Here is a 144,179-nt window from a genome sequence, read left to right as displayed (position 1 = left end):
AAGCAGGAATCCTACTTAGAGAGAAAAATCAATTGTGGAGGAAGGGATCTTACTTCAATCAACCCGTAAGTGGATTCACTTGAGCATCATTTTTTATTGGTTTCATAGGGTGAGATTCATCTCACCTCTATAAATATTTTAGGTTAGGTGTGTGTTTAGTTTAGTTGTTCATCTTTCCTTTTCCTTCTTTCTATGTTTTTTCTCTCCCTTTGTATTGGTTACCCTACTTCCCCACCACCCAAATGCGTAACATCTTCCTATTCTACTTTAGACTCTGCAACCCAATGGACTATGAATTGATCTTTTCTATTTGGTATTTTTTGTAATAAAGGAAGTAGGTCATCTATTGCTATGTGTGTCTTTTTTTTTGATCTCTTTTGCAAAACCCAAAGATTGCTAGGTTCCTTCCTAGGCACTAACCTGACTAGTTCCCCAGTTTGAGCTAGCTATTGCCATGATTTCAGTCACTTTATATTTTTCAAACTTCCAAGATTAGGGTTGAGTCAATGTGATGCCATATCTATGTCTAGATTTCCCTTAAGGAAATTTTTTTCTCATCTATCCCTTTGTGTGCACTAGGTGGGAATTCAAAAGAAATCTAATGTACTCATTCATATTAAGTGATTAGAAAGGCAGGGTAAGTCTATGCATTTCTAAAATGAGAGAGAAGTTATTCAAAAACCCTAACTCTATGATCAAGTGTTTCATTGAAGGCATAATATAGGTAGAATGGAGATATAACTAGCATATTCAAAGAAAATGTTATTGAAAAACATCGAGGGCTAAGGCTAAAAGATGATATTTAGATTGTGAGAATAAGATAGAAATAATATTGGTTGAATTTGATGTAGAGTGGGTGCTAAAAGATGCAGAGATGGTGAAAGAACTTGGTCAAAGGTGGTGTGACTCTTTTTGAAATCCAATTGATGGTTGATATTTAATTTGCATGTCTACATGGAAAATTGATAAGTCAAATGATTTAGGAAACAAGTCACGACCATCATATGAAGAATAGATCAAAGGATGGTGTTTTAAGATGGAATTATAAAGTATCCAAGAATGCATCTCCTCAATTGTTAGATCTTACAAGTCTTTATGTCACTTTCCAAAGTTACGCAAAGAATAGTCTTAGCAAGATAGTGACAAGCTAACTCTTGTCAGTAGTACCCAACAGAGGTGGGACCTTCTTTGAGTCATGCACATTAGTTAAAGATCACAATGAGGATCATTAATTTCAGGAAAGAAATATGACTTCCATTTTGTCACCATGTAAAGTTTCTCGATTTTTAATTATGGCATCATAGTGATAGAGCAACACATGTCTTGATGGGCCTATCATATTCAATGGTTGTTAGATTCTCTAAGAAATTAAATAGTGCCACCTATCTACCATTATATACATAGCTAGAAGATGGACCCACACTGCAAACCAAACAAGATATTTTTTTCATAACTATCAGATCTTGAGAATATCAACACTTGTCATTATGTTTCTTCCAAAAGATGCAAGGAAAATAATCATAGTGACATAATGAAAATTTGACATGTATACATAGGTGGACCCATGAAGAGAATAATAAAGAGAAATTACTATGTTTTAATTATGATTGTTGGTTTAAGATCGACAACTAGAATTCAAACTTGCTGTGACTGTTGAGATAAAAATTATATGGATTTGGTGCCAAAGTGATTGTTACAAATTACAGAGGAATATCAACCATTTTGAGAGTTTCTAACCATTGTTGCTTTCTTTTTCTTATGTATTGAATTATAACTAATGACTATTAGAATTTTGAGTGATTCAAGTGCTTTGTTAATGTGACTGATGAATCTATAACTAGCAAAGAACCCTAAAAGGGGGCCTATATATAATTTTCTAAATTAATAGAAAGCATTGATAATTTTATGCAACTTCCCCCCTGTATTTCTAGATACTAAGTTAGAATCAAGAGGTTGTATGAAATGGTGGATTTGATTGATATCTACAACTAGGTCATGTGTGGTCTTAATTCCATTTGAGATCAACTTTTCTAATGTTCTATTTATCATCTTCTCTAGCTAAGCTAACCATGCATAGAAAAGTAGACTCTATGGGATTATAAGATAGATCTATTTGAAGTTGTTGATATCTTACTAGATTCAGTTTTAGTGGAGTATTATGTTTCAAGGTGGATTCCATTTCATCTTTCATGTACCACTCTACTCTCTCCCTAGATTACATTTTAGTATGAATAATTTTCATTTAGATTAGAGTAGGAGTAGTATTAGAAGAGCTTTAAGATAACTTGTGATATCCATTCTATTGGGTGTTATAGGTTGCCCAAATCTATTTTTTTCCTAGGGTGTTTGTAGATATGAGCATCCTAGTTTATCCCCTTTTTCCCTCAAGTTAAGAGCATACCCCTATCCCAATGATCTATTAAAGATACAATTCATTGTATATCTTACATATAAGGGAGTTGTACCTTATAATTAAGAGGGTAGTGATGTAACACATGTTCTGACCCATTTGTGGGTGACATCCTTTTGTTTCCTCACATTTTAGGCATCTAGAGTCAAGGTAAAGCCAAGTTAGCAAGAGGGAAAAATTGTTAACCAACACACACAAGATATAAAAGGGATTGTCCTTAGATAATTGAGGAAAGTGGCTTATGATATAAATGTATAAGATGACAAATTTTTAAAGTCAATGGTATTCAAGCACTTACTATAGAAACATTACAGAGAGGATTCTCTGAACAGAGTTGAGGAAAAGAAAAAAGAAAACTAGAGGCTGACCCAAATGATTTAGAATAGGAAGTGAAAAATGAAATGATGATTATGTTTGAGAAAATTACCCCAAAAGAAGGAACATAGATAGTCAAGTGGGCATGGGTCGAACTGACACCTAATTTAAGAATTGGTGATGCCATTGCATTTGATTCAATCATGAAGAATATGAAATTAAACACATCACATTTAAAAGGGTTAGAAAGCAAGTTGAGTAGCACATATTATAGTAAAGACATGGGTGTCCTGGTAACATGGAATTTTATTGCATTTGGATCAGAAAGAGGAGATGACATAGACACTAGGGTCAAAAGGAACATTATTATATAAAGGGTAAAGGATGCTAAGCTCTTTGATTCAACTATGAGTCTACAAGAACAAGTTTCTTATCTCCATGATGTTTCCCTAGATAAGGAGAAAATATATGAAAATTTATAAGAATAATACAAACATGTGTTTTTAGCTTATGAGAATAGGACATGGGAGACCATTGATCTACAAAACAAAAAAAAATTTCTAGAGGAAAGAATATCAGAGTTGGAGGTGGTTAAATTCACAAGCACCATTGAGCCATCTATCAAAAATCAGGAAGGTTCATTCGAGTAGTTCAACATTGTGCCATTTTCCCAATAGGGTCAGTTACACAAGACTCATGATAAAAGAAACAAAATGGTATTGATCTCAGATTATTTTTGGCTAGTGAGTGTCTATATACTTAAGTCATTTGCTTAGTTCATGCCAAAAAAGTAGTATATGCTAAGCATAACAGGTATAAGATAGAGCATGCTGAGTCAATAGTGAGTGCCGAGTCACTCATGTGTTGACACACTCAAGTGCCAAGTAGACAGTCTCTATTGAGTGGTTTAGGAGCTGAGTAAGTAGTACATGCCAATTCATTTATATGCTAAGTCATAGTACAAAAATTAGTATATGCTAAGCATTAGAGACTTCAAATGCCAAGTAAAACAATTTTGTCATAATTATTTGTATTAGAAAAAACTACTATGTAAACCATTTTTGAGTTAGCTTACATATTGAATTATGACATTTTGGTGATAAGGATGAATCTTAAGTTGGAATCCTTATGAAGTACATGCATCCAATTAGGTAAAGGGAAGGTTTAAGTAACAAAATGGATGAATCACATCCATTGATTCATACCTAACCCTAAGTCACCTAGGTCTTCTTAAGGAGGGAAAACCCTAAACTTTCTATGTGTGTGGAAGGAGTGAAGAGAGAAGTTTTTATGTGTAGATAGAGTATTCATGGTGGCTAAGGAGTTGTTAATTGAAATTGCATTGCAAAATTAGTTAAAGGAGAATAGAGGAAGGAAATAGTAAACAACAGAGAGACATCTGATCAAGAAGGATCAATAATACATCAGTTTAGAGGTGATCTTACATCAAGCAACAAAGTGCTAACTATAGGATCAATATTGAGATATTCTAATAGGTGAATCAGTTAAATCTCTAAACAAAATAGTCCTAATAGGCTATATTGAAATCCTCTAACAAGGTGCTTATTTAATTATGAGTTGAAGTCCTTTAATAATGCACATTTTTAATAGGGTTGAAATCATTTAACAAGGTAAGACCTAATAGTCTTTGTAAGCCTTTAATAAGGTAGACCTTTCACAGGGTACATCATGTCTCATGATCAAACATTGCAACCTTTATTGGATACACTTTATTACTACAGTAGTGAAGATTTGAGGGTTTCATTCCCACCCCAGTTTTACCTTCTCATTGGAGGGTTTTTGGGTAACTATAGCTGGTGTCATATACATGTGAATGCTTACTTGTTTACATACTTTAGATGTATATAGCTAGTGTCGTATACATGTGAATGCTTACTTGTTTACATACTTTAGATGTATATGCTTTACATAGTATTTTGGTTTAATTATTGAATGTATGAGATAGATGTGTGGTGAATTTTTTATGGGTCAAATTTTAAGGCACTGATTCACCCCCCCCTAGAAGTTTACCTTTCCTATTATAAATTCTAACAATTGGTATCAGAGCTTTGGTTCTCTTAAAGAGAAGTTTTGCAGCTTTGAAGAAAGATCTTGAAATGGAAGTCTACAAGTTGGGAAAGATAATCGAGAATTAGGGAGTTGAAATACAACTCATTCTACATTAGCTAAATGAAGCAAGAGAAGATTTAATGAAATATTTAAAGAGAAGGAAGGAAATTTCCATTGACAAGAATGAAACACAATATGGAAAGATGGACACTACTAAGCTATTTGCTAATGGAGATGCTAATGAATTTGATGTAGCAATTATAGATCTAATGGAAAAGAATAGAGCTCAAGTAGAAGAAGTTAGAAATCTTAAGTTAGAGCAAGAATCACAATCCATACTACTATTGGAGGTGACTAAACATAAAAATAAAGCTATGGAAGAAAAAGCCATGATTGAAGATGAAAAAAGAGTCCTAACCAGTAGACTAGAAGAAAAATCATCAGAGGCAACTAGGATTGCTAACATGCAAATGGATACTTTGGGTCAAATGATGAATGCCCACTATGAATTGACTATCAAGGACATTGAGATAACAACATTGAAGTTGTAGAATGAGAAATTGAGTAATGACCTAAAAAGAGAATTTTTTTTTCTAAAAGTTTCAATAAACCTAGTGAAGCCATCAAGCACTTTGAGCAATTATTGAGATCCCCTAGATCCAATAATGTTACATTTGGACTGGGATACACATGCACTAAAGAAGGAGATTCATCCAAAAGTACTGAAGAAAGGAGTAACAAAGGTTAGAGTTCTAAACCTACTTGTCATAATTATGGCAAGAAAGGACACACTACAAATGTATGCAGGAGCAAAATTGTAAATCCAAATGTTAAGCAAAAGAGCATGGGTCACTATCATAAGTGCAACAAACAAGGTTATCGAGAACATGAATATAGAACTAAGACCATACACACTCAAAGATTTGAAGGAAATTGTTTTAACTATTAGAAGTATGGACATAGAGCTTTTGAGTGTTGATCCAAACCGATGTGGTCATCAAATAGGAAAACAAAGTTAAAGAATAATGACAACTCTTATAACTAGGATTATAATACAAGGTATAGTTGTCATTATTGTCAAAAGTATGGACATGTTCTTGAGAATTGTATTAGAACACACTTTAGAAGTGACTACAAAAGGTGGTTGAGTCAAATCACATGCTTTAGCTATTTGAAGATTGGTTACATCAGTTGATATTGTCCAACAAGGTCAAAGGCACCAAGTTGTGAGTTCAATAAAGGAAAAGGCAAGGTAGATATTGAAAATGTCAAAAATAAAATGAACAAGACATGGAAGAAAAAGGAGGATTGCAGTACATCAAGTGGAGAAAGGGTCACTTCACCCAATGGGTCAAGCGATCACACCTCATCAAACTAAGAAATCAAGAGGTAGGTGGGATTGATATTCAAAAGTTATATCATTCATCAGTTCCAAAGGATTTAGTTCTAAAAATTTTACGTAAGCATGAATAAAGATGCAAGGTGTTATTAGGAATTAAAGAAAAATCTTTAATTTTTTCATGTTATTGCCAAGCATGAAAAGTTTCCTATGATTGCCAAGTGAAATGCTGGAGGATGCCAAGTTAATGGACTGACTAGTTATTGCCAAGCTCGTATTGCTGAATGAATGAAAAGGCTAGTGGATGTCGAGTGAGCCATAAATTAGTTGATGCCAAGCTTACAACTATGTAAGCACTCAGCATTAATTGTAGTATTTCAAAGGGTTATTTGATCAATTTCTTCTCATTTAACATCATTTGAAATGGAGAGAGAGCAAGAAGAGCTAGAGGCAATCCAAAAATTCATTTGAAATAATTGTAGGAGACTTGAACAATTATTCAACATCATTCCATCAGATTTTGCAAGGTATTTATCGTGTGTTGAGCTATGCTCTTTCTAATTTCATAAACCCTAGTTTTGTAAAATTGCATATAGTTCTTTGAAGGAGACAAGTGTAGAGGGAAAAGTAGTTTTGAATGTTTAGTTGGTTAGAAATGAAGTAAAAAAACCTATTTTCAAAGCCATACTAGACATAGCATATAAACAAGATCCCTTCGGTGTGCTATCTATGATACTGCAAAAAGTTCTAATGATTCAAGATGTCAGAAAATGCTATAATTACAAAATTGGGATTATTGGTAACATGGAAATTAGAGAAGCATATGATAAACTACATGAAAATGGTGTATTAAGGGAAGAATTTAAGATTGTAGAAAAGAAATGGTTAACTCGTGACCTAGATTTCCCTAACATTTTTAAAACTGAATGGATAAGGATTGTTTTGGGTAGGATTCATGATTTTTAACTATGGTTACACAATGGGTGAATCAAAATAAAAAATAAAAAATCCATAGGGTAACAGGGTATACTATGAGAAGTGAGTCCAAGGAAGTTATTGAAAAGAATACGGGAACCATGTGGAACAAGAGAGGAATGACCATAGATACCATCATAGATCCTCTAATAGATTTTGTAGTAAGGGTAATTGCACATAAGTTTTATCAATCAAGAAAATTGAATCATGTACCCTGTATTGTAGTAGATGTGGGTTACAAGATTGTGAAGAAGGATCATACATATGATCTTGCCGAGCTGCATCAACAATAATTGATCAAAAACCAAGGAGCAATAGGGAAAAGAAAGAGTGCTCAATGTAAATTTGGATCTATTTTAATATGTATCTTCTTTTATGTTTAGAACACATTTCCTTCATTTGGCGTTGTGGCATGGAAGACTATGAGAAGTGAGTCCAAAGAAGTTATTAAAAAGAATACGGGAACCATGTGGAACAAGAGAGGAATAACCATAGATACCATCATAGATCCTCTAATAGATTTTGTAGTAAGGGTAATTGCACATAAGACTATGAGAAGTGAGTCCAAAGAAGTTATTGAAAAGAATACGGGAACCATGTGGAAAAAGAGAGGAATGACCATAGATACCATCATAGATCCTCTAATAGATTTTGTAGTAAGGGTAATTACACATAAGTTTTATCAATCAAGCAAATTGAATCGTGTACCCTGTATTGTAGTAGACGTGGGTTACAACATTGTGAAGAAGGATCATACATATGATCTTGCTGAGCTACAACAACAGCAATTGATCAAAAACCTAGGAGCAATAAGGAAAACAAAGAGTGCTCAATGTAAATTTGGATCTATTTTAATATGTATCTTCTTTTATGTTCAGAACACATTTCCTTCATTTGGCATTGTCACATGGAAGAAAAATAGGTATGTTGTAGTTCAAATAGGAGAGTTCATGGAACAGTTAGGTGAAAATTTTGAGTCAGTAATGAACAATTACTTTGAAGGCTTCAAGAAATCCATGAAGAAGAGATTGAGGATTTCAGTATCATTAGTGGAAAAACATTATGATGATGTTTGTTTCCTAGTTGATGCTGATTATAAATTTGTTCAAGCAACAACTCCAAGAGTAAGATGGCTAAGGCCATTAGGCTATGAAATTAATGTAGATGAGGCCTCTGCGGCAATAACAACATGAATTTTAGAAGAAATAGACAAAGATGCCAAATAATTTGATAATTATGAGATGACCAAATATAAGATTAGTATGGAATTAAAGATTTCCTCTATCATAAAAAAGAAGGAGAAAATGGTAAAGAAATTAAAAGAAAATTTTAGTGAAGGTGCCAAGCAGGAAGATGATGAAGAGGAAGAAGACACTTAGATTCAAGCATCACTTGCATTGACCCAAGGAAAGGGTGAAGATCAGCAAGAGGAAGAAACAAAAACTATAGAAGGTGCTAAGGAAGAAGAAGCTAAGGAAGTACCTATTCCTACTGATAAGAAGAAGAGAAAGGCTAAGGTGCAAATAGTGATAAGACCCAAGAAGGTTGCTAAACCAAGCCAATCCAAACCTGTAACACCTACCACAAGGGCTAGTGCATGTGTCACTACACAAAAGGATAAAGAGGAAGCCAAACCTATAGAGAAGGAATGAGGAGCACAAAAAAGACCAAGGAGAAAATACATTGCTTAGGGTAAGTCTGATGAGGAAAGAATTGAATATGATGATAATAGACAATTCCAAGTGGTGATTCATAATCCATTTTAGATCTAGACAACTCATGTATGAATGTTAGAAATAATGCAGATTTTTCAGGATTGCCTCACATTGATTTTGAAAATCTTGGAAATATTGAAAAGAATAAAGTGGAGGAGGCAATATATGCCATGATGGCTAATTTTAGCAAAGCTGCTCTATAGATTGCCAACTCCATACCTAAAAGCCTATATGAAATAGTTGAGCAAAAATGACATTATTATTTGAACTTAGAAAGGAAAATTAGGGAGATGTCCCTCACTCAAGTTATGCTTTAACTTAGTAAGGCATAATTTGCTAGAGCCATAAAGAAATATGCTATTAGATTTGTTTCTTAATATAGAGCCTTCAACATATTACATAATAACATAGAAGATGTTATAAAATAGGATAACAAGAGCCTATTGAGGTTAATGATGATGAAGAAGAGGAAAATAATGAAGAAACAGTTGAGGGAGGTATTGAAATGAATGTAGATGATTAGGCAACAACTGAAAAGGAGCAGCAACAAGAACAAAGTGTACAAGACACATAATAGCCAAATGTCAACCCTCAAAAAATAATAAGTGTGAGTACTAAAACTATCATAGTAAAGGATGTTTTTGATCTCACTACTTAGAACATCAATCCCCTAATAGAGGAAGACTTGAAAAAGATACTTGATCAATCTACACTACAGGCTAAATTGTGTGACAACCCTATATTGGTTAGTGTAGATGAAATTCAAAAATTGGTGACTAACACTACAAGGGAGGAGGTGAAAAGATTAGAACCACCTAAAATTACCCCTAAAGTCACTAATGTGCAATCTTTAGATGGAGTACCAAAAGTTACACTAGAAAAGGTTGATACAATTGGAGAGGATAAAGGGGAAATTCAAGCCATTACTAAACTATAGAGTCAAATAGGTTAGATAGATTCATCTACATCTCTAGCACAAGTTCAAGTTGCAATTAAAGGTAATGTGGTAGAAAAGGACAAGATTGGAGGGACTAAGTTGACACCAAAGCCCAAGGAGCTAGCAACAACTCAAGCACTCATAACTTTACCATAGTTTGGTACTCCTTCTAGTCACACTCTTTAGAGGTTGAGAATAGATGCAACACCTTTGTAATTCTCAGTGTTGAGTCTAAGTTCATCAAAGGTAGAAGAGGTAATAACATATGGAGATGTAAGCTTGGATGAAGAAATGGTTTTTCCAAAATATGATTATGCCACAATGACAATAGATTAGATGGGTATACTTCAAGAAGCCCTAGCTAGAAAGAAACATCAAAAATTGCTCAAAAGAGAGCATAGATAGAAGAAAGCTTTGCTTGATATTAAATACATCTTCCTAGATGCATTTAGTTTGCCTACTTCAGATGAAACAAAGCCACTTATTTAACAATTGACAAATATAGTGGGAAAGGTAAGTGATGCAAACCTTGATACTAATGCAAAATTATTAGAATGGTCTGAAAAGAAATTTCAAAGTAAAGTGAATGAGAAAATGTGTAGTGATATAGCACTTACACAAGTTGCATTGGCAACTAAGGTAGAAAGTGTGAAGAAGGTACTTGAGAAATTTTTCTCTCTATACACTAAACTATGTAATCCTATAGTCTCTGCACAAGAGATAAGGAGTCACATTCTAAAGCTTGGAAAGTCAAATTAATTCATTAGGTGCAAAATTTCCCATAACTCCAACTCAAAGTAAAAAACATTTGAGGAATTTATTACAAACCCAGAGTCAGTTAGCAACATTACCTTTAGATGAAGCCAACATAAGGGCTAAACTAATAAGCATCCAAACAAAATTGAATTCTCACATGGAGATTTTTCACAAGGAGTTAGGCTATTCAAAGACTCTTATGAAGAAAGACCTCAATCTTTCTACATTAGATGACCTACTTCACCTTGCTACTGAGCTGGCTATCCAAATTAAGTCTTTGGATGTAGCTTGTGATAATTGGGATGATACCCTTAAGATTATCCTTGAGGTCCATAAATCTTTCGTGGACAAAAATAATTAGTGGATAGCCCATTGACATCAGTATCAAAAAGGGGGAGAAAGTTATCTTAAGAAAACGAGGAGATAGAGAGCTAAGCCAAGGAAGAGGAAGAGCATGGGGGAGCAAGAAAAGAATAGCAAGCACAGGAAGCAAGTAAAAGAGTACTAGTTAAGGCAAATCTACTTAGTAGGATTAAAATTTTTAGTATAGAACCAGATCTAACAACTCAGGGGGAGTTATTATATTTTGAGGTATAAGTTGTTGCAAAATTTTGATTATTTGAAATTTTGTATAGAAGCTGAATTAGAGATATGTTATGCTCATAAGAATAAAATTATTAATGCATGACCAAGTGTTTTTGACACTCATGTCAAAGGGGGAGATTTTTGATCTTAGATTGGCTTGGACTAGTGAGTGTCTATACACTTAAGTCATTTACTTAGTTCATGCTAAATAAGTAGTATATGTCAAGCACAACATGTACTAGATAGAGCATGCCATGTCAATAGTGATTGCTAAGTCACTCATGTGCCAAGATAGTCAAGTGTTGAGTAGATAGTGTATGTTGAGTGGTTCAGGAGCCAAGTAAGCATTGCATGCCAAGTCATTCAGATGTTGAGTCATAGTACACAAATCAGTCTATGCTGAGCATTAGGGAATTTAGATGGTGAGTAACATAGTTATTTCATGGTTGTTTGTATTGGTACAAACTACTATGTAAACCATTTTTGAGCTGACTTATAGATTGAATGATGATATTTTGGTGATAAGGATAAATCTTAACTTGGAATCTCTATAAAGTACATGCATCCAATTAGGTAAAGGGAAGGTTTAAGTGCCAAAATGGAAGAATCACATCCATTGATTCATACCTAACCCTAAGTCACCTCTCTCTTCTTAAGGAGGACAAACCCTAAACTTTCTATGTGTGTGGAAGGAGCAAAGAGAGAAGTTTGCATGTGCAAACATATTTTTCATGGTGGCTAAGGAGTTATGAATTGACATTGCATTACAAAATTAGTTAAAGAAGATTAGAGGAAGGAAATAGTAAACAACAAAGAGACATATAGTTAAGAAGGATCAAGAAAACATCAGTTTAGAGGTGATCTATCATCAAGCAATAAAGTGAAAACTACAAGATTAATGTCGAGACATTTTAATAGGTGAATTAGTTAAATCTCCTAATAGAGTGGTCCTAATAGGCTATATTGAAATCCTCTAACACGGTTCTTACTTAATTGTGAGTTGAAGTCCGCTAACAAGGCACAATTTTGATAGGGTGTTGAAATCCTTTAATAGGGTAAGACCTAATAGTCTTTGTAAGCCTTTAATAGGGTAGACCTTTCACAAGGTAGATCATGTCTCATAATCAAACATTGTAGCCTTTATTGGATACACTTTATTATTGCAGTAGTGAAGATTTGTGGGTGTCATCCCCACCCCAGTTTTACCTCTCATTGGAGGGTTTTTGGGTAATCATATTTGGTATCATATATGTGTGAATGCTTACTTGTTTACATTGTTTAGATGTATATGCTTTACATACTATTTCAGTTTACTTATTGAATGTATGAGATGGATGTGTGGTGAATGTTTTATGGGTCAAATTTTAAAGCACTAATTCACCCCCCTTTAGAAGTTTACCTTTCCTATTGTAAATTCCAACAAAGGGATAATACACTGATAAAAGAAGTGGAAGACTTAAAAATGTAGTTAGAAAATAGTAAAGATAAACATGATTTTGATAGAGAAATCATTGTCAAAACTACATTGATGATGCTACATGAAAAGATAAATGTAAAATTATTCAGTCTCTATGAAGCATACAAGATATTATACTTAACAATTAATAAAATGGGAGATGATAGGATGTTGGTTAAGCCAACTTATAAAAAATGGATAATTTGGGTGCAAAAAATGAAGAAGGTAGAATTATGTGCAAGGATAGATTGTAATACTTCACAAAATGCCATACTAATTGCAAAAATTATCAAATCACTAAAGAACTTCTCAATTTTGCCTAATCACATTGAAAATATATTAATAGAAGTAAAATATGCAATATAGAGTTATTAGGACACCTTGGTCCCACAAATTCTAGATAATAATAGAAATATCAAAGAATTCATTGAGGCTATTACTAAGGTAAATGCTATGGTGAAAATTGTATTGAGTGATATGTTGAATATGAAACTTTTCCAAGAATGCATTTCCAAATTGGTAGACTCTGGTACATTTTATGAGAACTTTGAAAAGGAGGTTATTCAAGTTATAGTAAAGCATAATTCCTACATACAAGTAGCAGATCAAATCCCTGAGAACACATGGCCAACTAATGATGAATGTGATGAGTGGATAAATAAATATGATCTAGATGATGATTCAAATAATGAGGACTCACCAGAATAACTAGTTGTGAAGTCAATTTTTTCTCATGGGTGGGGAATATTTCGTATAAAGATAGTTATATCTCACATGTCACATCAATATTATTTGTGATTTTGAGAATTATTTGTATACTGATGTAAGTCACATATTTTAGTTGTAACAAGTAAAATTGTCAAATCAATAGATGACATGTGTCCTTTTTGTTTCCTGAAGCTTGTTTGTAGTTCACCTTTATAAGTGAGTTTCCAAGGCTAAAAAATGGTCCGAGAATCATTTTGTTGAACTAAATTATTCATTTTTTGAGTTATTCCATGTATATTGTATAGTGTTTTTTCCAAAGTTAGAATGAAAAATATGGCTAATAGTATTGATTTTAGTTGAGCATCTCTATTTAAAATTGACATTGAATTGTATGGTTTCAAGGAAGATAATAAAAAGACATTAAAAGAATGGTTATTCAATCTAAATCTTGTCTCTTCTTTGTTGCTTTTGATCTAATATTTTATAGAAAAATTTATTGAATCCTAGTTATAATTCTTTTTTTGAATTATATTTCAGTCTATGTTCTGCTAATAAATTAATGAATTATGTAAATTCTTAATGTGGGTTGATAAATCATTGGCTATCATAAGAAGATTCTAATAAGAATAAGATTTCAAATTGAATATTGATTTTTCAACAAGGTGTTGAGATAGATTTGATTGTAAATGTCAAACTTCTATGAGACAACAATCCAATAGATAAAGCGTTGGTCATCATAAAAGTTGACATAGCTTGGAATATCCATATTGTGTATTCATGTATAAATAAATCTTTTAAAGTTTCATTGTTGAAGATTTTAAAGTGAGCCTGTGCTTGATTCTTGGATTTTACGATTTGATAGACTAGCTATTTGCCATTCCTTTTATAATCCTAGAATTAGAAGAATCCAAGGTAAATTATCTATTATGCTAGAATTCATATTGAGAAATGGGAATTGGAGAGAGAAAGTGAATTCCTAGGTAAACTCGCTTGAATTTTGCAGAGTTCAAAGTGAAGGAGATATTGTAGGGTCTTATCAGTTGGTCCTATTAAATTGTTTCCAGAGTACTTGTTATGGTTTTTAGCTAACTCCTAGATATTCTCTACCTTTTAAAAGGTTATTAAAATTTAGTCAAATTAGAATCCAACATGGACATCACACAATATTACCACACATGGTAAATCATATGATCTTGTAAGCATGGTTGTTAATCAATTAAGTGTAAATATGGAAAGGTTGAAGAAGGACCGACAACAAGATATTAAATTTGGTACTCTACATGTATGTATATATTTCTATGTTAAGAAAATTTTCCCTAGTATAGAAAATATATAATGGAATGAGAATAGACTTGTTATATATCAAATTAATGAGTATGTTGAATAGTCAAGTGATGAATTTAGGAAAATTATGTGGAGCTACTTCAAAGAATTTTATTTGAAGATGCAAGTGCATTATTTGATCTTAGGCAGAGTTTTTGACAAGTATAATGACACTTGATGTTTTTTTGCTGACATTGATAACTATAATAATTTGACAAGAGAGACTAATGATGATCAAATGAGAATGGACATCAGATGAATGGATATGTGATAATTGGATATTGGATGATTGGATATGAGATGATTGAATGAATACATCATAGAAGTGCCTATATATAAAGGAAACTAGAATGACCAGGAGTTAGGAAAGAGATAAACATCACAAATAAGCACATGTCCACCAAGAGTAGATTATCCTCCATTGAGCATAGGAGTTTGTGCAATGATGAGAGGATAAGTTTACATAAGTGTATCTCATAAAGAGATTTTGTAGACACCATGTGCTCAAATAAGTTGCTAACTCTTGTGTTGTCAAAAAGACAACTTATATGACTATGCACATTCCTAAGTGTCTACATGACAACTAATATAAAAATGCTTTATCCTAAGTAAACTTAAGTAAAGTGTAATAATAATTAATTATTTAAACTAACACCCCCCCTTAAGTGCAACTTAGGGGAATGCACTTAAACTCACAAATCTAAATGCAAGATATAATGTGGGTCCTGACTACTAGGCCATGTTAGGTACCCATGTAAAAATGCAATGCTCTATCATGAGGCTAATTATTGCCCCTATTTTATGATAGTTTATTATTCCCGCCTTGTGCTGTTATCTTTTCATCCTACCTTAAGCTATTATCCTTCCTTTTTCTTTGGCGGATTAAAAGTTAGTTTATTTTGCTTTTAGGTTGTTGAATAAGTGTCGATCTTCTATTTATAGAGATCAGACCAATAGTGTTAGAGGTTAGAATAAAGTTATGACAAGAAACTGTTGACTATTGTAGTGTGTTGTTTTTATAGTTTTATGTATTGTTCTCATGTAAGGAATTTATGGAACATAATGAAATAGCTCTTGGTTTACATTTTGTGTTAGTAGATTAGAAAAAGTCATCCAAGGGGGCCCACTTGGGAGGTGGATTAGATTAGAGTAGTATAGATTTATTTTCCAACATTTTCAGTATTGTAGGTAGTAAGTTCCTTCCTATAGCATCATACTTTGTGAGTGTTCCTATAGCATTTGTAAGAATAGTTATAGTAGATGAACTAAGTTGGAATATATGTTAGGATTTCATTGCATTTCCAATATTCATTTCGCTAATGAGTTCAGTGTGTTAGTTTCCTGCAGCACTAGTGTAGGTTCTTTCCTTGCATTTTAATTTCTTGCAAGATAAGGATAATGACTCATTAAGAAACCTAGTGCACAAACTATGTCGACCTTTTCAAGTATACATCATTGGGTTGACAAAATTAAATGCACCTCATAGTGGGAAGAATAGTCCTTGGATTGAATACACTATTCCTAAGTATGGCCCTTGGCATGATTATTATACACCTATTATGAGGCAGACCATTTTTGGCACTGTTGCCAAGGATGGTGTCAAGCTAGGAGCATTCTTGAGTTATAGTTCTTAGTTAAAGTGTTTTTTAGAAATTTGCAATTTTAAAGTTTTCTTCAGTAGTGTGAAGAATTTAATTGCATGCATCGAAGAGGAAGACAATGAGATGAATATGGTAGATTTCTTCCATGGGAATCTATTAATTTGAACAAAGAAATTGAAGAAGAAGAAGTTGAGTTTCCTTTTGAAGATGTAAGCCTTATTTTTCCTACAAAATCATCCTCGAGAGAAAAACCTATAGATGCTAGTGGTCTTCAACATTTTGCTGAAATTTTGGCTAGTTTCCTTGATAATATTGCTCTAAATCCACCAGATGTTAATAATCCAGTACCCAATGTTCCTTTTTAGCAGCAACTTCATAATCTAATATCTCTAGTAATGACGCAACCTACTTTTCCATTTCTTTTCCTAAGCCTCATAAATATTGATAATCTTATGAATATACTTGCAACTGCTCTTCCAAAGTTCTATGGCCTTGCCACCAAAGACCTTGATACTTTCTTGTTTGAATTCAACATACTTTGTTGTAGTTTTGACTAAAAAACTGATGCCCATAAGCTCAAATTATTTCTAGCAACATTGAAAGAGTCAGCTTTATGATCATTCATGGGCTTAGGAGCCAATGCAAAAGGAACTTGGGATGAAATGCAAACTCTATTTCTGGATAAATATATAGACTATTGCAAAGCATCTAGTTCAAGAGGAGATGATGTCTTCAAGATATCACAAAATGAGGAAGAAACATTGGAAGATTATGTTTCACATTTCTTGTATACACTGTAGAAGAACCCTCAGCATGTGTTATCTAAGGATTCATAAAAGCTAGCCTTTCTGAGAGGTGTGAATGATAACTATCTAGAAGCACTAGACCTGATGGCTAGTGGTTATGTATATCAAGCTTGTTGGGATGACCTCAAGAAGATCTGTCAAAACTATTCAAGGTCAACTATGGAGAAAGGTTGAGGACCTTGTTCCACAATCACTAAAGGAATCAACCAAGGTATTTCAAAGCTTGAGATATCTAACCTATTGTTAGATTTCAAGAAGGACATCATAAATGATGTTGCTACACATCTTGACATAATGAATATAAAGAAGAAGTATGTAGAAGTTGAGTTACAACTAGGTGAATGCTACCCTCATTGCCGGAAGCAAAAGAAGGATTGCCAATAAAAATTGGTTGCCAACATGGAGAACCACCATCTTCTAATTGAGTACATCAAGATAGATGGAGATGATGAGCAAGTATTCTTTGTTGCTCAATGTCAACCATGGGCCCAACATCAAGGTATGCCTTAGGACCCATTGCAAAATCCAAATTTATATGATAATCAATGGAAAAACCGTAATCCCCAAGGCCCCCCACAATACAATCAACCTAATTGAAGTAATGCTTGGAAAAATAACTAGCAAAACTAATGTCCCAACTAGTAGAACCAATGGCAACCATCCTAGCAAAATTGGTAGTCTACAAACCAATGGAGGGGACCTCAATAGTGGCCTAACCAAAACACTGGTACTCCACAATTACCACCCCCAACTCAAAAACTTGCATTAATGCAACCACCTGTGAATCTTAGACCTCAAAAGAAGAAACAATTACCTACACAACCTCAGCCAAATCCAAATAACTAGCAGCCACAACAACCCATGTGTACTGCTGATGCTCAACAATATCCTACTTATGGTTTCAATGTTGCAAATATACATTTTAGATCTGGTACAACTTTACAAGCACCTAAACCACCTCTTATAACTAAAATACCAGATACTCTTGGAACATTAGAACCCCCAATCTCTAAAGAGGTTGACCCAACCAATGTCACTATCTTAGCCCAAGCTTAGCTAGTGGTGAAACCTCCTTTTCCAAAGAAGCTTTTACAAAGTAAACTTGTACAAATAGAGGAATAGTCTTTTGATATTGTTGATAAGTTAAAAAACATACATGTCTAGATACCCCTATTTCAAGCTATTAAAGATGTTCCTATCTATGAAAAAGCCATTAGAGAAGCCTTCCTGAAGAAGACTAGGAGAAAGAAAAAGGACCCAACTACAGTCCATGTTGTGGGACAATTGAATGACATTATGTTAGAAAAATTGGTCACTCCAAAATATTCTAATCTGGGTAGTCTAGTTGTGAATGTGAGTATAAATGGTCAGTTTGTTAAAAATGCTTTAATAGATCTTGGTGCTGCTATAAATGTCATGACTAAGGATACTATGAAGAGTTTGAAAATAGAAGGATTAAGGGCTACCCCAACAATTCTACAACTCGTAGATAGTTCTACTATCACTCCTAATGGAATGATAGAGAACATAGGTTTAACTTTAGGCTCTCTAGAGTATCTTACAAATTTCATGATTCTATCTCCCAAAGTTAATCTATTTGGTTACCCTATTTTCCTAGGGTGACCCTGGTTAGCTACAACTGATGCAAATATAAGTTGTAGATCAGGAAATATGACCATATCAAATGGTCAAGCAACAAAGAAATTTAATTTGTATCCTCTAGCACAACCATTACCAGGTTTAAGTACATTTGTCTATCCAGATTTAGGTGATGAAGAAGAAGAATTAAAATCTATAGCCCAACTTATGATGTTACATAGACAATCCTTTCTAAAGTTGTAGGGAGAGGATTTAGTATTTTAGAGTTTTCTTGCTAACAATTGTATGGTAGAAAAAGATGTATTTGAAAGCTTTGTGTTAGAATCAATCACATATGAGGAATGTGATAAGAATTGTACTTTTCTCAAAGAACCAGACATTCTTCATCAACTTTTACCATGTGAATTAGATACAAGTCCAATTTCTAATGCTACCATGATAGAGTTTACCACTACTATTAAGCTATCCAAAGGTCATAATCTTCATGTTAACCCCAAATTAACATCCACACAAATGGAATAGTTAACAAAGCTACTTCAAAAGCATGAAAAGGCTTTTGCATGGGATTATGGTGATATGAAACACTTGACTCCTACATTATGCACTCATAGAATATACATCAATGAAGGGTGTCTACCACTCCATCAACCCCAGAGAAGGATAAATCCTAGCCTTAGAGAAATAGTTAAAATTGAATCGCAAAAATTGCTTGATGCTAGCTTTATTTATCCTATATCTGATAGTAGATGGGTGTCACCCCTAGTCATAGTGCTCAAAACGAGAAGGAAATGGTGGATTTGTGTAGATTATAGAGAATTGAACAAGGCCACCAAAAAGGATCACTTTCCTTTACCATTCATAGATCAAGTTCTATACACTCTAGTAAGAAAGAAGTATTTCTCTTTTCTAGATGGGTATAATGGTTATAATCAAATTAGTATTGCTCCTAAAGACAAAAATAAAACCAAATTCACATGCCCATGGGGTACTTTTGCATACTCTATTTTTCCATTTGTTCTATGTAATGCTCCTACAACATTTCAATGAGCTATTATTAGCATCTTTGCTGATATATCACATGATTGTATGGAAATATATATGGACAACTTTACAACATTTGAAGTCACCTTTGAAGAAGCAATGATGAATCTTGAAACAATTTTGATAAGATGTCAAGAACATAATTTGCCACTTAATAGTGAAAAATGTTTCATGTTCATGTAGGAAGGTGTGGTACTTGGTCATTTTATATCAGCTATAAGAATACAAGTGGATCTAGCTAAGATAGATGTAATTCAAACATTGCCCATACCTACAAAACCAAAAGATGTAAGATCTTTTCTAGGTCATGCTAGATATTATAGATGTTTCATAAAAGACTTCAGTGAAATAGCTAGTCCCTTGTATAAATTAATAACCAAAGGCTGAATTCATTTGGACATCAGAATGTAATGAAGCCTTCCTATAGCTTAAAAAACTTCTAACTATAGCCCTAGTTTTATGAGGCCCTGATTGGACTTTGTCTTATCACATATATATAGATGCTTTTGACTATGCCATAGGTGCAGTTCTAGGACAAAAATCTCAACATCTTGAAAATGTAATATATTATATTAGCAAGGGCCTTCATGGACCAGAATTAAACTACATAATGATTGAAAAAGAACTATTAGTAGTAGTTTATGCTTTGAACAAATTCTGGCATTACATATTTGGCTATCCCATATTTATTCATACTGATCATGCAAAAATTAAATATCTCATGAACAAACCTGCTATAACAGGCTAGTTAGCAAGATGGTTACTATTGTTGCAAGAATTTGATACCACCATTGCTAATAAGCCTTGAAGAGCCAATGTAGTAGTTGATTATTTATCAAGAATCCATCGTGATGAGAATGACATTACTTTGGTAGATGATGCATTTCTAGATGAGCATTTATTTCACATTTCTATTCAAACTAAATGGTATGCAGACATTGCTACCTACATTGCAGCCAATAAAATGCTAGAAAATTTCTCTTATAAGGAAAAGAAGATGCTTGTAGAGAAAAGTTTCCATTTCTCTTGGATTGATAATATCTTATTTTACACTAGATCGAATCAAGTTATGAGAAGATGTGAGAGAGAGGATAGGACATATGACATTCTACATGGATGTCATAATGAACCATGCAGAGGGAACTTTGCAGCAAAAAATATAGCTTGAAATTTTTTAACAACTGGTTACTATTGGCCTACGCTTCACAAAGATGTAGCTAACTATACACAAAAGTGTGACAAGTGTCAAAGGATGGGGTGACCAACAATAACAAATGAAATTCCTCTCAATCCACAACTGACACTAACACCATTTGAAAAATGGGGTATGGAATTCATTGGTCCAATTGATCCTCCATCCAATGGGAAATTATATATCCTTATGTGCACTGATTACCTAACAAAATGGGTTGAAGTGAAAGCCATGAAGCATGCTCATGATCACAAAGTTGTAGGATTTTTGTATGAAGAGATTTTTACTCACTATGGTGTAGCAAAAGAACTAGTCACTAACCAAGGTGCACAATTTACTTCTAATTTGATCACAAAATTGATGAAACAATATAATATTAGTCACCAAAAATCAAGTCCCTATCACCCTCAAACTAATGGACAAGAAGAAGTCACAAATCGGGAGATAGAGGCTATTTTAACAAAAATAGTTCATTTGCACTATAGGGATTGGAGTAGTAGATTACCAAAAGCTATTTGGGCCTACAGAAAAACATGAAAGACAACTATAGGGTTCACACCATTTGAGCTTCTAAATGGGAAAATAGCAATTCTCCCCATTGAATTTGAACATAAAACTTTAAGAACTACACTAGAGCGAAACATTGAACTTCTTGTGGCATAGAGAGAACATCTTCTACATCTTAATTCCTTGGATGAAATGTGCAAGGATTCTCTAGAATGCACTAAAATTATATAGAAGCAAAGAAAGCAATAACATGACTCCCACATTAGCAACAAACAATTTCAAGTTGGTGACTAGGCACTACTATATGATTCCAAATTTAAAGATATGCTAGACAAGATGTAAACAAGATGGCTGGATCCATATGAAGTTAACCATATCTTTGAAATGAGCTATCCATTAACTACCATTGATCTAGTGCCTTTTAAATTATTAGTCAATAGTCATAGACTCAAGTTATATAAATGGCCCCAAACAAAAGAGGACTTCCTGCAGCAGTTTCAATGGCTAAATTCAAATGCACACCAAGTAACTCTTCCTGTAGTAGAAGGTGCTGACCTCCTACCTACAGCTCTTTAATATTAATTTCTTCATGCATGCCCATAATAACAACTTTATGACCACATAAAGTTCCAAATTTCTCCATTCACCTTCTAATTCTTCTTTACCAACTCATCTCACTTCTTTACCTACTGCCCACCCACCTTCCATGTCATCATTTTTCAATGCTTTCAATAAACACCACAAGTTTGCTGACGTATGCTATCAATGCTGATGAAATTTTTGCCACTTTTGGTACATGCAACAATCACCTCATAGGTATAATGTTTTCAAATCTTAATTCACTTATAGTACATTAATTTTTTTGGTTATATATAATACTCCATTATTTATATTATGGTGGCGTTATGCTAGTTTCATACCCCATACTAGGTCTGACAAGTGTGGACACTTGTCCATATTTTGTAGGGGGTAGAGAAGGTTACTAAAACCCAATGATATTCCTATTTATTCATGAATATTTTTCCCAAATCTTTATACTTCCTTTATGGAACTCAATTTCTATAAGTACGCAAGTGTCTAGGTGTCGTACCCCTCATTCTTGACTGATTCCTTATTGTCAAGCTGTGATATGACCCATATTTAATTTTCAAGTGATCATAATTCCATTTTTAAATGATTTTCACATATTCATGATAAACCACATTATTGCTACTCATAAAGAATTGTTATGAAATTAACCAGCTAAAAGAAAATGAAATGTGAAAATAGGTTTGAAAGCCTAAATTCATAGAAGGGAAATAGTGCAAACAGAGAGAGAGTGAAACTGTTAGGCAGAATGGGTGGACAATTGCAACAATGAGAACTAGTAGAGCATACTATTTTACTCTTAGATGTAGAAGCAGTGAGGAGATTTAATGCATGTGGCTAGTAAGGGTATTTCCTAAGTATAATTGTGTTTGATGAAGAAGCAGCTGTGGAGTTTACAAGAACATTTAATGAAGGAGAAGCTACTGTATGGGGTTTAATAGTTGTTGCTACAAAAGAGCGAATAGCTAAAGTAATTGAGTTACCAGCAATAGGAAAACATTATCCTAATATGCATGATGCAAGATTAGCTAGGGCTTAGTTTGTCATACCAACTAATCCTCAATTGGATATTACCAAGCAAGGTTGCAAAAGGACGTCTCTTCTGCCACCATAGAATGAGTTGGCTATGCACATTATTAGGTACCTCACTTGTGAAGGAAGATTTTCATATGTACATGCACATAATTTTAAATTGCTTGGTTATATAAGGCACAATTGTCTAGTTAATATTCCCAATTTCTTGTATAACATGTTATGCATTAGTGCTGAAGAAACCCAAAAAGGAAAGGTCAATTCTATTGCCCATCATGCCCTAATTAAATTACTCATAGAAAGATCACTTAGGGATGCCTCTCCTTTAACATGAGAAAAATTTGTCCAAGCTAAAACCCTACAACCCCAGGCTGTCCTTAATGAACTACCCTATGAGGAGAATGTAGTTCCCACTGATGAACCTATTGAGCAAAGCACACAAGATGTTGAAGCCAAAAATGTGCAAGAAACTATGCCTTTACCTATTCAAGAGACTCAAAAACCTTCCTCTACTTGAGTAAGGAGAAAACAAAAATTATAGGAGGAGACAATGGCTTTGGTAGTAGAAAAGTGAAACCCTACAATCGAAAAATTAAAAAAAACTAAGATGGGTCTTGCAGCAGTTACTCCTACAGTAGTGACACCAAAAGGATAAATTAGGAAGAAGACTGTGATACTAGATGAAACCCTATGAGAAGAAGTCCTAGAATGAGGAGACACATTTCCAAAGTGATAGTAGAAGCTTAGTATATTTTGTCCAAACCATGTACTAAAGAATCCCTAGTACAAATTATTCCTAATAATTCTCCTTCTCAGCCTGAAACTGCAAACATTCCTAAAAACCCTAATGAGGAAGGTAGGGTTGAAGTAAATGAAAATCAAAATGATCCTCCAATAGGCCAACCAATAGTTCCCATAATGAATGAGTTAGTCTTATATATTTCATAAGGCAATTATGGAAGGACTAGAGGAAGAGGAAAAGAAACTATGAAGAGGACATTAGTTCCATTACCTTGCAAAAACTTCTTTCCTAGTTGTTTGGACAACATATGTTTTCTATAGCCCTATGGGAAGAAGAGAGGAAGAAAATGAAGAAAGACATAGTGTCTCTAGGTGTAGAATTTATAGATTTGAAAGAGCAATTGGAAAACTAAAAACAAAGGATGGATCATGCCCTTAAATTGGTGGATCAAGCACTTGTTTGTAGACCACCACCATAGATTTATGCTCTATGTTTAAAGGAAAAATTCCTTTTATTTCAAATTATGCTAACCCTCAAGAACATAAATGCAAAATTCAAATTAGCTCAGGAATTTTATGGTTGGTACTAGACTCTGCCATCCTAGCAGTAAAACTTGCTCTGTGAGTTATATGTGGACAATTTTATCATTCCAGCAGAAACTCAATGGAATCCCTTATTCTATATAGGGGATATACATCTGAGGGATTTGATGTCTTGAATGCATAATGAAGCTAATTATGAAAGACAATTGACTAATTATAGAGATGAGGAAAGAACAAAGCCCCAATCATTAAGAGCTGAGAGCAGCAAACCAAAAGAAGTTCTTAGGGACTAGTTTAGATTAACTTATGGGGATAAGAATAAGGGAGTAAGGGATAGAATCTTCACTACCACAACCAAGGTGTATGCAGAATATGAGAACCTACCTTACTTTTCCTTTTAGAGAGCCATGGTTGGTTCTAGATGTAGGTGGGCCAGATTACCTCAGACACTTAAAAGATCAAAGACACACAGTCCTATCAACTTAGAGGCTGCCCTTCACCAAGTTCCAAAGTATATAGAGTTATGGAAATAGGCTAGGTCAGAACTATGGTGCCCACTCACTATGCTACCTCCAATGCTGATGTGACCTCTATATGATGTTAATGCTAATAGACTTGACAAAATATAGGAGGACAATGGAAGGGAAGTGTGGGAAAGAACACAAGGATTCTACTACACCTTCAAGAGCAATAGGAAAGGAAGGATTGAAGTTGGGGAATTTAGGTCATTGACTAGGAAATGCAATTCTTGAGGACAAGCATCAATTTACTAGGGGGTAGATGATGAGGCTAATTATTGCCTCTATTTTTTGATAGTTTAAAATACTTTGTTTTATTTCCACCAAGACATTTGTGAACCTATGTTTGCTTGAATTGATGATTAACCTATGGGTAGATAGTATGCTATATTTTTCCAATATTATATATATAATGTAGTATTTCATATAACCATTAGAAATGTGTGTTCTAATATTTGAATTTAATTTGATAATGCTTATTTGCAAATATCTCTACATAATAACTAACTTGATTAGCAAAAGGAGCTAAAGATGGTTAGAAGCATTCAAAGGGAAATGTTGAAGACAACTAATAACATTTGAGGTGAAAAGAAGTTAAGCTGTGGTGGAAAGAGTCATAATGGAACCAAGGGACATGACTACTAATATGGAAGAGCTATGAAGAACTGTTATATTTCTCTTCATTTATTATTGTGACAGAGTGGTTCTGTAAACTTTATTATTCTAGCCCTGAGATGTTATCTTTTCTTCCTGCGTTGAGCTATTATCTTTTCTTCCTTTTTCTCTGGCAGATTAAAAGTTAGTTAGTTTTTATTTTAGGTTGCTAAATTAGTGTCAATCTTATATTTATAGAGATCAAACCAATAGTGTTAGAGGTTAGAAGAAATTTATGACAAGAAACTATTGACTCTTGCAGTGAGTTGTTTTTATAGTTTTATGTATTGTTCTCATGTAAGGAATTTATGGAACATAATGAAATAGATCCTAGTTTACATTTTGTGTTAGCAGATTAGTAGAAGCCAACCAAGGGGGCCCACTTAGGAGGTGGATTAGATTAGAGTAGTATAGATTTATTTTCAATCATTTTAGTATTGCAGGTAGAAGTTATAAGTTCCATCCTACAACATCATACTTTGTTAGTGTTCCTGCAACATCTATAAGAATAGTTATAGTAGATGAACTGAGTTGGAATATATGTTAGCATTTAATTGAATTTCCAATATTAAATTCAGTAAAGAGTTAAGTGTGTTAGTTTCCTATAGCACTAGTGTAGGTTCTTTCCTTGCATTTTACTTTCTTGCAACATAATGATAATGACTCATTAAGAAACCTAGTACACATACTATGCCAACCATTTCCAGTATATGTCCTTGGGTTGAAAAAATTAAATTCACCTCATAGTGGAAAGAATAGTCCTTATATTGAATACACTATTCCTAATTATGGCCCTTGGCATGATTATTATACACCTATTATAAGGGAGACCACTCTACACACAATGTGATGCAATGCAATGCAATATCTCTAAAAATGGAGATAGAGGGAAAAAATCATAGGAAAAACCTCCTCTAAAAAGAGAGATAAGTACAATAAAGAAGAGAAGAGTCATGTGACCCCCCTAGTAAAAAATTCCACACTGTATAAGAAAAAAATACATGATGATATTCCCCCCATATTGAATAATCTCCTGCAAGGATGTAATGAAGAGAAAAAAGTATCCAATGCCTACAAACAACATTTCTCCCTTTAGGAAGAAGATACACAAAGTATAGGTACAATTATACTTCCCATTATGGATAGAAAGATGGATGAGGAATCCATATGTTGTATGCTATGGATTCTACCTCCAAAGTCTACTCATATGTTGACAAGTCCTTGATGAATGTAGATGCCACAAGCCAATTTGGTGGATGCCTAAAAGAAGGTGGAAAACAAGGTAACATGTCAATGTATCAAAGTGAATAAAACTCCAAAGACAAGGAATCATCCTTATAGGAAGCTATGGGAAGAGAAGCAATATAGCCTCCCCTCAATGATGAATACACACCCATGAAAGAAGCTCCTTGATGACTGAAGAAGCTGCACCATGAAAACTAAATGATGTTCCTCCTTGTAGGAAGAAGTGGTGCCATAGATGTAGTGGAGAATGCTCCCCAACTATTAGGAAGAATCCTCAAAAGATATGATGTCTAAGAAAACTAGAATACGATCTCCAAAGATTGATATGTCTCCTTTGAAGTAAAAGAGTCCTCCTCTAAATGCTGAAAAGAAGTGTCCATATTCATGTCAGTCTCAAAAGAAAGTTCAAGTGGTTGAGGGTTAAAGTGTTCCCTCACAACAAGTGAAGAAGAATTCTCCTCAATAAAGAGAAGATGGATCTCATCAATAATGTCTCCCACATATTCAATGTAAGACTCCACAAACAACACTACAATGTCTAGAAGGAAGTCATCCCATGAAGATGAAATAGGAAGACATGGTGTTTCCTACTGCATTGAATCAGGAGCATCTATGTTTGGAACTAGATCAGTAGAAGCAATAGGAGCATCAAGAGGTATGATCTCAACTGGAGTTGTAGATATCACAACTGGAGTGACTAGAGGTAGAATGTCCTTTTTTAATGGAGGGACTCGTGGATCTCCATATGCTTCTCAAAGATACATCCAAACATCATGAGGACTACTTGCCTCACTAAGAGGAAAAAAATATTCCTTACTTATATTGTTAAACATTAAGTGAAGAAGAAGAGAAAGATGTTCCCAATTAGTATTAGGTGGAAATATCTTCAAAAATAGATAAGGAAACACTTATGTTCTCTTAGATGATCTATCATCAAAGAACTCCATTTCTAATAGTTCCATTTTGTCATTTTGAATCTTGAACCAAAGTGACACTTTTGACACGACTCCATGAGATCAAATAATGTATGCAACCCCAAAATGCAAAAAAAAAAAAAACCAAAGAAACCCACCCTAATGCATGATTTGGCACTTTATATTTAGTGCAATTAAAATGGCCACTTGCCAATTTTGGGCTTAAGTAGACTTTTGATTTTGCTGGTTACAACAACAAATATGAAGCTATATTAGACTCAACAAGATAAGACACCAAGATCTCTCAAGGATCTAATTAATTACAAGTGCCAAAATAGGTAAAAAATGAACAAATTCTAAAAGTACTATGTCTACTTAGAATTACTCCAAACTGATACTAGATCTAGAAAGTAGATATACAATTATGTACTTAAAAAAATAGCACCTGAATATGTGTCCATATGAGCTTGTATAAAGCCACTGCAGTTGTGAAAGTATAATTTTTTGAAAAATTCAAGAATAGAGATCTCAAACAACCTGCACCAATGTGTAGATCATGAAATTCTACTCCATAACAAAAAAAAAATTGCTTGAAAAAAGGAGTCTGTATGAGGGAGATATTACTATTTGAAAATCAGCTTTGTAATTATTTTTCCTAAATCACCGTTGTCGCACCTCCAAAAATTGAATGACTCTAGATTTCACTCTAGATGTCTAATTTTGATGAAACAAATGTTGAGTTAGGGATTTTTTGACTTTCTAAATATGATGTCAATATTTGATTTGCACTAGCAAGCTCCAATTTTGACCTGCAAAAGAAAATCTCTCCAATGGCTATGTAATAAAGCTCCTATGGCTCTAAAACTGTGTAAGAATTTGGTATAGCTTTGATGCCATGTAAGAATTTTCCTAAGGCAATAATTCAACACCAAGATCAAGAAGCTCAATAGATAGCACAACAAAGACTAATGATGATCAAATTAGAATGGATATTAGATGATTGGATATGAGATAATTGGATATTAGATGATTGGATATGTGATGATTGAATGAATATATCATAGAAGTGCCTGTATATAAAGGCAACTAAAATGACTAGGAGTAAAAAAAGAGATAAACATAAAAAATAAGCACATGTCCACCAAGAGTGGATTGTCCTCCATTGAGCACAGGAGTTTGTGCAATGATGAGAGCATAAGTTTACATAGGTGTATCTCATAAAGAGATGTTGTAGACACCATGTGCTCAAATAAGTTGCTAACTCCTATGTTGTCAACAAGACAAATCATATGACTATGCATATTCCTAAGTGTCTACATGACATCTAATATAAAAATGCATTATCCTAAGTAAACTTAAGTAAAGTGTAATAATAATTAATTATTTACACTAGCAATAACTGTAGGTATCAACTAGTGAAGCCAAGAAATTATTGGGCTCATTATCTAGATACAGAAGTTTTATAAAAGGAGTTGGTTAGATATGTTGACCATATACAAAGTCTATTGAAGAACACCTTAGCTATACAATTTGAGATTTATGAGGAATTTTTCAAAAGAAAAGATGCAAAGGCCTCACTAACCAAGAAGAAGAAAAAGTTAAAGGAGATATCTGGAGTTACACAAGAGACATTGAATAGTCTATCAGTGTACAAGGTCACACAAACTACATTGACACTTCAACTATCAATACTGGTAAGAAAAGGAAAAGACACTGATATACAATCTATAGGAGAATCTATTACCATCTTAGAGAAAGAGGAAGCGATTGAAGAAAGAGTTATAACAACCAAAAAGGAAAAAGTATTCAAAAGGGGAAAAATGTAACATGCTGTCATTGAAGGAAGAATAATAGCTTAGAGTCAAGTTCAAACTCCACCACCAAAAAAGAAATCAAAAGATGAATTGGAGAAAGAACTAAGTTCATGTGGAAGGAAATTAGGATGGAGAATGTATAAGATTCCCATTTATCTTAAAGAAATCACAAAGTATATTACTGAAATAGGACTAGTTAGGAAGATGAATCTTGACACATTTGAAAATTTGATTGAGAAGGACAAGAAATTGATTCTAGATTCAATCATAAACATTTCAAAGAGGAATGAAATATCCTAGAGATGTTATGGATAAGGTGAAACATGAGATGTATACTACTTTACAAGTAAGTTGACAATCTACAAGTCAAACAGTAGAAGAGTTGAGGAAACAAGCACTTCAAGACTTGCAACTTGACCTATTGGTTAATTATGTGGAAGTTTGGATGGATAAGTATCAAAAATATTTTAGAAAAAAGGTAGTGATAAATACAGTGTGGGTAGATGAGTATCATATTTTACTTAAAAATATCAAAGGTGTTTCGATTGAGGAATTGGAGAAAGAGTAGAACCAAGCCTATGAAGAAGGAAGAACATCAAATGTCAGTAGTGTATTTACTGTGAGTGACCTAGTTTGGACTACAAGAATAGAAGTATATAGGTGTATACACTAAAAATTGTCTCGAATGACTATATTAATTTAATTAATACTAGTCACATTCCTCTACTTATTTAATTAAATTATTTTAATTAAATAAGTTCATTTTTGCCTAAGTATTTAAATTTAATTTAACTACTTCTTAGCTCTAATGTGTTAATTTTAATTAACTCATGATTCTCCACATATTCCTTTTTTAAAAATAAATTTTATTTATTTAAAATCCTCCATTTTCCATTAATTATTCTAGACCTTGATTAAATTAAATTTCATTTAATTTAATCTTTATTCAAACCGCATAAAAGTATGTGCACTCATATGAGTTGTCAGCACATCTTTTAAGCACATGGTGTCTACAACTTGAGAACTTTCTACACACATGTGCCACCTCATAATTTTATCCTCCCAACTAAGGATATGAGATAAGGAGATAAGGTGCTTAATCCTTATCCTTATCCTTATCCTTATCCTTATCCTTATCTTCTAGACACCCTCTAGGTGTTTCCTGAGAGTCTTTAAATAGAAGCCTTGTCTCAAGCATTGCATATAGAGGATTATTGGATTGTATTGATACGCCATCACTTTGAGTCTAGAATCACCACATTGAGAGCTTGTATTATAGGTACATTTTCATATGGAGTTCTTAGGCTTCATCTTAGTGATTTGATAGTTGGTAAGGTTTACATTTTGTATTGCATCTTAGTTTTTGTTGTGCATGCATATTTATTTTACATTCTAGTTTAGCTTTCATTTTAGTTATAGCTTGCATGCATATTTAGTTTACATTCTAGTTTTAGATTTCATTCTAGTTATACCTTGCATTCATTGATAGTTTTCATCATTTCATGTTCATTGCATCATAGAGTACTTTTGAGTGTGACTTCCTCCATAGTCATATTTTGAATGTATTTGTCTTTTCATATAGTCTAGGATCATATTGCACATTCACTTTGCACTCACACTCACATTTGTACTTCCACACAAGGGATTTACTTATTGTTGTGTTTGTGAGAGCATACCAAACATACCCTCCATCGAGGATTCACCAACAATGGCTACACATAGCTACGCTTGTTGAGTATTAGAGGTGGTTGGAATTTTGGTTTGTTGGTTGCTTTTGTGAATTTCTTTAGATTAGCTTGATACCTTAGACTTCCAGCAATTTGCACATTTTTCTAGCACACATTTTGGCATGCCCAGTGGGACCCACGTCCCTGATCTCGCTTCAAAAGTCCGCTAATACAATTTTTTGCAGTTCGGATTAGTGTTTTGTCATCTCTAATAGTTGTAGTATCATATGCGTTGCGCATCTACATATATTAGCGTCTCCGAGAACAAGCGTCTGTGTCGCCGCCGAAAAAATTAGGTGCTTTTCTTTTTGCATCTGCGCATTACTTATTCTGTCGTCTGCGTTAGGGTTTTGTCGACTGCGCTTATTTCTCTGTCGTTTCTGCTCTGTGATCTGTCATTTGCGATCTAAAATTGGCGTCTCCAATTTTCATTTTAGCATCTTCGATTTTCATTTTAGCGTCTTCGCTTTTCATTTTAGTGTCTCTGATTTTCATTTTAGCGTCTTCGCTTTTCATTTTAGCGTCTTCAATTTTCATTTTAGCATCTTCACTTTTCATTTTAGCGTCTGTGATTTTCATTTTAGCATCTGCACCCTGCATTTTGGCATCTATGCTCTGTTCTTTTGTCGTCTGTGCTCTGTCCTTTGTCATCTTTGTGTTTTAGCGTCTCCGATTATTAGCGTCTGCGACTGTTATGGTTTAAACTAACGGTTAATGGTTTTCTTAAGCATTTTGTGAGTTTGCAGGTCGAGGATTTGTGTTAGAGGACAAACTAAAGTGCAAAAGACTGGGTCACATTTGAAATTGGAGCATTTTAAATAGGTACATTTAGTATAGAGCACATTTGGATTTGGGCTTTAAAATGAACACACATCAAAAGCCCTAAAGAAAATTAATTTTATTTCAGCATTGTCATTTCAACATTTTCATTTTCAGCATTTTCTTTTAGTATTTTATTTGCTGCTATTTAAAGTTGGAAAGAACCTTGTATGCTCTAAACACGTGTCTCTTCAATTAGAGTAGCAAACCTAAAATTTTGTGGATAACGAACAAGTATCTTTTAAACCCCAAGTCCACTTACGTATTCTCTCCCCTTGCACCTTTGGGCGACCTTGGGTGCACAAGAAATAAGTGGATTTGTTTTTCATTTTATTAGGAGGCCTGCTTGGGGATTTCATCACCCCTTGGGACAACCTCAACTCCAACATTCTGGCAGAGTATAAAAATTGAGAGGTGAATCGAAAGACACCTCTCTTGGAAGTGTAAATATTGTCACTCTTGGCTAAGCCCCAAAGAACTTTATACCTTTGGGAAGTGAAGGAGGAGATTGGGTTACTGTTTCCCCCCGGCTGTGTGGCAGTATTTCCTTTCATCTACAGAATTGGGCCTCACGTACCTAGTGTATATCGAGGATGCCCTTTAGCTAAGCCTTGTACAGCCTAGTATCAGCCTTATTAGGATTGTTGTTGTGTTTGGTGTGTTTGTTCAAATAATCAAAAAAAAAAAAAAAAAGTAAAACAAAACAAAAAAAACTTCAAACAAGCCAAAAAATGAGTGAAATTGTGAGGGAACCTTTGCAGTAAGAAAGGTTAGGTGAGGTCTCTTTGACTCATAGTCATCTTTTGGAAAGTTTTTGCACTAGAGTCATGTTTTGAGTTGTGGCTGAGTTTATTTTTGGTCTCAAAAAGTTTAAGTCTTGTTTTGTTCTTTCCATGACCAAAAAAGTCAACCAAACCAAGCATAAGAAAGTGAAACTATCTAAACCCCCTGTCTACAAAGAAAGGAAGAGACTAAACCACGGTGACAAACAATTTAGCTATGTGATCAAGGACATTCAAAAAGAGGAAGCTAGGCAAGACCGCTACGATAGGATAATTTATAATGGAAAACTTTGAAACTGGTCTGCTTTCCCAGGTGTAAACCCAAGGTTCTTATTTCTTGTAAACAAAAATTGAATCAAATGTACAAGTGGCCATTATACATTCGTCTTTCTTATTCATTTCCATTTCTCCCATCTTCAAATTTCCTTCTAAGAGAGCTAAAAACCTAAAAACATCTTTTTCTCGTGACATTAGACCTTACATCCATAAGCAAACACCTTATCCTAATCACATTCTCTTATTTGGGACCACAAGTCAGTCTCCAAATAGTAAGTGATCCATTTAGTATCCTATATTGCCTATAAGATCATATTTGACTATCTTTGGTAAGAGGAAGATACTCAAGTCTTACTTATTTGGGATCACAAGTCAATCTCCAAATAGTAAGCAGTTCACTCAATATCTTACCTTGCTTATTTGGGACCACAAGTCAGTCTCCAAATAGTAAGTGATCCATTTGGTGTCCTATCTTGCCTACAAGATCATATTTGACTATCTTTGGTAAGAAAAGAATACTATTATCTTCAATATCATTTTGTTTGCTAAAATAACGTCTCTTGTTCAAAGTAGTTGACCCACTGATCATCTAAGGTTAAGAGCTCTCATTTTCATTTTATGTTTCTCTCATAAGCCTTCATTCATCATTTGGCCATTCTTGTATGGTAAACACATGATCAGGAAGGTTTACATTCAACCCCAAAACACATTTGTGGGAATCAACAAAGAAATCAGTAATGGAGAATCTTCCTCCCTTAGTTGCAACTTCATTAGGGGATGTGTTTCCCTCTAATCCGAACATTGGTATGCCTAATATCCAAGAGCCACAACAACCTTTTCATAATAGCAATCCAGGTGATAATGATGAAGAAGTAGACCAAGATGAAGACCCTATTGGTTTTGGTGATATTTCTAGTGAGGTTAAGACCTTCCTTGCAGATCCTTACAATGTAGAGATGATGGAGAAATCCATTAAGGTAAACAAGACTGACATATTCTTAAATCTGATCAAGGATGGTGTTAATGTTCCTACAAGTTTTGATGAGAACATCCTATTTACTCAAGTCAAGAAAGGTGGTGCTCCCTTAGCACCTAGTTCAAGTGCAATACCAACATCAAGCAAAGGAAAAGGACCTACGATGACAACTAGTGCAATGCCCACATCTAGCACTTTACCACAACCAACGCTTCAAACCAACCCTGATATCTTTCAACAATTCATAAATGCTCTATCAAATTTTTCCACATATGCTAATGCTCCACAAAACATCTCAACAACTTCAAATGTAGGAGGCCTTGGTATTAGTCAAGCGCCAACTCAACCAATCGTCATTTCTACACAGCCTACACCTTCACCTCAGTTGCATATGCCTACAACCATGGTAACAACATTCGCGCCAAATGCAACAAGTGCATATAGGTAGGGTGGTTCAAATGGAGCAACTCCATCACCCCAGAAGTCACAAGCCCAAACGAACTCTGAAGTAACACATCTCACTCAAATGATTCATGAACTACAAAATGAGGTGCGCAACACAAACCATAAAGGGGTAAAACACTTGTCTCTTGACGAGATTGGTCCTTTTGATAAATCTGTTCCTATTACTCCATTCCCAGTTGGTTTTGAGACTCCAAAGTTTGACAAATATATGGGAAAAACATGCCCTGTCGCACATGTAAGGGAGTTCTATATTTTGTGTCAAGAGGTGGCATACAGTGATGATTACCTCAAGAGACTCTTTCCATGAAGTCTCAGAGGCCCTGCATTTGAGTGGTACATAAATCTGCCTAAGGATTTTCAATCTACCTTTGATGAGTTGGAAAATAAGTTCATAACACAGTACTCATACAACACAAACAATTAGGTCTCATTAAGTGACTTGTGTAATACTAAGCAATGAAATGGAGAAAATTTTGCCAATTTCTTGCAAAGATGGAGACATCTTGCTAGTCGTATGCCATACAAAATTGAGGACTCTTACCTTGTAGATATGTTCATCAAAAATTTGATACCTGAAATGTCCTTTCACTTGAAAATGGCGAGTCCTGAGGACTTTCCTACTCTGATAAAAAAGGGTAAAAACATTGAAAGTGGACTTTTAGAAAAAGGCACCATCAAACATTATATCTTCTCATAATGAATCAAACAACGATAACAAGCCTAGATCATGGTCTAAGAATAAGGGTGTTACACACGATGGTGTTACAGATGTCAAAAACCTTCAAGGAGGTAGCAACAATAATTATCGCAACCGTAACAACAATAACTCAAATCAAGACAACCAGGGAAATCAGAAAACTCAATTCTTTCCGTATAACAATTACAATCGTGATTTTGATCGAAATAGGGCATTCACCAAGTTTCGTGAACCATTGGAAGCCATCTTTCAAAAAATGGTAGATCATAACTTAATGGTGTTTCCTAATACACGTCCTTTTGATGAAAATCAACCAAAACCTAGGTGGTATCAAGAAAATGAATATTGCAAGTACCATCACGTCAAAGGACATGATACCAATAAGTGTTTCAAACTCAAAGTGTTTATCCAAAATCTTCTTGATAATGGAGAAATTGAAGTGGAGGGAGGTCCTTCCTCTAAAAATGCTAAGTTGAAAATATTTCAAAAGCCCTTTCCTGATCACAATGATGGTAACAATAATACGAATCAAGCCTCCACATCAAACACTATACCTTATGATTACTCTACTAACCACATATCAGGATTTGACTCCTTGTGTGGTAAAATAGACACCAATGATATATGTGGTTTTGATTCGTTGTGTGGCTACATCGAAAGGGTAGACATTCATGTGAATACCCTTGTCTTACAAGTAGCTGATTGTGATGCAACCACTCGACGTGGAAGACTCACTTTGCAAGCAGCTACTCCTAATAACAGTAATTCACTAACTCCACACGCGCCTGCTATGCCGTCCACTCCACAAAGGCCCGCTTCATGCTATGATGCATTATCCCAACTAGGTAAGACTCCTGCACAAATATCCATCCTTGAGCTTCTTACCACCTTGCTTGTACATAAGGAAATCTTGGAAAAGGCCCTTTTAGAGTCTCGTGTCCCTGATAATATTAATGCCACCCAATTCACTGCCATAATTGGAAACCTTGCCACTCAACAACATTTGGTCTTCACAGATAAAGATTTCCAAGCTCCCAATCCCAACCATAATATGTCGCTCCATATTGAAGTTCTTGTACAAAAACATAAAATAAAAAGAGTCCTCATAGACAATGGATCCGATTTAAATCTTTGTACATTAAAGATGATTCGTTTCCTAGGACTTCCAGAGGATCTCCTTGATTCTAGCAAAATAATTACTATAAAGGCATATGATGAAAGAGAAAGGGAATCAAAAGGAGTTATTATGTTACCTCTCAAAGTTGGACCAGCCATTATCAATACTGAATGTCATGTTCTAGATTTATATTTGCCATATAACATCTTGCTTGGTAGACCATGGATACACACTCTCAAAGCAGTGCCTTCCACATATCACCAATGTTTGAAATTCCCACACCAAGGACGAGAAATTACAATTCCAGGGGATCCTACACCTTTTGAATTTTGTAGAAGATTGGAAGGTACTTCGGCAAATCTTTGTCCCATAAGTGAGTTTTCTACAGTCATACCTAAGCCGCTTGTCATTAAAGAAACTGCTTCCCATACAGTACTAGAAGTAGCCCATGAGAGTTCAAATTCCCGTAAAGGAAAAGAGAAAGTTGAAGATGTTAGAGATAGCACTACAGGGAAAAAGACTACCTTTACTGACTTGGGAATGGGAGAGTATAAGTTCGAAAATGCCTTGTGTGTGGGACAATTACCACTCTCCCCTCATTCCCTTGGAAAACCTTCACAATTGCCATCCTCTACTAATAAGGAAACCATGCAAGTTAACAAAATGACATTTGAACATTGGGGTTCCCTTAGTGATGAACACATGGAAGATAATATTTTGGATTGGTTATATTATGATGGCAAAGACGAACCTGTGGAGTTTCCTAAGGACAAATATGTCAAAGCACTTCCCATTGTTGAAAACATGGGATATCATTGTACTGGTCTTGGCCCAAATGAAAATGGAATTAGACAACCCTTAGAAGCTAATAGCTATCCTAAAAGACATAGTTTGGGTTCCTTCAAACCTAAGGTTACCTTTGCTGACAACTATTTGGCTGAACCTGAATCTGAGACCGAAGAGGAGGAATTCTTCGAAGTGCCTTTCCAATACGTCGAAGATGACCTAAATAATCGTGTCCATACCATTACCATAAATGACCTTTCATCCATTGATTTACCTCTCACTAACCCTGACATGATAGACTGGGACCTTCAAGATACGCCACCAAGTCTGGACATTTGTAAGTCTGATGAGGCAGTGATAGCACTTTTTGGCCTTAAGAATCTTCGAGATTACGAGCATGCGATCCAATATAATGAAAAAGCCTACTTTGGTAGCCAAATCAACTCTATTAGTTGCAAAAATGAAAAGGAAAATAAAAATAAAAAAATCAAAGAAACATCCTCTAGTGAAAACCCTTTTAGGGCACTTTTGGATGAGGAAAAAGATAAAATAAAGGACGCATCTTCTGGTGAAAACCTTGTAGAGGCACCAGAAGAGGGAGAGTTGCATTTGCCATTCAGATCTTTGCCACCAGAAAAGTCATCCATTTTGAATGAAGACACCATTGCAATAAATTTGGGAATAGAAGATAATCCACAGATTACCTACATTGCTGCCACCTTGAGTCCTAAAGAACAAAAAGCTATGACAATATTCTTGAAGAAAGGAAAGATCAACTTTGCTTGGACCTATAAGGATATGCCTAGATTGGATACAGATTTAGTGGTACATCATTTGACAGTTGATCCAAAAATTAAGCCAGTAAAACAAAAGTTGCATAAAATGCATCCTAAGGTAGCACTTCTAGTCAAAGCAGAATTACAAAAGATGCTAGAAGCAAAGTTCATTCGACCCATTGACTATCCTGAGTGGATATCTAATATTGTTCCTGTAGGAAAAGCATCTGGGGGCATTCGTGTTTGTTCTGATTTTCAAGATTTAAATCTCGCATGTCCTAAGGATGATTTTCCACTACCCAACATAGAAATTATAGTGGATTTGATAGCTGGATATGAGATGTTGTCTTTAATGGATGGATTTTTCGGTTATAACCAAATCAGGATTGCAAAAGAAGATCAACATAAAATGACATTTATCACACCTTGGGGAAACTTTTGTTATCAAGTCATGCCCTTTGGTTTAAAAAATGCTAGTGCCACATATAACCTCGCGATGACTACCATATTCCATGATCTTCTACACATCATAATGGAGGACTATGTTGATGACATTTTAGGAAAATCCAAGACTAGAGAAGCCCACATTGATGTCCTTACTACTATTTTTGAAAGATTGGAAAAATACAAAGTGCGCCTTAATCCAAAAAAGTGTGTATTTGGGGTCAAATCTGGTAAATTATTAGGTTACATTGTATCCAGAAGAGGAATTGAAGTAGACCCTGCAAAAGTAAAGGCCATGATGGATATGCCTCCTCCTTCCACATTAAGAGAGCTTCGTAGTTTCCAAGGAAGATTACAATCAATCAAAAGATTTGTGTCATAGCTAGCTGATAAAGTTCATCCCCTTCATCATTTTCTTTGTAAAGGAAATTAGTTTCAATGGGATTGCTTGTGCCAAAAAGGATTTGAAAAAATCAAGGCATATTTGACTAATCCTCCAGTCTTAGTCCCTCCAGTAGCAGGGCGACCATTGATCTTGTACATTTCAGCTACTTCCGTTGCCTTAGGAGCACTCTTGGCACAATTAGATGATAATGGAAATGAACAAGCCATATATTACCTCAGTCGAACACTAGTTGGTTATGAGCTGAATTACACTCCTATTGAAAAAGCATGTTTGGCCGTAGTCTTTTGTACATAGAAGCTACGCCATTATATGCTTAATTATACTACATTTCTCATTGCCAAAATGGATCCACTCAAATACCTATTGTCAAAAGCTGCCCTCACTGGTCGAGCAACAAAGTGGGTCTTAATTCTAAGTGAATTCGATATTGTGTATAAAGATCGTAAAGCTATTAAGGGACAAGTCATTGCAGATCAGTTAGCTAAAGCACCTCTTCCAGGCAGTCACCCTATTGTGGCAGAATTTCTAGATGATACCATTATGACTATAGCCCCTAGTATATCATGGAAACTATTTTTTGATGGATTCTTTACAGAAAAGGGATCGGGGGCAGGAGTTTTGTTTGTAACACCACAAGGGGATTTAATTCCTAAGTCCTAAAAAATTTCATTCCCTTGTACAAATAACATAGCTGAGTATGAAGCATTAGTGACAGGAATGCGTCAAGCCATTAAATGGAATATCAAGAATCTTCTTGTCTTTGGAGACTCACAACTGGTTATTAAACAAGTGACTGATGAATATCACACCAAAGATGAGAAATTGTTGCCCTACCGCTGAATAGTTGAGAATCTTAAGCAACACTTTATAGAAATTGTCTTTCAACAAGTTCCAAGGGCTAACAATAAATTAGCAGATGCCATGGCCACTATTGCTTCTATGATTTCCATGCTAGAATATAGTCCAAAATGTGAGTTTCTTGTCGAGAATCTTGTTACTCCTGCTTATGAGCAGAATGAGTCTGAAGTGGTGTGCGAGATTGTTGGTCCTGAGTCTCCATGGTATGCTGACATTTTTGCCTACCTAAGTCATAAAACTATTCCCATAACCCTCACTCCAAACCAAAGTAAGATGTTTATTTGCCAAACCACTTGCTATACCATTATAGGTGATACCCTTTTCCGCAAACACTTTGATGGAACCCTCCTCTGATGTCTCAATTTAGATGAAGCCAAAACGGCATTAGAAGAGGTTCACCAAAGGATTTGTGGTGCCCACTCTAGTGGCTTTACGTTAGCGAAAAAGCTTCTTAGGATAGGTTATTATTGGCCCACTATGGATGCAGATGCATATCATTTTGTGAAAAGGTGTATCCCTTGTCAACAACATGGCAATTTGATACACGCTCTCGCCCAAGACTTGCAACCTACCATCACACCATGGCCCTTTTCCCACTGGGGATTTGATCTTGTTGGTTAAGTGTATCCTAATTCCTCTAATGGCCACAAGTATATTATTGCTGCAAATGAGTATTTCACAAAATGGGTTGAAGCCATTCCCTTAACCTACATCACCGGCAAGAAAATTTCTAAATTTATCCTAAACTATATTATTTTCCGCTTTGGTATACCTCAAGATATTATCTCTGACAATGGAACCCCATTTAAAAACCAAGAGGTAGCCACGTTATGCCAAAAATTTGGAATAACCCATCATTTCTCCACCAGATACTACCCTCAAGGCAATGGCCAAGCTGAAGCCACAAATAAAACCCTCCTGAAAATCCTAAAGAAAACTGTTGATGCAACTGGTCGTAATTGGCATCTCCAGATTGCTCCCGCACTTTGGGCCTATTGAACCTCCATTCGCACCCCCATAGGAGCCACTCTGTTCTCCCTCAGTTATGGTTCTGAAGCCATTTTACCCATTGAGATTGAGTTACCCTCCCTTAGAGCCTCTCTACAAAACCTCATATCCGATGAAGAATACCGAGTTGCTCGCTTGCAAGAGTTGGCACTCCTTGATGAGAAATGCCTCCGCGCCCTTAACCACCTCTGTGTGTATCAACATCACCTCCAACTACAATATAATAAGAGGGTCCAGCCAAAAGAATTTGAAGTGGGTGATCTAGTGCTACAACATAATATGAGGAAGCTCCAAAACCGTGAAAAGAAGGGAAAATTTGAAGCAAATTGGCTAGGTCCATTCATTGTTACAGCCAAGTATGGTTCTGGGGCATATTAGATTGCTACACCTGAGGGGGATCCACTCCCTGAACCTGTAAATATTCAACATCTCAAGCATTTTTATGCTTGAGCATTTGTAGATCTTGTACAGTCTTTAAAAGTCCTGAAAAAACCCAAAAAAAAAAAAAAAAAAAAATGCCAATCCATTTGTCTATCAAAACCCTTCCTTTCATGTCCTACCATTATTTCCTTTTCCATTTGTGCAGAGTAGTACTTAGTCTTTCACTTATTGCTAAATCAAACAAAAGACCTCTTGTTTGCGAGGCCTCATTTTCCATTTCCATTTTTGCATCCTTCCTGTCAAATGGTTGTTTAATCGCATTCTATTGCACACTCTTACGATAGTAACCACACTTGGATACACATAAAATCACTTTTTTGGAGGCTTATGATTCGAGAAGTTCATTCATTTCACAAACCCCTGCTAGAATCACACAATCACATTATCACAAAACACTTGATTCAACATTTCCCTGTAGGTTGACTCCTTCCTGTAGGCGATATGGGGACTTTCACTTTTCCAGACTTAAGGCTCTTGGCAGGAACTGTGAGATAAATGACTACTTGGTCATGAAATCTCTTTTGTTTGGTTTGTCATATTTTCTTTATGTCTTTTATGGTTTTACTGTGTGTATGTCTCGGATATTAATACCTGCCACAATGGGGGCAATTACGCAAAGGGGCTTTGAACATTTATGCTTTTATAGCATATAATGCATACACTCTTTTGCAAAATAAAAATAATGGTGTGCTCTCCATATAAACACAACAGAATCCCTTGTCTTCACTTAGTTAGGGTCCATGTAGTATAGGGTTTCATTCGAGTCATGCTTGAGACAAGGTTCTATTTATGTCCTCCTCCTATGCTATGCTCCTAGATCTTTATGGATGATGATTTTGACAGATGTTCATTAGGTTGCATCTTTAGATGGAGTGTTCATTTTTCATCCTTTTAAGTTACATTAATTGTTTAGTATAGATTGCATTAGTTTATTAGTGCTCATTAGATAATCTAGTTCATTTTAGCATCACCATTACATTTAGGGGCACATACATATCATAATGCATAAGTCTCATAATCGCTAGCCAATCTGCATCACACATGTTAAGCATCATATCGTAAATAGAAAAGATACATCACATCCTGCATCATAAACGTCAGTCTCATAAGCATCATATAAAATCCATACATATGCATCATAAATACTCATACACATATAGAATCATCAACTCATGTCATGTATATATATCACAAAAGAATCAATGTCTGTACAGTTCAAATACATATAGAATCATATAGTACAAATGCATCATCTTCACATATCTATCAAACTATCGGATATCTATACAAAATCCAGGAGCCATGCTATGAGGGTCCTGCTCCTCCTGTGTCACCCCCTCGAGGTGGTCAGCTCTACCCTACTGACTGCTCTGATCTAGCTCTGCCACCTGTGGTCCAGGAACTAGCCCCTCTCTCAAAATTAGGCTGTCGTTGGTCGGCAGGTACGACATCATGATAGAGTGACCTGTAATAGGGTGCCTCTCGTACTGCCCATGCCTCAGATCGCTTGGCTGAGATGACCTCCTGCATCACTGTCATGCTGGCCCTCGGTGTAACCATCTGCCTTGCTATATCATGCTGCTTGCAGTACTCATCAACCTAAGCCTGATATGTCGCTCGCTCAGCATGCAAGGTAGCCACCTCTCCTTGTAACCTCGCTCGCTCCTCAGCATTAGCACGCACAACTATACCCCCAAAATCTCTGACATCCACTCGTGCCTGTAAGGCTACTAGTGCCTCCTGTGTGCTATCTGCTCTGGCTCTCTGCAGCTATACCTCTTCCTGTAGCCTTGCAACCTCTATCCATAGACTATCCCGCTCAACCCTGACTATGTCCGGCTCCACTCCTGGTACCTATCTCTGTGGAGGTGCCTGTGGTGGTACCTGTGCCTGTGCCTGTGCTTGCACCTCAGGTCCCCTCTATGGTGGTACCTGTGCCTATATCTTTGGACCCCTCTGTGGTGGCACCTGTGCTGCTACGACACCCCTCCTAGAAACTACCCTGCTGTGCTCCCTGAGCTGGCACTGCTACCATAGCAGCCTGTCCCCCATCTCTTGCACCATCTCCCTCTCCCTGTGCTTGCTTTGCTAGAGGAACTACTCCAGGTACTGTCAGTCTGACTGGCTGGTGTGCTGCCCACCACTGTGCATATGCCAGTGTCATACCTGCATCTCCCCTGTCCTGACCATGAATCCATGGCACTCTATCTAGCGGTAACCATGATGCCCGAGAAAATCGTAGTGTTTTCCCCTGACCCCATAGTCGACCATACTCACGGGTCACTACAGGATACAGGATTATGTCTGGAACCACATCCTGGATGCGCCCAAATTTTCGTCTGCGCGAACGATAAGGTGGAGACTGTCGTCTCTACCCGGGATAGGTTTTTGCCACATTCAGGGCATCATAAATGCATTCAGCCTAGTCTACCTATCAAATTACCAGGAGGATCAGATGACTCACTGGTGCCCCCATCATGATTGGTCTCTGATGCTCCCGAGCGCGCTCACCAAGCTGCAATCTCTCGATTGGGTCCATAGTTGCTCTGGATGCTCTTCTCGTGGTGTGACAATGACCTTCCTATGGGTCCCTTGGAGGCTTATGTAGGCCCCATGGACCCCGTTTGCGCCCTTCTCCACTGCGCGCCGTGTCTGTCTCATGATTTCTCCATATATTCATCCTGTTTTTCTCCACAACCTTTTCACAAAAATTGCACAAATTTGTGCAATTTTTGTGAGGGGACATCAGGACAACATTCTCCTCCCTTCTTTGTGGCAACCTGCATTTTATTTTCTTTGATATGATGTCATCCTGACATCACATCAAAGAGAGGCAAAATGTATATACTAAAAATTGTCCTGAATGACTATATTAATTTAATTAATACTAGTCACATTCCTCTACTTATTTAATTAAATTATTTTCATTAAATAAGTTCATTTTTGCCTAAGTATTTAAATTTAATTTAAATACTTCTTAGCTCTAATGTGTTAATTTTAATTAACACATGATTCTCCACATATTTCTTTTTTTAAAATAGATTTTATTTATTTAAAATCCCCCATTTTCCATTAATTCTTCTAGACCTTGATTAAATTAAATTTCATTTAATTTAATCTTTATTCAAACCGCATAAAATTATGTGCACTCATATGAGTTGTCAGCACATCTTTCAAGCACATGGTGTCTACAACTTGAGAACTTTCTACACACATGTGCCACCTCATCATTTTATCCTCCCAACTAAGGATATGAGATAAGGAGATAAGGTGCTTAATCCTTATCCTTATCCTTATCCTTATCTTCTAGACACCCTCTAGATGTTTCCTGAGAGTCTTTAAATAGAAGCCTTGTCTCAAGCATTGCATATAGAGGATTATTGGATTGCATTGATACGCCGTCGCTTTGAGTCTAGAATCACCACATTTAGAGCTTGCATTATAGGTACAATTTTCATATGGAGTTCTTAGGCTGCATCTTAGTGATTTGATAGTTGGTAAGATTTACATTTTGTATTGCATCTTAGTTTTTGTTGTGCATGCATATTTATTTTACATTCTAGTTTAGCTTTCATTTTAGTTATAGCTTGCATGCATATTTAGTTTACATTCTAGTTTTAGATTTCATTCTAGTTATACCTTGCATTCATTTATAGTTTTCATCATTTAATGTTCATTGCATCATAGAGTACCTTTGAGTATGAATTCCTCCATAGTCATATCTTGAATGTATTTGTCTTTTCATATAGTCTAGGATCATATTGCACATTCACTTTGCACTCACACTCACATTTGCACTTCCACACAAGGGATTTAATTATTGTTGTGTTTGTGAGAGCATACAAAACATACCCTCCATTGAGGATTCACCAACAATGGCTACAGATAGCTGCCCTTGTTGAGTATTAGAGGTGGTTGGAATTTTGGTTTGTTGGTTGCTTTTGTGAATTTCTTTAGATTAGCTTGATTCCTTAGGCTTCTAGCAATTTGCACATTTTTCCAGCACACAATAGGTTAGCAAGAAGTGATTGAAGATATCATAGATAGGAGAGGAGAATCATATTTAGGAGGTAATCAAGAAAAGATAATATAAGTTCAAGTAGAAATAATAGTAACTATTAATATGGAGCACATAGAAGTGGACAAATCTGAAAAGGATATAGTTAGCCAATTTTTAATTATATTGAGAAGTAGTGTAGGTCAACCACCACTTGATCTAACCACTCAATCACTAGTATTGACAAAAGAGTTATCAAATACTATGATAGACATGAAGAAATAATTATGATAATGACAACAACAACATCGACAATTACTGAAGGTAATACAATTGAATAGAAAGACACTAGAAAATAAGGGAGTCAATATAAGGACTTAAACACTTATGAAGATCATGGAAAGAGTGGGAGCATTGACACTTAACTACTAAGCTCATCTTAGCCAACAACTATTGGAGCAGAGAGATCAACTGATAAAGTGAAAGATGTAGATGATGGTGAAGATAAAGACAAAGATAAGAAGAAGGATAATGATAAGATCATACAATAAGTAGAAGTTAAAGGAAAAATAAAATGAGAAAAATAAGAGGATGAAATAAATGACAATCCACCAAGTGTCAATCCCAATTTTGGCATACAAAAGTAGAAAACACTAAGTCTAAACAAGAAATATAGATTACTATTCAAGAAAATATTTGATTTAAAAATCAAGATTGATAAAAGAAGATAAAAAATAATCAAGAGGCAAGTATTGAGGAAAACTGTATGAATTTTGAAAATCTTATGCTAGAAGTCACAATAGACAAAGAGAACCCAAGTCAAAGACAATTGAAAGTTTATTTGGACAAGATGGAGTAAATAGGAAGCAATCTAAAGGGAGAGCTAGAGAAGGAAGTCACAAGAAATTTGGAAGAGTAGACAAGGAAAATCTTGATCACAAAGACTATAATTTCAAAAGGGAAATTAAAAGAAAAATATAAATGCATCATAGGAGATTGTGAATACAACATTAAGAAAATATACTTCTTTTTTTTAGTTTTGACTCATTCACTTCTAATATTAACACTCAACTTATTGGAGTTTAGAATGAAAGGTTATGTCATATTAAGAAATTAGAATCATCAGTCAATGTTGTCCAACATTCATTAAAGCTAAAAGATTTAATTGATAGGAAAGGAGAAATATTTGTAAAGAGAGATAAAATTATTTACAAAATCTTGGATTTTGATGGAATGATTAGTCTACATATTAATGTGACAAAGAAGCTTATCAGAAGTACATCACAATTTATAGGCACCAGAGGAAACAACAATGAGTGGAATGGAGAACATGGTAGTAGAACTTTAGAAGCACATTCTAACTATTGAGGCACTGAACAAAACATGGGAAACTTCTCATTGCATATTTTTCTACTTAGTCATGTTTAATGTCATTGATTTCCATAAACAAAAGGGGGAGAAATACTATAGAAAAATCTTGATATATACTAAAGAGGAGATAACAAGATGCACAGGATATCGATACACAATAAAGCTACATAAAAGGGGGAGTACATAGGACATACTAAAAGTATGGACATGGACATGAAGTTGTATAGTTTTTTTTTTTCCCATTAATTCTAAAGTGGGAGATTGTTGGAGTTAGAAGTTTTTTCATTGATGTCAAAATGTCTAAGAAAAAGTTACTATCAGAATGAAGAGGACACTACCAAAGAAGATTATAATTTTTTTTTAAGTTGATATAACCCTAAGATCTATGGTGAAGATTAAGTTTGGGGTTATCAAAAAAATAAACGATATAAGTGGGTAAGGAAGGAACAAGAAAGAGAGAGAGGAATAGATAGAATGAACATAAAGAACAATGACAACAAGCATTCTAGAGAGAAGACAAAGGAACATACTAGTTAAAAAGATTAAGGAGAAGCACTAGATAGGTCAAATTATCTTGTATAATACCTAATTAGTTTTAAAAAGATTTAAAAGGTCTTTTTGAGGACCGTTAAGATCATTAATTAACTTTTGTTAAAACCTCTAACAAGGTGAGTGCTTGGACAGGCAAGATTAAATCTCTTAGTAAAGTAGTCTTAATAGGCCAAGAATATAATTAAAACTATATCAGTCACTCCTGATAGATTGAGTTTCTTGGAAGGAAACACCAATGTATGCCTTATTAGAAAACCTTTTTGATGGTAGTGAAAAAGTTGTGGGTTCCATTCCCACCGCATTTTCCCCCACTGATCAAGGGTTTTCTATGATACTAGATTCTTTGTGTTATGTGTGTGAATTTTCTTTCATGATTTTTTATTTAATTTTGTTCATATGGATTGTTAATGGTTAGGTACTTATGATATCATTTATATCTAGATTATCAAAACAATGTTGTTATGGACTATTAATCAAATACTAAAAATTGAAATTGTTTCTTAGGTACTAATTCAACCCCACTTTTAGTACTTAACCTTTCCTAATTGTAATTAATAGGACCCCCTATAGATGCTCAAAAATGGTTTGTGTCTATTGTTTAATCACTTTTTCATACTAACTCATCCCATTCTCTCATTTCACTAATTCTAATCTTTTGGCCAACTTGATTATCATTTGAATATATTTTGACAACACCATTCATCATTTGTATCCCCTTTCAAATCAATTGCAGATCATTTTTGGAATTGGTTCCCATTTTATCTAAACTTTCTAGAATCAACCCAAAACCATTTTAATATCATCAAAATCATCCCAAAGAAGCCTTAAGCAATCCAAAATGTGTCAAGTAGCACAAATCAATTATCATATATCAAACCCTAGGCATTGCTGTGTCCCTCAATTCCTTGGAAACCTATCAATTCTTATCAAACCCATCAAATATGACCTTGTACTATCATGTCCCTCAACACTAGGTCCGATATATCATTTTCATCATCTGATCTTTGACATTTTCAAGTCCCTCAGTGTTAGATAAAGGAATTATCGAATCAATTTAATAACATTGATAATGTACATTGATGTTATTAGAATCAACCTTATCAATCAATTTCAATCTTGTGGCACTTACATTGTTTGTTAAATGTCACATGTTCTTAATCCATGTCATGTGTCCTTGGTATGTTATCAATAATAATTAGTCAATCAATTTGATCATGGTTTTGATCTACCCACCATCATTCTAGTCAATTTGCATAATCATGATATTTCATCAAAGGATATTATCACAATACTAATTTATCCTGTAGGACTAGATAACCCATAAGTTAATCCTATGTCATTTCGATCATTTTCATATAGGTATTACTAATTATTCTTCCTACTAACCAAAATTCTCAATTGATTAATATTAATTAATTAATTGATTCACCTTCACAAACTATGGGAATTCTCAATTTCTTAAGTCCTATTTTTTGAATTTAATTTCTATTTTATTAATTTTCATCTATGTCAATATATGAAGTTTTAACTCAAACATTTCAGGTATCCTTCAAACATGGACATGGTGTGTCATAGATATTATCCCTACACTTGGCTAAAATATTTCATATTTGATATATTTTATTCCTTACTCATGTCTTTAGTAAGCCTCCATCATCATAGATTCTGGCTACAAGTGGCTTTGAGGTGTCATATGCATGTCATAGATTCTCCTCTACTTTTATCCATATTGACTTTCATGTGTCATAGAATCCTACATGTAACATATTTTGTCATGGTTGTCATAGATATTCTAAGGAATATCATGCTGAGTTGCAGATTCAAATTGAGAAGTCTCTATCCTCTCATTGAAGTCTTTCCGCTTGCACTTTGGCTACAAAATGAGCCATCTTGCTCTCATTTTTGATCCCTTAGAACCCATTAGGCTTGAAACCATTCTTATAGTACTCTCAATAGCATTATCATAGCATTAGTATTTTATTTTAATTGTATCAACAATATAGGCAATTGGAGCTACATCAAATGGAGAAGAAAGAAGGTCATGGGAGCTATAGTTGAAGAGTGAGTTTGACTTGTTTTATTTACTTTATGCTTTATTTGGTTTTCATGCTATATTAGAAGGGTTTTAATATATCTTGATTGATTTTTGTGGTTGGTCATAGTATGATAGGTTCTAACCACTTTTCTTGTCCTAGAATTGGTGAACCCAATGTGAACACCATGATTACTAACTCAGGTTTCTTAGTTTTGTGCTTTTAGGTGCAAGGAAGGAGCTTGTTCAAAGAAGTACAATGTATTTCTACTCTTTCTTATCACACCTAGTCTAATTAAGAGGCCCAATACTATTCACACCTAATCATGTGTGCTCAAAAACCACTATCTATGCCCTTTTGGGCCCCAAGCGCACTAGGGGTACACTTTGTACTATCTTAGCACACTTGGTAGGATAGCTTTGAATTTTCCAAGTCTTGGATATCATTTTGATCTGATTTCACCCTAGTTTTCACCTAGTCTCTGAACTGCACTATGAAACTACCATCTAGGCTCTAACTAGCCCCAATTGCACTAGGAGTGAAGTTTACACTATTTGAGCACACTTGGGGACCTCTTGAGTGTTTCTAACATAGTCTAATATTTGAGAGTGTATTTGGTTTAGAGAAAGGTCACATTTCTATCAAAATCTACATATAGGGTTTCAATTCATTCTAGGACCTAGGGTAGATGTTTTTGTGTTACTAATGATCTATTTTCATCATGTGAAAATCATTGGGAGAAGACAAGCCTATTAAAAACTACTAATTCTTTGTTGCAGGATGTTGACAAAGATCTATGCACTTGTTCAAACTTTTTGTGTGGCTTCCTTAGATTAGATAACACTTTTTTAGGTGCTCAAAAATAAAATTTATCTTCTTCTTGGTGTCTACACATTGTTTACAACCTTTTAACCAAGACTCACAACTTGGTAAGTCCTAGGGTTCAACCTCAAAGTGATAATGGGCCAAAGCTAGGTCAACACTCTAGCTATTGTAACAAATTTGATACAGTTAATACCATATCAATGATATTATTATGTGATAACTCTCCTCTAGTACACTTGTGGTGTGTCAAACCCCAGTTCTCGAGGTTGGGAGACCTTTTGCAAAAGTTTATCATTCACTTGCCGAATGAAGCACCTAAACTATACAACTTGTCTTAGTGGCCAAAATCCTTTCTATCCACTAGCTCAAGGGGTCACCAATGCCCGTGAAGACATCCCACATTCTTGTAGTCCTTAGTAGAGATAATAGCCTCTTGGAAAGTGATGACCCTTGGGAAGTTGATCTTGATATCCCCATGAAGTGAGTGCACTATATGGGGGAGCCTATGGTGCCAAGATTCTAAGTTGTGCACTTTGGATAAGCATGGATGAACTTTGGCTCATGTTGGAATTTAGTGGATACAATCTTAAAGCCTAGGTTGTGATGCATCTTTTAAGTTTAACAACAAATATTCTTGTTTATTGTATCATATGTGTGAATAAAATTAATCAAGATAATACCAAATCTACAAAATCATACCAAAATACATCTTGAACCTTGGATACTATCAAATTTTTTCAAAATGTTACAACATTGTCAAAAAATTGTAAACCATTTTGTCAAACACTTGAAACTTTGAAAACATGGAAACTTGTAATCTTAAGAGTCCTTGGCATGATTTAGGATTCATCCTTGCATAACACACCATTGCATTTTTCATTCTTTGAGCCTCATAATTAGACCCTCTAGGAATAATTTTACATCTTTTAGTTCACATATTACATTCTTTATCTTTCATATTTCATCCCTTAGGCTTCATTATGCATCTCCTAGGCTTCAACTTACATCCTTCAATATTCATCTTGCGTCCCCCAAATTGCATTCTTGCATGCCCTATCTCTCATTTTTCACATCTTAGTCATCATTCCTCATGTCCTAACATTCATTTTTTATCCTCATTCATATCATAAGACTATCTCCCATCATCTACGTCTTTGGAAGAACAATCTAGAAGCCACTAAGTCCAAATTTACTCTAGTTTCATACCACTTTACTAACTGCACTCTAACTAGCCCCAACTACACCATGAGCATAGTTGACTTTTCTTGAGTGCACTTGGTTTCCATAACACCTAGTTTGGACTTCCAAATATTATTTTGGGACTTTTGGAGTATCACTAGGTACTTGGATAGGCCCCCCTTGCTGATCGTGTCTTGAACCTCATTTTGCATATCCTAACCCTAGTTTGCACACCTTAGGCTTCACTAATCAAGCAATAATCCTCATTTTTCATCTCTAGTCTGATCATAACATCATCCCAAACCATTTATCTCTCTAGAATAATAATTTTACAATCACCTAGTCCAGGATTAGCAAACCTTTAACCTAGCTTCCCAACTATGCTATGAAACTACCAACTTTTCTCAAAAGCATGCCAATTGCACCCTAAGCATAGTTGGTACTATCAAAGTGCACTTGGTGGCTAGAATAACCATTTTGGACTTCTAGGTTGCATTTTGGGACCATAGAACTAGCTCCAAAAGCCTATATAGGTCCTCAATCATTTTTCATCCTAGTATCCTTGCATATTGCATGGCCGATCAACATAAACCTCATTTTGATCCCCTCTAAACCTCATTTTGAAGTAAAAACCCCTTTGAACTTAGTCAAAAATTAAAAATCCTAGAATATCTCCTAATGTTGGTGGATGATGGATCTTGGCCATAGTCTTTTTTTCATCTTTTTCGTCATTTTCTTGGGTCAAACTCTATTTATATCTTGATGGATTTTACCTTGTCATTTTTATCAACTTGATCTTTTCAAATTTTTTTCTCTTTTGGTCAAGATCCAAAGTCCATCTTCACAAGGTTAAACTATTAGATTAATATTTTCCAAAGATTTCTCCCAAGTTCAAAACTTAATATACACCATTGTCATAGAATTATCATATCTTGAGTCTCCCTAAACATCCTTTTGATTAACCCTAGTTGGATAATCATTTGATGTTGCATAGTTCAAAACCCTAGCATTTGTTCCAATATCAAAATTCAATCAACTTGTGCAATGATCAATTTATCGAAATGACTTGTCAAACCCAACACCTTACTTGATCCCACATCCCTATCTTGCATATCATAAACATAATTATCAACCTAAACATACTTCCCTTTGCATTATCCACATTTGTATACATCAACCTTTAATAGCATTCCCAAGTCTAAAGTCCAACTCTAATCTTCATTTTGGATACCTTAGAATCATCCTCATACCCCTTTGTCAAAATTCAAAATGTCATTCACATTTCCTTGTATGTATCATTCTCTTAGGTCATTTACATCTTCAATATCATAACCCTAGGTCATTTTATACTTCCCTAGGTTGCATAACACTCCAAACCTCCTAAAAATAAAAAAAATATTCATATCTTGTAGACCCACTTCTAGATTATCAAGTTTTTCCCTATTTTATTTTACCAAATGCACACTTCAAGTGCATAGTTGGTAGTTTTAGTACTTGTTAGTTTCAGAGTGCACTTAGTAAATGGGAAGTTCATCTTAGCTTCCAAAATGCTAAAATACTTTTCTACACCTTGTACTACATCCATAAGCCCTAGAAAACAACCCAAAATACTTCAATCATCCATTCTTTGCATATTTGTCACCCAAACACTTTTTTTTTTACCAATTGTACCCCTTTGGAAATGAAGTGCACACTCCTAGGGCATACTTGGTATTGTTACAGTGTAATCAATAGTTTAGGTGTTCACTTGGGATGTAGAGAGCCAATTTTTACATTTCCCCATTACATCTACATATTTAGAAATCATGCTAATAATTATAAGGACACAAGAAGTTCATAGACTAGAAGAGTTATTTGAACCCTTGTTTTCCAAAGTACAAACACAAGATAAATATCATCCAAGGAAGAAGAAGACTAAGAAACCTTAGCAAGCACTTGAAATAGATCAAATTGAATCATTACAACCTTTGCTTGTGGACCCATTAAGCATGTATATGTCAAACCCTAACCATCAAGAAGTGACACAACCAACCATCAACAACATGCCTACCTTGAAGTTTCCTCTTAAAACTCCTCCTACACATACAATGGTTTAATGAAGCCCTAATTTTGAGCCCATATTCATACCTATACCACCCAGATGTGGAAGTGTACCTACAACACTAGAGGATGAAGAAACCTAACCATTCAAATTCAAAAACCCTAGCACAAGTAACTTCAACCCTTTAAACATACAACAAGGTAATTTATACCTAAGTGATGGCTCTTACACTAACTATGACAACACTAATGAAGAAATGGCTAGGGATTCCCAAGAGAAGACTTTCTAAAAGAACTTTAAACTCTTGGTAGCCTAAGAAATCATCAAATTTAATCCAAATTTTGAAGGAACCAAATCTAAATATCAAGACAATCTAATGTTTGAAAACATACAACCTGTTATTAATTTAGATTTAGAAGAAGGGAAACAACCTTTGGAATTTTTAAACACAAATATAAAACCTATAAGATCTTACCAAGAATCAACCATTGAAATTCTCCAAAGTACTTTTGAACACATTAATATCAATCCTTTATTTGATGAACCTCCATCAATGAATGGAAAGAAGACTCTTCCAAAGTAACCCAAGTGGATGTTGAGTAATTGAACTCAATCAAATAATGAAGCAACAAGAAGTGCCTAAGGGAACTTGTACCTTAAGAATGTTAAACGTACCTCCTTTGGAGGAAAATGAACAAAGTGCACCCTTGCTCCTAACTCTACCAACCATTATGACATCAAATATAATGGAGCCCTCTATGAGTGCACCATATGAAACATCAACCCTCATTATGAAAACCCCTATTGACACACAAAGGAAGAGTCTTATTGAAATTTCACCCATTCCCCAAAGGAACATGGCCCATTTCCATATCAATATGATGTCTCAAGGTGAAACATCAAATACCCAAAAGTACCAAAATAAAGACCCTAACATGATATTCACCTCTAAAGGACATGATCAACTTTTGAGGCAACTACAATCTCAAGTGAACCAAGGATCCAAGATTGTTAATACATAAATGAGTCAAAATCCACTTAACATGCATACAACATATCAACATACACAACAACAACAACTAGAAGTGGTGTAAGGACCTAATGTCCCTAACACACAAACTAGTCTAAATCCACTTGACTTACACATAATGCACCAACAACAATTGCAACAATAAAATGCCATATTTAGTAAACAACAAGAGAAACTAAAAAAATAGTTGGAATACCAAAGAAAACTAGAGAAACAACTTGCCTATCAATAACAATTGTTGCAACTACAATATATGCCCAAACAAACTCAATAGATACCTCCACAACAAATATCTCAACAAAAAAAAACCATAAAAAATGACACAACAAAAATGACAACAAGTAATGCAATAATAACCCATGGTACAACAATCACAATCAATACCACACCAAGTACTACAACAAGTACCTCCACCTTCTAGTGACACATCACCTGAGTCTTCAGATAAAAAAATGTTAGAAACCAAGTAGACATAGTTCTTGCCATAGAAAATGATCTACTTGTAGACATAAAAGACTCAAAGAAAGGATTAATATTCAACACCATAATGAGGATTTACTACTACAGTTAAAATAATTAGGCAAACAAGTTGAGGCATTGGGAGTCTAGGAGAAACAAGTCCCATACATAGAGAGGGATCTTTGTCCTAATCCCTTTGATGAAAATACATATATGCCTCCATTCCCAAAAATTTTGAGGCACCAAGATTTGAAGAGTATCGAGGAAAAGGAAACCCAATCAACCATAATAGGGAATTTTGTGCCTCTTGTACCAAACTCAGTGATGAATGGACATATCTCATCAGACTATTCCCTCATTCTCTCAATGGGGCCACACTTGAATGGTACTCCAAACTACCTAGTAATATCAAATCTTGGATAGAATTAGTAGACAAATTCATATCCTACTTTTCCTTCAACATAACCAATGAGGTGACACTATCTGATCTATGCTCAAAATAAAATAAAATGAGAGAACCATTCATAATATTCCTATTATGTTGGAGAAACCTTGTTAGTAAATGCTCACCGAATATTCCTAAAGAATAACATGTTAATCTATGCACTAAAAACCTAGTCCCTAATTTAATGTATGAACTCAAGATCAAAAGTCTGAACACCATTGCTAATTTAATAAAAAAGGGGGATATCATTGAGGATGCCCTCATCCACAAAGGCATCTTCAAAAAAAACAAGGAAAACACCAATACAAACTCATCTAATGACAAGGTGAAAATTTTAACCAAGAATAAGAATGTAACCAATGATGGTATTTGATGCAAAGAATCTTAAAAATCAACCAATTAGTTGGATACATGCTGATCCCTTCAAAATCCATTAAATAAACTCCATAATTAGAGGCATCTTACAAGGTGAAACAAAGCATTTTCCAACACAAAAATATCAACCTTTTCTCCATTCTCATATCTTGATTTCTATATCTGATCCCATTGTTCATAAATTTTAATTCTTAATGTTTCTTTGAAAACCCTTTGTAAAATTTTTTCAAAATTAGGAATAATAAAACATTTCCAAATATGATCCAAAAATAATAAATTTATTTCAAGTTAGAGTCTTTTCACTTAGACCCATTTTCTCTGTCATAAACCAGAAATAAAACTGGTAACCCTTACTAGGGCATCAAATAAATTTTTGAAAATGAATCCAAATAACCCCAAATAAATTCAAAATTATCAATTTTTGAGTCTAGTTTCCAAATAAATAAGCCATTAGTTTATCCAATACATAAATCATTGTACAAGCACAAATCTTTGCCCGGAACACCATTGAAGACATTTAAAAACCAGTTTTCACTCAAATATTCATAACTTTCACAAATATTCATAAAAATGTCGCAAACAAAAAGGAAATGAAAGGTAATTCACATATAATTCCAATTAATATATTTAGGCTTCCTGAACTATCCATATGTGTTCATACAAAATTATACAACATGACTATTTGCAAGAGTTCTCAAATTTTGACAATAACTTTCACCAAAATGATCATAACTTCCTAAAAACTAAATGAAATTCCTCCAAACCAAAAAGATAAGAAATATAAATCATACCAATATCTAAATATATATGGGCTTAGAGGTTTTACATGGCTGTACAAGTCTTGGAACCAGAAAATCCAAAAAAACCAATCAAAATAGCAATGGTTGAAGACACCAAAATTCTCCAAAATGATTCTTTCTTCTCCTTGTTCTCATTCATTGAGTTGGAATGACCATTAAAAATTATTTTATATGATTTTTGATAGTTGAGAACTTCCCAACTAAGTTTTGAATCAACTTATTACACTCTTTAACCACAAAGTTTTGAAGTTGCAACATTTAAGCAACTTTTACATTATAGAAATTTTGACTTCAAAATTTATTTCTTACCTTAAAAACATGTTATGATGGAATATTAGTCACCATTTACAATATTTTTATCCTTCCTTGGGTTTACAAACACATTTTGACCTCTTGACCAATTCATGACCTTACTAGGACAACTAGGGCAAATTGACAACTTTTACATTTCATGACAAAATGGCTTCATATTCTATACATATTGACTCAAATACAACATAAATGACTGAAATGGATTTAAATATCTCAAATAAGGAATCTTATCTTTCCCATGTTCTTTTACTTTATGTGCTCCTACACCAATATTGTGGATGAATGAATGATCAACGTGGAATAACCTCAAAAGAATATTAAAGGTGAAAACCTTAAAAATAAAGAAACTCCTAACCATAGACCACATCAACAATAGAAAAATGAGGCTTTGAAACAAGATAGACCATGAAGATGCACTAGGAACAAAGATAGAAAATTTACACCCCTAGGAATACCACTCAAGACTGCACTTCAATAATTACTGAGCAATAACTTCTTGTAGTTACCTCCTATAAAAGATGAACCATCAACAAAACCGTCCTTGTGGGATGATAAAAAATTATGTCATTAACACCACACCAAAGGACAAAAATGACTTCATATTTTCAAATTTAACATGAAATCCAAGACATTCTTGATGTTGGTTTGATCAAAGTTGATCTGTCACTACTAACATCTAATTATGATCATACTATTTTTAAGGATCCTTTGGGTAATCATGATAAGGGGAAAGCCTCTAGTTCAAACTCATGCACTAGTAAATTTGGACTCAATTTTCAATAAATTTTGGTTGAAATTTTGAGCAACCTAATTTGTGGCAATTTTTCTCATCAAAATTTTGACCAACTTGTAGAATGGTCAAAATTTCAGTGAATACATTCGTCAAATTTTTTTGTCTTTGCTAACTCTAATTCGCCATTTTTGCTGAAAATTTTGAGCAAATATTGGTTGAAAAATGTCAAGAAATGGTTGAAATGTCCACCAATTCTTGGTGGAAAAATTTCAAGAATTGGTTGAAATTTCCACCAATGTTCAGTCAAAATCTTTCAAGAAATGGTCAAAATTTTGATCAATTCTTGGTAGAAAACTTTTAGGAATTGGTCAATATTTCCACTAATGTTTGGTCAAAAACTTTCAAGAATTGGTGTAAATTTCAACCAAGCTATGAGGTTTTTAAAAAAAGAATAGAGTGGGTGAATCTCCTAATGAATGCCTGCCTATAGACTCTCTCTTAGATCATCTTCTTAGACCAACACAAATTTAGAAGAGGCGTAGTAGCGGTTGCCATTGTATAGAGCATTTTTTTAGTGATTTTTAAGTTGATCTAATGGAAAGCCATTTTCTAGCATGAGGTGACGACTTGGTGCTTTAGGAATTTTTTATGAACCTATTGTGGCTAATGGGAGATTTGATAATGAAAGCTCCCAGCGACCCTTAGTGTTGGTGTTCAAGAAAGACACATTTTTCAGATTTTGAATATTGGCATTAGAATTATTTCTATTGGAGGACCATGAAGCATCTTGATTTCTATGCAAGGGCTCCCCAAAGTCATCTCTATGCAACTTCATTAGTACAATTTGCAGAACAGTTCAATAGAGATTTTCATTGTGGTTTCCTAGAAAGTAATCTGAAGGGCGAGCTGTCATCTAGCAGTTGTGCTGCTTATCATGAGTGATGAGGGAGCCATTTCCAAGAATGAGAAAAGGATGAATTTATTACTAGATTCCAAATGAAATCAATGAAGTACCATTCTCAAGTAAGATGCCCACAACTAGGAGGGCCAACCAACACAATCTTAGGAGAAAGGAAAAAGTATACCCACTAGAACCTTTCTCAAGGTGTTTGGACAACCATAAAAGAATGATTGAGCCCAAAATTTTACAAGAGTGGTAAAAGCCAACCCAAAAATATATTCCTCAATATAGCAAGCTTATGTGCATGCTCAAATAGGAATTGATAGAATATAAGTAAGCCATTCACATTCATCTTGAGATAAAAAGGTCAAGCAAAATGACAACACAAGTGGTTTTACTACAAGACATGGAAATACTAACAGTATATGCCAAAATTGAAATATGTTGATTTTTATCATAGTAAAATATAGATGACTCAGGTCTTTAGCATTTAACCAAAAATAAAATACATAAACAAGTGTGATCAAGGGAATGCATATAACATAGTTAAGAAATTGAATGCTGCACACTAACTAGGGTGCAGTGTTTAATTTCATGATTTGAGTAATCAAAAGAAGGAAAATGGCATAACTCCTTCAAGTTAACCCATTCAAAAGTCTCCCTACTCATATTAATATCATAAATGAATGCATGCAATCCCTAACCATACACAAACCATTTTTTAATCAACAAGGGAAAAATCATATATATTAATATATATAGCTATTTAGTTGTTAACAATGTCCACATCTCTTGTTTGGAGACTTCAAGAAATGGGATGATGCTCACATTTTTCCATATGGTAAATGTAATATCACTCTTTCTTTAAGGTACCATGTATTTTTATAACAAAATCAACTTATAACTAGCAAAAAATTGGGACCTAAAAGAAAACAAGAATGGTTCTGCATGTGCAGGCATGTGGACATATTACTACAATACAAAAAACACATGTAAAGCTAGATAGATAGATAGAGAATAAACTGAGCATTACAAATAACCACAAGAACTAATAAAGTTTACTTTACAAGAATCCATTTCTACAAGAAAGGTTTATATTTGGTGAAGGGTCAAAAAGTCTAGGAAAGGCTAGTGGACTAGTAGTGAGACAAGGGGAGTTTGAGAGAAATCATGAGGAAGAGTTACAAATTTCTACCTATATGACTAGTTGGGCATATCAAGTCACTGTTGAAGTAAATAATCACTGCAACTAATAAAGTTTACTTTGCAAGAACCCATTTGTACAAAAAATATCTCTATTTGGTGAAGGGACAATAGGTCTAGAAAAGAGTAGCATATATGTAGTAGGACAAGGGGAAGGTGAGAGAAATAATGAGCAAGAATTGCAAATTTCTACCTGTACAACTAGTTGGGCATATTAGTCACTTTAGAAGGAACTTGTTAAAAAATATTACAATAATCATTTCCAAGTATCTACTTAACTGGTACTATATTCTTATGACAATTCCTATTCATTTAAAAGTAAATTTCAAGGAAAGCTTTAGTTATATAGTTGGGGTTATGTGTATTGCTATAATTTTTTTCAATTTGAAATCCTTAGCAATCATGAATAATATTCAAAATTTTCATCTATACTAAAAAGGTAAACATAAGCTATCGATCTAGGTTTTTTAGACAACACATAATGAAAGAACGTATGCTAAAAGATACCAAATTTGTGACACTATAATCTTTAAAACCCCAACCTTGCTAGAAAAAACACCAAGTAGACAATAAAATATTGCGGTAATGACCCTGTAATATATGAAGTGGGACCTCTTCAAGTATAAGTTTTTTTTAGTGGCCTTGTGTTATAACAAAAAAAATGTTTACTAAGCAGCAATATTTCACATAGATATCATAATTTCCATAAAACAAAAATCAAATTATTAACATTGAGCTAAAATAATTTCAATACCTTAATTGGATCATAATTGGTAATAACAACCTCATAAAAGCTATTGTCTTTTGGCCACCTTGTCCTCACTTTCTTGCCCACCAAGGGGTTAAGAGCTATAGCTTCACTGCAACCTAGAGGTTTTGATGGTCCTTAGTTCCTAAACTATCCTCTCCCTACTACTCAAAGAGTAGGAGGTAACTGTTGAGCCTCGATTGGGGCATACAACATAGGCATTTGCTGACTCTATAGTAAAAATCATTTCTCCTTTATTATAGAACTTATAAATACTTGGAACAATTTAGAACAAAAATATTTCAAGAAACAAATTTTTTTTTTTTTATAGCAAATTTAGAAATTAATTACTAACTACTCTGGTTTTTTTTGTTCTTAGTTCTAAGAGAAGCTCCTCTTTTTGCTAATGATGAAGGTTGTGGTATTGTAGTAGTTGGAAAAGGATGCATCATTAAATATGGTGGCATTGGTAGAGATGGCAACACATGAGCTATTTTTTGTTTCTTCCGTGATGCTGAAATAGTTGGACTAGGGGATGGATTAGGGGCTGGTGGACCAATTCTTACTAAGCCACCTTGGTTAAGAGTTCCCTGTCTCCATTCTTTGATCTAACATTTAAATAACTAATAATAAACCTTTCATCTTGTACAACTTTAGGAGATTCTCTAGTGTTAAACAAGAATTTTTCTAAAATGTAGATATCTAAAAAGGAGTCTCACAAATAACAATGTGCATAACAGTTAATAATGTTTCATCATATCAAGAATTTGTCCATCTCCTTAATCAAATGAATGAAACTACCTAAAATGTCAAAATGAGCATAGATTTAATTTTCCCCATTAAAACACTATTTCCTATAATTGTATGTATTACAATGAGCATGAATTGAACCTTATTCATCTCAATAAATCATCTGCATTGACTTTCCCAAGAGTTCTGTATGCTCCTTATTAGAAACTCTAAGTTCTTTTCTCAACTCAGACATCAAACCCTCTTTTTCCTGAAACAAATTATTTTTAAAGAACCCATAAGTTTCAAGATAAAAATATAAAATTCATGACATGTAAGTTAACTCCCTAAAATCTACAAGCACTGCAAGAAAAAAAATTCCTCAAAAATAAAATAAATTGCAAGAAAAGAAAAGAAAATTAATGTCAAATAATGCAATTTGTGATAGAAGACACTAATGAGTATGTATTATAGAATAGGCAATACCCATGTAATTGCATCTGATTGTGCCTTGAAGGCTCTAAGAATAGAACTGTATGCCTCTTGTTCAATCCAATGAATTTGAGGCTTCATATCATTTTAAATTCTAGCATATGACATTGGACATACAAAAGGTCTTGCATTCCCAAAAAATTGATGTCCACCTCCTACTAGTTGATTTTGGTGAGAAGGAGGAATATCATCATCTGTTGTTGCTCTAGTTTTGGAATGAATGTATGAAAATCATTTTTATAGTAGATAAAACATTTGAACATTGTGATAAGATAAAAATAGAAATAACATTATCAAAAAATGCAACAAGTAAGAATAAGACATGTAGAAGTATCATTATGGCCTCAAAACAAGAAATAAGAAGAAAACAATAAATTTAATAGCTAAAAGAAAATGTTAGTTGAATATCAAAGGCTCACACTAGCACATATAGTGAAATTAAGGACACCAAAGAAAAAAAAAGGGGAAAAGAATCACCTTTAGAAAGGATCTCAGATACTTTATAAGGGTATATTACATGAAATCACTTTGTTATAATTAATGAAACTTCCATTATTTTCAAAATTTCCATCCTTTACTTAACAGATTAAAGAAAATGCTAGATAAATATAAGTGGTTCACCTTGTGGCCCATTCAGTAAAACTAAGCACCAAAGAAAAAAAGAAAAAAGGAATTTCACCCTTTGAAACTATATTAGAAACTTTATGAAAATGTATTGTGTGACCCCACTTGGTTTTGATGTGGGCTAATCTCCTTACAAAACATGCTTGAGAGAAAAAAATATCAATTTTTCTTTTTCCCACATTCAAAAAATATGCAAATCATGAAGAACATATACTAAAAATTTCACAAAAATCTATTGTATTTTCTTGTTTTTGAAATTTGGTCATTGGTGCATTTTGTAGGGAGATATCAAATAAATGGCATATTTCAATAAACATAAACAAATTTTGGTCATCGAATCACCAACATGCAATGGTCTACAATATAATTTTGTACAAAAATTTACAAACTATTGTAACTTGATTTTAAAAAAATGAAATTGGAAGTAGTACAAGATGATGGATAGCACTTAGTGACATGTTTATGATATATAATCTTTTTACATCATTCATTGTTAGTTGTGAAAAATCTTGTGCTTGGGTAATAAGGTATGAGCAATGCGAGATTTGCTCATTTAAAGCTTTTTTTGAGATAAGCTCTAGCTTGATATAATTCTAAACTTTTTATTATAGATGCAAAATTTGAATAATAACAAAAAACACTAAAAACTTAAGGGTTAACTAATATTATATTGATCAATCAACTCATGATAAGGGGATGGTGAGCACCTACTAAACTAACCAGTCCATTTGTATATAAATCTCACTTGCCCAATCCATGTGTTAATAGTGCAAGGACTTTATATATTTATCCAACATGGACTACCATGGAATGGTGCACCCCTACACCAATCTACTAAAGTTTTGCTCATTTTAGTAGCCTACCACCAAATGATTTTGTCTCTTTGAAGATTTTAAAAGCCAAACTCCCTCCTATGTCATATGACTCTACAATATTATTCTCCTCTTAGCTGCCTATTCCTAATATAAATGGTCCATTTTTGAGCTAGACAAAGTGGCATTGGTGGAAATTCCTCCTTAAAGTATTGATTGATCAGTTCATTTGGATTTGACCAAGCCCTATTGTCCTAGAAAAATGGATTGTGAATTCCTTGGGTTCCAAAATCTCTTCCTTGAGCTCTAGTTGTGTAGCCACTATTTTCTCACCATTTTTATGGGCTCCTATCCTTTTTTCTCTAACATTGAACAACTTGTTTCAATCCTACAGTGGATATGCCTTAAAAATTTTCAATTTAGATAACTCTACACCTTTGGAATATGAAAATTCTTCAACAAATCAGAAACTAGATTCAAAAATTTGTTTAGTGGATTCCCCCTAAAGTCCATAAGACCTCCCATGCTAGACTTTGTGTCCAAGTTAACCTTGAAAAAGGGCTTGCCAAAGCTATGTAATTATCAAAATACTAGATTGGATTCACACTCAAAGCCTAGACTATGCACACATTCCATTCAACTACTTCTTCTAGTAAACTTGTGGGAACATCTCTAAGAATTGTTCTAAAAAGCTAGTTTCTAGCTCACCTCATAATTATCATGAGGATTCATGCCCACCTAGCACAAAACTATAAAAAAGATATAGAAGTAGGAGGCCCTGTAACTTAGGAGAACTCAATTGGTAAAAATCTTCTCCTTTCCAAATTCTTGACTTGAATCATGAAACTAACTTCTTTTCAAGGCTAATCTTAGTAGGAAAGATTTTGACAATTTATAGAGAAAGGGATATGGAATCAAAAGATGAATCCCTGTCTTTTTCGATTCACAATTTTTTGACACTAGAAAGAAAATTTTGGAGAAAATAATACAGAATATTGCACTAAAATAAAACTATCACACTCAATGCTTCTCTTGAATTATTGAGGATAACTAAAATACTCAACATCTCATGAGAAACATGAATCCAAAATGGTAAAATACAATGCTAAACACTTTTTAATACCCAACAGATGGAAATTTTCTTTTTTGTTTCCAAGAACGGAATCCCCACATTGAAAAATCTGAAATTAGATTTATATTGATAGAAAGATTCTATGAAAAATCTACAATAGCTTAAGACACTATGGAAGGTACATAAGTGGAAGATCAGAATTAAGAGGGGAAATCAAATCAATTGCATAGAAAACTTAATTTGATGAATGGCCCAACACCACCTCATTTATAATAGTGTTCTAACAAGCTAGGTAGATTTGGTTAGATTAAAAAAATGATCCTAACTATAAGGCTAACTAATGATTAATGAAATAACTCAATGATACAAGATGATAAAAATATTTAGGGTATATAAATAGAAAGGGAAAACAACTAAGACCAACTGGTAGGCTAAGTGATCTCTTTATCCAAGACAACTATATGACTTAAAGGACTACAATGCAGATTTGGGGTGCCAATTTAGCACATGTCTATCTTTTATGGACATGCTATAGATGGTCATACAAGAAGGTACAATAAGGTAAATCAAGTAAATAGAAAAAAAAGTTAAGCTAAGAACATGAAACAAAAAGAAAAGTACAAAATAAAAGTATATGATTTAAAGACAAGAGAAAGGAAAGAGGAATTGCAACCCTCCAATGGAAACTCCCAATGTACCACTTTAGTCCATGCCTCAAACTTACACACACACATAAGGAATAGCTTGTGGTTTTTTGCTTAAGAAGCATGCCAAATTCAAACCCATATTTTGGTGATTCCAAATCCATGGAAGCCAAGATAAATATGATTAGATAAACAATTATAGATATGAGAAGAAAAGATAAACACACTATGATATGCTTATTCAAATCTACAAGAGTTAGTGCAAGGATAACTCAGCCAAGAAGTCAAAGCTTGTTGGAATAAAGGTCAATATGTGTTACTATGCAATGAAGGAGGGTGGAGCAACAATGCAAGATGAACAAAGAGTTATGAAAATTGCCCAAAATGGTCAAGAGATTTGTAGAGATAACTCCAAAAACAATTTGAATAACCAAGAAGCTTCAAAATGGGGGCAAATGGAGGTTTTAAATAACCCAAAGGATTCTCAACATTGGTGGCCTTCTAAAGAAGGCATTACACTAGCAAAGACAATAGGTACAATACTCAATGGCCTCTTTTGCCATGAAGGTTCATAGGAACAATGTGCACTAAACATCTATGTAGTGCACATGTGTGCTTGATAAATCAATCTAAATGTTGAGTAATTTGAATAGAAAAAAATGATTAGTTAAGTAAGATGGGGTGGAGTCTTAGGTCAATATTAGATTCGATGAAATCATAGAAATGTTACCACAAGCACTACAAACCATGAGAATTGTCTAAGTGTCTTTTTAAAATAAATTGCAAACTTTTAAATTTTATTTTGGATACAATTCAAACCCTAATTTAAGGAGGTTTCCATTAAGTTCCCTCAACTTGATTTGATTTTGAGGTAGATCCTGACTATTCTAAAGGGCTCCATGAAAGGTAGGGTTTATTAGGGCCCTATAATGTTAGGAGGAGTTTGGTCACTTGCTCCACCATAGGGCCATTGTGCATGCATAGGGGGATAAATAGTAGGGAAATAAGGGCTCTATGCTAGAAGGTGGCCTTTACCATGTCTTGATTGAACACTATGAAAACTCTATCTTAGGGCTTCATGAGAATTGATTTTGTCCTCTTAATAAATCAAGAAAATGATGTTTTCCTATTGTGTTTGCTACTAACAAGGGTGTCTAGTATAAATAGTAAGGATGGCCCTTTTCAACACACTTATCACAAATGATAAGTATATTAAAATGGTGCCAGAACACCCTAAATAACAATGTCTCAATATATGCCAATGAATTAGGGATGAAAACTACCAATTGTGATACCAAATATCTCATAAATAGGGCCCTCTAAACATCATTATTAGCATATGAGAACCTAGTGATAGGATAAACCATTGAAAACCGATGCTCACAAAAATTGGGATGTTACAATAAACTCCCAAGCTTCTCCAAGCTCTAGAACTTCATTAGAGCTCTTCTCAAGCTTTAAATATCTCTCATCTATTCCCCAAATAGAATAATCAAATAACATAATGAGTCCACTTTATGTAATATGGAGAAAATCAAAGGCTTTAATGACATCCAATTGTTGATGGAGAAAATGAAGCACATGTAGGAATCAACAGGATTAAACTTGAGGTGAAAGTGAAATAAGAAACTCAAGTAAGAAGAACCTTACTAGAAACAATAAATGAATCATGTATGGATGTGTTTGGAACAAGTAGAGGGAAATAGATGAAAACCTAGCTTTCTTGATATGAGTTTTTGTATTACTATTCAAAGATAGCATCATAGTGTCTTCAAATTTGGAGGATGATTTGCATTAGACTGGGAAAAAAAGGACATATCAGTTATTCAATTATCGGGTATTGTAAGGAAAATTACATAAATTTTTGACTTCATTTCCTTGGCCATATCATCTCTATGCCAAATCTAGGCATGCACAAGTTTGGTGTTAAGACTTGAAAAAACATTTCGTGAGCATCAGGTATCAAGTTGCAAATCAAAGTTTTGGAGCTATGTATTAATCATTTTCCAATTACTTTGTGCTATCCATACAACATCAATAGTAACTACAATCCATTTCTAGATGGAAATTAAGGGGTATAATCATAGAAACTAGAAGTAGCACAAAATAAGAGTTTGGTGGTTTCTATCAGCAGGACAAAAATAACAAAGATCACAATTAAGAGTTGCAAAATATTCAATCCAAATATTGCATCTATTACATGTAACTAACTTGGTATGGCTAGATTATAAATTATTTGAATAAATGTAAGTTTCAGATTTTGGGTCTCTTTGGTGTGATTTATTTTGATAGTTAGGTTCCTTTCAATATGCTTATCAATTTCCAAGCCAAGCATTGAAATTTCTATGATAAAAAAATTACAAAAAAATCAAAAAAAAAAATAAAAAACAAAATTAAAAAATTTATCATAAAATGTTGGTGAAAGACAATCTTTGCCAAAATCATTATGTAATGTCCCATTTTTGTGCTACCACTATCTTTACTAGAGTTGGCCAATTATTTGGTTCCTATAGGCTAATAGACAACATAAAGGACCCATTTAGAGCTTTTAGAGACATATCAGGGCTTTGTGAGCTAGATTGACTAGTTTGGGTAGATTCCTATATTTTAGAAGGAATCATTAATTTTTAAGGGTGGACAGGGAGTTGCCTAAGATGCACCAGGAGACCTTTGGGACCAGCCTAGAGATTATTGACATAGTTCCTTTCTAGGCAAGTTTGTAAAGTTTAGGTAAGAGACTGTTAGTTATCTTGTAGTAGTAAGACAACATTAGTGCATGTGTCATCTGAAAAAACTCAGATCAGGGTCCAATTGAATGAGCCACAAATAATTTGGAAATAATTTAATTATTTCCTAAGTTAGTCTTGATAAATAAATAATAAAAATGATTAATATAATCACTTTATGATAGAATAATTTATTAAAATAATTTGCCCAAGTCCCTAAATATTAAACACTAACCATTAATTGGAAGGGTTATGATTTGTTATAGCATTGAAGAGTTGGCACCTCATCATAGCTCATTAAAGGAAGGACAAACCTTACTCATCAATCAAGTAGAACAAGGGAGAATATAGTCTAGAGACGGAGATAAGTGTAAATGTTCATCACTTAAGTTGTATGCAATACGTGAGTAAGATAGTCCATATGGAACACTGAGAAAAACTCTTCCTTAGGAAGCTAATATGGAACAAGAATTAAGATACCTATATTTAGTTATAGAATAAAGAATCAAATAGCTAGAAACAATATAAAAGAAAATGCATGTCTAGAAGAGATCACTCAAGATGAGTGAGCCATACATTTTTACTCTTCTTTCATATGAGTGGATTAGTATTGTTCATAAGATATGGTTGTAAGTCACACTATATGAAAAATGATCAAATCTTGGTAAAGATCATGAATTCTATTGCTCCCTAGATAATTTGAGAACTTAACCCATCATAATATTCACCATTAGATAGACCACTAATCTGATATCTAGAATGTGCATCAAAGACCAAATTAATCATTAGACCTCACATTTTTATCAAGATTTCTCCAATTACAATTGTATGGATGTCTACTAGTTGATAGTTCATTATTTAAACAAAAAACCATAAGATGCCATTACAATATGCTTTGGAGAGGTTAGATAGACCATGCCACTAGTCAAGGACACATCTGCCGAGTAATTAACAAAAGGTAAGAAGATCTTATACACATCAACACTATGAAGAAAGTACAAATGATCATATTAATTTACTTATGTAAAGAAAACATTACTAAATGCAGGAATAAGTGAATATAAAATACTTTGAAACTCTTCATAAGGAAAAGATAATAAAGGAGATGAATACCATGTACTACTATAGTACTAATATTTGTTATAATATTGAGATTCAATCAAGAAGATCAGATAACACAAGTGTAAATTAAAGTGAATTATTTGTCATGACATATCAAGTATCCTAATAGGGTACATTGTAGAGCCCTATCCTTCATTTACTTCTCATCTATTGTGTGTTTATTGGTTTTGTTTTGTTTAGCCTTTGTCTCCCATTGAACCAATAAAACCATTTATTCTCATATTGTACTTTTTGTTCACTATGAGGCACCATATAAGATGTACTAATGGTGCTTCTTGCTATTTTTGGAAGCATCAAAAACAACTTTTTCTAAGATTGCTTCATCTTTTGAATTTTCCTACATCTTAATATCCCTCTACACTTCTCTGTGTTCAAGAAGATTGGTCTCATATTGACATCAGCTGCATTAACTTCAATGAACCCTGCCAAAAAGAACCCCAAGGCTTGATTGTATTCTCTAGTTTAATATTAGGGTAAGATTTTGAAGCTCCATTTCTAATTTAGATAGAGTGACTTCCAAAAATAAGTAAACCCTCCAAACATAACCATTTCAACCAAGATCTAAAGGTTTGCATGTAAGAGTCATTTATAAATCTTTCAAAGTTTACTGTATGCATGTTATCTACTAGCATCTACATGTTTCCTTTGGTAAAGATGATTTTCTTGTTGAAAAGCCCAAAGTATCTATGGCCAAAAGGTTTTGTGGCTTTTTCAAAAGATAATCATGAGTTTGTGCGAAGTTTTTTTGTGGCTAGGGCAAAAGACAACAATAAAATGAAACATTTAATTGAGATGACAAAAGAGACAAGGAGAACCACAACCTAACCTATTCCTTGCAAGGAAACTCTAGATAAGGTCCATACACACTATTAGAAACAAACACATTTAAAACACATCTTTTTTGTTGGGGCCACTTGATCTCTTAGACCTTTTCCAATGTTAGCTGGAGCATATTTTTGAAGGCCACGAGTTGTGGTAATTCAATAAAGCTAATATAATACCAAATTATAAACAAAGTCTTTCCTTTCAAGAAGCAAAAGCAAGCACTAACAATGAAGAAATATGTAAAAACTTGGAGAGAAAAGGTCTTTCTCATTTTTTCTCTCATGATGATTTTCCAGTACCAAAATTCTCCAAGTATATATTAGGTAAGAAACAAAGCTCCAGCTGCAGAATGCCATGAAAATGGTGAAAAATATTAGAAGATATGAAACATAAATGCTTGAAAACTTCTTAGAAAATTGCCAATATAAGAAGAGGCCTATAAAAATACCTCTACAAAATATTTAAAAAGCCCTCAAACAAAAAGGAAACAAATAGCTCCAAGTTTGAGCATATATCCAAGCAAAGGAAAAATTGCTAGGTTCCAATAATGACGATAAGAGGAAAATTAGTAGAAATGGCAAGAATGCCCATGAATAGCAGTCAAAACACTAATGAATCTACCTATAAATTGTGATTGATTTTCTCCTAAAATCATTGGGTCCTCTCTGAACTTTTTTCTCCATAATTATAGATTTCCAAATGCTAGAAGGCTATCTCTCATATGGTCATAATCTATTCAACAATCCACAATCTTTCTTTTGGTTCAACTACCTCTCTATCCAGTAGAATCAACTGGAAGGGATCCACTGCAAAATGAGCCTTGTTTACCCATAATTTACAATGAAGCCTATAACTAATGATTTTCCTGTATAATAAGACATACGATAAGAGTAATGACCTGAAAATATATGATTATAATGACTTTCCTTTCCTTTGTTATGACTTGTTAAGAAAATAATGAATTTCATTTCCTTTGTTATGACCTGAGTTGGTCAAAATTTTGACCAACTTAGGAAAATTTAGGACATTTTTGATCAACACGGGGATGAAAACTTAAAAGAATAAATTCATAGCTTTGGTCTAAAATTTTGGTAGAAAAATAAGTGCAAATGTACTAGTGTTAAGCTCCCAACCTAATGTAAACTACACACACACATTGGATATGACTACACTATCATCTATTTCAATGAGTTTGACTCCTACATATCCTCATTCACCATAAAAGATAAAGACCCTCATTGTGCTATAACCACCCATCGCGCTTGGATTACCTTACTTGGAGCCTCAACTAGACCTATGGCCCTAGTTAGACCTACAACCCCTACTAGACCCATAACCTGTAATAGACTTACTAATTTGACTTCTTCATATTCTAGCCTTTTAAACTAGCTTGGAAAAATCTTGCCACAAATATCCATCCCAAATTTGCTGCATACATCATAGTTGCATCAAAAGATCCTTGACCAAGCTTTACAAGAGCCCATATTACTAGATAACATTGATGTTTCCAAATTCTAGGCCATCTTTGGGAACCTATCCATATCACAACATATCACATTTTAATCTCTAGATATTCCTAAAGATAGAACCAACCACAATGACCCCCTTCATCTCATAATCTTTATCCATAATGCCAACGTCATACGTGTCTTAGTAGATGGAGGAGCAAAACTAAGCATCTATACCCTTAAAGTTGTCAAGGGTTTGGGTTACTCAGAAGAAGATGTGGATCCCTCTCATAGGAATCAAAATAAAGGCCTATGATGATGGTGAACTCTTCTCTAAGGGTGTTATCATATTACCCATAAGAGTTGGTCTAGCCACTAAGAATACATTATTCCAAATCTTAGATATAGAAATGAATTACAACATGATACTAGGATGCCCTTAGATTCATGCTATGAAAGTGGTGCCTTCTATGTACCACTAGTGCTTAAAATTTTCCTATAATAATGTAGATGTCATAATGCCTAGTGATCTAGTCCCATTCCAATTCTATGCTAGTCTTATAGGAACAACTACATACTAACTCCTAATAAAAAATGAAGCCAATCCACTTGATTCCTCTAAATATGTTGATCCTACCAAGATCAAAACCACATTTAAAGGAAAGCTCAAAATTAAAGCTTAAGGTTCTAGTGAATATTCCATGTCATAGGCCTTCTACATTGCAAAATTACCCCTTTCTCCCAAATCCTATGGAAAATGACAAATTATGTAGATCAAACCCAAATTCACATTATATAAGAAACCTTCCATGACTTTCACTAGTGGAAGTGGCCTTCATGAAGAGCATGTTTATGAAAACACATCTACATGGATTGAAGATGATAAAGAAGAACAATAACCTACTCCTATATCCTTAGAAAAGTATGGGCCTAGATTTACCATCATGCATAAAAAGGGATATGATGGATGTAGTAGCCTAGGACCTAAAAAACAAGGCATTATTGAGCCTATTACTGTAACATGATGACCATATAGCCTAGGACTTGGATTCAAGCCATTTGTATTGGGTCTCCCTAATGCCAAGTCATCCTTGTTTAAGAATGTGAACACTTTGATTGATGAAAAGGCATCTAAGAACACCCAACTTGACACCACAAAAACTAAACCTAACATTTATGATCCTAATAGCTCCTATGGTCTTGACCACATCTTTGATCTTGATGAACTACCAATGTAGGATAAACATATCACTAGCACCCTACCTAATCCCACAACCCATCTAGAATCTTGTTACAAAATTTGATGGGGCCCAAGTCCTCCTACCTCTAAACATGGAGCTTATGACCCATATGATAGTAACACCCATATCTTTTCCTTTGACCATAGTTTATTCAAAACTAATGGTGGAATTTCTCTAGTTTACCCTGAACTTATTGATTGGGACCAACAAGGACCATCGACCTTTGATCATTTCAAAAATGACAACACCATCATAGAATTAATTGAACTCCATGAAGACTTACTAGGAGGAGACCAAAAATCATTCTTTTCCATTGACCTAAACATTATGGAATATTTTGGGGAGTCAACTCCATATTCCACTCATAAAATTGGAAAAATAGCAAAAAAAAGAAAAATAGGTCTCTTGGTGAAAAATGAAAGGCACCATTAGATCATGAAAAAGTAAAAACAAAAGACATATCCAAGGGTGAAAATGTCTTTGAGATGCTTAGGCATGGAAGATTAGACATACACACGTTGAAGGAAAGATCAACATTACTTGTGGAAATGATAGAAGAAGTAAATTTGGGAACACCTAACAACCCAAAGATCATACATTTTGTAGCTTCATTATAATTAGAAGAAAGAGATGAGTTTGGTAGATTATTTTTAGAAAGGCAGATCGAATTTGATTGGTCTTATGAAAACATTCCTAGATTAGATTGGCTGGTTAGCTTAATATTTTAGAAAAAAGGATTGGGCATGATTTCAAAAATGACTCCATGATTAGACAGAATCATGTGTTGTCTTAATGAATAACATATTGACTTCATTTTATTTTGTCAACCTAGTAGTGTAAGCTTGAGAGGGTGGCTATAAATTATATTCTCTAATTCATCTTTAAGTCATTACAACTAAAACAAAGGGAATACTAAAGGATACTTAAGCTAAGAATTGAAACAACATCTTATCTTAGAGCTTAAAGTAATGTTGCAAATAATAAATCTATCTATGCACCTATGTTGTAGGAAAATTTCATTGATTCTATTATCAATGGCTATAGGAATAACAAAATTCTACCTTGCAAATAAACAAAAAAGGAAATGAAATCTATTGTAACAAAGTAGTTCAGTCACCAAGTGCGCACCGCCCCCCCCCCCCCCCCCCCCCCCCCCCCCCTCTCCAAGATGAGTGAACATAAAAGACAATTAATACAAAATATGGAAAGTTGAACTTTGTATTCTATTCATTCATGGTAAGAGATTACATCTGATTAAAAAGAAGATCACAAGCTATTGTTATGAAAATCAATCCATTCTATCTTTCTCTCCAAAAAACTTCTTTCAAAGCTACAATGGATGTTATTTAAAGGGAAAATATGACAACTTCCTAACTCTATGATCACTCTATCAATGAGGATCAATTATAGGTTCATAAAGTTTACAACAAAAATATAATTAATCATGATTAACTCCTCCAAGAATATAGTAGATTGAGGGAGCTATATTAGTGCACTACCATAATATAAATCACACAATATTCTACTCATTGCAGTGATTCAATAATCTAGTTAAATTTGACTTAGCACTAAAGTGCTAACTTTGAACATGCGTGGTAAGTATGTAAAAACATTAAATGCATAGAACTTCCACATACATATAATCATTTCATCATCAATGTTGGAAAAGGTATAATGTTCAAACTATCACTCTTAGCAAATCTTATGGCTACAGGAAGGAATCTACCAAAAACATAGCATGGATGAGAAAACATTTGTTTGCATGTAATATTCCTTCTTTATACCATAGAAGTCCATAGATTCAAGCAAATATAGCATATCTAAACTATCTATTCTTCAATTTCATGTATTAACATATAGGTAACATATTCATAAAAACATAAGCTCATTTTCTTAAAACCATAAAGTCATAAATGTTTCTACAAGATAATTGTCTAAGAAAAAGATAAAAAGGATCTCAAAATAAAGGCCTTTTAGAGGCTCATCATTCCCCCCAACTGATCTATTGCTGGCCCCCAACAATTATGAAGTTCCTGATTCAAGCCTACACTTGCCAATCACTAGGTGTCCTTTCCTTTGGCTCATTCTTCACATAGTTAAAGTACCCATAATGCTCTTTGAGCCTTTTTTTGGTGGTGTACTTCTATGGTCATATCATGATCCTTTGCATTATTATTTACTACTAACATTGGCTGCAGGAGGATGGGGAGTTGATACCTTAATGGAAACCAATGTTAGCACTGAGTTCTCCCCAACTCAATATACCATGGAACCCTAATAGTAGCAAAAGTCAGATTCTAAGGAGAGTCAAGTTCTCTTATTTTTAGATCATGTGGTATCCTAATCCATTGTTGGCTTGAGGCAATAATTACTATCTAAAAAGCTTGAGAGGAGTGTTTTTCCTAGTCTATAAAGGCTCATTCTCTAACTAAACACACCTTACTACATTCTTCAGGATTTCCTAGAATAGAAATCCAATCTAGATATGCTCATCTAGAATATTGAACTTCTGGTCTCATGAAAAATGGTGCTATCATTTTCCTCTCCCTGTAAGGTGCAACTTGATGTTCTCTACTTATTTCATTCTGTATCTTGTCATCACTACTCTTAACTACACATCTCATATATACAAGAGTGAGTTCCACTCTGTGTCCTTAGGTACTACTAGATTATGAAGAAATAATTCACATAGTAAGTTTTTCAAAGCCATGTAAACTAATTGAAATGCATCATAAACTCATGTGGGGTAGAAATAGAGGGATTAAGACCTTCCACAATTCTAGTCAATTTAAAATTTGTAAATTTCTCTTTAAGAAACAAGGCATACACTAGTGATGATGACCTACATTCCATTAATTTAGGAATCAATCCTATGATCTCCTCAATTATTCTTTTCAAGACTTAATTATGATCTAAACTCTATTTAAACTAGTAGCTTTTTTCACTAATAACATGTTATAGTTTTTCTTTCTCCATCTTCCATTGAGCTCTCTCCCATAAAAACTGTTGAAACAAATTAATTCCTATGGATAAAGGTGTAGATAGATTGGGTGGTGGAAATGTTTCTTGATTAAAGAGGTCTATCCATTCAGATGCCAAATGGGAGATTTGTTGACACTCTATAGTGTAGAACATTCTCCTTTTCTTATGAAAACTATTGTCACCATATTTTCTTCCCTATTGGATTTAGTAGCTGCTGTAGCTAATGTGTCTAACCCATCTTGGTTGAGTTTTTCCATTACTTTCTCAAGAAATTCTTGTCTAAGTTCTAGATTGTCTTCCAAAATAAACTCTATAGGATTCTCACCAATATCTTGTATATTAGGGCTTCCTTCAAACTCCTTAGATACTTCAATCTCACTAGACTCCTTACCACTATCAATAAGCACATAGACAACACTATAGTCAACTTCTAGCTGCTAATTCTAGGATTGGTACTGATTCTTAATGGCTATGTTTTGCTGAAATTTTTCCTCTAGAGATGACTCCTTTTCATATTCATAAAACTCAAGGGTAACTATGGAAATAGAGGCTCTAGGAACCCTACCCTAAAAAATCCTTTTAGTTTACCCTATGTGTGGTGTTGACAAGCATGGAGGATTCTTTCATTTCCTCTTGCTTACAAGTATTTCCACCGCAAGTGCTTTAGGAGTTTTTTTTTGAATCTTTCTGCTCTTGCAGGTGTAGGGTTTAATTAATGTTACTCTCCTCATCTGTTTGTTGTTTTAACCTTACTACCTTAGGTTCCATAGTTTTATATTTACCTTTCTTAATGGTAGACCTATTCTTAGCAGATGATGAGGTCTCAAGGGTACTAGAAACTTCTATATTTTTTGCTCCTCTTTTTGCTAGTAATGGAGGGTTCAAATTTGTAAATCCTCTTCTTAGTTAGTCTAGAACTAGAGGAGGAGGCTTTAGGAAAATTTTTAACTCTAAGAACAACTTTACAGAAACCAATAGATTTTGTTTCCCTACATCCAACACCTTAGCCTCTAGGGATGACCAACCTAGCCTCTACCTCTTTCAAATTCAAAAAATCTTCCCATGACCCAATTGCTTGCTTATTCAACTCCATTTATATGATTAATTTTATTATGTAATGGTGAGAGATAGACTAATCCTTTCTTGATTGTACTAAATAAGATTTCTTCTTAACAATGTTAAACAATAAATTTGGAAGGTTTACCTATTTGTAATCATACCGTAGGTGAGCCAAAATCTTGAAATGTAGGGCATGTAGGTATTTGTAATGTCCTTCGCACGTGAAGTACTGGATGATAAATACTACTGGCTAAATAAAGTCCATTGGCAAGGATAATCTAAAAGTACCTTGTTTCTTGTCAATATCTAATGGAGGGTTCTGGTGTACATTGAATTATGCCCTAGGTATCCTTAGGTTAATTTTTCTTTTCCAATTTTCACCTTCTTGGGTTAACTCAGTGACCTCATCTACCACCTCTTCCACGAACTCAATTCTTAGGCTCTTAACTACTACAATGCCATCCTTTAAGGTGCTCATGAATTGAATAGAAACTTTTTCATCAAGTCCTTTTAAACTAGGACAATAATATAACCATCCCCTTCTAAATATTTCATAGCTTAATGCATCACCTAGAAAAACCTAGTGATAAACTGGCTGTTCCTCTAGAGACTTCCACCCATTGTTGGCTTCAATAGAATTTTTGCACAATCTTGATGTTTCAGAGCTTGGTGAATCAAAGTTTACAATATTATAAGACTAGTTATCTTAGAAAACTAAGAAAAAATGACCTGTACTTGGGGAGTTTAATGCACAATATCTCATAATATCCTTTTTGTATCAAGTTTCATAATTTTCACTCATTTACAAGTCCATCACCCAAACCTATTGCAAATTATCATTAAAAGTTTAGTAACTTCTTTTAATGTCCTTAATTCCATAACGGCACAATCACAGAAGGATAAGTCATCAACATGTGACATTAAGCATTCAATTACTTCCATTCATTTTGATGAACTTTTAAAGTTACATGCAGTTTGAAATTGATTTAAAAACAAATATGTAAATATTTCCCTCTCCCCAACTATGAAAAGGTATGAGTCCCACAAGGCTAGGATATGTAAGAGTGAAAAAGTATATATAATACCAATTCCTAACAATGAATAAAATTAAATAAAATGCATGCAAAGTTATGTAATATGTACCTGACAACTACTATAGGAAAGATGTGCTAGAAAAGATCATCAAAATTCATAGATTGATGGGATAGAATGGTAAGATGGTAAATAGAGAAGGTGAAGTGGAGTGGATGGTGAAGAAAGTACTTTCAAGAAGAAAGTGTTTATTATGAATGGCTTTAATGGATTCAAGATGTATTAGGAGTCAGGGTAGGAGACCTAGACTCTTTGGCTGCAGGAACTAGAATATCCTTATTGTGCTAGAATTGCTAGAGGAACTCCTCATAGTTAACTAGTTTATTGTAAATCTTGAGGTGATGCCCATTGACAAGTAACTTAAAGTGGAAAAGATCAATGTTAGATAACTAAACTGCACCATTTGGAAATACACTAACAATCTCACATGGTCCTAACTAGTGTGCTTGAAAATTTCTTGGATTATGTTGGTATTTGGAGTCATAAAGGAGTGCCCAATCTCCTAAAGCAAACATTTTCTCTTTGATAAACCTATCATGCCACTATTTTCTCTAGTGCTAAATGAGTTTAGTAATGTTCAATGTAGATTTCCTCCATTCATCAAGACCGTTTAAACTTAGGATTTCATCCTGTTGTGCAATGGTGAGTTCCATACTGAGTTCTAGGGTAGTCCTAAATGTTTTATATTTAAATTCTACAGGCATTATGACTGACTTACTATAGACAAGATTAAAGGAAGTAAAAGCAATTGTGGATTTCTAGGTGGTTCTATAAGCCTAGAGAGCTTCAAGAAGGCATGTGACCCAATCCTTGCTATGGAGTGCTATTGTCTTAGTGAGGATGGATTCTAGCTCTCTATTAGTAACTTCTACTTTACCATTAGCTTATGGAGGATAAGGTGATGATTTACCATGCCTAATAGTATACTCCTTCATAAGAGTAGCTATCAAATGTGACATAAATTGGGCCCCTTGATTAGATGTCAATTCCTTAGGGAATCCAAACTATGTAAAGATGGATTCATACAAGAACTTGGACATGTTGGTATCCCTTGGGTTTTTCATGGGTTTAGCCTCTGTGCATTTGTTTACATAGTCTATGCAAACTAGAATGTCGGATTTGCATTGTGAATAAGGTTCAATAGGTCCTACAAAGTCAATCCTCCATTTCTCAAAGGGTGCAAGAACTACTTGAGGCTACAAGGGCATTTCATTTGATTTAGTGTGTCTTTCCATTCATTGACACTTGTCACATTTATTTGTATATATAGCTTCATCCTTGTGTAAACTTGGCTAGTAATACCTAGTTGTCAAGATTTTGAAAGCAATTCTTTTAGCTACAAAAGTGGCCTCCAGAGGGCCCATCATGACATTCCTTTAAGACATCATATGTTTCATCCTCTCTTAGATACTAACATATGATTTGGTTAGGTCTAGGATAGAACATAAATCCAATAATCCATGAATAGTTAAAGATCTTATCTGCTAGTAACTTTTTTTCTTTAACAAAGAAGTGAACTGACATTTTACCTATGGTGAGATAATTAGCAATATCTACATACCATGGATTCGTTGCTAACACCTAGAAAAATGTGTTCATCTAGAAAAATATTGTCAATGGTTGCAAGATCATTAGGGATATGTAACCAAGAGAGAAAGTTAGCTACCACATTAGTCTTTCCAAGGTTAGTAGCTATAGTGATATCAAATTCTTGCATGAGCAACAACACCCAAGCCAATCTTCCTGATATCATAGGCTTTTTCACCAAATAGTTTATAGTAGAATGGTCAATGTGGATGCATATTGAATAGCTAGTAATATAGTGCCTAAATTTATTAAGGGTGTATATAATGGCAAGTAATTCCTTTTCAGTGACTATGTAGTTAAACTTTGCACCTTGCAAATTCTTACTAATGAAATAAATTGCATGTTCAACTAAGTCTACTTTTTATCCTAGCATGATGCCTATATCATACCATGAGGCATCTATATGAATGTGAAAAGATAGTCCCCAATTGGGTCCTCTCAGGGCAAGTGCTATGGTATGAACTTAGTTAAGCTACAGGAAAGATGTAGCACAATCAGAGTCCCATGCAAATTCAAAATCCTTCTTGAGTAGGTTGTAGAGGGGTGCTGCAAGTTGACTAAATTTTTTAATGAATCTTCTATAGTATCTAGGATGTCCCAAAAAATTACGTACATCATTCTACTAATTTGGTGTAGGCAAGGTACTAATGGCTTCAATCTTTGCCAGATCTACTTTGATGCCCTTAGATGAGATGAAATGTCCTAGCACTACACCTTCCTCCATCATCATAAAACATTTTTCACTATTTAAGGAAAGATTATAGTCTTGACATCTTTTGGGTACTGTTTCTAAATTTGCCTTTGTTTCCTGAAAAGTAGCAACAAAAATTTTAATATCGTCCATGTAGATATCCATACAATCAGTAGAGAGATGTGGAAAGATACTAATGATAGATCTTTGTAATGTGGTTAGGGCATTGCATAGGCCAAAAGGAAAAATTGAGTAGGAAAACTTTCTCCATGGGAAGGTAAAAGTTTTTTTTTCTTGATCCTCTAAGGCTATTTGTATTTGATTTTAACAACTAAAACCATCTAGAAAAGAAAAATAATTTTTGCCAGCTAGGTTATCAAGGACTTGGTCTATGAATGGAAATGGAAAATGGTCTTTCTTAGTGGTTGAATTGAGCTCCTTATAATCTACAAAAACTTTCCATTTCCCTCCCTTCTTAGGTACTATAACTAAGGGTGAGTCCCATTGACTATTAGGGATGGGGTATACAAAACCAACACATAATAGTTTTTGTAATTCATTCTTAACAATATCTTTTAAAACAAGGTTAACTCTCCTTTGAGGTTGTCAAATAGGTTTGAAGTTAGGGATGATTTAAATCTTGTGAGTTCAAAGCGTAGAATCTAATCCTTTCATGTCCATGTAATCCAAAGAAAATCCTCTTTGATTCTCCTACACAAATTGCAACATAAACTTCCATCTTAAAAACATTATCTACCATGAATAAGTGGGCAATAGGCATCCATCTCATGAGTTAATAATGAGTGGAGAAATTATGAAGCTTATGAACAAATTGGTGAATTCAAAAATGGTAGTATAGTCTTTAAGATACATTCAGCTTGAGGACACACTTGAGACTCTATACTGTATTCATTCATAATAATAGATGAAATTATTTCATCTTCTTCTTGAGAAGCTATAAATGATTCTCTACCTATCATCATCAACTGATGCATGTAATTAACTTTTAGATTATCATCACCCAAGTCTAGCTAGATTACTTGGTCATATAGTAACAATGGTTGAGTAGGGGAGTATAAAGTTAGGTTTTTGGTATGAATACGATTGGATATTTTCATATTTCTAGATTGACAAGTTATATAGGCATCTTTGGTAGCCAACCATGGTCTTCCTAAAATTGAAGCATATCCTCCCATATTAGGCTTTAGAGAGAGAACAACAAAATCAACTAGATACTTCCAAGAATCTAAGGTGACTATGACATCTTCTATCATCACATCTAGCTTAATAATATAGCTATTAGCAAGATAAAGTACGGTAGGGGTCTCCCTGAGGCTAGTGATATGTAGTTGAGACAATACCTCCTTTCTCATGACATTAATAGATGCTACTAAGTCAACTAAATCATTTTGATCTTGGATCCCATGGATAGTTACTATAACTAAAAGACTCCTAGGGTTAGAGTATTTAAGTATAGTTAATTTCTTTAACATTAAATTAGAAAACTATCCTAGGACATGAGTTGTTTTTGGATCTTTCCTCTTCCTTCCTAGCTATTTAATGCATGCTTCTTTAATAGCTTTAGTATAGATAAGGACTTCCTTAATAGTATCTATTAATAGTATTTTTACTATCATCTACTTCAAATGAGTAAGAAAATCAATGACTGCATGGTTCTTTGTGAGCTAACTTTGTTTGATAAAACTATGGGGCAATGGAGGTTCTTTGTCTATATGAGAGGTCTACTAATTTGACTCATCTATTTGTGAATTTGGAGGATCTTCAACTTTAGTTATTATAGGCTTTTGGGGTGCAAGAAGAGTGGTTCTTAACCCTAAGTGAATATCATTCAATGAGATAGCATATATTTTTTGTTGAGCATGTTTTTTAGTATTGTTCAAATTAGGATTAGGCTAAACTAGTAGTTAGGTCTACTTGGGAAGAGTATTAGTGGCTACAAGAGGAGGCATTAAAGCTTGTTTCTGAGGTGGTGGCAATAGGATTTGTTGAATATGTTGGGTATTCCAATTATGAGTTTGTTGCCAACCCTATTTAGATTGTTGCCAACCTTGCTAAGGTTCCTACTAAGGTTGTTGCCAACCCTACTGAGGTTGTTTCCAACCTTGCTAGGGTTATTGCCAATTATTATTTCCACTAAAACAATAATTTTGATAAATTTTCCATTGATCTCTATTATTGTAACTTTGAAGAGGGTTTTGTGGCATACCTTGTCGTTGAGCCCATGGCCTTCATTGAGAAACATAAAGAACCTCTCCATTTTCATCAATGGATTTGAACTTAGTAGGCATTGGTTGTGTCTCTACACTTGCAATAATCTTTCATCTACAATGCCTTTTATTTTCCCTACAATGTGGATAATATTAGTCAATATGGCTTCAGCTTCATCTTTCTTCCTTCTGGCTTGCATGGTGTCTAGCTGAGTGGCTACATCATTAATGATGTCTTGCTTGAAATTTAAAAGTAAATAGGATAATTCCATCTTGGATACTCCTAAACTACCATTGGACTAATGTGGTAGATCTCTAAGTCCCCTAACTTTCTTCAGAGCGACTTTGGAATAATTCATGCATATATTCTATATGTCAGTCCAAGTCTTTTGAGTGACATCTCCTCCTGCCATAAGATTTAGAGCTTCAATGCTCCCATCATTGATGCCTCTAAGAAAAAGATTTTTCTTTGATTCCTCATTCAATTGATGTTGTGTGCATTGCTAAAGGTTCAACATGAACCAACAAACATAGTCTTTCGAGGTTTCATCATCCTTTTGGGACATTTTGAAAATGTCACTCCCTTTCAAATCTCAACCCCAAAAATATTATTTATACTTTGTGAGAAACAAGCTGCTTAGTTTAGGCCAATTTTCTGTAGTATTGGCACCCAACACCATGAACCATCTTAGAGGAACTTCTTTTAGGGTAGAAGGAAACAACATCAATTTATGGGAATTAGTTGTATAGTCATAACTTCTACAAAGTATATCGAACTCAAAGAGAAAGGTTTTAGGGTCTTTAGTGATTAGGCCATAAAACTTGGGAAGTGTAGTAGTAGGTATGTTCTTCAAATTTTGGTTACCCTACTAAGGAGGGATATGAAATGAAAATGTAGGTTGAGGCTAAGGCATTCTTGGAGTAGGTGCTGCTGGTGGTGGCTAATAGATAACAAGGGAAAGTGATTATCTTTGTATTTAGGTTCAACAAAGAAATGATTGAAATGCAAGGATTCATTAGAGGATGAGGGTATTCATTCTTGAGTAGCAGTAAATGGATATTCAAAAGGTTCTTCTTTGTTCCCACTATGAGGTTCTTCAAGTTTAGGATTAAAAATATCTTCCTAAATATTACAAAGAAGAAATCTCCCAAGGAGGTCCCTTCTTCTATGCATGCAAAATAATATAAAACCTAAACTAACATAATGACTTCACAAATGAATTTGATTTACACCTTCAACTTCATGTCTTAACATACAAATAACATATTCATAAAAAACATAAGTTCATTTTCTTAAAACCATAGAGTCATAAAAGTCTTTGCAAGATAATTTTCTAAAAACACGATAAAAGGGATGTCAAAATAATGGCCTTTTAGAGGCTCATCATTGATCCTTTATTAGTCCTTCATCACTTTCCATTAAAACCAATAGTGAAACTAGAAAAGAAAAATTTGAGAGAGATACATCCTCAAGTTTCTCTCCTTATCAAAGTAGAATTGAAAATATTATTGAATGTAGGCTTCATAAGACTCATTGAATATGTAGAGTGGATATACAATCTAGTACCAGTAAGAAAACACTTTGGGGGAATCCGAATATGCACAAAATGTTGTGTTCCTAATAAAGCATGTCCAAAATATGATTTCCCATTACCAAATATAGACATCATCATAGACATGACCTATGGATATGATGTTATAACTAATGGATGGCTTCTCCAGATACAACCAGATCAGAATAGTTCCTAAGGATCAACATAAAAAAAACTTTCACATGTCCTTGGGGAACATATTGCTGGAATGTCATGCCTTTTGGCCTTAAAAATGCTAAGGTGACATGTCAAAGAGCTATGACTACAATTTTACATGATTTCATACACACCCTAATTGAAGACTATGTTTATGACTTACTTTGCAAATCCCTTAGAAGAAGTGATCATTTGGGCATCTTAGACAAAATATTCAATAGAATGGAAAGCTATAAGTTCTATTTGAATCCTAAAAAGTGTGTATTTAGAGTTGTATCTAGAAAGATCCTAAAGTATATTGTTTCTCAATGAGGTATCAAGGTTGATCCTAAAAAGGTGAAAGTAATACTGAAAATGCCTCCAACAAATCTAAGAACATTAATAAGTTTACAAGGAAGATTAAAGCCTATTCATAGATTCATTGTACAACTAATAGATAAATGTCACTCATTCCAAAATTTATTATACAAGGGAGTATCCTTTCAATGGAACAACTAGTGTAATGATTCTTTTGAGCATCTCAAAGATGATCTTCTACATCCACCAATTTTAATGGCTCCTATTCTAGGAAAACCATTTATTTTTACATCTGGTCTACAAAAACAATATTATGAGCTCTCTTAACAAAAAACTGATGAATAAGGAAGAGAGTGATCCATTTATGACATTAGCATAATACTTGTGGGATATGAACTGAACTATTCTCTCATTGAATGAGATTGCCTTGATATTGTCTTTGTAGCCAAAAAGATGAGGCATTACATGGTCCATAAAAAAAAAATGATTATCTCCAAGATTGATCCATTAAAGTATCTCCTAGGTAAGGCCGCTCTCATAAGGTTCTTATCCAAATGGGTTATGATCCTTAGTGAATTCAACATAGAATATGTGGATAGAAAGGAAATCAAAGGACAAGTAATAGTTGATTAGTTAGCAAAAGCACCTATGATAGATGATCATCCCATGTTGATAGACTATCTAGATGAATCCATCTTTAGCATGGATGTAGCTAATGAATGGAAACTTTACTTTGATGGATCACATACAAGAAAAGGTTCAGGAGATGGCATTATGTTTTTCACATCATAAGGAGACATAATCTCCAAGTCATATTAGATAACATTTAGTTGCATAACCAACATAGTAGAGCATGAGGAAATGATCACAAGACTAAGGATAGCCATCCAATGAAACATACAACATTTTCTAGTTATTGATGATTCCTTGTTAGTCATGCATGAAGTCATTGGTGACTATGAAACCAAAGATCATAAATTAATGCCTTAGAAATAGATGGTAGATGTTCTCAAATTAAAATTTATCACTATCTCTTTTTGTTAGCTCCCAAGAATGCACAACAAGAAATATAACACTATGTCTATTATCACTTTTATGATTGATATTCCTCAAAATATGGAGTGTTGTGAGTTCCTTGTTGAGAAACTCTTCATTCCAACATTTGAACTCTCTCAATCTCAATTCGTGGGTGAAATTTTTGGTCCTAGTTTCCCCTAGTATCAAAACATTTATATTTACCTACATGCCCAAATTCTACCCCTTGACTTATCCAAGAATAAAAATCGAGCCTTTATCCACCAAGATGGTAGATATGTAATCTTCGATGACACCTTATACAAGAGATCCTTTGACCAAACCCTTTTCAGATGCCTTGACTTCCAAGAAGCCAAAATTTCTTTACATAAGGTACACAAAGGTATATGTGGATGCCATTTCAATGGTTTGAGCCTAACAAAGAAACTAGTAAGAGTTGGATATTATTGGTCCACCATGGAACTTGATGCTTATAATTTTTCCAAAACATGTCATAAGTGTGAGATACATAGTAATTTGATCCATGCACCATCATAAAAACTTCAACCAATTATTTCTTTGTGGCCCTTTTCAAAATGGGCATTTGATCTCATTAGAGCTATTTCCCCTCCTTCCTTTGATGACCATAAGTTCATCATCATAGCAATTGAATACTTTATCAAGTGGGTTAAAGATGTTCCTCTGACTTTCACCATGAGAAAGTAGATTTCAAGGTTCATCCTAAACTATATCATATGTCATTATGGAGTTCCATTCGCTATTATTTTTTATCATGGTAGTTCATTTCAAAGAAAAGATGTTGATAAGCTCTGCAAGAAATATGACATCTACCATGGATATTATAGTATTTCCCATCCATAGGGATATTTCCAAGTAGAAGTATCTAATAAGACCATTGTCAAGATTCTCCAAAAGACTACCAATGATTCTAGTTGAGACTGGTACTTACAACTAAATCCATCTCTTTGTGCTTTCATAACAAGTGTGCATGTTCCCACTGGTGTGACACCATACTCTCTTGTCTTTGGAACTAAGGCCATACTTCCTATTGAAATTGAAATTCCATCATTGAGAGTATCCCTACAAGATGTCATTGATGATGAAAACTGATAAGACCAGAATATGGTCTATTTTATCATTTCATTTTCAATTGAATTTTCAAACTTTCTAAAAACTTTGATGTTTAAGAACATGATGTTTATGATAATTTCAAAAAAATGTGTGCATAATTACTTTCTAGGACTAAAATTAATATTCTATAAAATCATATGTCATTTGATTACAAAACAATGAGAATGATGTTTTTCTTCCTTAGCTAGGTTGGGTAATTCTCCTGCAGCAATGTGACATAGAGTAAACTAATTTACATGACATATTTTGAATTAGTCTTGATATATGTTATTACTTTGGAGGAATTAATATTTTGTAGATTCAAATATGAAGTCAACTCAGCTAAGCAGAGTCAGCAACTCAAGCAAAATGGTGGTAAATTTCATTAATGACCTTCCACATCACTAACTATTTTGTCCATAATAGCTAGTACCTATTTTCACAAAATTAGGAGTCAAAGCAGGAAATCTAGGGGTTATGAGCTCCTAGATTCATGTTCCATTTGGTGCCAAAGTTAATACATCTCTTGTAATATTCAATTCCTTCCATTGTTTCAGTAGTTGATGGAGTTTAAAATCTAGGAATTATGTTCCTAGTTTGTGATTAAATAACTAGAAGTTTATGTTCCAGAGTTAATTAATTAATTAGTGGTTTTTAGTAGAAGGAAGAAGTTTTCTAATTCTTTGAGTACTGAATGTAATCTTTTTGTTTATCAGTATGCATGTTTACTATTGCTTTGAATAAAAATATAATTTTAGGTTTCCATCTTTGAGTAGTTCTACTTCACTTCTGTATGGGGGCCCACACATGAAAAAAACTAATTAATTAGCATAGGATTTACCTTTAGTTCATAGAATTAGAGTAGACTCTATTGTTCCTATATCCATTGATAGTAGAATTATTGAACTATTCCTATAGCATAGGCAATTGAAGTAGTTCTTAGATGTATTTTCATGCTTTCTTAAAATACATTTGATTCTCAGCTTTAGTGTAGATTTCTTGTAGCATAATCATTTGAATTTTTGTAGAATAATTCTTAAGTTGAGTGAAGTTTGAAGCATATACTTTGTAGACACCATTTCAAGTTTACGTCCCTAGTTGATAAATTAAATGAGTCCAAATGAGTCGGGCTAGAAACATTCAGGATGTTCAATCCTAGATTAAGTAGTCCATTGCTATAATATTTTGATCCCTTTCTTTGGCTAAGCATTTTTGGTGCCATTGTTAGGGATGTTGTTAATTCAAGCCCTATCTTTGTAGTTGTACTTTTATTCCCTATAGTATAGAGTTTAGTGTTAAAGAAGCATGTTATGCATAGAAGAAGAGACTACCTTTGGATATTCCTTGTGATAATCAAGAAGAACCATCCAATGATGTTCATCCTAAACTAGATGAACCTAAAAGAGAGAATGACAAAGATGAACCTTTTGAAAATTTATTTGTTGATATTCAAGTTGAAGTACCTTCTTTATCTTTAGAAGAATCACTCCACTTGAATGAAATTTTTGAGCCTGCATATCGAGATAATCCACTAGCCATTATTATATATCAAGCACTACCTCTTCCTCTAGGAATGGCTATGCCTACCTTTCTTTTTCCTATTCCACCTCATCAAGGGAATTAAAATTTGAAGAACATACCTACTGCTTCCCTTCCAAAATTTTATGGCCTTATTATAGAAGAATTTGACACCTTTCTCTTTGAGTTTGACATTGTCTATAGGAGCTATGACTACACAACTAATGCCCATAAGTTGAAGTTGTTTCCCTCTACTCTAAAGGAGGATGCTATAAGATGGTTCATGGGGTTGGGTGCAAATACTATAGAAAACTAGACTAATGAGTAACTTTTTTTCTTCAAAAACATAGAGAATATTGTAGAGGTCAAGATATGAAGGGGAATGGCATTTTTAAAATGTCATAGAAGGAAGGTGAAACCTTGAAAGACTATGTTTCCATATTCTTGTTCAATATGCAGTGGAATACACAACATAACTTAAATGAAGAATCTAAGAAGCATCTTTTTCTGAGAGGTGTGAAAGAAGAAAGCATGGAAGCCTTGGACCTAATGGTTGGAGGACATGTTACACAAAGGACATGGAATGAAATCAAGAAGGTATTTCATAACTATTCAAGAGCTATTGTAAAGAAAGGTAGCTGCAAACACATAAGAGAAAATAGCATGAACACATTTGACACTGGGATTTAACATGGAAACCCAATTTGGGAAAAACCACCAATAGCAACTAGTTATTGATTTTCAATCTTCTAAAGTGAGCCTTGTTAGGAGCCAACCCTATTAAAGTTTACAAAACACATTGTTAGGTATGACACTATTAGGAGTGGCCTTGTTAGAGGTCTTGAGGATAGTTCACTAGAATTGCTACCTTGTTAGAGGATTTGTAAATAGTTGTTAAGCCAACTTTGTTAGGAGATTTAGATAACTGCTACAATGGTTAGAAAGTAATAATGAGATGAATTGATTTGAATGCAACTTATTTGATGATTATAGATCTTTTCTCTGGCTTGTACTTGATCCTTCTTGATCAAATATACCTTTGCTACTCCACAAGGATATTCTACTTATCCTACAAATTCACTTCCTCTTCTCATCATTAAATCTTCATTCACATCATCATCTCTTGCACTTACACACATTAAAATCACAACTTGACCTTATATTTATATCTTCCACTTTATCAAATCAGCTCAAATACAACTTAGAAGTATCAATATTCATCACCTTAGTTAGCCAGTATGAATAGGTAAATCAATTAAGATTAAAACAAAAAAAAAGAAGAAAAGCCTTCGTTAGCTAACACAACTCAGTAGAAACTAACTCAGAAATTATTTCCTATATTAACCAATTGAAGCTCAGTTAACACTGCAAACTTATGAAAATCCTTTGGCAACTAAGTGAGCTTAGTTAGCACTGGTTCCATACAAATTTCCTTTATTACTTGAGAGAGGTTGGTTAACATTTTCTTTCTACAACTTTTCCTTTGATGTTCGAGTGAACTCGATAGACACAACCTTTTGAACTAGGAAAATACAGGAACACTGGGTAGACACTGAGAACTATCTTCACTACCCAAGTGAGCTCAACATATATTGACTGATAATGATATGACATTTTTGTAACATCAAAGAAAACACATAATCAACCAATTGTATCCACTAATCTCCTTCTTTATCATTGATGGCAATACAACATGTCATAGCACAATGAAATTTTGAATTTTAGACTTGAGAACTCCCCTCGTCAGTATGAGCTCTTCCTTTCACTAGATTCTATCTTCAACATCTATTACCAAGTTCATTCAAAAAATTCTCCCTCTTTCAGCAAACTTTTTCTTTGAAAACTTCCCCCTCTTTGGTTTTGTTACTTTATTCCAGTTCAAAAATTTCTCAAAGATATGATAGTAAACTCCTCCCTCTTTAACAACACATGCCAAAGATAATAACTCTGTAAATACTAATGTACCTTAAGTATTGATTCATCTACAAGATACCCTTGCCAATTCTGCACCAACTTATTGATCTTCAAGAGGTTCCGGTTAATGCATTCACTAAACTTTATTTAGTGAAAATTAGATAGGGGAATGACCCCTAGATTACCTCTTAGATATAGATTTTCATCCTTAGGTAATGGCTTGGTGAATATGTTTGCACTAACTCTCTTAAGAAGTGATATTTTATAACAATATGCTTTGTTTTGGAATGCATTATTGGATTCCTTGATATGTTGATTGCACTGGTGTTATCACAATATATGACAACTAGATATTTGATTTCTACCTTCATTCCTTCTAAGAGTTGTTCGAACCAAACAATGTTAGAGCAATTGACTATTGCTGCTACATATTTTTCCTCTACTGTGGATTGAGATATACAATTTTGCTTCTTGATTGTCCAAGATACTAGTCTTTTACCAAGAAAGAATGCTCCACCACTAGTGCTTTTCTAGTCATCAAGACTTCTTGTCCAATCAGCATCAGTAAATACTTTAAAGTCCAAATTGCCTCCAAGTTTGTACCGTAAACCATAGTCTTCAGTAACTTTCAGATATCTCATGATTCTCTTGATTTCCATCATGTGATTTTCTTTCAAATTTGCTAAGAATCTTGCCACTATTCTAATTGCTAGAGCAATATCAAGCCTTTTTTGTACTACATACTAAAATTTTCCAATCATTGATCTATCAGTGGTCTTATCTACTTCTTTGGAATCATCATTTTTGGAAAACTTATGTCTAGTAGACATAGGTGTTCCAACTAGTCTTGAATCTTCCATTCCAAATTTATTCAGTATCTCCTTGATATACTTAGATTGGGTGATGTAGATACCATTCTTATTTTTCTATATTTGCAATCCAACAAAGAATTTTATTTCACCAAACATGGAAATTTCAAATTCTTTACTCATTTCTTTTGAGAAGGTTTTGCATAAATCTTCATTTCCTATAAATAGAGTATCATCAACAAATATTTCTACCAACACAATCTTCTTTTATTGTCCTTCCTTGATATATATACTATTTTTATTATTAGTCCTTTGAAAATAAATCTATACCAAGTAATTATGGAGTCTTTCATACCAAGCTTTGGGGGCTTTTTTGAGACCATATTTTTCTTTGTGTAGTTTCCAAACCACTTCTCCTGTGCTAGGATCTATAAAACCTTCTAGTTGTTCAATGTAGACTTCCTAATCAAGAATTCCATTCAAGAATGCAAATTTAATATCCATTTGATATACTTTAAATCCTCTATGTGCTACATATGCTAGTAATGTTCTAACACCTTCTAGTCTTCCTATAGGAGCAAAAGTCTCACCATAGTCAATACCTTCTTCTTGAGAATAACCTTTACACACTAGCCTTGCTTTTTTTCTTGATACTTTTCCATCTTCATTCTACTTATTTCTAAATACCCATTTTTTATCATTTACATTATTATCCTTGGGTCTAGGAACACGAGTCCAAGTTTTGTTCTTTTCTATTTGTTCTATTTCTTCATTCATTGCTTCAATCCAACTTTCATTCTCTAGAGAATCTTTAATACTTCTAGGTTCAAATATAGCAAGTAAACATGTACCATTTAATTTTCTTCTTGTCATTGTTCCATCTAATTTGTCTCCAATGATTTGATTAGGTGCATGATGTCTTCTAGCATATCTTACTAACATGGGCTCCTTGGTCTTTGAATGAGTTACACCATATTCTTTTTGAACTTTAGTTTCAAGCTTGGGTCCTTCTATTGGTGACTTGGGTCCATCAGGCTCAGTTTGAACTAGCTCAGTAGCCTCTGATTGTGACTTTGGTCCTTGTAGCTTGGGTTACATTGTCTACAACTCAATAACTATAGAAGTTTCTAGGGACTCAAGAGATGAAGCTTCTTTTCTCCCAGATAGATTTGGTAGAGTGTTAGGTTCATAATAAACAAATCTTTTGTAGTCTTTAGGTTCCTTTTTTCTTTCTTCTTCACTCTTTTGCAAATTCATCAATTCTAACATGTGCACTTTCTATAATTTTGTGAGTAGATGAATTCAAACATTTGTATGCTTTACTTTTGCCTGAGTATTCTAGAAATATGTCTTCATCACTTTTTAACTCAAAATTTCCTTTTATAGATTCTTTCAATATATGACATTTTCTACCAAATACTTTTAAGTAACTTACATTAGGTTTGTAGCCATACCATAGCTGATAAGGTGTCTTATTTGAATATTTCTTCAACTAAAATCTATTCAAGGTATGAACTACAGTGCTAATAGCTTCCTTCTAGTATTTGAGAGAAACATTCTTTTCAATCATCAAGGTTCTTGCATAGTCCATGATAGATCTATTTCTTGTTTCTGCTATGCCATTCTACTATGGTGTACTAGGGGCTAATACTTGTCTTTTTATTCCTCTTTTAATGCATAAATTATTGAATTCATGTGAGAGGAATTCACCACCTTTGTTTAATCTTAAGCATTCCAATTTCTTTCTAGTTTCTTTTTCAACTCTTGCCAGATAACACTTGAATTTTTGAAAAGCTTTTGGTTTTTCTTTTAGGTACATTACTGTCATCATTCTAGAGTAGTCATCAACAAAAAGAATGAAAAAATTTCTCCACTATAACTTTCTATTCCAATAGGTCCACATAAATCTATATGAACAATTTCCAAGACTTCTTCTAACTAATAGTCCTTGCTTTTGAAGCTAGTCTTTCTCATCTTACCAATTTGGCAATTCTTGCATAGACCTATGTCAGGTTTCTTCAAACTAAGAATACCTCTTACTCTTCTATGTTTTATTATTTTGACCAGATTATCAAAATTCATATGATATAGCCTTTTGTGCCATAACTAGCTTTCCTCTACTTAAGCAATAAAACATGAACAATCACTGAGATCAAGATAAAATAGATTACCTTTTGTTTACTTTCTAGATCCAACCAAATTTCCTTTCCCATCTAGCAATTTTTCCTATCCATTCATGAATTCTACCTTAAATCCAATTTTATTTAGCTATGCCACACTTAGTAGACTATGCTTTAGTGCTTCAACCCAATAGGCATTGTCACATATAAGTTCTTTAGCCAATAAGATACATCCTTTTTCTTGTATATTACAAGGTTCATTGTCTCCAAATCTTACACTACCACCATCATAATATTCCATATGCTCAAATTTTGTTTTGTCACTTGTCATATGATGTGAGTAGCCACTATCAATAATCCATATATCATTTTTTCTAACATTAGAGATAAGTGTCATCTTATCTCCTTTATTATCAAATTCATCTTTCATAGCAATATATACTATTTCATCTTCACTATTATTAGAATCTTTAACTATAAAATAAGTTTTCTTACCTTTGTCCTTATAGTTCTTGTAGTTCTTAGAATCCTTCTAGCCTTTATGCTTGTTTCTTTTCTTCTCATCCTTGATTTCCTTATTTGGACACCTAGCAGCAATGTGACCAATTTATTCACAAGAAAAGTAGATCATAGGAAATTTACCTTTGTAATTTCCTCTTCCTTTGGAGTACTTCCTTGCAAGTATGGCTTCAATAACTTCAAGATCACTATCTGAACTTTCTTCTGATGATTCATCTTCTCCACTTCCCAATTGATTGGATTTTGACTTTTTACCCTTTTCTTTGAGTGAGAGTTTAGCTTTAAATGTAGATTCAATATTCTTTGAAGTAGGAACATAGTTATCATAATTGTCTAATTCAAAAGCTATTAATCTTCCAACTAGAGCATCCAAGCCTATCTAATTAGTTGGATCACATCTCATTTCTTGAATAGAAAATACTCTTAACTGCATAAATAGGAACAAGAGTTCTGAGCACTTTACTTACAATACTTTCCTCCTTGACCTCTCCTCTAGATTCTTTGATTGAACTTACACTAGCCTTGGTCCTTTTCACATATTTTTCAATGTTTTCATCTTCTCTCATTCTCATTTGATCAAATTTTTCTCTAAGGCTTTTTTCTTTTTCTCTTCTTACATTGGCATCTCCTCCATAGATATCTTTCTATTTGTTCCACATTTAAAAAGTAGTTTTTCAATCTTTTACGTCACCAAATTCAGCATAACTGAGAGCAGATGCAATGCCGATCATCATGATATTATGATTCTTCTTTTTAGCAATGTCTTTAACTGATAATGTTCTAGTGGGAGTCTTATATTCAACATCAAGATACTTTAAACTTGAATCATTGATTGTAGCTAGATGTAGCCTCATAAGTCCTTGCCATGCTATAAAATTATCTTTGTTTAGCTTGGGAATCTCTCTTTTGCAAGACACCTTTATCTTTAGCTTAGGTCCTTGAAACCTTCTCCACAAGCACCAGATGCTTTGATACCAATTTTTGGAAATATAAGAGGAGTAACTAAGATGGGAGGGGTGAATTAGTTACTACAAAAATAAATCCTAGATCTGATAGATGTCAGTACAAAATGCAAACATGTAATTGAATACTATTGAAGCTCAGTATACACACAGAATGTTGTAACTCAATAATAGCTAGATTGGCTTAGTGAATAAACAAGCCTTTAGATATTATCTTTGATTATCATTACTTTAACTTATTTGCAAACACATAAAAGAAAATATCATGAACACATCTGACACTAGAATTTTATGTGGAAACCCAATTTGTGAAAAACTAGCAATAGCAACTAGTTACTAATTTTAACTCTTCTAAAGTGAGCCCTAGTAGGAGCTAACCCTATTAAAGATTACAAAACACATTGTTAGGTGTGACCCTGTTAGAGGATTTAATCACCTTTTTAGGAGTGGACTTGTTAGAGGTCTTAAGAACAATTCAATGGAATTGCTACCTTGTTAGAGGATTTACAAATAATTGTTAAGCCAACTCTGTTAGGAGATTAGATCACTGCTATAATGGTTAGAAAGTAACAATGAGATGACCTAATTTGAATGCAATTAATTTTCTAATTATATATCTCTATTATGGCTTGTACATTATCCTTCTTGATTAAATATATCTTTGTTGCTCCACATGGATATTTTGCTTATCCTTCAAATTCTCTTCCTCTTCTCATCATTAAAGCTTCAATCACATCATCATCTCTTGCACTTGCACACATTGAAATCACAACTTGACCTTATACTTATATCTTCCACTTTGTCAAGTTGGTTCAAATACAACTTAGAATAATCAATATTCATCACCTTAGTTGGCTGGAATGAATAGATAAATCAATTAATCTTAATACAAAAAAAAAGAAAATCATTTGTTAGCCAACCTAGCTTGGTAGAAACTAGCTCAAAAATGATTTCCTCTATTAACCAACTGAAGCTCAGTTAACATTGCAAACTTATAATAATCCTTTGACAATTGAGTGAGCTTAGTTAGCACTAGTTGCATCCAACTTTCCTTCATTACCTAAGTGAGCTTGGTTAACACTTTCTTTCTACAACTATTCCTTTGATGTCGAAGTGAATTTGGTAGACACTACCTTCTGAACTAGGCAAACAAAGGAACACTCAGTAGACACTGAGAACTATCTTCACTACCTGAGTGAGCTCAACATATACTAACTAATAATGATATGAAATTTTTGTAACATCAAAAGCAAAACATAATTAACCAATTGTATCCATCATGGAGTATCTAAGATGGAATTATCTAACCTATTATCTAACTTAAAGAAAGACATCATTAATGATGTCACTACTCAATTAGATACCATGCTAGCCCAAAGGAAAAAGAATGAAGTTGATTCTATGCTAACTAAATTTTGTTTTTGATGTAGAGAAAGGAAGAAGAACTACACATGTAAGACCATTGCAGCTATGAATGCATAGACAATGCCCACTGAGTTCAAAGCAATTGATGAGGATACAAGAGAAGTGATCTATGTTGCTCAAAGATGACCATGGCCTTAGAGACAAGGTATGCCTCAAGACCCTCTAAATAATTTGGGTTATAATAATAATCAGTGGCAAGGCACTATTCCTCTAAATTCTGCCCCTCAAGGACAAAATTGGAACAATGGAACAATAATTGGCCTAACAATAGCCATAGTATAACCAATCCTACCAACAACAACCTTAGTATCCCTAAAAAAATAGTTAATTGCCTCAATAAAATAACTAGTATCCTCAATGGGGCTTTAATCAGAAACCCACCTACTAGGGGAATTAGCAAAAACCACCTTAGTGGGGGCCTAACAATCACCTTAGCAATACACTCTGATGCCTCCACCTCCTACAACCAATGCTAGCCCATAAAAATAACCAAAACTTCCTACTTAGCCAACACCAAATCCAAACAATAAGCAATAGGCTTATTTTTTGTAGATAAATGATATTCATTTAAGGTCCAGATCCAAGTTGCCTCCACCTAAAGGACCTATAATAACTAAGGTCATTGATATTGAACATGTTCCAATAAATTAAATAGCCGATGCCTCGATTCCCCCACCTATACAAGCATCTACTCTTGCATATCCAAAAAGGTTAGTTCTTGTAGCTCCATCTAAACCAAATCCTATAGTAACCGATCTCCTAGACTAGCTCAAGTAAATGACTATCCAAATTCCCTTATTAGATGCACTTAAGGAGATTCCCCTTTACAATAAAGCTTTAAAGGAAGCATGTGTCAAGAAACCTGGTAGAAAGAAAAAGGATCCTCCTATTCTCCTTGTGTTGAAACAACTTTCTAATTTAATGTTGAGTAAAGTCCTGATGCCTAAGTATTCTGACCTAGGAAGTCTTGTGGTTACCATACACATAAATGACATCCAAATTCATAATGTTTTGATTGATTTGGGGTCATCAATTAATGTCATAGCTAGAGAAGTCTTGTTAAGAATTAGCATTATTGGATTAGGGGTCACTCCTATAATACTTTAGTTAGTAGACAACTCAACTTTCAAGCTTGATGGTATGATAGATGATATCATTGTAATCTTGGATTCCCTAGATTTTCCTTTAGACTTTGTTGTGCTATCACCTAGAGGTACCCTTGGAGGATATCCATTAATATTAAGACCTTGGTGGTCCATTGCAGATGCATGCATTGCATGTCAATCAAGAAAAATGACAATATCAGATGGTGCCAAGACTAAAAAGTTAACTCCGTACTCTCTTGCAAAACCACAACTAGATCTTGACCAAGTTTCTTCTCTAGATCTTAGTGATGATCCTTTAGAAGTTAATTTTGTTCAACAACTTATGATGCTTGAGAGAAACCCATTTTTTGTATCCTAGGAAGAAGATGACATACTAGCTACAATCCTTACTAATTGGTATGATTTTGAGGAGTCCACTTCTGAAAATCCTACTAGATCCTTACAAATTGTATTGCCTTGATGTGATGCACCTCAATATTTTGTAGCACCTTATTACTTTCATACATTATTACCCAATGAAATTAAATCTACATCAATAGTAGAGGTTTTCTAGATGGATAAGGTAAAGAGAGCTAAGATTATTGTAGGAAAATAGCTGAATTCAATAATGACCTTACTGCATCTTAGATGACGAGTCTCATTAAACTATTGCAAGATAGTCAGAAAGCCTTTGCATGGGACTATACTGACATGAAGGGTTTAGATCCTAGTATTTGTACACATAGTATATTTATTAATTCAGAATATAAGCTAGTGAGACAAGCCCAGAGGAGAGTAAACCCAACATTAAAAGATATAGTCAAAGTAGAGTTAAAAAAACTTCTTAGTAATGGATTTATCTATCCTATTTCTAATAGCTAGTGGTTGTCACCTCTAGTTATTGTTCTGAAGAAGGGAGGAAAATGGAGAGTATGCATAGACTATAGGTAGCTTAATAAATCCATTAAAAAGGATCACTTTCCTCTATGATTTATTGATTAAGTACTAGATAACCTAGCAAGAAGGAGATATTTTTCATTTTTAGATAGTTTTAGTGGATATGATCAAATATAGTTCTCTCTAGAAGATTAGGATAAGACAAAGTTCACCTATCCATGGGGAACATTTTCTTACTCTATCTTACTATTTGGATTATGTAATGCACCTGCAACTTTTCAATGAGTGGTACTTAGCATATTTTTTGACATAGTTGCTATATGGATGATTTCACCACTTATGGTGACACATTTGAACAAGCTCACACCAACTTGGAGAAGGAGCTAAAAAGTGTCAAGAATATAATCTTTCTCTTAATAGTGAGAAGTGTTATTTCATGATGAAATAATGAGTTTTTCTTGGCCACTAACTTTCCTCTTGTGGAATTCAAGTGGAACCTACAAAGGTTTTTGTAATTATTAATCTACTAATACCAACCAAGAAAACACATGTTAGAAGCTTTCTTGGATATGCTAGTTACTATAAGAGGATCATCAAAGACTTTAGTAAGCTTGTTGTCCCCTTGTTAAACTTACTCAAGAAGATAATTTAATTTGAGTGGACAAAAGATTGTGAAGTAGCATTCCAACAATTGAAGGATGTTTTAACTACAACACCTATTCTTAGAGGACTTGATTGGAAGCTATCTTTTCACATTCATACTAATGCATCTAATACTGATTTAAGAGAAATTCTAGGAAAAAAAGAAGGCATTTTTGAGCATTCCATTTACTATATTAGTAAGAATTTGTAGGGTGCTGAGTTGAATTATACTATCACTAAAAAAGAAAGTCTTGATGTTATGTGTACAATTAATAAATTTTGACATTATATCACAAGCTATGAGGTTTTTTTCTATACTAATCACTCTACTATAAAATATTTGATGAACAAACCTACTAATTCTAGTAGATTAGCTTGTTGGCTACTACTTATGTAGGATTTTAATGTGAAGATAATAGATAAAAAAGGTCAAGCCAATGTAGCAGATTTTTTGTCATGACTTCAAGTACTTGATGATCCTATAGCCATAGATAATAGATTTCTTGATGAGCACCTATTTTCAATAGAAAGTTATAACCCATGATTTGAAGATATAGAAAATTACCTTGCTACAGGAAGAACACCACCACACTTTTCACCCAAGCAGTGTTGTCTCTTGGTGGAAAAGAGTTTCAGTTTCTCATGGATAGTTGGGTTGATGTTCTACACTAGACTAGATCAAGTAACTCGTCAGTTTGTGAGGGAAATGAAATTGAGCATGACATGATGAACCATGTGGGGTTCATTCTACAATAAAGAGAACAACCTATAAGATTTTAACAATTGGATACTACTAGCTTACTCTCCAAAAATATGGAACAAAGTATACAAGGCAATGTGATTGATACTACACATGGGAAGGCTCACTAAATCTGATGACTTTGTTGGTCCAATAGAATCCTCTTCTCATGAAAAATCATACATCTTAGTATGTACTAATTATGGAACTAAATGGGTTGAAGCACAAGCTACGACACATGCCAAAGATCACAACGTAGTAGATTTTCTATATGAATGCATATGCACCAGATTTGGAGTACCTAGAGAAATTTTCATAGATCAAGGAGCTCAATTCACATCCAATCAAATTTTAGAACTCATGAAGAAGTACATGATCCATCATGGTACATCTTCCCCATACCATCCTCAAGCTAATGGTCAAGTAGAAATCACAAACAAAGACACAGAAGTGATTCTTACCAAGACAGTTGCTATTCACGAATAGGATTCGGTTACCCAACTTCTTGAAGTAATTTGGGTTTATAGGACTACATGGAAGAGCACCATTGCATTTACCCCATTCAAATTACTTTATGGTAAATCTACTTCCATGACTATAGAATTTGAGCACAAGACTTTAACAACTACTTTGGAATTGGATGTTCATCTTTCAAAGGTTCAAGAAGATAGGTTATAGCAACTAAATGTCCTTGATGAATATTGAAAATCTGCCCTACATAATACTGAGATAATTCAATAGCAATGAAAGAAATGGTACGATAATTTCATCTACAACAAGAAGTCTTCTACTGGAGACTGGGCCTTGCTATATGATTCTTGTTATCAACAAACTCTAGGAAAATTCCAAATGTGTTGGCTTGGATGGTATGAAATCATTTCTATATTTGAGAATGGTGCTATGTAGCTCTCTACCACTGATCCTATTCTCTTTAAATTTCTTATTAATGGGCACCACTTAAAACTCTACCATTAGTTGTCCTAGTCATGAAGAGTTCCTACAACAATTCCAGCCATCTATTGATCCTACAATTCCTACAACAACTGCAAATGAGTTTCCTGCTCATTTGCCATCCTCTTTCTAAGAGCATTTCACTCATCATAATAAACTAATTTCTTAGCAAAAGTATTTTCTCCATAATTATTCCACCTCACTCCACTTTTTCTCATCTTCCACCTCACCTCATCCTTCATCAACTTGCATAATGGTATCATCTGACAACATGAATTACAAGTTTCATACACATACTCAAGTTATAACTTTTTCTTAATGTGTTGTTCTATTTTTAGTTAGCTTTGTCACTAGCAATTGCAGGAGCTATTGCCTAATTTAGTTGGGGGAAGGGGTATTATATTTCATTCATTTTTTGGCGATCATTAAATGTTCATGCTATTCTTTATATACTGCCATATGATAAAAAGAATGATGTGATGTGATAGTTACCTTTATGTTGCACATTTTTGTAAAGTACTAAGTATGAGTTCTAGCTAAGTTACTTAATGCAGAATTAAGTGAACTTAAATGCTAAAAATGTCAGTTGCTTAAAAAAAGTACTATCACTTGTTTTCTCATCTTGTTCAAAGTTTTTCCAAAAAAAAAAAAAATTACTCCTATAATCACTCTAGAGGAACAATGGGGGGTGATTTGAAAAGAAGAGAACCATCTGACCATACAACATTGTTGGGAGACCTAGTTTGCCTACTTATATTTCAAGCTAGGGGGTGGATGAATTACATGTTCAAACTACCTGCATGGGATGAGGAGCTTACCTTAGAATTTTTGAAGATGCTGAGTGATGGTTTTTCCACAATCAGAGGAATAAGGGTTCTATTTTCACCCAAATTATAGCTGAGATAATGGAATTTCCTCTGGCAGGAGAGAATTTTTCAAACACATTGGACCCAGTGTCGACCAGAGCCCAATTTATAGTGCACATAGACCCACAACTTTAGATAGATTGGAAATAACGTACAATCTACACATCTTTACTAGAACTATTTAACCAATGTTCTATCTATATTGTGAGATATAAAAAATACCCCCACCCCTTTTCAACCCTGACTCTTTTTTACTTGTGAGGAGAGACATTGATATTTGCATGGAACACATTTTAAATTTTTGAGCTACTTATGACATGATGAATGCCATTTGAATGTTCCTCATTTTATGTATTATATTTTTTAAAAAAGAGTTGCTATAGTGCAAAAAGGAACCCCAAAAGATGTTTCACACCATTTTTTTTATTAAGCTCATCATAGAAAAATCCCTTAGGGAACAACTTGGGATATCTTGGGATGATTTTATTTCAAACAATCTAAAAAACCCTATTAGGCAACCTGTAGAGAAAATTGAAGAGTAAAGTGAACCTTAGGAAAATCCTATAAACCCAGCACCAAGCTCTTCCTCATCCAAACCCAGGAGGTCATAAAGAACCCCAATATCTACTCCTTTAGCTTCTACCTCCAGGTTGGATCCAACATTAGATAAGGGTAAAAGGAAAGTCAAATTTTCTCCAAATATTGGGTCTCCTACAGTTCGTAGGTTTATAAGAAGAAGAAAGGGAATGTACAAGAAACATCTTCAAAAATTCCTACAGCTTCAAATGCAACAATATTGCCCCTTGGGCATAGAACAATATTCTGATTTGTTACAACAGAATGATAGTGTGTCACTATTTTCATCTAGCCTAACTAAATCTGAAACTTCCATGTCTTCATAAAACAATGGATTGATAACTCCATGCAAGGATCCTCTTTGAACATTTGGACAAAAGATGGGTTGATCATCATCACAATATTCATCATATAAAGTGTTAGCATACACTTTAAACTCACTACCCATTTCATCTTCATGGAGACTCTCAACATATGAAGAAAAATTAGAACTATATGAAGACTCACTTTCTATTTCTTCTGCAAAAAATATAATATCCATAATTACATTCTCTTAATTATCTTGTTTAGGATAACCATTATGGATAGACCATGATTCATTCCTAAACCCCTCACTACATGCTACAAATTTACTATTTAATGTAAGAACACTTGACAACCCTTCCTTGAAATCTTCATATTCAAATTCATTAGCATCAATTGAATTCACCATTTCTTTATCTTCATACCTTGAGGAAAAATCAATTTCAAATTCTTCATTGACTAATGTATTTATATAATGCAAAAACTGAAATGCAGTTTCCTTTTTAGATTTAGAAAAAGAATTCATATCTTCACCTTCATATGAATGCTCACTTCCATGATTGTTTTCTTCTTCTCCTATTGCATCTACCTTATAGGAGGACATCTCAACATCACTTCCTTCATCATTCTCACTCACATAATCATTTTCAACATTCTATTCTTCTAACTGTAATTGAGATAAATATGATTCACACTTTTCATCTAGTGTTATCTCTCCATGGAATGTCAGATCAGCAACATCAAACTCATCATTAGAGACATATCTCTCAGGCTCCTCACTCGCACAAGATTGAGATCTAAATGCAGCAACTTCATGTCTAGAAACATTAGCAACATCATCATGTACATAATCAACATTACAAGAACTCGTTACTATAGCTAATCCTTGATCTATAACATCATCACATTGCTAATTTCTATCAAAGTCTAAAATACATCTTACTAATATAACATCATGAACATATGTGTATTCATTTGCAATAGAGTTATTCTTCTCTACACACACACTCTGATTTAAAATTTCAATCTGATTATACATTGTAGTAGGGGTGTTTATATTTTGATTTGGAATTAAAGTGTCAACACTATGTTCAACTTTTCTTTCATAACCATGATACCAACAGTCATTCATAAAAAAATGACCTCTAATCAATCCATACTTCAAATTTTTTTCAATATCCCTAGCAGTCATAAAAGCCTAATATAATGTTCATGGTTCTTTATCCCTTAGTAGATAGTTCATCTTCTTGTCAAATGCATCAAAGTAAATAGCTAAACACATTTGATTATCTAGTCTATAACTCTCAAGGATCTCATTCAAAACTCTTGCAAATCTGATATTAAATTGAGGAAAAAGTTCACCATTCTCAATGTGAATCCTTAAAGAATTATTATAAGAATCAGATATGCTTACCCTTTCTCCAAATTGCTCCATGAAGATTGAATGCAACTCACTCCAAGATGAAATAATACATGTTGGTAAAAAGGAAAACTAGTCTCTAGCATCACCTTCTAAATTTTGAAGAAATAATTTCATGTGCACATCCTCATGAGAAATCTCATAGTCACCCATCAAATCACTTAAAACTTGAACATGATGACTAGTTGAAACAACATGTTTCCCATTAAATTTAGGAAAACTTTTTCTAATATCATTAGGATTGACATTTGGGAAACCATAGATACCATAAAAGGATAATGGCATGTATCTCTTGGTAGAAAAACATCTACAAACATCACTAACTAACTGTATAATTGATGAAAGGAGACTTGTCATTCTTCAAAGTTTTGACACTCATCGACAATAATTCTGATTTGTAATTTGTAGTAGGCTTATACCCTTCTACCAATGAATCACTTCAAACACTTTACAAAACTTTACAAGCTAAAACTTATTCTCATGAAGTGTATAAAACCTATCACACTATTCTCCTCCTCCTAGTGCTAGAAATCACTTGATGGAGAACACACATGTATACCACTTTCTTTCATGACAAGAATAACATCATGAAAAATAAAATACCTCAAGTGTTGATGCTAAAACCATTGATCTGCTAGTTTGACACTGGTGCTAACATGAAATTCCTCACACCACATATGAACCATTATAGAGCCTCCACCTCCTTGAAGAGGAAAATTAAATCACAATAATGATTTATTCTTGAAATAATTCTACTTGTAGTAGATACAAGACACAACACCATAGATCCAAAATGCATCTCTCTTTTCCAACAACCTAGATCTGCCCACAAATACTGAAATCCTCTGATATTGAAATAAACCATGCACTCATATACAGATTTAGATTAGAGTCCCCACTCACACTTAGTGAGAAAAGATTTGAAACAATTTACCACTTGTAAATTCTGAACCAAACTTTCAATATGGACAAACTTGCAGATCATCAACATCAAATTTTTTTGCATCTCTTGCTCTTCATCCTAATGATGGATCACATAGTGTGATTCAAAATGTTGATGGTAAAAATCTTAACACAATCAAATCCATAAACATATCAATACAATATAATGGATTGTGAAAATTTGTTCTCTTTAATTAAGAGAATACAGTTCATAAACAATTATGACTCTAAAATTTCTCAACAACACTTGCAAAAATTGAATTGATTGAAGATAGACTTATAAAAGTCATAGAACACAATTTACATCCAATTCTTACAACATATTGTTGTCCATGAGTAAAAATTAACTGGGGTGGATAAAATTTTGAATAAGAAGACTAGAAAACACATCAGACAACTTACTACTACAACTTTTTATGCACTTCTTCTGTTGTATTGAATCTCTTCTTTTAAATTATCAAGGTTTGTCTAACATTCAGATTCAATACAATTCCTAGCAGAGTCTCCATTTTGTTGGCTCCTGATTTAATAATTTTAAAAATAACCAAGAAACTAGACCAATGCATCTAAGGCTAGAAAACTCCTATGATGGATACACTCAATTGCAATCTTGGGCCAACTATAAGGCAAAACTCCTTCTTCATTTCATGCTCTGCAAGACCTAGGTGGTTTAACCTTGAGGTTCTAATATATGGTACCAATGCAATTAAACATAAATTTGAACCTATTAACTACAGATGCAACCCTCTTATCTTTTGATACTTATGCAATAACATAGAAACAAAATAGCTACAAATCATAACCTATGAACTCGTAAGCTAGGTGAGAGTTAATTCCTTTTAGCCCACTAAAAAATTTGAAATACTGAATTTATTTGATTAAAATGATTTGTGCAAATTCCCTTCATCTTAGCTTGCATTTGATTTAATGATCAGTGCCTTATCCTTTGCAACATAGAGTCATTACCAATAGGATGACCTAACTTGATTGCCTTACAATTAAGTTTGTCAACTAAAATCCCCAAATTCCATTCTTACAAAATATCCCCTCCATACACCCAGAAACCTTATCAGAACATTGAAGCATTTGCTTAACTCCTTGAATCAAAAGCAATAATAGATCTAATACACAACTCATCCAATATGTCTTAAATAAAATGAACCTTATTCATTGAATCTCAAAGCTAATAGAATCTAAAGAATTAGGAGATAGAATAAGAGAAAATAGATAATTCATTGCAAATTCCCTTTTATATTCATCCTTGGAAAGACTAAACACATAAATTGGTAACCCTAAATGAAACTCAAGATACTTCACATAATCTAGCATCAATTTCCAATATCTCAAAGAAATAATACATGAAATGAAATGAAAAATTGCACAAGAGCAGATGTGTGGCCTTCACTGCTAGAGCTTAGTTCAATAGACAGGAAGCAAATCCAACAACCTTGGTTTCACAATAAAAACTGGAACTCTACTGGTATCATAGAGAAAACAACCAACAACAACAATGAGAAAGAAAGAGAATGATATAGGAGGAATGAATTCTCAGATCTATTATGCATCTGACATGTGTCCACTTGGAAAACATCTCCTAGAAGTGACAAAGCATCTCTCTAATCTCTCTCTACAACTGCATATCAAATCTTTAATCATTTAGGCCTCCCAAAAGCATAAAATGATTCAAATATTTGATGGAACAAAAACTATTTCAATGCTAGATCTGGAAACAAGGCAAAGGAAAAAATTTAGTTGAAATGACCTCTAAAGGCATGAAAACTTTTTCAAAATTTGTTTAGGCTTAAACGAACTTCAATGTTTGCCTCCCTAACTAATTTTTATGATCCATGATGAAATTTGCCTGATCTATTGAGAATGCCCCAGAAAACACAAATCTACTTGTGGAGTGTATCGATGAAGACCTATACAACCCCATATATGGAAAATGTATCTCCTCCTAATTCCAACAGTATATTATACTATATATTTTGGATTAAAATTGTGCCCCTACAGTCCATTTGAAATTCTGGCTCCCAAGCCATGGACAAAGCTTAAAAATGGAAAAATTTAAAAGTTCACATAGTTTAAACTATATAAAACATTTAAAGCAATTTCAATTTTTCATCATGCATTGAAAGTCTTTTTATTTTTTATATTCATTTTCTCTTTACTCCCTTGACTGTTGGTGGGTCCCACACATCTAAGCATAGAAACATTTACAATTTTCTTAATCCTTTACACTATTATGTTTTCATCCCAGGTACACACACAGAAGCCCATCCTCTTTTTCCTTATCCTCTTATGATGGACACAAGAATCTAAGTCCATCATTCTTCCCCTTATGCTCACATGCTCAAGACCCAATATGCATGTCATTGAGAAAAAAATGCACTTCCATGTTTGCCAGCCTATCCACTTTCCTTTGAGGAACCCACCACATGCAGCTAGCCTTTAAAAGGCTCTTGTCTTGTAGACATTTTAGTTATCATGTGGATTTATATTTAAAGAATATAAAATATCCTCGCATCAAGAATGTGGGATAATGTTTTTAAACCATTCCCAATTTTCTTCTTTGTTCCATGCAACTTCCTCTTTCTATTTGGTTACTATTCTTCTCTTCTCCTTTTCACATGTTCCCCAACCCGCTTTGCTGTATTCATAAAAATGCATGGATGACCCCTTTGAAATATATGGTTTTATGTTTTTGCTAACTACCATGCTCTACATTTTCATTTTTCTATGGTACCTATCTCTTTGAGACTAGCTTTCATTATTACTTGCTACGATGGGTTTCTTCTTTTTAAATGTTGGCTGGCTTCCTTTTATCTTTGGATGATTCCCTACTCTTTACACTACTCTTGATAGCATCATGAAGTATAGGTAGACATTCTTCAGCGCAATGAGGCTCTACCTTACATGGGCAGCTTTTCACTTGCATGGGCTGCTCTTCCATGCGTGGTCTCCCTTTGATTTCATGTTTCATTCTTTGGAACATTTTGACACTTCTCTTAGTTGCCATTCCATCATTTTTTAATCATCCAATTTGGATTTTAAAACATCAAACAAAGTACGTCACCAAAATAATGGAAATTTGTTCTACATGGCATACTAATTTAAGGTATTAAAAATGGATGACTCAGCCTTTGTCCTGTGTGATTTGCCTACCTTGAATTCCTTTGTTTGCTTTGCCAGTTTATCCACAACTTCATAGATCTTTTTTGTTTTCAAACCTTGAAAATACTGGTTAATCCACAAATCTGAGGAACATTCTCATATGCTTTGCAAGCTTAGGCTTTAATGTCTACTATTGATGCCTGAGGGGAGTGTAATCACATTGCTCGCGTACCTACTACCCCTACTTTTTATTTTGATTGTGGACATCCAAAACTATGGCTCCTTCCATTGGCTATCCCTTTAGTAAGTCAAATCCCTTATCAACATCAAATTTTTGAACTTGCTCTGTGTTTAATATTTCAATAGTATCTGAAGACTTGAGCCTCTTTTTATCAACCTATTTTGTCCATATATCTTCATCCATAGCCAGCCACTTTCCTAACGATATCAATTCCATGGAAAAAGATTTTGAAGTCCCAAGTTTAAATCATGCAACTCCTTTGATGAGTGCTACTTTTCTGCCCATGTCTTTAGGGCACTCCATTGGCCACAATCACCTTCTAAAGCCTCAACCTCTATAGCCCTTGAATTTCAATTCTTAGGGGGATCTTGATACCTTTGGATAGCCCTTGAATTGTCATTTCTTCCCACTCTATCAACACAATATATTTCAATCCATTAATATCTTGGAATCATGAGAAAACCTAAAAGAATTTAATCTTCCATTAGTTCCACACAGGTTGATGAAATTAGTCAGGTCTCAAAGTGGTTTTGACTAAATTTTATTTTTATTTTTAGACAACTGATATCTTAAATTGATCTATAGATCATCTAATACTAAGTGGAATCGATCTTGAGCACTAGTTGATCACTAAAACTCATTTTATCACTTTAGTGCAACTTGTCGACTTTGTGCTAGGAGGTCCTTTGACTACTTTAAAAACTGACACAAACGCTTGGTTGGGCTCTAAAATCAGACACACTGATTCTTTGTTCTGCACACTTTTACCCTGTCTAATTTCATCTCATGATGACATCAGAGTCAAAAGATATCAACCTCCAAAATTGCTTACTTAAAATTGCCTGTAGACAAATATGTCAGAAAAGTAGAAAATGTATTTGGTTTTGTCCTTGAAAACTAGATAAACAATCACTTGCGAAAATGAAAACTGGGGTGTTGGTTCACTATCATGAAGATAATATAATTCTATAATTTGGGCTCATGATGAATCACATGATGCATTTGGCTAGTGGTCAAAGTGGGCTACTTGGAATTTATAGAATCGAAACACTGGTAGAAAAGCATTTCTTGCAAATGGAATTGACCTGGGAAAGTGTGTAGATAGATTCATCAAGGCTTGAAAATTGGAACACTTGAAGTATTTTTAGAGTAGAATGCAAGGGTACAAATAATTTGATCTCATCTTTCATATATCTCAAGCTATGACATCATGAACAGGGGTACTGATCAATCTGCATTTCATGACACTAGTGAAACTTTATAAATTTCAAACAGAATCATGTTTAAAAACTAACCAAACGGATTCATCATAAGCTCAAATTAGGAACATAGAAATTCTTTGACCCCTAGAGTATGATGCAAAATGAATTTTCTTATTTTGGTCAACTAATCAAAAGTTATGATAGGTCAAACAGGGCCTTCTAGAATTTTGCTCAATTTGCAAATGCATGAAAATAGTAAACTACCAACTTTGAGGGGTTGGAAACCTAATCAAAAGGATTCAAAATGACTTAAAACTTGGAACATAGGTTCTTTGATATGAATATTAAACATCCCTAAAGTGATGAATCATAAAATATTTTGGTGTTAGAGGTATTCAAAGGCAAACTGGGCTTCCTGTCGCTATTTGACACTTGGGCAAAAATGCAGATTTGGAAATTGCTCAAAACAAGACTTCAAGAAATGGCTTAGAGTTTCAATTTATCAATACAAAACATATGAATATGTAAAATGAAAGGTGTTAAAAAACTAAAACACCACCTAAGCCTTGAAATGTCAACTAGTTACATATGCACTAAAACTATTCATAGGGGGCTCAAAGTGGTTTAAAATTTGGACTAAGCACTCAAAATGGGAATGCAATTTTGAGTGCCATCAGGTTCCATTATTTCATTGTTAAGAATTATTTCATAGCTATCTAATTAGTTAATTTAGGGGAGAGAGAGAGAGAGAGAGAGAGAGAGAGAGAGAGAGAGAGAGAGAGAGAGAGAGAGAGAGAGAGAGAGAGCCTTGACAAAACCATTTCCAATCAAACTCAAGAATTGATTGAAAAGGATGTGAAGATTGAACAATTAAGTAGCAAACTTACAAAAGTCACTACCATGATTCTTGAATTGATGTCTTCTCACTCTCCTCCTATTTATGCTCTCTTTTTGAAAGAATAATTTATCAATTATTAAATGACATATGTAATTTAAGGTAAAAGTTTAACATTAAATACTCCTTAGGAATTATTCCAAGCTTTTCATACTACCCCTATAGCCATAAAAAATTTACACTGTGAACTCTTTTTACATAATTTAGTAGTCCCTGACAATAGAGGTTTGAACCCTCTACTTAATGTGGGTGTCATTCAACTTAGGGCATTGATATCTTGGATCCAAAATGACATTAGTAGAGAAAATCAAGGCCACCAATATAGAGAATTAGAGTATAAGATTCCACTTTTTCTTAGGCCTAAAGCCAAGGATGCCATAACACTATACTATGATTGGTTGAAAGTTGCTCAATCAAAATCTAGAAACTAGATTATTTCTCCTTTAAGGTAGGCAAGCTATCAAGAATATAGAGCTGTGGCACAAATAGATCTTCCAGTAGCAAAGTAGGGAAATCAATGGTGTTGGATAGGATTGAGTGAACACCTGTAGAATATGGCTACTCGGTGAGCACCCTGGTACATGAAGCTAGGGGAAGAAAGAAAAAGTGATTGGATCCCTTTAACTTTTAGCCTCCATTGCTATTGTCCCCATTGCTTGCTAATAAGCAAGATTTAAAGAAATTTGATATGATAGAAGAGTTCCACAGATGGGAAGGGTATAGGAAGATTAAAGGCTTTTATTAGAACTATGCTACAAGAGGTAAAGGACAAAATATTCTCTTAGATTTTAGGATGGCTGCAAGGGTCAAAAATTTCATGTTTCCTTGAGGAAAAGTCAAAGTTTCAGTTGTGGAGAATGATGAGACTAGAATATGGTCTATTTTATCGTTTCATTTTTACTTGAATTTGCAAACTTTCTAAAAACTTTGATGTTTAAGAATATGATGTTTATGATAATTTTAGACAAATGTGTGCATAATTACTTTCTAGGACTAAAATGAATATACTATAAAATGATATGTCATTTGATTACAAAATAGTGAGAATGATTTTTTTCTTCCTTAGCTAGGTTGGGTAGTTCTTCTACAACAATGTGACATAGGGTAAACTAATTTAGATGACATATTTTGAATTAATCTTAATGGATGTTATTACTTTGGAGGCACTAATATTTTGTAGATTCAAAGGTGAAGTCAACTCAGCTAAGTGGAGTCAATAGCCTGAGAAAATAGTGGTAAATTTCATTAATCACCTTCCACATCACCAACCCTTTCATCCATAATAGCCAATACCTATTTTCAAGAAAGTAGGTGTCAAAGCAGGAAATCCAGGGGTTGTGAGCTCCTAGATTCATGTTCCATTTGGCACCGAAGTTAATAAATCTCTTGTAATATTCAATGTCATCAATTATTTTTGTAGTTTATGGATTCTAAAATCTAGGAATTATGTTCTTTGTTTGTGCTTAAATAACTAGAAGTTTGTGTTCTAGAGTTAATTAATTAATTAGTGGTTTTTAGTAGAAAGAAGATTTTTTTTGAGTTTTTGAGTATTGAATGTAATATTGTTGTTTATCAGTATGTATGTTTATTTTTGTTATGAATAAAAATATCATTTTAGGTTTCCATCTTTGAGTAGTTCTACTTCACTTCTCTATGGGGGCCCACATGGGAAGTGAACTAATTAATTAGCATAGAATTTACATTCAGTTCATAGAATTAGAGTAGACTCTACTGTTCCTGTAACCATTTTTAGTAGAATTAGTGGATTGTTCCTATAGCATAGGAAATTGAAGCAGTTCTCATGTAATGCCCAACCAAGGGATCCAAAAGAAATGACCTAAAGTTTTACTAAGTTTTCCAACATTAAAAAAAAAAAGTAAGAAAGAATAACATACACATCAAACACCTAGTAGTGGAAGCAATAACATACAATCAACTAAAGAATACATAATAGGTTACATTTCTTAAGGATCCCATGATGCTATGTTACATTTAAATCTAATCCAATACTAAGTCTAACAACTACCACATCCATATGAAAGAATAATAGAAAGTCCAAAGTCCATAATATACATTTGTTCTAAAGGCCTCTTGAAAAATTAATTCTAAATGCTCAATCATCCACTATACATGTCACATGGTATGAAAGGCTAAAAGAATATACATATGTAGAAACAAAGATACATCATCCTCCTCACATCCATGAAACAAAGTATAGTAAAAATAAATGAAACCATCCACCATACATGATACATCCATTCATCATAAAAGATCTAAATATCCAACATGAAATACAACTATCCATCATAAAAGATAACTAACTAAGTGTGTAGTTCCTCCCAGCTATCAATAGCATCATTAGACCATCATGGGCCCTAGCCATACCCCACACATAACATCCCAATCCATCAAATAGATCATCGGTACTATAGTAATTAGGGATGTCACTCCTAAACATACTACAACATAAGCATAAGGAAATGTAACATGATAATCATCAATAAAAGGAAATGCATTACTAAATAACATCACCTGAACATGATAAATAGGCATCCCAAGAAGCTCTAGCCATGGTGACTACGAACAGATCTCAATGGTAAAAGTGAAAAAGCACTACCACCTGATCACATGGAACCTAAATGGCCCACTCCCACCAAGCTAAGAAGATAGTCTCAAGTTCCAATTATGATATCAAATCACATAAAAAAAGTACTCTCTAAGTCCAAGAAATCCTATACTAACTCAAAGGTTCTAAGATAGATCAACATCTAAATCCTAGAGGCACACAAGACAAGTAAGAAACCTACTCTGCAAGTGGGAAAGTGTCATCGCATGAATCACGTAGAAGTTACCTTGGTAGTTAACTTAGGACTCCAAGGTCCCTACTAATCCTCATGTAGCCACTAGTATCCTCTCGTACTAACAAGGCATACTATAGAATGCAAGGTTACAACCAAGCGTTCTCTCTACTCCCATCCTAGTTTGTACTAGCACTCAAGGCATGGGAGAGAACATACAATTATCTTATTAGGTTCATTTTACTCTCATTTAGTGTAATGTTTTCACTTATTTAAACAAATTACAATGAGTTACCCTGGTAGTCAATTAGGACCCCAGCTCCCATTGCAAGCCACTTCCCAACACTACAAGTAGATAACCTACCCTAGGCTCATAAAGGCACAAATCCATAATCATATAAAAATCACCTCAGTCCTATACAAGTGACTGGAAAGCATCATAAAGATAATCATAATAATCACACCAATTCTTCATGAGCATTTGGAAGCATCAAATGATAAGTCACAATATCCATCTGTTCTCAACAAGTAACTGGAAAGTATCCCAAAATAATACTGATCAAAGAATCCAAAATGATCAAGTCAAACATGTCACAACATGACATCATCAAGAAAAAGCAAACACTTTAGTCCCATCAAGGTGATTGGAAAGTAATCCAAGTATAACTGATCAAGGACTAAAAAATGGTTAAGTCAGATATCTCATAAACATACACCTCAGCTTCATACAAGAAGACTGGAAAGCAATAACAATAGTAAATACAACCATAACATAGAGCATGCCATCACATTACCATGGTTGGGTATAAAAGATTGAGATCAAAATATTATCATGACATCACAATCACATAACTCCTGAGCCTTTGGTAACATCCTAGGACTGGCCAAGCTAGGTCAACCTCGAGACCCCAAAACATAGACATCACACATAAAACATAATAGTCTCATAATTCAATTTGATTTGGAGGCACATAGTCTTGAGTTAAACAATAAGGTTTCAGTTTTCCAACTTTTATCTATATGTTTCCAAGCAATAAGTTTCACAGGTAACCCTTACCATTAACCCAATTTGTTTTAAATGATTTACATGATTACCCCAATTTGATTTTGAATAATTCATGAAGTTACCCCTAGTTGATTTAGGCCGATTTCCTAAAATGATCTAAAGGAAAGTTATTTTTATTTTAGCTTATTAAAATAAATAAGTGATTCCAATCTAAACAATATTATTAAAATAAATCTACAATTTTCATTTAACTTTATTCATTATAATTAAATTTAATTAATTTTTTAAAAATTTATTTAATTAATGAATATCAAACTAAATGCTTATATTAATATATCAATAATGATCAATTACTAATAATAAATAAAATTATCAATACTTTTATTAATTAAAAATTAACTATATTTAAAAACATTAAATTAATAAAACTTATTAACAAACCCCTTTATTTATCTATATCCATTAATTGTTAATTAATTTAATAATAATAATAATAATAATAATAATATTTTCTTTTAAAAATTATAAAATAATAATAATAATTAAGATTTATATTAAACTGTTAATTAAATTATATTTAAACTAAACTAAAATTTTAATTAAATTAAAATTTAATAAATTAAATTAAATTAATATTAAATATATTAAAAATATATATAATAAAAAATGAATTGTAAAAGCACTGCCTGCGATTTAAAATCGTAGTAGGGCGTAGGTCTGCGACTGCTGTCATAGTTGTATTGCAACTGCAGTCATACATACGACTGTGTACAACAACCATCGGCTCTATAGCCACAGTGGAAAGGTAAGGGGGTAGGGGGTGGGTAAAACCTGCCCCTCCCCAATTTTTATTTATTTATTTTTTAATTAATACAAATTTATATTGATAAACTTTATTTAATATGAAATTTAATATGACAAATTTTCCTCTCTCTCTCTCTATATATATATTTGTAATATTTAAAAATTTAGCCTGATAGGAGATTCACTATCAACTATTTGAATTTTCAATCTAAGATTTTTATTTTCAAAATCAATCCCTCCCAACTTTAATTTCTCAATTCCAATTTAATTCAAACCCAAAACCTGATTTAATTTCCAAATTTTAATTCTACTGAGGGAGAATTGCAACAATGTTTTAAACTCCTATAACCAAATGAAAACAACATGCATGCCCAAATTCCAAATTACAAGATTGAAAGATTCATCATAGAGAATTATTTAGATAAACATTAATAAACATGATGAAGATAGGAGAGAGAAAGAATGTATTAAAATATGCAAAAATCACAAGTGCCTACTTGGACATTGATGCTAATCGCTACACCCTAGAATTGTAGAGAAAGTTCCTCCTCTCCCAACCATCTCCTTTTGAAAATCTCTTCCTTCTCCAAAATTCACGATGAATTGAAAAATGAACCCCCAAGTTGTGATATGGAGTTCTCTCCCAAAATTGGGGCACTAATTGTGTGTTCACCCCAGAGAACTCCTTGCTCACAACCCTTAACTCCAAATTAACTTTTATTTATCTTTCTTTCTATCTTTCTTATTCACATTCATTAAATGATTTAATTACTTTATTTAATTTCCACATGGCTTGCTTTTTAATTAATTTATTAAATTCTATCCCATGCGCACTTATGCAATTAAAATACTTTATTAAATTCACTTGTTTTATCTTTTTAATTAATTTCTTATATTCTAGTCTCATGCACACATCATGCAAAGTTAAAACTTTTAATTAAATTAATATATTTTCCACTTTTTAAATCTATTTTCGAACATTAAATTTGATAACTATTTATTAACTTAGATAATAATATTATTTAGCATTTATTTAAAAATAATCTCTAAATATATTATTATTAAATTAAATAAATATTATTAAGTTCCAAATTTATACTATATCTTTTATCTTCAAATCTAATTCTTTTATTTAATTAATCTCTCAATCAATTAAATTTAATTAAATATTAAAATATCATAATAATTATGCATTAAATTTAATAATTAATTTAATCTTTTAATTAGACTTAATTAATAGAAAATCTTCAAGGACTCATAAAACAACACATACGAAAACCCCTCATAGAAGAACACATACAATATCAAACTAAAGGGTTATAATCACAAATTAATGTCATTCAATGCATTTGGAGGGTACTCAACTTGGATGCTTGTCCTAATTATCAATTAGGACAAATGGCTTAAGAGTTTAGGATTTGGACTTGAGAATTTATCTCCCCTCTCTTACCATTGAGATAATATAATAGGGTACGCTCATCCTAGCAATTTAGGGAAGTTGATACCTAGTACCTACAACTTGCATAAAATCCATGCATGTACAAACACAATATATACTAAGCTCAACATGCAATGACAAGAAGTGGTGCATTGTGTAGATTTCGACTAGCAAGTGACTACGACACCCTTCCTTAACTACATCAAAAATGCCATACAAAAAGAAAACAAACACGCACACCATACACATGTAGTATGGGGTAAGTATCCATAAGAAACACATATCATAATCCATCTAACTTAAACATCATCAATAACTAAAATTACTAAATAATCATCATGCATACATGAAATTTAGAGTACCAAGTAATCTCATCATATTATCAATTAAATTTGAAACAATATCTGAAAATTTAAAAGTAATGCTACTAAACATCAAGCATAAAATTGGCCTAAAAGAGTTTGGAAATGAAAGCAAAATGTGAACTAGGGGTAGGCACTGCATCTCACCTGTATTTTCATGCTTTGTTAAAATAGATTTGATTCTTAGCTTTAGTGTATATTTCTTGTAGCATAATCATTTGAATTTCCATAGAATAATTCTTAAGTTTAGAGAAGTTCGAAGCATATATTTTGCAAACACCATTTCAAGTTTACATCCTTGGTTGATACATTAAATGAGTCCAAATGAGTTGGGTTAGAAACACTCAGGATGACCAATTCTAGATTAAGCAGTCCCTCGCTGAAGTATTTTGATCCCTTTCTTTGGCCAAAAAAAAACTACAAATTATCTAGACTCCATGAACTTGAAATGCTTGATGAGCGGAGGCAAACCACCTTAACACATCTACAAGCTTACAAAAATTGACTCAAACAGAGCTATAACAAGAAATTCTTAGGTCATTATTTTGAGGTCAATGATCTAGTCTTGAAGATGAACTACAAGACTCAACAACATAGAGAGAAACTGGGGAAATTTGAACCAAATTGGGAAGGACCCCATGTAGTTACTACAACATTTAGGTTTGAAGTATATCAACTTGCAACTCTAGAGGGTGAACCACTACTTGTGTCCATCAACAAAATGTATATCCACAAGTACTATACTTGATTCTATCTAAAAGTCTTATAAAAATATCAAAAAATGACAAAATGTCCAATTTTTTTTTTAAATGGCAAAAATTTCTAAAAAAAGAAATAAAAAATAGAAAAAGGTAATGAAAAAAATGGATTCCTTGATGCAAACCTACCAAATAGGCATCTTGGCATGAAAATTTGAGTCAAGAGAAAAATTATTTGCAAAAGTGAAAACTTGGCATATAGGCACTTTAGGCAAGTACCATGGTGAAAACCTAGCAAACAGGCACCATGTGTGATCAATTGTTGCTCCTCCATCTATCAGCATTCCATTTAGTTTTCTCCTCTTTTTTCATTCACTGATCACATCGTTCATATTGCAAGAAATCCCTAGTCTTTGATCATAACTTGCAAACTGGTTAATACCCATTGTTATCTTACCCAAGCATCACTAGTCTATACATACTCTGTTGGCCTTTATACATAGTTTGTGTCTTGTCTAGGGGCATATTACCTACATAGTGCACAAGTTTGAAATTGAACCGAGGGCATGTCCCTATGCATATCATATCCATTGGACTTGTTGCATATCATATCAGAGGTTACACTTATAAATCTTTTATGATCTTGAAAAAATCCTAAAATTTAGATACGATCCTAAAAAAATCATAACAATTCAAATATGATCTTGAAAAATCCTAAAATTTAAAACATGAGCCTAGAAAAGCCTAAAAACATAAAATGTCCTCAGAAAATCCATAAAAATCATAAAATATCTTTAAAAAATCCCTAAAAATCATAAAACATCTTGAGAAAACCCATAAAAATTATAAAATATCTTGAAGAAATCTGTAAAACTCATAAAATGTCTTGAAGAAATTGATTAAAATCATATGATAACCTAAAAAAATCCATGAAACATCATAAAATGTCATAAAATAAACCCTAAAAGTCACAAAATGCTCTGACAAAATGAGTAACACAAAAATATCAAATATCCTCAAAAACCCTAAAAATCACAAAACCCACTATAAACTTGCAATAAATCTTGTAAATAGTCACTATAGACAATCACCCCTTTTTCTTAAACACTTGCACTTTTTTAGACTAACACTAAAAGCATGACACTTCAATCATAATCACACTATTTGAGCAATGTAAACCAATAATTAATCCAACTTGTCACTATCTACAAAACCAACAATGAAAACCTATCACCTCAAAAATCTAGCATAAAAACCTAAAACACTAAAAAGAAAGTAATGATGGACAAGAATAGCTATTAGCTCACATTATTTAGTCAGTGATTTATTTTTTCTTTTTTTTTCTTCAATCATGTTCCTATACGACTTGATGATATAAACTAATCTATGAGAGTGGATGGGATAGTTCATAGTCATCTTTTGTTTTCTATCTTTTAAATGTATCTTTGAGAGTTTGGGGGATTAATATATGCCTAAAAAAGGATAAGGTCTTTTTAATTCTACATTATTCTTGTTTTCACAAAATTTTTGCATTTGCACTCTAGCCCTTTATGCCATAATGCATTGCATTTCATTTTTCATATCAAATAAAGCTCATTAGATATATAGTGCACTTTATGAAAGAAAAAGTCCTTAGTTGATTTTAACTTGTCCCCAACTTGTCTCCTCTATCTTCTAACATCCATTTCATCCACTACCATGGTCTTATACTTTGACACATCAAAAAAAAATTCATTTTGCATTCTTGCATATGTCAAGAGTCCAAAAAACCCAAAGTAATACATATATGCATCAATGTGACATTCATATCATTTTACATTTCATTTGCATTAATTCCATTTCATTTTAGATTGCATTAGCATTCATTTCATGAGAAAACCATTTGGCAAAAATAAAGATATCATTTCCTAAGCATAACATGTGATAAACCAACGAATGATATAAAGTCCATGTGTATTATATGTGTTATATGCATTCATATAACACATATAAAACACATGTATAATCCATCTCATATAGAAATCATAACATAGGTACATCTCATAAATGTCTCAAAAAGTATCAGAATACATGATCATGGTTTTCATCAACACTAATTGCTCGTAGGTGTAAACCATGAAAGAGCATAACAAAAAGAAAGGAAGTTCCTTTACACATGAGTGTGTCTAAGTCAACTAGTATTGTCCCTAGCCTTACGGTCCCTATCCAGCCTTGAGGATGATCCCTCCCCTATTTGTGGTGTCTCCATCAATCCCATCACCCCTCAACTTCTCTATGTCTTGTGTGTCTATTGAGAGTGAGACCTCATTGACTGATAGCTCTCTACCCTCTTCCCTGGATGCACTACCATCTCTTAGTGATCTCTCCAATATTATGTTGTTGTATGTTCCTCCACCATCATCATGGAAAAAAATCAAAATAATGGATCCCTGACATTACTAGAAAACTCTTGTGACTCCTAGATAGCCCTCTCTACTCTTTACACCATTGTTTCCCTCTCTGCCATAGTTTGGTCTCACACCACTATCGATGCATCCCTATCTACTATAGCTTGGTCTAACTAAATCCAAAGCCCTCTAATGACCTCCATTAGCTTAAACTATGACTAGCTAGGCCCTATCTATATTGGTACTAGTATACCCCCTATTCCACTCACTAGATCCTCCTCTATGTCCATTTCTACAACATCCACAACTCTATCCTACTCATCATATCCCCCTTGCTATCCTCTCCCCCATCATCATCATCACAAATATTTTCCCCACCTTCCTCCTCATCATCTACCCCATTATCATGTCCCTCATTATCCTCCCCCTTGTCATCATCCCCATCTCTCTCATCATTATCCCCATCCTCATCATCATCATCCGCATCCCTCTCACCATCATCCCCATCCCCCTTGTCATCCTCTCCCTCCTTAGCATCCTCCCCATCCTCCTCATCATCCTCCTTATCATCATCCCCCACCTCCTCATCTCTTTCCTCCTCATCCTTCTCTCCATCCTACTTTGGATGTGGTCTTACCCATGGTACTGACACTACTAGATCTATAAATGGCCTTGAAAAATGCTAAGAAAACTACCTATCATACATCACCATTGTACTCACATTTATCACATCTACTACTACTCCCCATAATCTAGGTTATGACTCCTCCAACTATGCATAGGCTAACTATGTTTTCATTAGTACTCGCCACTCTCTCATCTCTACGCTAGATCACATGAAAAATATAAGACCTATAGGCACATCCTACCTCTCACCAAACTATCAGTGTACTCACTCTAGTAGGTACAACTTGATCACAAAGTGTGTAATCACTATGTGACCTATTAGTTAACACTCATTTCTATAGTATGGAAGCTAGAGATGATCATCATTCCACCTTAGGAAATCTCTATAAGGTCTCCATTTAACTATGTCATCATACCCAACTAATTCCTGAAGAACTGGATGTATCCTAGTGGTTCTCATACTAGTATCCCTCTATATTTGTATGCATAAGGAATGTCCTCAACCAACTTCCTCTCCAAAAGAAACCTGAATATGAAAATATGCTTCTGAGCTCAAATATATACTAATGTACCACCAATACTAAATGTCAACTCACCTTAAATGATTTTCTTGCATTTACCAAGTGAACTTGGTCAACACTGCATCTTTGCCAACTTCCTTTGGTAACCGAGTGAGCTCAGTTAACACTGGTTCCATCCGAATTTCCTTTGTTAATTGCGTAAGCTTAGTTAACACTGAACTTTTTTTAACATCTCTTCAATGCTTGAGTGAACTCAATAGATATTGTCTTCTAAACTTGGCCCTTAATTAGGCACCTTAAGAGATTACCTAGCATCTTGTTAACCATTTCTGTTTGACCATCTATTTAGGGATGGTAAGCTAGGCCAAATGACAAGTTTTTTCTAAGTCTTCTCCACAAGGTCTTCCAAAAGTGACTCATGAATTTTACATCCCTATATAAAACTATTTTTAATGGATGGCCATGGATCCTCACAACCTCTTTGAAGAGTAAATGTGCAATGTGGATTGCATTAATGGTAGTTTTGCATGGAATGAAGTTCCCCATCTTGTTGAACCTGTCAATGACTACATAGAAACTATCATAACCCTATTTAGTCTTGGGTCATCCTACTATGAATTCCATGCTCACACACTCCCATTTCCTATTTGGGACTAGTAAAGGCTGATAGATACCTACATTACTCAACCCACCTTTAGATTTCATACATACCATGCATTGTTCCACGTACTCAGTTACATCTCTAACTAGTTTAGGCCAATAATTGAATCTTTGGACTAGTTTTAAGGTTTTGGGGTAAAAGCACAAACCTGTGTCACCTTTTATAAAGAAACGTGATATCTGAATGTGACAGTTCAACATTAATGACAAAAAAAATGGTATTTGTGTTTAAAATATGAAGATGATTTAAATTGATGAAATGTGTAGAATTGGATGAATTTTATGCCTATAATTTTTATAAATTTTTTGAGTAAGAATTTATTGATTTTATTTTATTTTGAAGTCCCTTTTTTAACTATAAAAAATATAGGGTGTAGTTCCCTTAAAAAAAGTATATATACATCATCTTTTTTTGTATTGATTTGAAAATATTCTATAGATGACATGTATAGTTAGCGCACAATAAAAGAAATAATAATTTTTGATGTATATTTTCTTTTTTATAAGTACTCAAGTTCGACCTTATTAGAATCCAATAGTTTTTTCCTCCCGTCAAAACTTCCCTATCAAATCTATACCTTCTTGAACAAAAATTACATATTCATGAAGATGATTCTCTCCTCTATAGATAAATATAATTTTTAAATTTTTTTGATATGATTTACTATTTTTTTTCCTTTTTTAAGGGAGCATCTTTCAAAATTTTGAAATATTGACTTATAATATTTTGAGATTATAACATATTATAACTAATCAAAACACTCAAAAATTTATATAATGATGATATTGAATCTAAGATCTATAAAAGTGTATTTTTATTTTTTGAAAAAAGTTGAGTTTTGATAGAGAAATGAGATTTGACCAAAACAAGTTTTTGTATCATAAACGCTGACACAGATCTGTGCCTTCACCCTTTGCTCACACCAAAGTTCCCACCTAGACTTCCATTATGCTTCTCTTATATTAGGTTCTCCTTTATTGAACCTCTTGGTACACGTAAGTGATTACCCTTAAAGAGAAATCTATTCTACAATGTAAACTTAGAGAATTTCCTATGAAAATAATTTGCAAAGTTAGAACATACCTTATATGCCTTTGAAAAATCTTCATCCTCCTTATAGAGACTCTTGAATCTCTCTATCCCAATGCTCTGCTATTGTACATCTTGAATAGTTAACAACCTTCTTCTCAATGCATCTTCCACTTTCTTCATCTACCCTTTCTTATGCTTGGTTGTGAAGGTGAAAGCTTGGAAGTAATCCATCCACTTCAATTGTCTATTACTCAACTTTTCTTATGTGTTAATGTAGCTAAGAGCTTAATTATTTGAAAAAAAATAAAATTCCTTGGGTAATAAATAATGTCTCCACTTCCTAAGAGATTAAACTAGGGCATAGAGTTCTAGGTCATAGAATGTATACTTCTTTTTGGCCTAATTAAGTTTTTCACTAAAGAAGGCTTCTAGCCTACTTTCTTGGCTTAACACTCCCCCTACTACTAGGCCACTTGCATCACACTCTATGGTGAAATTTTTCTCAAAATTTAGTAGTTGCAAAATATGTTGGGTAACTACTTGCTTCTTCAATATTTAAAATGATTTCTTAGCTTCTAAGGTTGACTTGAACTTAGACTTGATCCCATCCTTTATGGTGTATATCAAAGGTACACATACACCACTAAAATTCCTAATGAATTTCCTATAGAATTGAGCTAGACCATGAAAAATCCTTACCTTAGTAGATGTAGTAGGTAGTGGCTAGTTGAGGATTGAAAAAACCTTCTCTTGATCCATCTTCAAGGATCCGTTAGACACCACAAAGCCTAGATACACAAGTTCTTGCTTAAAAAAATCACACTTCTCAAAATTTATGGCAAGCTTCTCTTCATGCAACCCCTACAATATTGCTTCCAGATGTTTTATATACTCTTTCCTTATCTTTCTAAAGATGAGTATATCATCTAGATAGACAACCAAAAATATTCATGTGAAGTCCTTAAGGACTTCATTCATGAGCCTCATGAATGTGCTAGGAGCATTACAAAGACCAAATGGCTTCACTAGCCATTCATATAGCCCATCTTTGGTTTTAATTGTTTTTTTCCACTTATCTCCCTCCTTAATCTTTATTTTTTGTTATCCACTCTTCAAATCCAATTTGGTGAAGTACATAGTCCCTCCAAGAAAATCCATGAGATCTTCAATTCTAGATATGGGAAACCTATACCTAATTGTGTTCCTATTTATGGATCTTGAGTTTGTAGATAGTCTTTATTGTTGGAAGATTTGGAAGAATGTTGGAAGAGTGGTTGGAAGCATGAATGGTGATGATATTCCTATGGGGGATTACTACTATAATAATATTTTACATTCATGTAAAAAAATTTCATTGGTGTCAACATAGAAATTTTGATGTCAACAAAGTAAGTTTTCAATGGTATTTGATATAAGAACAATGGAAAGATCAAGTTGGTATGGATGGCCAATTGAGAATTATAACCACCCAAGGTTGTAGAAGGTACTTGTAAGTATCTATTTTAAGTAGTTAACATCAAAAGAAGAAAGGATAAGTATAGAAAAAGTTATGTAAGTTTTGGTGATGTTTGTCCTGAGATAGAGTTTACAGAGGCATGTTCTAGTAAACTTATTATATCTCTTAGCAGAGTTGATTTCTTGAGGATCAAGGTTGAGGACATGAACAATAAATTTTGAGGATTTCATAGCTAAGCTCTCTCATCATAATATTGCATGTACATAAAATTATTCAAGTTACAAGACAAAATATTATCGTTATCACTAAGTGTAGCATGTTCTTAATGTGGTCCTATAATAATTAATTGAGAAGGTCTAATAGTCAACTTAGGTAATTTTTTTATGGAATTGGTATAAAGGAATGATATATTCATTTATCATGGTATCAAATGAAAAATGTGAATTGATGATAAGAAGTAGAGTGTGGAATGAAGAGTTGAGTAGAGCAGTATAGAAGTGAATGAAACTCCATTGCTGTGTGATCCAAGGTTTGGTATTTGGATTCAAGGTTTGTGACCTAGTCTACAAGGTTTGATAGTGATTGGTCTGGTTGATAGGATAGAGGAAAGAACAAAGGAAAGAAGAAGATAATAGTAAATTACTTATTTGAGCAGTTAGCTCTTCTTTTAGTTGAAATTGCATGTCTGGGTTGTGGGCTATTCTTGCATACATTATACCACAACTCTTAATAGGGTTGACACAACTCCTAATAGGGTTGGAATCTCCTAAAAAGGATTTAGAGTCTCCAAATCGGGATTCATTGTACTAAATGTTGTAATAGACTCCTACTAGGATCCATCCTCTAACAAGGAATATTTATATTAGTTCATCATCTTGTGGGCATCATTTCTACCGGGGTTTTCCCTCTGATCAAGGGTTTCTCGAGTCAACATATATGGTGTAATTATCTATGTGCATTTTATAATGGTTTCTATTTACTTTGGTTGAATGGTTAAGTTTGTTTAAAGGAGATAAATGTTTAAATTGCTAGATAACTAATTCACCCCCCCCTCCCCTCTCAATTATCATGGTGGAATATTGTTTCTAAAAAATTGTATTAGAGTATCAGGTTCTTGAAGAAAATTTTTAATAGCTTTTAGAGATCCATGGGAAACATGTTGAGGAAAGATAGTCTAACATTTGATGGAACAAATTATGATAGTTGGAAGGGAAAGATGAAGACACATTTGTTTTGTATGGGTCCAAGATATTGGATCTTGACAAAACTAGCAAAGATAATCATTGAGGAAAAGGATTTGGAAATTTGCACTGAGGTAGAAGGAGATCTTTTCAAGTGTGACATGAGAAGTAGAGAAGAACTATTGACTACACTTCCTGAATTTGAGTACAATAAGGTAAAATCACTTGCCACTTCGCATTTGGTTTGGAAAGCTTTGAAAAATAGTTTTGAAGGTGATGCACATTCTAAGAAGTTGAGGCTACAAAGTTGGATTTGTGTGTTTCAAGATGCTAAAATGATGGAAGATGAATTTGTAGGAACATATATGGGTAGGATATCAAAAATTACTATAGGTATTAATGCTCAAGGAGGAACCAAAGAAGATGATGAGGTTATATGAAAGATATTGAAGACTCTAACTCCACCATTCAAGTTAGTAGTTCAGATGATACAATTGGTAATATAATGTACCAAAGATTTCACAAAGGAGACATTGATTAGAAGACTTGAAGTAATTGAGAATTAACTTAGACAGTCTAGAGAATTAACCAAAATAAAGACAACCTTCAGTGCCTTGAATATTTGACCTAACTTGTCAAGGAGCACAAGTGCTAGAGGAGATTTTTTGCTAGTAGTAGCAGATCTGTGGAAGAATTTTTTTTTGAAGGAGTAGGCCTTCTTGTAAGAAGAGAAAAAGGAGGTAAGAAAATCTTTAAATGTTGGACTTTGGATGAATATGGTCATTATGTATCTAAGTGTCCTAAAAGGGAGAAAAAGTATAAAAGAAATCATAAGCCTAAAAATATAGAGAATGTTTGTATGCAAATGAAGATAATGATTCTGATGAACAAGTGTTAAGTGGTAGTGATGGTGAAATTGGATTTGTGGAAATTAAAGAAGAAATTCTAGAGAAGGTAGATTGAGAATAAATCTAATTGGATAGTTGACATTGATTGTTCATATCACATGACTGGTGACATGAACAAGTTTGTTGACTTCAAAAGTCAAGATGGAGAAATTGTCAAAGTTAGAAACCATGTAGCATGCCATGTTAAAGGCATTGGATCTATAATTCTTGATGGTTAAAATAACATAGAAGATGTATAATTTGTTTATGGTTTAAAGAATAATCTTTTGGGTGTTGGAAAACTAGTAGATAATGGTTATCAATTGTAGTTCATAGAAGAGACATGTATGACCAAAGACAAAGATGAAAAGGTAATTGGAATAGGAAGTAGATCTAGAGGTAATGTATTTTAGTTGAATCCTACTGAAGCAACATGTTTGGTTGCAAAGGTAGATGAGAGTTGGTTATGGCATAAGATATTTTATCATATAAACTTTGATAGTATTGTGAGAACTATTAGAATGTTTGTAGTTAGAGATTTTCCAAAGATTTTGAAGCCTACTAACACAATTTGCAAAGAATGTGTTTTGATAAAGCACAATAGAACATCTTTTCCCAGCAATAGGTTTACTACTACAACAAAATTGGAGATTGTAGACATAGATCTCAACGGTCCTACAAAGACCAAAGGATTTTATGGTGAAAGGTATTTTATGATTATAGTTGATGATTTTTCTAGAAAAATGTGGGTTGCATTTCTTAAAGAGAATTTTGAGGCATTTGACACATTCAAAATATTTAAGAATAGAGTTGAGACTAAATCTGGTGTAAAGATTAAATGTTTAAGATCAGATAGAGGAAGAGAATTTACTTCAAATGAGTTTAACATTTTTTGTAAAGAAAATGGAATTAAAAGATAGCTATCGGCTCTGAGAACCCCTGAATAGAATGACGTTTTAGAGAGAAGAAACAAGTCAGTTATAGAAGCTGCAAGAGCTATGTTAGAAGAGAATAATGTATCCAAGACATTTTGGAGAGAAGTTGTGAATAGAACAATCTACACTATGAATTGAGTACAAGTCAGGAAGGACACAAACAAGACACCTTATGAACTATGGTTTGGTCACTCACCTATAGCTAAGTATTTCAGAATATTTGGAAGTAAGTGTTGCATAGAGAGAGAGATGATGACATTGGTAAGTTTGATGCTAGAAGTTATGAAGGTATGTTTCTTGGTTATTCATTTAAAATCAAGGCTTATAGATGTTATAATCAGAGAACTAAGACTATTATGGAAAGTGAAAATGAAAGAATTGATGAGAAATTTAGAATACAAGAGAGAATAGTTGATTACAATTTAGATGATGATGTTGTTACAAAGCCAAGAGATGATGAGGTATTTCTTGAGACTAAAAATGGTTTGTAGAATGAAAGGGAGCCAAGGTAGTAATATAGCTTCGAATCTTTAGTAGAGCCAAGAGTTGAGATAGCAACTCCTACTTCAAGAAAGAACATGATAAAGAATCACCCATTTGAATAGATCATCAGAAGCAAAGACAAACTTACAATGACAAGAAGTAGAGTAAATGAAGAACTATGCTTGATATCTCAAGTTGAGCTTAAGAATGTAGATGAAGTATGTAAAGATGACTACTAGAAACAATCTATGAAAGAGGAATTGGATTAGATAGAAAAGAATGAGACATGGAAATTGGTCCCCAAACCAACAGACAAGAATGTGATAGGAATTAAATGGGTATTCAGGAACAAGATGAATGAGCAAGGAGAAGTTGTGAGAAACAAAGCAACATTGGTATGTAAAGGTTACTCATAGCAAGAAGGAATAGATTATGAAGAAACCTATGCTTTAGTTTCTAGAATAGAAGCAATAAGATTATTCTTAGCCTATGCGACATAGGAGAAATTCAAAGTATATCAGATGGATGTTAATTCAACATTTTTGAATGGAGAACTTGAAGAAGGCTTATACATTGAGCAGACTAAAGGATGTCCTTTAGTAGATAACAAAGAAAAAGTATGTAGACTAAGGAAAGCATTGTATAGAATAAAGCAAGCACCCAAAATCTAGCATGCGAGGTTGGAGAAGCATTTGACAAAGCTTGGATATAGCAAAGGTATGGTAGATAGAAATCTATATTGGAAAGAAACTGATGATGGTTTGATGATTTTGGTAATATTTGTTGATGACATTATAGTCAGAGGAAATGATTAAGAAAGTGAAAATTTTACAGAAGAGATGAAGAAAGAATTTGAAATGAGTATGATAGGAGAGACAAAATATTTCCTAGGATTATAGACTATATAGAATAAAGAAGGAATCTCTATTTTTCAAACTAAGTATTTGAAGGAGTTATTGAAAAGGTTTGGTTTGGAAACATGTAAAACCCTTGTAACACCGATGGTAATTGGACACAAGTTATCTACAAAGGATGAAACACCTACTATTGAGTAGAAGTATAGATCTATGATTAGAGATTTGCAATATCTGACTCACACAAGGCCAGATATAGAAACTGTAGTTGGAATTGTTGCAAGATTGTAGGCTCATCCTAGAGAAGCACATTATGTAGTAGTGAAAAGGATATTTAGCTACCTGAAGGGAACATCTGAGTTTGGATTATGGTATGATAGATCTAATGATTTTACTCTAAGTGCTTATACTAATGTAGATTGGGTAGACAGTATGGATTACTAAAAGAGAATCAATGGATGAGCTTTCTTTCTTGGAGGATGATTGGTTTCTTGGTTGAGAAAGAAGTAGGATCATACATCTCAATATATAGAAGAAGTAGAGTATATTGCAACAACAAATAATTGCAATCAAGCCATTTGGATGAAGCAAGTGCTAAAGGATATAATAATAAAAATTAGTGAAACTTTTGTTATACATTGCGACAATATATGCATGGTGAACATGTCTAAGAATATAGTGTTGTATTCAAGGACTAAGCACATTTCTGTTAAGTATCATATGTTGAGAGAAATGTTGATTAAATAAGTAAGATTGACAAATGAGTGTCAACACACTTAACCGTTTTCACTATACATGCCGAGTATACAATGCAAGCTGAGCCAGAACTCTAACACATGCCGAGTTACAGATAGTGCTGAGTAGACCAAAAGATAGTATGTGTCAAGAAAGTTATAGTAGGTGTCAAGTAGATGAGACCAATATGTGTTGAGTAACTTAGGATCCAACAAGAGCCAAGCATTTTGAAGTTAATAGGAGCTGAGTGATTTAGGAATCATTAGATGCCAAGCAATGCATAAAACTAATAGGTGCTAAGTAACACAAGAATTCTATAGGAGATGAGTAACACAAGAAACACAGTGGATGTTGAGAAATCTAGAATATACGGTGTTGAGCATCAGTATTACTTCATATGCCGAACAATGCAGGATCATCATAAGAGTTTGTGCAATCAAAAACAAAGATGTAAAATAGTTATGCATGTCTCATGACAGGATAAAAGGATAAGATCAAATCCTCACAACCACCTATGTGATCCTCATGTAGCCAATTATAAAATTGGAGATTGCATGCAGCCAATGGGTGAATTTCAAGAATTTGAGCAGGAACACTTGAATCAATGATGCATAATGAACCACTAATCTTTATAATGGAGTATTGATGCCATTGAACAATGCGAGAGTAAGAGAGGAAAGATGAAGGATAAGTAGAGCCTATCATTAAGGTCGTTGTAGAACATTTGGTGTCAAAGATTTAGTGGAAAGGATGACATTTACACATCTATTTGATCATAATAGAACAAGGAACATAATTAGCAGATTAGATCTAGCAAAGATCAGTGATAGAAGAGTAGATCAAGAGCCTAAGATCAGCATTAGAGATTGCATTAGATCGGGTGTATTATTCTAATACTTTCTCACAATTGTAATAGAAATTTGGAAATCCTATTGAGTTAGGTGGATTTAACTGTCTTATGTAAATCCTTTAATAGGGTGGCATTCTAAGTTGAATGTTCTTAAGTCCTCTAACAAGGCACACTCCTAACAAGGTGTAGAAATCCTTTAACAGGGTCACATTTAACAATGTGTTGTAGCCTTTAACAGGGCAAACCATCAGAAGTGGTTGAAATCAATTGTTGCAGTAATTTTGTGGGTATCATCCCCACCCCAATTTTACCTTCTTAACCTTGGAGGGTTTCTAGGTCATCAAAATCTCAAGTGTTATGTGGTGATGCATGTTTGCTTCTCATGATTGTTTAATGTTTTTATGCATGCATGATAATTTTAGTTATATGTTATTAAGGATTTAAAATAGTTAAAAGGGGTAGTACTTCTAATTCACCCCCCCTCTCATAAGCACTCTTCCCATTAAGAAAATCCAAAAATTAGTATTAGAGCCAAATTCTCTTAAGATGAAGCCTAATATCTTGGAGGAAAAGATCTGAAGATGGAAGTCTTCAAACTTGGGAAGATCATTGAGAACCAGGTGATAGATGTGCATCTTGCTCTACCCAAGGTAGAGGAAGCTAGAGAGAAATTAAGAAAATCCTTAAAAAGAAGGAAGGAAATAGCTATAGCGAAAAATGATATTCACTACAAGGAGATTGACACCACACAAGTATTTTCCAAAGGAGATTCCAAAGAATTTGATGCAACAATAGTAGAACTAATGGAGAAAAATAGAGTTCAAGCAAAAGAGATAAGAACTCTTAAGATGGAACATGAATCAAAGGCCATGATGCTATGTGAAATCACTAAGCAAAAGAAAAGAGCAATTGAGGATAGAGTCATGATGGAAGATGAAAAAATAAATCTTGCAAATAGACTTGAAGAAAAATGTATTGAATTAACAAGGATCTCAAACATGCAGATGGATCCACTTGCCCAACTGATGAACCTTCATCATGAACTCAATATGAAAGATATGGAGATCTCTACTTTAAGGATGCAAAATGAACAACTGTAGAATGAATTGAATAGAGAAAAAGAAACAATAGAGAATCTCAACAAGTCAAGTGAAGCTATCAAGTACTTTGAACAATTTTTGAAATCCCCAAGATCAGTGCATGATACCTTAGGACTTGGATACAGCAGCATTGAAGTTGAGGAATCATCAAAGAATGCTGAGCAAAGAAGTGACAAAGGTAAGGATTCTAAACCCACTTTTCATTACTATAATAAAAAGGGGCATACTGCTAATGTTTGTAGGAGTAGAAGGATCAATTAGCAAAGTATACCTAAAAGAAAGGGTTACTATCACAAGTGCAACATAAAAGGACACATGACACAAGATTGTAGGTCTAAAGTCACAAGGACACAAAGATTTGATGGACACTACCATAATTGCCAAAAGTGTGGACATAGAGCCTTTGAATGCAGATCAAAGCCTATGTGGACACCAAATTAACATGTAAGAAGGGACAACTATGTAAACCATTACAATTGGGACTACAATACAAGGCAAAGCTATCACTATTGTCAAGAGTATGGACATATACCCTAGAACTGCATAAGAACACATTTAAAGGGAAACTATAAAAGATGGTTGAACCAAACTACCTATTTCTGTTGCTTTAAAATTGGACAATGCAGTAGGAATTATCCAAAAAAGGCCAAGGCACCCAAGATTGAAGTAAACAAGGGAAAAGAAAAGGTTGATGAGGAACACATCAGAATAGACATGAAGAAGACATGGCAAAAAAAAGATGGACCAAGTACATCCAATGGAAGGAGCACTTCACCGAAGAGGTCAAGTGATCATATCTCATCCAACTAATCACAAGATGAGCCTATGGGGCTGATACATATAAGGAAGTATCATACATCAGCCCTAAAACCATGATGAAGCACTGCAAAGTATAAATTTGCATGAGTTAAGATGCCAAGATAAAATTTGATTGGTGATTCCAAGTTGTCTTTGGGTGCCGAGTGAAACTGCTTTGGAAGTTGAGTCAAGAAGTTTAGCCAAAGCCAAGTAAAACTGCAGTGTATGTCGAGTTTAAAAAAAGAACCTTTGGATGCTGAGTGATAGGTGAAGGTACACAAATTCATTAAATGCAAGGTTTTTGAGTAACTTAAAGGTGAAAATCATTTCATTTTCAGCCATTCAAATGAAGAGGGATTACTAGAAGTGTGATTGAGTGATTTTTGAGTATTCAATCAGTGATTTGTGGTGATTCAACATCTACCCAAGCAATTTACACATTTAACCATGTATTTCCTCTAGGTGCTGAGTTGAATAGTTTGTGAAGTTTATTTTAAATGTCAAACCCTAGTTTAGTTAATAATGGTGTCTAGTTCAAAATCCACCAAAGAGAAAGAGAGCCATGAAATTCAACTTGTCAGCAACGAGGTTAAGCAACCTGAGTTTAGGCCCATACCAAAAGTTGCATATAAAAACTATCCCACTGGTGCCATATCCACCATCCCTAAAAAAGTTTTTATGGTCCAAGCTATGCATAAATGTTATAACTACAAAATAGGAGACATAGGAGACCTAGAAATCTTTAATGCCTTTGACAAACTTTGTGACAGTTGTATATTGAAAGATGAATTTTCAATTGTAGAGAAGAAGGGTTTAACCAAAGCCCTAGTTTTTCCAATCATATTCATGATGGGGACACAACCCAACAACAGAATAGACACAATAGAAAGGGGGAATTATATTAAATGAGAAAATAAGCTAGTACAAATAGTGCAGGGAAAACAAACTTCAAAACGTGCCCTACGGGCTTACAATAGCATAAATCTGGAGAATATTTCTCCTTTTAGCACCTTCCCTCAAGCTCCAATCCGAACTGCCTTTTACAATGCCAAAAATCTCCTTAAATAGACCCCGGAGGGTTAAGGACTAGGAGTACATTCTAGAAAGTGCTAGTAGGCATCCACCGACAAAATAGAAGGTTCCAGAAGCCGCGTTAGAAGTCGGTGCAAATCTAGAAGAATCCAGAAACGGTAGCCGAACTTTCGAGAGGCATAACTTTTGAACCGTAGCTCCGATTGACAAACCGTTTACATTTTCAGAAAGCTCTCGAAGTGCTCTATAGCCCTATGGACAAGCTTTGCTCGTCCCCCATTTTTGACCCTTTTGAAGGTCATTTATTGCCCCAAACTTGACTTTGAAGCATTCTTAGGAGGTCTCCAAAACCCGAAAAACTGCAATAACTTTCAAACCGTGGGGCCTTTTAACCTGATTCTTTTTTTGGAATGCTCTAAATCTCAATTACATTCATCTAGCCAAGTCGCACCTTCTAGGTCACCAAAATGATGGTCAAATTGCATGCTCCTATTTTTTTCGGGATTTTCAAATGCACTGATAGTTGAACTATGAGAGTTGGAACCTTTATTTGAGCCAAATGGGTATCCAAAAATGTAAAGACATAAAATAAAAACTAAGTCTAAGTACATTTTTTTGGGTGACACAGGATTGCCCTTATACCTCTGGATGCTCCTGCATCAATTCAAAACTAAGTAGATATGCATAGTACTTAGTAGAATCCATGATGGATCATTCAGGTTAGAGCAAGGACTAGTCAAAATAACTAAGAAAATGGTTCATACTGTCATAGGTTTTCCAACCCTAGATCGGACAAAGACACAAAGAAGTGACAAAAAGGAAACAATAGAGAAGAATATAGGTGAAAAGTGGAATAAAAAGGGAATGAAAATTGACATAGTAAAAGACCCCCTATTAGATTTTTCTATGAGGATCATATCACACAAATTTTATCAATCCAACAGACTGAATAGCATGCCTTGTATAACTGTTGATGTTGCATACAAACTAATAAAGAATGATCATACGTACAACCTTGTAGAGCTCATGTTACAACAGATTAATGAAAATCTTGGAGCAATTAGAAAGTCCAAGGGAGCACAATGCAAATTTGGGTCAGTGTTAGTTTGTATGTTCTTCTATGTGATGAAGTAATTCCCTTCATTTGGAAAAATCAACTATAGTCAGAATAAAACAATTGTTGATCAAATTAATGATTTCATTGCACAAATTGGAGATAGTTTTGATGATCAAATGAATGTATATTTTGATGATTTCAAGAATGAAATTGAAAGGAGAATGAGGATACCAGTTTCCCTGGTAGAAAAACATGAGAATGATATATGCTTTCTTGTTGATATTGACTATACTTATATCCAAGTAGTCCTTCTAAGAGTAAGATGGCTTAGACCATTGGGATATGGGATTGATGTTGATCAAGCTTCTACAACTATTACAACATTACTTATAGAGGAAATGGACAAATCTACCAAGACATTTGGAACTTATGATACTGTCAAATCAAGAGTTGTTACAGAACTCAAGACTACCACAGTAGTGAAAAAGGAGAAGCTAGTAAAGAAAATAAAGAAGAAATTTGGTGTTGAAGAAACAAGTTCAATAGGAGAAGTAGAAAAAATTAGTGGAGATGAAGAGGAAGGTGATGATGAGAAAGATGAGGATGAGCCTGAACAAGGGCCACTTGAATTGTCACAAGGCCAAGGTAAAGACAAAGATGAGAGTGCTGAGGAAAAGAAGCCAAGGAAGCACCCATCAAAGGCAAAGTCATAAAAAGGTTGTTCCTCTTCCCCTTTAGAGCCTCCTTGGTTACCTCTTTCTCTATTGTAACCCCTTGTAGAATTTTTTTCACTAGCTTTCTCTGTCATCTTGGTCTCACCTTGGTTCCTCTGCTCATTACCTCTACCTTGGTAACCTCCTCTTTTTCCTCTTTCATTTCTACCCTTGCCTCTATCTTTGAAGTTGGAATCTCCTTTCTTGTTGTTCTTTTCCTCCACCTTTAGGGCTAGCTAATGGAACCTTTGAATTATAATAGGCATCCACAAGATAAGCTCTTCTTGAATATTTCACTTCAAACCTCCCAAGTACCTAGCCACCTTTATTGGATCCTCTTCCTTCTTCTTTGATCTAAGGCATAACCTCTAAAACTCCTTTGTATAAGAGGCTACATCAAAATCTTTCTATTTTAGTCATCTTCTCCTTCTGTGAAGTTGGATTTCAAAGTCCTCTAGTAGGAAGCTCTCTTTCAACTTGGTAACCATGACATTGTAGTTGGCTACAGAATTCTTTCCCATGTTGATTGTCTCTTCTTGTACATACTTCCACTATGTTAAAGATAAGCCTCTATGTCTTGACTTAGCCACTTTGGCCTTTTGTGCCACTAAAATTCCTTTACACTCAAAATGGTTCTCCATGCTATCCAACCAATCCATCACTACATCTATATCCATCTTTCCACTGAATAGCTGCACACCTTTCAAAGCTTTCCCTCCCAGGGCTTTAATAGCTATCAAAAAGGGTTCTTCATTCAAGACATGGTTTGGTTTAGGGACAACATCTTCTTTAGCTACCTTCTTACCCTTCTCATTGTCTTCATCTTACTTCCTTTTAGCTATATCAAAAAATTCATCTAACTTGGTCTTCACGTCTTTGAAGACTACTTCAAGGAGTCTATTTGTCTCCTTTTTCTCATCAACATCCTTATCTTTCTCTGCATTGGTCACCATGCTTGAATCACCCACTGAATATCTAATAGCTGCAGACATACACCTTCTTCCTAAGTGCTCAACTTGCTCTAATACCACTCTGATGTGGCAACTAGTCTTGCTCCCACCCTAGCTTCCTCTAGGGTCACCTTAGGTCTTTCTACTAACCTAATAGGGTTTCTTCCTACCCTATTCTCTCTAGGATCTTGACTATGATTTCCTAAAATTTTCAACTAGGGCACACCATTTAGCAAGAATAACCCCTCTTAGACACCATTCTCTAAGCTTAGCTTGGCCTTGTTGTCTACTTCACCACACTTCCACAATCAACCCAACCACTCAACTGATACCTCCAATAAGGAACGGTCACCTAAGAAGGCTTTTTGGATCCTCTTCAAGCCCCTCAACTATTATCAAGCTTGAAATTGTAATCAAGTTCCAAGAAACATGTAAAATTGTTCAAGAAAGCTTGTAATAGGGCTACAAGAAATTATCCCTCCAAATGAAGAAAATCCAAATTAATTGGAAAAAGTCCTTAATAAGGGGTTAAAAAAACTATTGATCCTGATACCCTTTTTAGAGAACTCTAATATTTTTTTGATCTAGGGTTCTCAAACTATCCATACAACATGATCACAAAATTTGCCTAAAAATAAGGGCTTCAAAGGTTTAACAAGCTTTTGCCAAGAAAACATGTTTTCCCTACCATGTAACTTCCATTATTTCCTTCCATGTGGGTTGCATCTTCTTCACACATTCCCTAATACATTCCAAGCTTTTATTGAAGTATTGTGCATATTTAATTATCCTAACATGTTTGCACTTGACTCTAATCCCTAGCCATTTATCACTAACTTGCCTAGGGCATTAGCAATGAATTACCTGTCTTACTTTCTAAGGGCCCTTCTTTTCTATACAATATGTACAAGGAGTTATCTCCCAAATCCCAAGAGGTTGTATAGATCCTATGATGAGAGAGGGAGTTATGACTCCATTTTTCTCAATTACTAGATTCAAAATAATAGGATAACAAAAACCAAAATAATTCAAGTAACTAAAAATCTATAAAACCACAAAATAACACTATAGATTATTTCAAATAAATCTACTCTAACACTTCCAATAAAAAAAGATCCCAATCTAATTTATTAAATGCCAATCAAACTCAAAAACATAAAATTGTGATATTAAGCTTGTTGTTCAATCCATACAACCAAAATTATCTCCAAATTCAAACTCTACCAAAAAGTGAAGGATGGCCTTATAAACACATCCCCATGCCTATCTAAACTTCTTTGGAAAATTATAAATCTCCAACTAAAAAGTTGCTTGCTTGCAAGTAAAGTTGTCAATGTTGTCAATGACAACATTGACATTTTTTGCATTTTTGAGCATTTGACACTCAAATTTTTTTGTAAATATTGTCAAACCTTTCCAAAGGACTTAACTAGTTATATAAAATGTAACAAGGTCCTTGAAACACTTTTTTGACCATTTTACCCTTTAAAACAAAAAAATTCCTGATATAGCCTAATTGAGCAACTATGAGCAAGTATGAGCAACTTACCCTAAACAACCACACCTTAGGATAAGACTAGCCCTATTATTCACCTATTGGTGTGGGTAACATCACTACAAGCTAAAATACCCTAGGAACCTCGGGTCTTTCACAAGCCTACATAGATGGCCCTACACCAAATTTGATCTCTCCAAACATTAACATTTTAAATTCATGACTCATTTCCATAGAAAAAGTTTTGCAAAAATCATCATTTCTAGTAAATAATGTATTGTCCACAAATATTTCTACCAATACATTCTTCTTATTTGGTCCTTCTTTGATGTATAAGCTACTTTTATCATTAGTTCTTTGAAAACCAATCTTTATGAGATAATTATGTAACCTTTCATACCATGTCCCTTTTTCTAGGATAAATGAAACTTTCTGGTTGATCTATATATATATTTCCTCTTCTAAGATTCCATTCAAGAATACTGATTTCACATCGATCTGATATACTTTGAATCTTTTGTGTGTTGCATATGCAAATAGTGTTCTCACACCTTCAAGTCTAGCAAAAGGAATAAAAAGTTTCTCCATAGTCAATAGCTTCCTCTTGAGCATAACCCTTGCAAACTAATCTTGCTTTTTTTCTTGAAACTTCTCCATTCTCATTCAACTTATTTTTGAATTCCCATTTTGTGCCAATTACATTCTTGTCCTTGGGTCTAGGAACAAAATTCCAAGTTTTATTCCTTTCTATTTGATCAATCTCTTTATTCATTGCCTCTATCTATCTTTTATTCTCTAATGCATCTTTGATAGTTCTAGGTTCAAATTCAGTAAGAAAACATGTACCTTTTAAATTGTTCCTTATCATTGTACCAACTGACTGATCTCTAATGATATTCTTGGGTGCATGATACATTCTAATATATCCAACAAGACTAGGCTCCTTCTTTTTTAATTCACAATGTTCACAATCAACTTCTAAATCATGATTAGGTCTCATTATCTTTGACTCGGGTCCATTAGATGACTTAGATTGCAGTTGCCAAAACTTTGGTCCTTCTAACTACAATTTAGGTCCTTCAGAATGTGAGTTAGATTGTACTGGCTACAACTTGACTGGTAAAGACTGCTAACTACCACTTGCTTGAACTTTAGGTACAATATTAGGCTTATAGTAAACAAAGGTTTTGTAGTCTTCAAGTTCTTTCATGCTTTATTCTCTAGACTCTTATGCAAACTAATCAATCTTTACATGTGTACTTTCTATAACTTTTATAGTAGATAGATTCAAACATTTTTATACTTTAATCTTATTGGAATATCCGAAGAATATTTCTTCATCACTTTTCACATCAAATTTTCCTTTTCTTGACTCCTTCATGATATAACATTTTCTTCCAAATACTTTGAAATGACACACATTAGGTTTATAGCCATACCATAATTCAAAGTTGTTTGATTTGAAGGCTTTTTTCAACTAAACTTGGTTTTAGGTATGAAATACATTTTATTAGCATGAATTCCAATGATACTACATTAGAGGAGTATCCTAAGCATTGGAAAGTATTGATATGTTACATTCATGACAACATTTGTCATTGATGTCAACAACGTATTAATTCTACTAGGACTAGAAGAATAATAGTCAATAATATTAGTATGTGTAGGAGCTAAAGAAGTTTTAGATGATGTTTAGTGGAGAACATGTTCCTAAGGTTGTCTTAATGACTTGGTTTAAAGGAATAAGTCTGATTTGATGTTCTATAGAAGTTACAGTTTTTTTACTAGAAGAAGTACATAAATAAAGCATTGGAAAATAGAGTTGTGATAATCTATTGTTATCCTTCATCTAAGATATAATGAAGGTGATGCACATACAATAATGATAGAGGATGATCATGTGGTGACACCAACATATGTGCAAGATGTGGTTTTACATGATATAGACTGTGAACTGACAGTGTTGTTATAATTAATTAATTATCTTATATTAATTAATTGGGAAAGCTTCAAGGCAGACTCAAGGAATTATTATGAAGATAAGGTATGAATGAAGGTTTTTTTCATTGTAAGGTATCTTGAAGAAGAAGATCAAGTGGAATGTGAAGTGTTAGTGCACAATAAAAGAAGTGTTGGGCCCACTTGCTGTTGCACCAAAAGCCATGACTGTTAGTGAACATGGAACACCACATAATTAACCACCTATGGGCAGGGGAGTGTGTCACATCACCCAACAATCTCCCCCTCGACGTGCATACTAGGTGCTTACATGGGTCGGGCAGGCACCGGGGAGATTTGAACCAATGACCAAGCCAAAAAACCAAGCTTTGATACCACTTGTAAGGAAACTTGGCAACAAAGAATATAACTGTTTCCACATAACCCATAATAGATCTAAAATAAATACGGAATTAAAATCCACATGCAAGAGAATAGACAACATACCCACAAAATTGTGACACAAGATATACCTTGGGAAACCCTCATTGAGGGAAAAACCCAGCCTCCAAAAGCATCCATCATCATGTATTATTCGGCAAAAAATACCATTGCCATACAATCATGGAAGCCTTCATGGCCATAGCCACAACCGAGCAAACTATGTGAACAAGCATGAATCCACACATCCCATGCCATGCTTTCAACCTTCACAAATACTCCCTTGGCTAACCTGTCAAGCCTTGTCCCGCTCGACTCTTGCCTTTCTCTTCTCCTTGTCACTCTTTTTTTTTCTTTCTACAACAACTACTCTTGTGGCTGCTTATATAGTAGCAAGTCCCACAAAACCACCAAGTGGTATTACATAAACCATGTGCTAAAACCATGTGCTACCTAACCCACTGACCCCACATTTAATATTGGGCATTTAATTCTTTTTCCCAATATTAAATAATTACATAAAATATTATCACAATGTTACAATACAACTCATCAAGAATATTCCATGGGAATCTTTACATGTTGCACGTCCATCTAGGTACAACATTACATAATAAAATAAAATAATAAAATAACAATATTATGCAATGTGTGCAACACCCATTATCTCAACAATCTCCTACTTGTTGTATACATTGCATAGGGTCAATCCGTAGCCACATAAAATGAACAAGGGAACAATCCCTCCCAGCACATCCACCATCATGGATCAAAATACACCAAGTGCTCCATCCTAGTACCTGCAACAAAATCAAAGTATCCAGCATCTCGAACATGAATGATCTCACCTCCTATTATGCCACTCCCACTAGACATACATAGAAGCCATCCAAAGAGAAAGCCACCCAACCTGTCGCATTAGAAGATCATAAAATCCTGTACCAACTAAAATTCCAAGCACAAATAACTTGATCCAAAGGTAATCACATGTATCCATAGTTGTCAAAATATCCATAGCTGAAATAGCACCCAGAAAAAGTGCTAAATCCATCCAACTATCCATACCTCAAAGGTATAACAAGTGAATCTCATATCACCGACATATCCAATCTATAACCTGCAATCACAAGCCTCAAGAACAATACCTACCACATATATACCAAGAAGCTCCCACTTCAAAAGATAATGTCAAATCTATAACCAATCCACTCACAACATCTCAAAGAAGTGAATCCATGTAGTATCAAGGACATCCACAATACATAAACTAATATCTTGCAAGAACAACTCTCATAACAAGTCTCCAATAGTCTCCCAAATTCTCCACAACCAACAGAGGAAAGAGAAAGAAATAACCATGTCATCTCTCACATGACATACATGAGCACAAACTAGTGATCACAATCTCTAACCATTCTCAAATCCAATGTAGGCAAAATTGAACATCCAGGAAGATAACCAAGACCAGAGAAACCATGCAAATCATTCATATATCTTGCCATTTTATTTTATCCTCTGAACATGGCCAAACTAGGGCATATTATATATCAAAATTTATGGAAATGTCAACCCGGATCCAATGGTGAGGTTTGGTTTTACCCAGGAGGTCATTTCTACATGCTACCCCCCAAAACCCTCATTTAAATGAAACATCCAAAAGAATTTTTTGTCCAACAATTTCACATGCCCAAATCTTTTAACATCCCATCATAACAGCAAACCCAAAACCCTCAGATCTGCACCGGGGAGATTTGAACCCATGACTAGGCCAAAAAACCAGGCTCTGATACCAATTGTAGGGCCCATTTGCCATTGCACCAAAAGCCATGACTGTTAGTGAACATGGAGCACCACATAATTAACCACCTGTGGGTAGGGGAGCGCATCGCATCACCCAACAAGAAGGGGTAGAATGCTTGCTGAATACGTGTAAATGATCTAAGGGATCATTAGATGCATAGAATGATATTTGATTACAATATGTCTGGTTGATAGGATAGAGGAAAAAGAAGGAAGTGCATTTTAGTTCTATTATTCTACAAGGAACATTACATAAATCATTTGGATAGTTGGTTCTTTGATCTTAACCTTGAAGTTTTTTGGGAAGTGGGAATATTTATATTAGTACATCATCTTGTAGGTACCATCCCCATCTAGGTTTTCACTTTGATCAAGGGCTTCCCTAGTTAACATATCTAGTGTTAATTATGTATGAGTATCTTGTTATGGTTTTAGTTTATATTAATCACATGGTTAAGTTAGTTTAATGTTAATGTTAGTGATCATAGTTGGATAAATGATTCTTCCCCCCACTCTTAGTTATATTAATGGACTATTTATTCTAACAATTGGTATCAGAGCACCAAGTCCTTAAAGATAAGGCTTAATAGCTTTGGGAGATCAATGGAAAATATATTCTGGAAAGATTGTCAAAGACTTGGTGGGTACAACTATGATAGTTGGAAGGATAATGAAGACTCATCTCTTGTGCATGGGTTTGAGTTATTGGATCTTGATAAAGTGTGAGAAGATTGAAGAAGGAATATCCCTTCTAGTAAGAAGAGAGAAATATGGTAAGAAAATATTTAAATGTGGTAGTTGTGATGAATATAGTCACTATGAAACTAAATTCCCTAAAAGAGAGAAAAATTTTAGAGGAAAATTTAAGCCTATAAGAGATGAAGATAGAAATTATTTATATGCTAGTGAGGATGACAAATCTAATGAAAAAGATCAAATTGAAAGTGATGATGAGTTAGGATTTGTTGATATCAAGGAAGATGATGTTGATAGAGAAATTAGAGAAGAGAGAGCATTAGTTACCCAATTTGAGAAGAAATTAGAATGGATAATTAATAGTGGGTGTTCACATCACATGAATGGTGATATGAAAAAATTTGTTAATTTCAGAAATCATGATGGAAGTATTGTTAGAGTTGGTAATAATGCAACCTATCATATTAAAAAGATTGGATCTATCACTCTTGATGGTAAAACTAAGATTGATGATGTTTACTTTATTGATGGTTTTAAACTTAATATGCTAAGTCTTGGATAGTTGGTGGACAAAGGATATATGTTGTAATTCATAGAGAAGACTTGTATTATCAAAGACAAAGATGGTAAGCTGATTAGTACTAGAACTAGATCCAAAGGTAATGTATTTTAGTTGAATCCCACTAATATAACATGTTTAGTTGCAAAGGTTGACAACAGTTGGTTATGGAATAGAATATTTTGTCATATAAACTTTGATAATATTGTGAAAGTTAGTAGTACATTTGTAGTAAGAGGTCTACCTAAGATTATTAAGCCTACTAATGTTATCTGCAAGGAACGTATTTTGGCTAAGTACATGAAAGTGTCTTTTCCTAGAAAGAAGTCCTCTATTATAGAGAAATTGGAGATTGTTCACATAGATCTAAGTGGTCCTACAAGAACTAGAGGATTCTATGGTTAAAGGTACTTTATGATTTTTGTTGATGATTTCACTAGGATGATGTGGGTAGCATTTGTCAAAGAGAAGTATGAAGCTTTTGAGAAATTTAAGATATTCAAGAATAGAGTTGAAAATGAATCTAGTATTAATATTGAGTGTTTAAATTTGGATAGAGGAGGAAAATTCACCACTAGAGAGTTTAATATGTTCTGTGAAGAGAATGGGATCTAAAGATAATTATCTTCACCTAGAACACCTGACCAAAATGGGAGTGCTAATAGAAGAAACAAATCAATACTAGAAGCAACAAGGGTGATGTTATTTGAGAATAATGTCTCAAAGAAATTTTGGAGAGAAGCAATTAACACTATAGTATATACTTCGAACATAGTACAGATCAGAACAAGAATGAGCAAGACACCCTATGAGTTATGGTTTGGTCATTCACCATTAGTCAAGTATTTCAAAATATTTGGAAGTAAGTGTAACATAAATAGAGATGATGATATTGGTAAGTTTGATCCTAGAAGTGATGAAGGTATGTTTCTTGGTTACTCATTGAAAATAAAAAGATATAGATGTTTCAACTAAAGAACTAAGACAATAGTTGAGTGCACAAATGTAAGAATTGATGAAAAGTTTGGTACTAAAGAAAAGATGGTAGATTATAATTCTTATGAAGAAGATGATAAATTTGGATTTGTTAGACAGAATGAAAAAGGTATTTTTAATACTAACAATGACTTGTGGAATGATGAATCTATTGAGCATAAAGAACAATAGAGATCTAAATCTAGGGAAGAGATTAGGGTTGAGATGTCAACTCCTACTTCTAGCAAAAATATAATAAATAATCACCCTCTTGGAAAGATAATTGGGAGCAAGAATAAATGTGTGATAACAAGGAATAGAGTAAATGAGGAATTGTGTCTAATTTCTCAAGTGGAGCTTACGAGCATAGATGAGACATGTAAGGATGATCACTGGATGCAAGCTATGAAAGAAGAACTAGATCAGATTGTGAAGAATGAGACATGGAAAATAGTTCCTAGACCTAAAGACAAGAATGCAATAGGAACCAAATGGGTATTCAAAATTAAAATGAATGAGCAGGGAGAAGTTGTGAGAAACAAGGCCAAACCTATTTGTAAAGAATACTCACAACAAGAAGGTATAGATTATGAAGAAACCTATGCACCTATGGAAAGAATGGAAGCACTAAGGATGTTCTTAGCTTATGCAGCAAGCAAGAATTTCAAAGTTTATCAGATGAATGTCAACTCATCTTTTCTTAATGGAGAATTTGAAGAAGAAGTCCACATTTAGCAACCTAATGGATTCCCTCTAACAAAAGACAAATACTTTGTATGAAAACTAAAGAAAGCATTATATGATCTAAAGAAAGAACCTAGAACTTGGTATGCAAGGTTGGACATGTATTTATCAAATCTTGGATTTGTCAAAGGTACAACAGATGGTAATTTTTATTTGAGAAAAATTGATGATGGTCTATTTATCATTGTAATATTTGTGGATGATATAATATTTGAAAAAAATGATGAAGAAAGTGACAAGTTTACTAAAGAGATGAAAAATGAATTTGAAATGAGTATGATAGGAGATATGAAGTTCTTCCTAGGATTGCAAATTGCAGAGAACAAAGATAGAATATTTATTTCATAGACTAAATATCTGAAGGATTTGTTGAAAAGCTTGGTTTGGAAAGTTGCAAACCTATTGGTACACCCATGATAACTAGTCACAAGTTACCTAGTAAAGATGAGACACCTAAAATTGAGAAAAAGAAGTATTAGATCTATGATTGGAGGATTACAATATCTGACTTACACCAAAGCAGATATAGAAAATGTAGTTGGGGTCATATCAAGATTTCAAGCTAATCCAAAAGAATATCATTATGTAACAGTAAAGGGGACATTTAGATACTTGAAGGGTACATCTAATTATGGAATAAGGTAATGATAGATCAATTGATTTCACCTTGTGTACATATACTAATGTAGATTGGATAGGTAGTATAGATGAAAAAAAGAGCAGGAGCATTCTTTCTTGGAGGAAAATCAATTTCTTGGTTGAGAAAGAAATAGGACTATATATCTTAGAGTATAGTTGAGGTAGAGTTGTTGCAGCAATAAATAACTATAATCAAGTTATGTGGATGAAACAAATGTTGAAGGATTTTGGAATTGAATTTATAGAACCTATTATCATTTACTGTGATAACACAAGTACAATAAGTATGTCTAAGAATCTAGTATTGCATTCTAAGACAAAGCACATATCCATAAAGTATCATGTTTTGAGAGAAAAGGAAACAAAGAAAGAGACAAGGCTAGAGTATGTAAGTACTAAATATTAGATTGTAGATGTCTTTATGAAGGCTTTTCCTAAAGATACTTTTGAGTAGCTAAGTGGTATGCTAGGGGTTATGCCGCTACCTAGTTAAGAGTAGTTAATGCAAGGAGTGCATCAGTCTAGTGGTACATAGCACTATGATTAGAATGGATTGGAGGTTGATGATTACTATATGCTGAAGTATCTAATATGTACTTATTCATAGATGACTCTAGCTATTTGGTATTGAATAGTGTCTTTGGACACTCAGACCAGTTGATGTTTTGAGTAGCTGATTAGCAATTGGTATGTAACAATTGGTATTGTGATTGACACCTTTGACATTGATGTCAATGGGGGAGAGAATATACATGAAAAACATATTGAGAATGTACATAAGTAGTAAGAAGAGAAGCACCTATTGAGACAACAATGGGGGAGAGTTATCTCTTTAGGGAGATCTAGAAAGATTCATG

At 33.9% G+C, this 144,179-nt stretch overlaps 1 pseudogene; it reads right to left on the bottom strand.

Annotated features, from left to right (window-relative positions):
- Positions 1–58,561: 58,561 nt before the first annotated feature.
- On the bottom strand, positions 58,562–118,983 carry LOC149535320 (protein EMSY-LIKE 3-like; annotated as a pseudogene).
- Positions 118,984–144,179: the final 25,196 nt, after the last annotated feature.

This window comes from Cupressus sempervirens, chromosome 10, assembly GCF_028749045.1.
Source record: "Cupressus sempervirens isolate cs-2001-9-10 chromosome 10, ASM2874904v1, whole genome shotgun sequence".
Classification (NCBI taxonomy): domain Eukaryota; kingdom Viridiplantae; phylum Streptophyta; class Pinopsida; order Cupressales; family Cupressaceae; genus Cupressus; species Cupressus sempervirens.
This window is presented reverse-complemented; position numbering and strand designations above follow the sequence as displayed.